Genomic DNA, 123,315 nt, shown 5'->3' with positions numbered 1-123,315 from the left:
TACCAGCTAGACATTAAGCCCGTTACAATAACGGGCGCTAGAACAGTATTGCATAAACATTAGTAGGAACAGTCTATATTAAATGGCAAGGGACCTTGACCTCATTCTGTTTGTTTTCTTAATTTTTTTTTTTTTTGTTAAAAATATTTTTACAAGAAGCCTAAAGTAAAATAATAATAAAAATAAAATAGAAATGTATATGATAATACAGTAAGTATAATTAATATTGCTTTAGTGTACAACTTTGTAACAATCTGTAATACACAATATCTGAAGAAGATATTTAGGAAAAAGTTTTTATTTTTTTACCTCATGAAATTTCATTATAGACAACATTTGTTATAAATATTCTGTCTGAGTTTGGCAACAGTTTGCCTTGCTCAGGACCATCTACAACCTTGACAACAACATCTGGAAAACTTCTAACTCTTGATAATGCCACATATAACTGACCGTGGCTGAATACTGGTTCTGGCAAGTAAATGCCAACTTTTCCCAACGTTTGCCCTTGAGCTTTATTAATTGTTATGGCAAAGGCTAATGTAACTGAAAATTGTGGCCTTCTGAAGGTAAAGGGTAAATTTAGTAGAGGATGGAGCCAAATCAATACGGGGAATATTCTGACGCTCATTTTCTTTTTCTTCAATCGATCTATTTGCTCGTATTTTTCTTTGTCTTTCAGCCTTTCTTTTGTTGATGTTTACTTGCTGAGCTGACCGTTCTTCCAGGAGATGTTGCTTATATACAATTTGAGTGTCTGTCTCTTTTTTGTCCTACTTGACGTTGCCTTTTTTTGGGTGGCATGTTGTTAGTAGATAGTTAGTAAACATGCGCAGGGCAGTATGTGTGGCGTCTCCCCAGCAATGGATTTTATGTGCGTGCCCACAACTACCCAATCAGCACTCTCCCCAGCAATGATGTCCTTTATTTGCTTATCATGCGCACCGCTACGCCATTCACTGTGTGCCCAGCTTCCAGTGTGTGTTCGTCCATGGTGCCATCCGCATCGCACCGGAAGACACACAGGGGTTTTATTAAAGAGGATATTTATAGAAGCTAGAGACAACACAATTCTACCTCAAACTTTTTGCCAAGCATTAATTTTTGTCTTTCCTAAGTAAAATAAGGACTTACTATAAGGTGCATCATACAGACCAGTCTCACTCCTGAATAATGACATTAAGATACTCTTAAAAGTTCTAGCTGAAAGAATTGAGAAAGTGCTTCCTTCTATAACATCACAAGACCAAACCGGATTTATTAAAGGCAGATACTTAGCTTCTGATCTTTGACATTTGTTTAATGTAATATATTCACCCATTAAATCTAACACCACAGACATATTATGATGTTTGGATGCAAAAAAAGCATTTGATATGTTTGAATGGGACTTACCTATTCACAACATTGCACAAATTTGGGTATGGCCCAAGCATATGTGCATGGATCAAATTACTCTATACTGTTCCAAAAGCCTTGGTTTGTATTAACATTATTTCAGACTACTTCAAACTAGAACATGGGACTCGACAAGGATGCCCCCTATCATCAGTACTTTGTGCAAACACCATTGAGCCATTGGTTGTGTACTTTCGAAATACATCAGAGATACAGGGGATTATCAGAGAAGAACTTGAACAGAAAATATCACTATATGCAGATGACATGGTACTGTACTGTATATATCTGTCCCACAAACCTCCATGCCAGCAGTCCTAAAAGCACTAGGTGATTTTCAAAGGATATCTGGCCTTAAAATCAGTTTAAATAAAAGTGTGCTTTTTCCAGTGAATTCTCTAGCATGCAATATTAAACCAGACACCTTCCCATTTATCTTAGGAGATCAGTTTATATACCTAGAGGTAAACATCACAAATAAATAAATACTGTATAAAGCTCTTTTTTAATGAAATCTGTTGCACCTCTACATGACAACCACCTTTTTTCTAACCTCTAAACATACACAGTATTTAATGTTTGGAAAATGTCTGGAATTAAAACACACATACTGTACATAGATGCCTTTGCATCCTATGAAAAATGAAGCTTCAAATGTAACTCCTCATCTCCTCATTAACACAATTTTTGCATTACTTTCAAATTAGAAACTAAATTGATCCTTTCCAATTTTCCTCACCTCCAACCTATTTCTGTTCCTGAAGAAATACTGATTAGTCTTGAAGACTCGGATAGCATCTCTACAATATATAAAAAGATCTTAAAGCCCTTTCCTTTCAAAGATCCCTGGGTACATTGCGGAAAGACCTTTTTGAATTAATATTTAGGAAAAGGAGTGGAAGCCACCCGTGCACAGAATACACTCAAGCTCCATCTGTGCAATCATTCAACTAAACATTTTTTACCAAGCACTTTTATCTCATTTAAACTTGTTCAAAATATATCCAGTTCAAGATTCAACCTGTGAATATTGCAGTCGAGCTCCAGCCTAACTAGGCCTCATGTTTTTGGCGTGCACCAAATTAGCATCATTTTGGACAAACATCTTTGAATGCCTGTCAGACAGCCTTGGGGTCACAATCCCTCCCAGATGGACTAAAAGTGGAGAAGGACAAACAAACTGTAATTGCCTATCCCTCACTACTAGCACGTAGACGTATCTTACTCAATTGGAAAAATCTCATCACACATCTTTTAAGTCAGTGGGTAACTGATGTCCTATACTATTGGAGATTGGAAAAAATGAAATTTTCACTTAGAGGATCTGTTCAAAACTTTTTTTTTTTTTAAATATGGCAGAATTTAATCAATAACATTTTAGAATAAGTGTCTATATTAGGGACAAGGATACTCTTCCTTCCTTGCTGTTTCAAAGATTTGCTTTGTAGGCTGTCTCTCCTCTCTTTCTCTTGGGTGGGGGTTGAACATTGGTTTGTTCCATTTGACTTAATTGTATGCAATGTTATTTGCTTCAAATTAAAATTAATAAAAATATTAAAAAAATAAAAACATCTTGCTAGAAGGAGATAACCATTAGACAATAACCAATTAAGTGTAAAGACGACAAATGCCTGCTGCATGTAGAGATAATGTAGTGAGTTAGAAAGCGAAGTGTGAAGTACTAAGAACTATCGATGAGCCAATGATTCAATCAAAGTTAAAGTTGAAGCATAACTTGGTTCCCACACTACTCCAGTGTAAAATGCAAGGTGGAGTACGCTAAGGGCCGGTTTATACTTCACGCTCAGAACACGTACGCGCCCGCATCATGGCTGCCACGCGTTCCCAGTGTTCATTTGATGCGTCCTCTGAGCAGGTCCTCAGAAATTAACGCGACGCATGTGCGAGTTGCAGTACCAGCAAAAAGTCGGGGGGCGCAGTGTGCTAAAAGTCAGAGTCTCTGGTTACTATCTACTTGTAACAGAAAGCCGCTTTGCAGATCCAACGAGATCAGTGTGCATGCTTCAATGTTTGATGAATGGTTCGATGTGGTGAAGCAAAATGCCGACATGCAGATGCATTTGTGGTGCTTTTGTATTCAAGCGTCGCATATTCCCGATCGTAATGACACGATACATTTTAAAAGTCTCACATACCATCTTTTGTGCTGTCTTTTTGTTTTGCAACTTCACAACAGCAACATAATGTACAGCGCTGTATTTGAGCCACAGAGAAAAAAAATTAACGACATGGTGAAAACGTGTATTTTGTGATTAAAGTGGAAATTTTGGCTTTAATCTCAAAATGCCCACTTTAACCACATAGTTTACTTTATTATTAAAGCAGACTGTTGTAACCATCATCCCAGTTTTTAATCGCTATGAGCTTCTTGGACCTGACAGCAGCAGCAAGCAGCAGCAAGCAGCAACAGACCACCACACAGAACACATTAAATGTATGATATTCCAACTCTCTGCAAATTTAGAATCTTTAGATTTACACTTGACTTCACTTTCATGATGAAACGCAATAAAGTATGTATGTTACATTTTACAGATAAATTGTTCATTTTGTTTAAATAACGAATACGGTTAATAATTACACACATGGGGGTGACACGGTGGCGGAACGGCAGCGCTGCTGTCTTGCAGGGAGTCACGTCACTGGTATTCCCTGCTTGGAGTTTACATGTTTTCCTGCTGGGTTTCCACACTGTGCTCTGGTTTCCTTCCAAAAATATGCAGATTTGGGGATTTGTTGCCGCTAAAATGACTCCAGTGTATGTGTGTGCTTGTATTCAGCTTGCAATGCCCCGTCCAGGGATTGTTTCTGTCTCCTGCCCAATGCTTGCTGGAATGGACACATCCCTGGATTGATGGATTTAATCAATAAACATCCTTTTCAGAGATATTGCGATAAGGTGTTATAGGAATTTAATGGGTGTTCCTGGCAATTCACAACACAGAGAAGCCAAACTTGTTCTCACCGTGATAATATCTCGCGCTGCCATCTGGTGGATTCCTCCAGATTTATGTAAAGTACGTGCACAAGTATAAACAGTAAAACGCTAGCATAGCAGGAGCTTCTGCTGCAGCATGTGTTGAAGTATAACCCCGGCCTTACAGTACGCATGCGTTAAAGTTCTAGGCACATGTGACAAAGCCCAGTCACATACTGCAGATGTGAAATCCATCCATCCATCCATTATCCAACCCGCTATATCCTAACTACAGGGTCACGGGGTCTGCTGGAGCCAATGCCAGCCAACACAGGGTGCAAGGCAGGAAACAAACCCTGGGCAGGGCGCCAGCCGATGTGAAATCCTCATTCAAAATTTGACTGCCACAGCTCTGTGATGTCATGCTGGTCTTGCAAAGCATCATGGGACACTGGGAAAAAAATTTGCCTAAGATGGCTGCATAGCAAATTTTCAGACAACGTGGCAAACAAGGTAATCGATTCACTGCAAAAAGCTCTATTGCGAATTTCTCTTATCGACACTAGTTGTCGGATACCCTGCTTGCCTAATTTTGACCACTGCAAAAGAAAAATTCTACATTCCCAAACTTTTTCATATGCCTAAATTACACTTAGCACAGTTTAACTTTTGCATACATCCGCAAATGGCAAAAAAATATATATTGTTCCCTACAGTGGCTGATGGCATTACTACATTTTAAAGAATTATTTCACTGGCACATGTTACATCATATGCATTTTTGTTTTAATGTAGGCGGAGATTCTTTTGTAAATGTTGTAAAAACATTACTATAGATGAATATCGTTTAATATAAATCTACTAGTGTGGACATGGACTTAGAGTTTCACTTTGCAATGAACTTGTGGTGTTTTGCAATCAGTGAAATGTACAACTTTGATTCTGGTAACATTTTCTTGTACTAATTCTGAATGCATCATCCTGTTATTTAGTATTTAAAAAAAGTTTTATATTGAGAATAAATAACTGCATTCATTTCCTGTCATGTGCAGAAAAAATGAGATGTGTGTTGTGGTTGTACTGGTGGTACGATGCCCATTTTTTCAATTATGATGACAGTTCTATTGATTGCAATCCTAATGATGTGTTAGAGACTGAAACATTGTTCAGTATAGTCCTCCGCAGCACAGGAAAGGGTGGTAGCTAGATAATAGCAAGAGGTAAGATCCTACGTAGTGCATTTTCCTGTGGAGAAACCATAGTAAGGCACACAATGGTGCCTTTTGCTGTGTATTTTTGTGGAAAATATGTAGCATGTACGTTAAAAAAAACACATGTGATGTGAACAACAGACATAAAATAGAATTGATTTTACTGTGAACTACCTGTGATACACAACTTCAGAGAAACTCCTGGGTACTCTATCATTTGTTTCCTCTGCTCACCTTCGAATACTTTGGCTCTCCTTCCTTCCTCCTTTTTTTTGACCAACTGAGCTCTTATTGCCACTGCCTCCGAGCATATAAGCTCTCTGAGCAAAGACTTCAGGGCCCTTTTATATATTGTGCCTTAAGCACCTTCTGGGCACTCTCCCATAAGCATTTCCAGGGTCTCAGCTGACATTAACAATCTCCGATGTCCTACGGGTAGAACTTCCCCTAGCAACATCAGAGATTGCTGCATTTTAGTCTCAGTACATTGGTGTACTGGAGAGGGCCAGATTGGTTGTTCCCCATTTAAAACATCCGTTCGCCTGTAGGGCTACACAGCACATCGTCCCCTAGTGGACTGAGGAACCACAAACCCTACAGCTGGGGTTATATTCTGAGTTTTGAATGGCCTCCTGCTGTAATGGTAGCGTCCTCTGATGGTCAATAAGGGTTATGCTACCCAGATTAAGTTTGCAGTTGATAATACCTTGAATTGAATTGATAGATTTCAGTCAATTAGTGAAGACACTACATTTGGAAGAGTTGAATTTGAATCCTGGTCCAATGTGCACCTAGCATGTGTCTGAGTCCCATATCCTTCTGACCTTATACTTAAAAACTGATGCTGTTATTTTATTATTCATCATGATGAATGCATTTTTTTATCTATACTAATAAAAGGCAAAGCCCTCACTTACTGACTCACTCACTCACTCACTCACTGACTTATCACTAATTCTCCAACTTCCTGTGTAGGTAGAAGGCTGAAATTTGGCAGGCTCATTCCTTACAGCTTACTTACAAAAGTTAAGCAGGTTTCATTTCGAAATTCTACACGTAATAGTCATAACTGGAACCTATTTTTCTCCATATACTGTAATGGACTTTAGCTCGATGGCCATGGGGGGCGGAGCTGCGTGTCACATCATCACGCCTCCCACGTAATCACGTGAATTGACTGTGAACGTAGTATGTAGAAAAGAAGGAAGAGCTCCCAAAGAGCGCTGAAGAAAAACGCATACAAGCTTATTCATAAGTGCAGCTACTGTGGAAACAAAGCACGGTGTAAACCATAAGTTTAAATTAGGTTTATGGACACGCTTCCGCTGCCGTTTGTCATGCCTTCGTCGAATACTTTATTCGCGAGATACAAGTTTAATGAGAAGACATGAGGTATAAACGAGACTTTGGATCACTTTGTAACGGAGTTAAAATTGCTGTTGTGAGAAACTTTTAAGTGCCGGGTCTTACCTAACATTAAATAAAGCCGTGGGCATCGCAACATCACACAAGAGAGCAGCTAACATGAACTAACTGAACGCAGTACGAGTGATTACTTCCATGCATCAAACCTGTTCAAAAAACGCATTACACAATTGACAAGGTGGAAAAAGAATATGCTCCGAGCTGAGCTCCACAGCTAACACGGTCTTGCAGAAGCAACTTTGTCACGCTGCCACCAAATACTCACAGAAAAATCCACAAATTAATACACACGCTGTCTCTAGAGTTTATCCACACTCAATGTATTCCTCGCATCCCTGTTATACCCTCTGATCTCCCATTTCAATTCAGATGCCTCCAATTTCCAGTAAGGCTCTGCTTCACGATGACAAATAATAAGTCTCAGGGACAGACCCTACAAAAGGTTGCCATTGATTTGAGGCAAGATTGCTTTTCTCCAGGACAACTATACGTTGCATTCTCAAGAGTGAGCTCACACAGCTTCGTCATATTACAACCAGAGTGCTGAACTGACAACGTGATATATAAAGAGAACAATAACAATCATAATAAACGAACAATAAAACAGCGGAGAACCCGTGGATTAAATAAAAAGGCAGCTTCCATGGCACAGCAAGGAAAAAGGATGGCCTTATATGTTGTTTGTTTATAAAACAGCGGAGAAGCTGTGTAAAGGCTACTTCACAAAAAACCAGTGGAGCGCCTTATATGAGCAGGCAGTCAGCTAAAGAAGGGAATCAATAAATATCTATAATCGTAATAAACGAACAAAAAATAGCATACAAGCCACGGATTAAATAAAGGAAATGGGTACCTGAACAGTAAAGTAAGTCTCAAATAGCTACACAATAACTATAACAATCATAATAAATGAACAATAAAACAGTATAGAACCGCGAAGCAAGGAGAATGGACGGCCTTATATGGCGTTCGTTTATAAAGCAGCGGAGAAGCTGTGTGAAGGCAGCTACACAAAAAAACAGCAGAGCGCCACACTCTGAATGTCTTCCTCGCATCACCGTTATACCCTCTGATCTCCCATTTCAATTCAAATGCCTCAAATTTCCAGTAAGGCTCTGCTTCTCGATGACAATTAATAAGTCTCAGGGACAGACCCTACAAAAGGCTGCCATTGATTTGAGGCAACATTGCTTTTCTCCTGGACTACTATACGTTGCATTCTCAAAAGTAAGCTCAGTGCACAGCTTGGTCATATTACAACCGGAGTGCTGAACTGACAACGTGACACAGCGGCGAAGTACTGCCTTAAAAGTTTTATTAAGAAGAAAATAAACCTTTTTAAACTGAGGGAAAATATACCAATAATTATTTGTGAAGGATCTCTTTGTATACCACATTGTGAGTTCAGCCCTCCGGTTGTAATATGATCAAGCTGTGCACTGAGCTTACTCTTAAGCATGCAACGTACAGTTGGCCATGTGAACAGTAATCTTGTTTCAAATCTCACAGCTTGGATTGTTGCTGTCATAATCGGTTTGAGTTTCATGGTTTGTTTCAATTACGACAGTATTTGTAGGGCTTGTGTTGAAGAGACATTCGGCATCTGTCAAGCGTTGTAAGTATACAACCAGTTTCATCGATAACTTCACATCCAGCTTTTGAGAGTTTAAACATTTCTAAACATCAAAGTGCCCACTACTGAAATCGTCACCTGTCAATCTAAGATGTTTAAGAGGCATTGGCGGTTGTCGAAAGGTGTAAATTATTTGGCCATTTAAGTACACTTGAAAGCAACAACCAAACAATTCACTGGCAGCCATCAACTCACATGCAGATGCATAGGTGAAGGGCTTAAGCATTTCACTCTTCTAGTGCTCCTGTGTAGAATAATTATCTCCTGTACCGTCATCAGTCCACACCTTGAACCTGTCCCAGTCGTTCAATACATAAGACACAATGTTTCTCCAGATATCAAGAGTGAGCCTGATATGGCCGTGCAATATGTAACAAAGAGAATGGAAAAGATAGGTGCCATCTCCGGGCCTGGAAACCACTCAGTAAGTGACAGTTCTTTGATCGATGGTGATCACCTCGATTGACATTTTAATGCGGGTACGGTTGGAATGATAAAGGAAATGGGTACCTGAACAATGTAAAGTAAGTCTAAAATACCTACACAATAACTATAATCATAATAAATGAATAATAAAACAGCGGAGAAGCCGTGGATTAAATAAAAAGGCTGTAGTTATCAGCAGGGAGATGTGAATCCCATGGCGAAGCAAGGAAGGGAATGTAGAGATTGGAGCGATGGACGGCCTTATATAGGCAGGCAGCCAACAACGAGGGAGGCGTGGGAATGGGGGACCCAACGCCACCTCACACTTTGACCGAGCTGCAGGCTATGGACGTATATATGTACGTAAGTAGGATTCAGTTAGCGTTTGGAACCCGCGTACCAAATCTCTCGAAGATGGGCCCATAAGTAACAAAGACTGTTGAAAAGTTCAATATGGTGGCCGACAGTGGCATCATACCACTGAAATAAGCACCAAATTTCAGCCTTCTACCTACACGGGAATTTGGAGAATTAGTGACGTTGGAAAGTTCAATATGGCGGCTGACAGTGGCGTCATACCACCTAAATAAGTACGTATGTTGGTTTCAGTTAGCGCAGGGAAGCCGCCTACCAAATTTCGTGAAGACGGGGCCATGAATAAGAAAGTTCAACATGGCGGACGTAGTTGACCGTTATGACCGTTATGCGTAGAATTTCGAAATGAAACCTGCCCAACTTTTGTAAGTAAGCTGTAAGGAATGAGCATGCCAAATTTCATCCTTCTACCTACACGGGAAGTTGGAGAATTAGTGACGTTTTCAAAATTCAATATGGCGGCCGACAGTGGCGTCATACCATCGAAATAAGTACGTACATCGGTTTTGGTTAGCGCAGGGAAGCCACCTACCAAATTTCGTGAAGATGGGGCCATAAATAAGAAAGTTCAACATGGCGGACGTTGTCGACTGTTATCGACCGTTATGACCGTTACGTGTAGAATTTCGAAATTGAACCTGCTTAACTTTTGTAAGTAAGCTGTAAGGAATGAGCCTGCCAAATTTCAGCCTTCTACCTACACGGGAAGTTGGAGAATTAGTGATGAGTGAGTGAGTGAGTGAGGGCTTTGCCTTTTATTAGTATAGATTCCTTTTTCTGAGTAGTGACCTAATCAATGAATTGTATAATTATAACGCAGAGAACACTTTTTTGTTTGTAACATGTTGTTAATAAGATATGCACTTGTTGCCTCTTGCGAGATTTAGATAAAAAATAATGTTTGACATGTTCTCCTGCCTGTGTTTTTTTTTTTTTATTTTATTAATCTTATTGCAATCATTCCACACAAATCAATCAATTTTTACAAAAAGTAGAATTGAGAACAATTCGACCCCCACCCCTGAGAGAGAGAGCAAGGCCAACATAGTAAAATTTAAAGCTTGTAAACATACCTAAATTGATAAGTTTGATAAGCCAATAAAGATGAATGGAGAAGAAAAAGAAATACAGAAATAGTTGCTTCCTCTGTGCTTTAAGAGATCCTGCCATGTTTTGAAAAAAATCTGTACAGATCCTCTAACTGAGTATTTGATTTTTTCCAGTTTAAAAATAGTACAAAACATTGGTTTCCCACTGACTTAAAAAAGGAAGGTTAGGGTTCTTCCAGTTTATCAAAATAAGTCTGTGTGCCAAAAGTGTAGTGAATGTAATAATAGTACAATAGTATACAATAGTATAAAACGGTATATTATGAAGTTGAGCATAAATCATTTTTAAAAGCCTTAAACTGGATTCTAATGAACAGAAGTCACTAGAGGTGAAACAAGTGTTGTCCCTAGAAAAGTGAATTCAATAATATTTGCTTTTAACTCCTTTTTGACTGCTAATTTGCCTTTGAGCTAAGGCCTAGAACTTAAATTCACAGACAAGCTTTGCAAATATTTGTTTTTTTTTTTGATAAAGTACCATGAAAAATTTTACATCAAGCATCTTATCAGAAAAATGGCTTAAGAAACATAAACTTCTAAAGCTGTCTTGTTCCAAAACACTGACCCTGGCATCCTGGGATGAATGATCATCTCTCAGTGGATGCCATCCCCTGGAGCGGCCCGTCATGTTACATGGGGACATGTTAAAAAGTCCTGACACCAGGGGCCAGCTCAGAAGTTGGAGGGTTGTCACAGCTGTAGTTTTTGCTCCTGCCGCAATCTTACTTAGAAACCAAAATCTGAAGTTAGTGAAACACCTTGTTCAATTCTGGGGCATGTTAGTGCTCTCGGTTGAACATTTCTAATACTGTACAGTACTGTTGATTTTCTTTTTGTAATACAATTACTGCAGACATGTTATGAATCCAAGCAGTTCAATATTCTCATGCTTTCATTTTTATGCATATTTTATTAAAATAGATATTAAGAACTGGACACATATAGATGAGAATGAGATTGGGTAAATCAGCCAACTGTTGGCTCCACTTGCACTTCATTTTTATTTGGCAGCTGATAAAGGGACAAAAGAAGTAACTAAGGAGCATGAGATTGCACACAAAAGGAAGAAACAGAGCACAATGCCACTCAAGGACATGACTATGCAATATAGTTGCACCTTTGTCGTCCTTCTCCCATTCATCTGTGACACTTTTACAGCACCTTGTCAGGTGAGCCCTCCTTTCTCTTCTGCTCTTGACTCCAAGCTCCTCTGACATGAGGTCCTCATAAAAGATGAGCAAGGCATCCACCTCCCGAGAAGCACTTTTGGGCCTGTGTGACTGGCCACAATCTTTTAAAGGGGCAGGAGTGGAACCCCATGTCACCAGCATAACTTTCTGTTGCATCTCTCTTGGGGACTTGACCTGGACCTCAGACTGTTGTCCTCCAGTACAACTTATAGTCCCAAACAACCCCCTGAGCAGGGGGATACATTGTATTGGTTCAGCATAACTATAGTAAAAAGATGGATAAAAATTAAAATGACACTTTATCTACTCTAAGCCTAAAGTGCAACGATTTTATGTGACTTTTTATGTCACGCTTTAAATCGGACTTACTGTATATTAAAACCTACATATATATATATATATTTAGTATCATTCTTTTCAGAATTTATCGAACTTTTATGTGATGTTGTTAGATTTTCAGATTCTTATTCCGTTTTTAAATTATAAACTAAAAAATAACAAAGACTCGCAAGAACGAGACTTAACCAAGAGTGCCTAAAGATTTAACCACGCCTGGGGCCGGAAATAAAAGACAAAGAGTAGGACAAGGGGGCACCCAGAGGAGCCCTGGCTAATGACTGGAGAAAGGCAGCTTCTTTTATATCCACCCTGGTGTGGTGGAAGTGCCAGATGAGCACCCGGAAGCACTCCGGGTGTCCCTGGTATTCCTTCCATCAGCACTTCCGGGTATGGCAGGCACTTCCGGGAGTGCTTCCGGGTGCTCATCTGGCACTTCCGTCACACCAGGGTGGATATAAAAGAGGCTGCCTTTCTCCAGTCATTAACTGGAGTCGGGAGGAAGAGGACAAAGCTCCAGAAAGAGGAACAGAGGCTTTAAGGGTGTTTGGTGCAGGGGCACTGTGTGCTGTGCAGGACTTTGTAAATAAAAATGTGTGTGTTGGAACTATTGGTGTCTGCCTGTTTGTGTCCGGGCTGAATCTCCACACTGTTTTTTCCCATTATATCACTGTTTAAGAGGGGGTTTCGGAGGAGCGACCACGTCTCCTTGGGGTGAGTTCGCAACACGAGCAGCAGAGGCACGAAGTGGTTGGTGCATAGCGCAGGCCAGGGGGATCGGCGAACAATGCAAGCAGGGGGCAAACTTCCTAGTTTATATATATTTAATACCTTCCTGGATGTGTTGAATTACCCATTACATGTGCTTCTTGCCTTACACCCTGTTTTGCTTGGATAATGTGAAGACTATGAAATCTTTAACTTTAACCCGGTTAAGGATTTACATGGCCACAAAATAGGGTTATTCACAGAGAAGTCTTCCTGTGTTAACCAGGCTTCCCAGAAAAACTAACAATTCAGTTACTCTAGCTGGAATAAGGGTTTACATAGCATTTTAGAAACCAGGTTTCTGTGACTAGCTGGGTTATTAAAGGGTATGTAAGGCACACTCAGCATGTCACTGTGGTGGGGTCAAATGGGAGTTAATACATCCATCCATCCATTATCCAACCCGCTATATCCTAACTACAGGGTCTGCTGAAGCCAATCCCAGCCAGCACAGGGCACAAGGCAGGAAACAAACCCCAGGCAGGGCGCCAGCCCTCTGCAGAGCACACACACACACTAGGGATAATTTAGAATCGCCAATGCACCTAACCTGCATGTCTTTGGACTGTGGGAGGAAACCCACACAGACACATGGAGAACATGCAAACTCCACGCAGGGAGGACCCAGGAAGCGAACCCAACTGACCCAATGGGTCTCCAAACTGCGAGGCAGCAGCGATACCCACTGCGCCACCGTGCCGCCCAGAGTTAATACAGAAGCATTAAATGAACTTCTATTATAACAAAGCTACAGATTGATGCAAACTATTCATCCGTTCATTTTCTAAACCCGCTTTATCTTGAGCAGGTTTGTACTGAAGTCTGGGTCTATTGCATCAAGGATAGAGCCGAAGGCAGGAAAAATCCCTGGACACGGTGGCATTCCATACAAGAGTGAAAACAAACACATCAGGGCAAATCTGGCATCACCAATCCACCTAACCTGCATGTCTTTGTACCATGGGATGAAACCAGCATTCATATGGGGAGCACCTACTGCTTAAACCCTGGTCAGCTTGTTGTGATGAACCAGTTCGATCACTGCACCACTGTGCTAGCCTGATGCAAAATATAAATGTAAAAAATTACAGAGAATGACCTGCTGATAAAATTTGAGCTATGATGGACTTTATCTTGGGCATTTACTAGAAGATACAGTAAATAGGCCAGGATTAATTGCCATACTGAAGAGGAAGAGAAAGATGGAGCAAGAGCAAGGTGTTTACCATGTGCTGAAGGACATCACTGCAATGCATTTAATGGTGTGGCAAGTAAGGTGGAGCTGGGATCTGGGCACTGGGTGATGAATCAAGTGTTACTTAATGACCAGAAGTCACATTTATGTGTTTCCAATGTGTGACTACATATGGCATCTTAAATATCATTGTCCACATGAAATGACTGTCAACATGCAAACCACCGTACACCACTTTGAAAGCCATTGGTTTACAGCAGTAAGTGAAATGTCATTAATCATAATAGTGTCACTTTATGAAAGCCGTATGTGTATAGGTCATGTCGGTTAAAAAGTTTTATGCAGACTTCACATACCATGCATGTCAGACAGAAACATTTACCTCTCCTGAGTGCAGAACTCTTGACCTTCAGGTTATGAGTCTTAGTTAATTATACAGTACATTTCTCAGGAAATATTTCCAAGATCTTTTTATCTAGGACAAACCTATTAGGAAAGGTAATCACATTGTGTCCAAGCTGAGTACTTCTCTGAAAGACAGATTGTTTGGTCTGACTAAGGCAACTAGTGTGCATTTTATCTTCAATAGAGGTTATGCTAATATTTAACAGTTATAAGAAAAACGTGTAGTGTCTACTTTTACACTGCAGTCACATGGCCCTTGTAGAGATGTAGTTGAAGACATGTCCACAACATAAAAAATATATTTAGGTAAATAAAAGATTCAATTTTAGCTTTATCTTCCTGAAGTATTCTTCAGGATAATAAGTAAGTTATACAGTAATCAGCCATTCAACACATGAAATAACACTTATGAATCATTTCAGCCTAATCTGACCTCCTTATTTCATATGAAGCAACACCTTACTTAAAAAGTTTAATTATTTTGCCTCCATTTGCATTGTATGACTGTAAGAAAATGGTGACCCATCTAGTTCTGGGCCATTTTGGGAAGTAGAGCCTATTGTCACACATGAACATTAGTGTATCACTCACCAGGCTCATCTGAGATGTGCACTACAACCTCCAATTGAGAGGGGGCGCTGGCACTAATTGTTCCCTCCACAGTATCGAGAAAATGCCCAGTGAGAACATTTGATTCTGCCCCGTCAAGTCTACCAGCTATAAATCCTGTGACCAACTGAAGGAGGTTTCACTCTGTGAAAGGAGCACACGGCAGAACTTGAATTCCTACCCAGTGACTAGGCATGAAAGCCTTTATAAAGCCTAATCCATCCATCCATTTTCTAACCCGCTGAATCCGAATACAGGGTCACAGGGGTCTGCTGGAGCCAATCCCAGCCAACACAGGGCACAAGGCAGGAACCAATCCTGGGCAGGGTGCCAACCCACCACAGGACACACACAAACACACCCACACACCAAGCACACACTAGGGCCAATTTAGAATCGCCAGTCCACCTATAAAGCCTAATGGTTCCTTTTATAGATAGATAGATAGATAGATAGATAGATAGATAGATAGATAGATAGATAGATAGATAGATAGATAGATAGATACTTTATTAATCCCAAGGGGAAATTCACATACTCCAGTAGTAGCATACATAAAGAACAATATTAAATTAAAGAATGATACAAATACAGGTAAAACAGACAATAACTTTGTATAATGTTAACGTTTACTGTCTTATTTAATTAAAGAGTTATATTAAAGTTCAGTACATTGCTGTTTGGGTTTGGATTGAAGAATGGAATGCCTGCTGAATAATACAAGACAAGCTTGCATTTCTATTTTTGTTTATTGATGAATTTATCTTACATGAGAAGGTGGATGGACTGAGGATTTAGGTGCATTTCATTTTTTTTACATTCATGAGAAAGTGTGTGTTATTAGCAGAAACCAGTCTTTAGGCCATTTATTTGCAGATATTAGTAAGTTATTTTTGCATTGGGACAACCGTGAGAGGGCTACATTTATATAAGACTCACTGTCCCACATTGTGCTCCCTAAATGCTATCTTTTCGAATACTAAATCTGAGTTATGATTTTGACTGCTTCCTGAATGTCAATTGTATAATTTTTCTTATGTGCTAAAAGCGACATTTATTAAATAGTATTTCAAATTTTTTTTTTAGAGATTCATGATCATGGAGGTGTTGCTCTTGCCATTGGGTGGATGCTAGACATGTGATCACCGGTTTATTAAAAGAAAACGTTAGCACTGCACCTATGTACATCTTTGGAGCTTTGATGACTTTTTCATTGTTGATGGAATAAAAGCACAAACCACTTTGCAGCTATCTTGATGTTGTGTGCTCTCATTGCACTAGTCCAGCTCGGTACTTGACAATCGATGTCCAGGTGCAAGAAGGGATGAGGCCAAGGCTCTGGCAACACAGTCATCACATGGCTCTTTTGATCTTTTGGTGCTGCCTGTGCCTGTATTTCTGACCAGTCTTATGCTTAAGCTATCATTTGAACCTTGCTTTGAAACTGCTTGTCTAAAGCTTTTTTTGTCCTTTTTAGGACACCTTGGTTACAATAGCCCAGAGTTGCAAGTTTTTTTCTTCAATTGGGACTTTGCAAAAAATTTAGGAATTATCTGTTTAATGGAACAAGACTCAAAGCCAGCATGTCAAGTATTCAAGGCCTACTAAAGCCAAGTTTGTGTCAATCTCGCTCATTGCAGCTGCATTTGTCTCTGCCAAATACACTGACAAAGATCAAAGCTTCTTCTAAAGGCTATGGATATGCTTGCAACAACCTAATCAATAATTAATAAAGCAATAAGGCTGAAAAAGCTATAGTATTTATACAGTTTTATACATTCTATTCACCATTGAAGCTCCCCTGGTAGTAGAGTTCCAAAAGGCACCAGTCTTTCTATCTTATCCTGCATCATTCACGTGTGTTTTTTGATTTTAAGCCTTGGAGGTTCCATTTTGTCTCTCCAAAGGCAGGATACAATTTCACCATGTGTATGTGGATGCAGTACAGTTTGTGGTCTGCACTGACCCAAGTAACTTATTGGCTCTGTTGTCAGCAGTGATGAATGAACCCTGCTGAATTTGCTTTGTCTTGAGGTCTCTGAAAATCCAGAAATTATGACAATTTCAGTAAACTTGGCGAAATGCATTGATGTCACTGAGGAGGGAGAAATTGAACTAGTTTTTAGTGCATTCTGATGGTGCAATGATCTTCTAGGTGTCACTGAAAGCTAGAGAAGTGTCTGGCAACTATGATGGACTGATTATTGTGCTCAGAGTCCACAATACTCTGAGTCCTTTGTCTCTCTACATCTCTCCAGCTTCTATAACTAAAACTAACTAACACTCACAGAGCCTTTGAGGCAAGGGATCAGCATTATATATTTGCGTGGCTGTCCCTGTCACTACTTAATTAATCTAAACTACATTGTAAGAAGCATAACAAGTTTAATTCAGCTGTGAAGATACAACATACAATGAACAACAAAGTGTTTTTATAATACGCTCGTATTCTTATTATGGCCAGCTAATGTACCCCTCAAATGAAAATACTGCAGGTTTGCAGGGGTGCTAATCCAGCTGGAGTACTGATTGAGTAGTGACATCATGCATGTGTATACAGTCATATGAAAACATGACTGGATTCTTCGGATTTTTGTTTATCATTGGCTGAGATTTCAAAGTAGCAGCTTCCTTTTAATATATGACATGCCTTATGGAAACAGTAGTATTTCAGCAGTGACATTAAGTTTATTGGATTAACAGAAGATATGCAATATGCATCATAATAAAATTAGACAGGTACATAAATTTGGACACCCCAACAGAGATGTTACATCAATACTTAGTTGAGCCTCCTTTTGCAAATATAACAGCCTCTAGACGCCTCCTATAGCCTTTGATGAGTGTCTAGATTCTGGATGGAGGTATTTTTGACCATTCTTCCATGCAAAAGCTCTCCAGTTCAGTTAAATTTGATGGCTGCCGAGCATGGACAGCCTGCTTCAAATCATCCCATAGATTTTCGATGATATTCAAGTCAGGGGACTGTGACGGCCATTCCAGAACATTGCACTTCTCCCTCTGCATGAATGCCTTTGTAGATTTTGAACTGTGTTTTGGGTCATTGTCTTACTGGAATATCCAACCTCTGCGAAACTTCAACTTTGTGACTGGTGCTTGAACATTACCCTGAAGAATTTGTTGATATTGGGTTGAATTCATCTGACCCTCGACTTTAACAAGGGCCCCAGTCCCTGAACTAGCCACACAGCCCCACAGCATGATGGAACCTCCACCAAATTTGACAGTAGGTAGCAGGTGTTTTTCTTGGAATACGGTGTTCTTCTTCCACCATGCAAAGCGCTTTTTGTTATGACCAAATAACTCATTTTTTGTCTCATCAGTCCAACGTACTTTGCTCCAAAATGAATCTGGCTGGTCTAAATGAGCATTTCCATGCAACAAGTGACTCTGTTTGTGGCGTGAGTGCAGAAAGGGCTTCTTTCTCATCACCCTGCCATATAGATGTTCTTTGTGCAAATTGCGCTGAATTGTTGAACGATGTACAGATACACCATCTGCAGCAAGATGTTCTTGCAGGAGGTGATCTGTGGGTTGTCAGTAACCATTCTCACAATCCTGCGCATATGCTGCTCCTGTATTTTTCTTGGCCTGCCAGACCTGGGTTGGTTTAACAGCAACTGTGCCTGTGGCCTTTCATTTCCTGATTCCATTCCTTACAGTTGAAACTGACAGTTTAAATCTCTAAGATAGCTTTTTGTAGCCTTCCCCTAAACCATGATGCTGAGCAATCTTTGTTTTCTGATCTTTTGAGAGTTGCTTTAAGGATCCCATGCTGTCTGTCACTCTTCAGAGGAGAGTCAAAGGGAAGCACAACTTGCAATTGACCACCTTAAATACCTTTTCTAATGATTGGACACACCTATCTATGAGGTTCAAGGCTTAACGAGCTAATCCAACCAATTTGGTGTTGCAAGTACAGTGAACCCTCATTTATCGCAGTTAATCCGTTCCAGACTCTACCGTGATAAATGAATTTTCGCGAAGTAGGATTCTTTATTTATAAATCGAATATTTTCACAGTTAGACTATAGAAAACCTCTTTATGACCTTCTAAATACGTTTTTTAACATTATTAGAGCCCTCTAGACATGAAATAACACACTCTAGTCACCATTACACTCGTATTACCCAATATATTAGACAAAATAAGAGAAAATAAGACATATTAGACGTTACAAATATCATATTACTAGGCGCACTCGCCTTTTAAGGCGACTGACTTTTATCCTCAATTTTTGTGAGCTCCATGTGTACATCAGGCATGTAAGTGTAGGGAATGAGAACATCAAAGTGCCCATTCATAACATCTCCCGAAAACCTACGTTTTTTTTATCCCCTCGAGTGCCTGTCCAAAGTCGTACAATGTCAGCCCAAATCTGTACCGCTAAAGATGGAGTTTCACGCACTAAATAAGCTATAGATGAGAATAAGCAAGCACCATCTCCCCTGCTATTTACTACGCGGTGAGGCATTTGTACTCCATCAACATTAATTATTTCCAGAGACATAATTTTGTCTATTTTTCCAGCGCATCGCGCACAAAAGCAAGGAGCGATGGGAGCACCAGAACTCTGCTCACATCGCGTCGCTTCGTACCGCAAGCCACAAGTAGTAAGTCTGTGATAAGCGGAATACCGCTACGCTTTGCACTCACGGGACGGAAGGATAATCCCGACCAATTTTATATAGTAGATTATTGTACTGTACATTTAATTGCACACACACACAGTTCTTACACACAACCACTAACCTATGAAGGCACGACCTCAGTAGGAGAGTCTTCAGAGGTGGTGCAGTATCTTCAGCATGTGCGTCGTTGTCTTCTTCCGCTGAAGAAGTACAAAGTACTAGGAGTAGGCAGTGGGTGTGTGGGTGCGCGGCTGAAGAACATCTTGATAGGCAGTTGCTGGCGCTGTCTTTTCATATGCGTGAGGAGGTTTTTGTAGGGTATTGCCATCTTTAATCATATCCAAGTGTTTCACTTTCTCCTAGATAGTAAGCATCTTCCTCCGGCGCTTAGTTTTATTGTCAGAAGGCTTAGAAAAAGCAGCACGTTTAGGAGCCATCGTAGGGCTTAGATAAAAGTTCTCAGAAAGCGCATGCGCAGTGACGTAAGCGTATATGAGAAAAAAATCGCAATAGAGTGAAGCCGCGAAAGTCGAAGCGTGATATAGCGAGGGATCACTGTAATCAATATTGAGCAGTGACATGCATTCAAATCAGCAAAACTACAAGAGCACCCAATTTTGTGCACAGGCAGTTTTTCGCATTTGATGTGATTTCTTAGAACTAAATACTGCTTCACTAAAAATCTTTGTTCGGAAAACACCCCAGTACTTAGATGTTCCTAGGAAATGAAAGACATAACACTGTTATCTTTTTTGTTGAAAGTAGAGTAAATTATTAAGCACGATTCCCAACCTTTTTCATATGACTGTATGCCATAAACTATTCACGCATGCACAAAGCAGATTGGGCAGTGCTGTAAAATGCAAGGTGGAATACGCTTACAGTACGCATGCGTTAAAGTTCTAGGCACATGTGAGAAAGCCCAAGCATATACTGCAGATGTAAAATCCTCCACCAAAATTTGACTGCTACAGCTCTGTGATATCATGCTGGTCTTGCAAAGCATCTTGGGACACAGGGAAAAAAATTGCCTAAGATGGCTGCATAGCGAATTTTCAGACAGCAATTTGGCAAACAAGGTAACCAATTCACTGCAAATAGCTCTATTGCAAATTTCTCTGATCAACACTAGTTGTCGGATACCCTGCTTGCCTAATTGTGATCACTGCAAAAAAAAAAATCATACTAATCAACTGCTTTAAAATTTGTCAAGAATGACGGACAAGCCCAATATTGGGACAGTAAAGCATATTGTGTGTGTGTCTAACGTTGATGTTCTCTTTTCTGAACCTACATACCGCTGCCGCCTGCTACTTTATCCAGTGCCATGCATGGGTGCCTGAAGATCACCTTCATAACTCAATCCAGGCATGTAATACCACTCTGGGACAACTTTAAAGGTGACTTTTTATTGCTTCCATTGTGTCAACAAGAACTTATTTTCTTTAGTTAAAAAAATAAACAGCGTGACCCAGGTGACTTTCCAACTGTTCCCTAGGACTTTTCTGATTTACTCTGCCAATTACATCGGGATGACTCCAGGACACTATGGCCAAATCAGGACACGGAGGTTCTGCTACAAGGTGGAATGTGATACACATGTTTGTAATCATTCGTATTGTGAGCTCTACTGTAATCATAATCAGCTATTCATGTTTTCTCAAACTACCTGGGCTCTAGTCAAAATATATAAGTTGCATCTTTCTACTCTAAGTGACTTGTTTCCTTGTTTTAAACTTGGCTGCATAAACTGAAACCATGATACCCTTGTGAAGGTCTGCGCCTCTGAAGAATTATGTACTGTAAGTATAGATTATATAATATATTTCAGAGGCACATGCAAGTTCTATTGTTAAACATGACAGCAACATAATGTTTCAAATAATTTCATTGAAAAAGTAAATAAGATTTCTGGAAACACTTCAGTTTCCTAGATGGAAATATGGCAACTAAAGATATGATATCATTCAGCTCTTTATCACAGAGCAGATAAAGAGCTTGCAGTGTATGTATAAGTACCTGTGGTACACAACCACACCTTACAGCCACACTGTGACCAACATGTGGAGACTCAGCTTGCTCATTTCAGCCGTCTGCCTAACAGGCAGCTGGTGTCAATACGCTCCTGACCAGATCACTTCACTCCCGGGACTCACAGAGACTCTCAATTTTAGGCAGTGGTCTGGATATCTGGAGGCAAGCCCTGGGACGTATTTATATTACTGGTAAGATTTTCTAATTTTTTTCTAATGTGTTATCATCATTTATAAAATATTAATGCATCTGTCCATCATAATCACCCATTTTGAGTGGTCAATTAACTTGTCCTTGGGATTGGGGAGGAAAACCCACACAAATGTGGACAGAAAGTGCAAACTACACACAGATAGTCAACAGGCCAGCATTTGAACACAATTCCTTGAAGCTAAAGGTTTGAGAAGGCAGTGCTAACGTCTGTGCCACTTTCCATTTAGCTTAATAGTGAAATTAAAAATGAGCAATGGCAATATGTGACTTACATTAGAACAATTGTGATAAGAGCAGGCCATTCAGCCCAACAAGATCAACTAGATTCTCCAAAATAACACCAAGTTGAGATTTTAAGGTCCCTAAAGTCCTGCTCTTCACCACAGTACTTGCCAGTTTATTTCATGTGTTTTCGGGTCTTTGCTGGAAGAAAAAACAAACCATTAAAAGCTATTCCTTGTGGAGATCCTCAGTACATAATCATTCATTTTCTTGAGATAAGCACAATGACGTTTAATATTCTTTCCACCTAAAGAAAAGAAAGAATATTAAGGGACCTCTGCAAAGAAGCCATCTGTAAGTAGACTTTTAAAAAGAAAGCTTCTAGAGTGATTCTTTCAAGTGATGCCCTAGGAGAACCATTTTTCATAACAAATCTTTATTTATGTGGATTTGTTACAAGTCACATAAACAGTCATGAATAAATGATAACAGATTAATAAAAATCAAAATTTGTTTCTTTTTTTTAAAAAAAAAAGACCTTTGCTGCAGACAATCTCATAAGCTAAGTTCAGGTTCTCTTTATGTATTGTTATCATGCCTAGTGGCCTACTAGACATGAAACATTTCTGCTTTTTCAAGTCCCAACAGTGTGCTTGTCTTTTGACGTGAAGATTACACTTTTGGTTATTTATCATGACAGCACCAAGATGCTCTATAAATGTTCAAATAGCATTGTTAAAAACTGAACCTTTTTTCTTTTAATGGTTATTGTTAGATGACAGAGAGAAAAATGGCAGTTTAGATATGCTGTGCTTACCCGGTCTACGTGTCTTTGGAAAAGATGAACAAGAAAAAATGTAACAAGTAACATTTAATACTGCCAAGGGCATAAAGTACTGGCAGCATTACAATACCGAGAAGAATGTCTGTTCCAGGAAGTTTGGAGGGGAGACCAACCAGGAAAAGTTTAGTTGCTGCTGGAAGAGGTGTTGGTGAGGCCATCAGGAGACAGTTACCTGGTGGTCTCTGTGTGGGTCCAAATACCCCAGTGCAGTGACACTGAAACTGTGTCGTAAAAATGGCGCTGTCATTTGGATGGAACATAAAACCAAATAAAATCTTTTGTTTGTGGTCATACTGTAAAAGATCCCTGAGCATCCTTTGTATCCTGTCTTAGCCTAATCGCTCATTACGGCCTAGTCATTCTGAGCCCCTAATCATCGCTTGATTCTAATTAGCTCACTATCTTGCAACACTTCACCACCTAACAGCTAATGTGTAGTGAGCATACAAGTGCAAAGTGGCTGCCATCGCATCGTCCAGGTGGATGCTACACATTAGTGATGGTTGAAGTGGCTCCCCACTCACTATGTAAAGCAGTGGTCCCCAACCTTTTTGACACCAAGGACCGCTTTACTAGAAGCAAATTTTTACAGGGACCGATGGGTGGGGAGGAATTATGGATGGGTTCGTAGGGCAGTTTTATACACAATTTACATTACATTTCTATTATTACTAAGTTATAATATCGTAATAGAAATTATACAGCTTACCATAATGCAGAATCAGTGGGAGCCCTGAGCTTGTTTTCCTGCAACCAGACGATCCCATCTGGGGATGATGGAAAACAGTGACACGCAAAGTGTGTTGCTTATGTTCAGTCTACTCTGTAATCTCGTTTTGGTTCCTGTCACTGCAGAAAACACTGCCTCACAAAGATAGGATGTTGGAAATGGAAACAGCTTCGATAGCTTCTTTCCCGTTATTTTAATCTTCTCCTGTCTACAAGTTATGCTGATGAAAATTTTTCTCAGCATTTCCTTGCGATAATACACTTTCAGGGTGCGAATGATGCCCAAATCCAATGGCTGAAGCACTGCTGTGCAATTGGGTGGGAGGAATTCAACGCAAATATTATCTAAATGTGGAAACATGTTGTGGGCAGCACAGTTTTCAATCAGAAGTCAGATCATCCTTTTCTTCTTCTTGATATTGTGAGGTTTCTGAACTTTTTTGGGACCACCCAATGGGAACGTCACTCTGAAGTGTGTCCTGAAGCATGATTGCCGCATCTGTGTAATATTGTTTGTACGTTGCCAAGGCAGGGCAACAGCAGGCTCACAGCGTGTTGTCCCGTTGACAGAGGTCCCAAGACAGTTTAAAAACCACACATTTTCTTGAATGAGTGCCGCATTGATAGGAATGTTTCTTGAACAAGCATCACTGAACCAAATAAAAACTGCTTTTTAGGAGTCTTCAAATGCAGCAGTTCGCATACATTTGCAACCTGAGATTTTTCTTCTTTTTTTGCGTATAACAAAGACATATGCATTGCATTTGTCATTCCAACAGATTGCACATCACAAACTTTAACACTGTTATCGTTTTTCGTGTGACAATGAGTTAAATTCCAATGGATGTTTTTCAAATGTTGACGAGCAATAAGCAAAAGGTATCACAGAAAACCACAAAAAACAAAAACAGCAAAAAAGCAGTATGAGGAAAGTTCGAAGAAAGAAAATTTTTTTACAGTGTTTCTGTTTGGGGATCGTTGTGCAAATGTGCACAACTGAGCTACGACCACAGAACTAACTGCGAATGATTCAATCAAGCATTTCAAGGTCACTTCATTGTATTGAAGGTATCTGCTGAATGTACTTTGTAGTAACGAGATTTCTATAGACTCATGTCATATGGGGAAACTGTTGGGACCATAAAAATACTTTGTTGTAATACTCTCTCACCTCTGTCTCTCTCCTGTCTCTGCGCCGCCGCAAAGCCCTGCCCGCCTAGCGTTCTGAAAAGTGTCCTCAGTGAAGGGGCAGCCATTTTACTATAGCCCCTCACTGAGTAAGTCTCCGTTGCCGGCAGTTCTCTGGACCGGGAGTTGGGGACCCCTGATGTAAAGCACTCTGAGTAGTGAGAAAAGTGTTATATAAATGTAACAAATAATAATGAACTATTATTATAATTAAGAGAGCAAAAGTCTACTCAAGCATCATTTTTTGACATCATTTCCAAGGTTATTAACATACTTAGTCCAGCAGTTACAAAAACCATGTTATGGGCATGTTCAATATTGTCAGTAGCAGTAGCTATGGACCGGCAACCTGGTCTTCCTTCATCTGTGGCCATTTTTGAACTTTTCAATCCATTTGTAAACAATTTGCTGAGGTAAATACACCTTCAGCCCACAAAAAGGGATAAAAGTACAGTGATCTACTTTTCTGAATATAGAAAGGAGAGCTGCCATGTTAACAGTTAACAGGACTTGTTTGGACGTCTGTTGCAGTAACGTAGACTGGCAAAGATCAACCACACATATGCAAATACTGCTACAAGAAACAGTAATACAAATGTTAAAACATTATTGTAACTATTTTTGACCTTTTTGAGCAAAATGATTTTAGTACTTCTATTTAGAGAGTTTTTAAAGAAAGACAACAACTTGGGAAACTATTATCCCATCTGATTGCACCAAAATTTGCAAAACTGGGTTTCTTTATGGGATCTCTGTGTTTAGTTTACTGCTCAGTGAAGTCTGAAATTTGAACATTATAATGTGGAGGCCAGACCCCCGTGACCCTGTGTTTGGATTCAGCGGGTTGAAAAATGGATGGATGGGTAATGTGGAGGCATTTTTAGGGAAGTTTAGAAGGTGCATTTTGTGGATAGGTGCCTTAAATCAAAATGGATAACACAGTGTTATAATAAAAGCTTCTCACATATCCATTTAAAACAGAGGTAAGTATTTCAAGTTATAAAGGGCCACTGCCAAATAGAAGCCAGAATTCTGTTATAAAATGCAGTTGCTATGTGATAATAACTTGGAATGTCTTTTCATGTCCATCCCAGAGATGACCACCATAGTGGACTTCAGCCTCTGTATTCAGATATGCAGGACATGATTCCAAACTTTTCAATGTCTTTCTCTGATTTTAGGTTTGTGGAGTCTCAGAATAACCCTGCCACTGATCCCCTGGTGCTTTGGCTGAATGGGGGGCCAGGGTGTAGTTCGCTGGAAGGCCTTCTTGCAGAAAATGGACCTTTTCTTGTGAGTTCTATAGAAATGCAGTGCTCTCTCATACAGAGTCACTCCTCTGAATGAAAATATTTATGTTTTTTATTAAATGTAAAACCTGATTCTTGAAGAAGTAAGGGTTAATATTAAGCCCTGTCCCTGAGTTGTGATACACGACTTTCATTTTGTTCAAATAAATCTTTACTGTCAAGAATGGGTCATTTGTCTCAAACAAAACTGAGCACCAAAGTGCCCAGCTGTGTGTTATTCTTGGGTTTTGTTGTCCTCCATGTAAGGGGGGCTACATCTGTCTATAAGTTGACTCAAAATAATTAAGAACTGGGAATATTCCTCCACATGGTATCCTCAATCTGCCTTTATAAGTTTACACATGTTGTATTTTCTACGAGAAGTCATGTGATAGTTTATCCTACATGTGTGTTTTTATTTTATTTATTTTTTTCAATTTTAAACAGAATAATCATCACTCTTTCACCATGAGGAGTTTGTAGCAGAAACCAAAAGTACTGTATGTCACAGCTTGTCTTTAGTGTTTTGGAGCGTTGCTTTACATTTGTGCCATTCTACCCTAAGCCCTCTACTTACATCCACATTAATGATCAATTAGTCTTATATTTTACTAAATCGGGGTACCTAGTGCTGCATGGAGTGGTATAAAGTACAGGTGTAGACACTAAATAAATTCCGTAGAGAAATATTTTGGCCCCAAACAAATATTTCACTGCCTAAATCTACTGTAATTTTGCATACCTGTACCAAGTCTCAGAAGTACCCCTAAAGGCACATCTGTAACAAATTGCTGGTGTGGCCACCAAATAAACCTCCCCAAGGAGAAAGATGTGGGGCTGAAACATACTCTACGATCTTTCACTGTATGTATGAGGAATCTGCTTAAAACGTGATGGAGATTTATACACCGGACAAACACACATTCAACTTTATATACAGTAGTAGAAAGTAATTTTTAAATGTAATTAATTTCTTTTGGAAACAAAACATTATAAAAGAACACGACTTGCTCAGCAAATGAAAAGAACACAGAAGTTAAACATTATAATTCAAAAGCAATCCATAAACAAGAGACAATTTCCAAATAAAGAGCTTCGTTGCTACAAAGAAAGATACGCAGATCTCTGGGGACCAGCACTCCTTGTAGAAAAGTCAAAGGGCCGGTCAACTCTACCTTGAATAGCCTACAATGTACTGAAGTACAAACCTCTCTCCTTGATTATGATTGGATCTTAAGATGTTTGTGTCTTCGATTGGTGATCCTATGTCCTCCTGTCACCTGTTGCTTGGTCAACGTGAGAGTGACGCCCCTCCAGATCAGAACACTGAGAAAGTAACCAGAATAGGTTAATATTCATTTAGTATAGGTTTGTGCCCAGCAAAGCTCCTATCAGCTGGTAACAAACAAACTAACAATGGCTTCTCCCTACAACTGGTTAGTTTTTCATTTATGTAACTATGAGTAACAAGATTTGACATATTTTCTAACAAAAACTTAAATTATGGATCTTATGATCTGGTACAAATATTTAGTCCATATGTCATGCTGGACACGTAAATTCAAGGGGTAGAGGGGCTAGAATATATACAAGATGTGATGAGGTACCTGAGTGGCAAAGAATATCACATCTCTAAATATAATGGGTTTTATTTCCTTCTTCTAGTTCAAGGTATGGTGTGGTGGATGATTGGAATTTGGCCATCATCTTTAGTTTAATGTGTATACTGTATTTGGGTGGCGCGCTTCAAAAGAGCGACCTCAATTGGGAGCGGCGAATAAAGGCCCACATAAATAAAGGCGAGCTTCAAAAGGGCGACCTCAATTGAGCACGGCGAATAAAGGCATTCGTAGATAATTTAGTTCAAATGGCTCTGGAATGTGTGAAGAGCAACAAAGGTGCAGATCTACTCGTAGTCGAAAGCTACACATTCAGAAAGGAGAAAACTATCAATGGGAAACACATCTGGAAATGTTTTTTTTATATGTTCAATCATTGCCTTTATCTAATAAATTTTCTTCACAAATTTGTTCCAGAAATAGATCGTTAGAAGTTCATACATTAATTAATTGGATGTTTTAATATTCTTGCTTTCGTCTTTTTTATACGTTCAATCATTGTCTTTATCTAATAAATTTTCTGTAATAATTTTGTTGCGTTTGCCTTTATTCGCTGTGTCCAATTAAGGTCGCCCTTTTGAAGCTCGCCTTTATTTACGCGCCCTTATTGAAGGATACCGTTGTGTGTCACCTTGCAGTCTCATAGAACCAAAAAACTGGCTCAGATCTTGTAGTCTGTGTTTGTTCTCACAGTTTCTGTCTGTGCTGCAGTCGCCCCATCACCATCTCTCTATAAAGCATGTTCATGTTTTATAATACTTGCAAGAGAACATCCCACAATGCATAATATGGGCATCATGTGTCTCGCCATTCAAGGTTAATGCTGAAAACATGGAATATGGTAACAAAAAATATGTAAACAATGAGGAATAGATAATAATAACTATCATTTTTTTTAAGTGCAAAGCACTTAAAAAATGTCTTCCTAACAATAGTGATATCCTCACCAAAGCAGTCATTATCGTGAAAACTTGGCACACATCAGAACAATAATAATCCAGCCTGTACTGGACACATTCCAACATGTTGGACACTAATAATGCGGCAGTTGACACTCATCTTACCAGAACTGGAGTAGTCGGGCCTACCCTAGTGACAAAAGTCCAACATCCAGTTCTTTTCATCATGACATAGCATTTTATGGAACTGGAATGGAAACTTCTGTTTAAAACATTAAACATTTGGCATAACCTGGGAGGCAGGACTCAATGTCCAGAGAAAGAGGCCTTCCTTGCTAAGGTGAAAGATTATTTAAAGAACTGTATGGTACATCAAACAGTTTTACTGTGATTTGTAAATGCCAGCTTTGCCATTTATCTTTTTTTCATCTCTTTCTCAGCTTAACAATGAGGTAACCCTCTCCATGAATGAATATAGCTGGAACAAGGCAGCCAATATGCTGTATTTGGAGTCTCCAGCTGGTGTGGGATTCTCATACTCAACAAGTCAGAACTACCAGATCAATGACCCACAGGTTTGTATGATCATACAGCAGAGTAGAGTAGCCATTGGGATTTTGTGTTCGAAACAACTTTTTTTTTATTGACATGTTATATGGTAGTGGAAGAGAATGCAGGTTCAACATCCAAGCTTGAATACACTAAAATCAATAAGGATGAGAGGAGAACAGTGTGGTGATGTAAGTAAGGCATATAGGACATTGATTACTGTCTGTCAGGATACTCAGTGTGATTACATGCTTGGCATGACATTTAGTGCAGTGGTTCTCAACCTGTGGGGCGGGTCCCCCTAGGGGGGCGCGAAGATGTGAAAAAAAGAAAACAAGAATCAAAAATATGAAAAAACATCTGTTGAAACCAAAACAAATTAACTTAGACTACATTCGGATACTAGAACAATAAATATAAAGTTAGATAAATGTCGATATATATAATATAATAAGCATTTACATTTCTAAAAAATGTTAGGGAGGGCGCGATTAAAACTGTTACGAAAACTCGGGTCGCAAATACTTTAAGGTTGAGAAATGCTGATTTAGTGTCCTTCACTGAGTTTGTGAAGAACAAATTTCACCAATATTGCATAGTGTGCAGATTTTGTTTTATTTGATGACAAACATTCCTTGGTCTACGCTATCCCACTCAATGGATAATGTATGTTTCTGCTTCACTGTACAAAGAAGCCATACAAATAAGCTGAGTTTCATTAGTAGAAGATTCCCAGTTACATATTTCAGTGTTCATGTTCTACATGGGGGTACACTTTAGTTTTCCATGGAGTCAGACAGATTAGTGTGGTTCTTAAGAGTTGATTAACTTCACTCCAGCTAAGTGACAATGGCCCATAAAACAGCTACTAGGCCTGGTTCCTCTGCACCTGTAATTGGTATATGTGGATTGGTAGCGTTACTTTCCACACACTGATCCTAAACTCACACACCCTACAGTGTAGTGCACTGCATACTCCTTGTTCACTTCTTACAATGTGAACAAACAAAGCTCTGTCATTGAATTTGCTCATTATATCAGCATCATATGGCTGATCACCAACAATGAGGAGACTGCTTAAAGTGGGCGTACATTTTGCACTTTTAGCCAACTTGTGAGCAAACAAGTATGGAAAATTATTTGTGCCAAAATTAAAGGCAATCCAGCATGTTAATTAGGTTGAAATGTAATACATTTGCATGTGGTGCGTTTAATTTTGGCCTGGTTTTATTGTGTCATATTTAAAAACATATCAACCAAATGATCAATTGCTTTTCACTAAACTATGCAATTTTTGTGTCAATTTAAAAATACAATAAAAAAAGTGTATTGCATTTTCAATCCTGTCCATAGACTGTGTGTCATAACTAAAAGCAAAGCAAATGTATTGCGTTTCATTTAACAGCTGCTTGAGGTTATTGCATTTCAATTTGTGGCCACTCTTTAATCTTGCCGAAACTGAATAGACCAATCAAAAGGAGGGGAAAGGGATGTCAACAGCTGGGATAAGAGGCGTTCCACTTCTAAATATTTCTGTGTTCTGGTAGAACTGCAGGTATAAGTTTTGCCAGTGTGGATTGTGGAGTTATTAACTAAAATGTTGAAAACTCTTATGTTAAGTTGTCTAAAGTTGTTTTCTTTTTATACATTTTAAAATAAGCTGTGCAGTTACATTTTCGAGGTGTGGGATGTTAGTAGTTTAAACTAAATACAGTGAAAAAGTTGTTAGCATCACCAAGCTTGGTTTCTTTGTAGCTTTCTGATGCTACTGGCTGTGTAACCCAGATATTATATAGTTTTTTCCCTTCTTTCAACACAGAAGGAAATGAAAATGTCATTTACATCACCATATTACACCTGTTCAGTGAGACAGCAGATCCCCTGCCCCATTTGCCTTCATTAGCGCTTGTTGAACACACTCTTACCCCAACTGTTGATACGCCTTGCAACCCTTTTTTGGTGCTGATTCGTTATTTGACTACATTTAGATTTGGCACAAATAAAGCATGGTCACAAATCGAAATTCAATACACTTAAGCTGCTGCTAAGCGAAATGCAGTATGTTTGCTTTGCTTTTAGTTGTGACATGTGATCTAAGGACTTGAATGAAAATATAATATGCTTCTGAATTGCATTTTAAACTGGCATGAAAATTCCATGTCGTACTGAAAAGTAATCAATAAATTGGTTGATGTGTTTTTAATTATGACATAATAAAACAGTGCCAAAAAGTACCAGTGCACGTTGAATTGCATATAATTTTGGCACGAATAATTTTTCATTCCCCAACTATTTGAAATCAGCTCAAAATCACTGGAAAGTCATTGGCAGTATAAAAGACAGGGGGCGCCATCGAGCTCCAAAATCCCAGACACAACACACTACTTAATCCCAGGTGCAAAATAAAGGTTTTTACTCTTACAAAATACCTCAAGCACAGAGCAATGCACAATCTTCCAATCCACAATCCTTCCTTTCCTCCTCCAAGTCAGTTTTGCCTCCTGCCTCCTGCCTCCTGACTCTGACTCACCGGAGGAGGTTAGATGGCTCATTTTTATGTCAGACCTGGGACTACTTCTGGTACCAGGCTATAGCACGACGGAAGCACTTACAGGTCAGATGGAAACTTCCTGAAGTAGGAAATTCCTCTCCCTGCAGCACCTCCTGGCAGCATTCAAGGACCTGGACAGGATTGTCCCTCGGAAACTATAACTTCCATACACCTTTGTGGGTGTCCCTACTGGGTCCACGCCACCTGAGCACTGCCATCTATTATACTCAGGGAGGAACTGCTCTGGATACACCAACTCCCCCTCATTATCCATTAATTTATTCTTTGAATTCTTCTTCAGTTCCATCCTCCTTCCATAAAATCCTTCCATTATGGTGTCCCGACCAGGAAGTGGTGCATCATAGCACTCACAATTATAAAGTTGCTGCTCATAAAGTATGAGATATGATCTGAGTGGCTTCCAGGCACCCAGTATGTAAAAAAAAATAAATGTGGGTTCTATCAGCTTGATTTGTCAGATGTTAGAGGTCTTGTGACCTGATTCTGCATTTCAGTTTCAGATGACCATTTAGAATGTACTCAGTGATGGTATTCAATCTTTTGGAAGCATGGACACAAAATGTTTGTGAATGTGTGAGAAGCAGGACAAACTGGTCAGGATGAGGAAAACAAACCATCCACTGCAACATAAGGTCTTGTAAAGTTTTGCCATGCGATCTGGAAAAATTGCTCAAAAGCTCCCCCAGCCATGTGTAGGCTTGTAATATAGCACAGTGTATGCCTTCTTCTGACCAGATAGGAGTGATTAGGTCTGAGAGAGCACTCAATCTCCCGATGTCATAACATGTGAGAAAATCTACTTGTGTATGCCCTCCTTTATAAAGAAATGGCTTATCTTCTGTTGCAGTGGTGCCAACACAACTGTCTTTCCCTTAATGTCAGCAAGAGGCAGGCCACTCTACCCTCTCATGTTTGAAAGGGATGCTTTGGAGAGGGTCAGTAGGTTTAAATTTTTTGGAGTCACACTCACTTGTGACATCCTGGCTATCATGAAGAAGTCTCACCAATGTTTATATTTTCTCTGATGTCTACAGAGAGCCCTGATATTTCCATTTGTGTTTGCTAACATGCAAGTAATGATGTACATTATAATTACACTGTGGACATATGACAATGAACTTGAAAAGTGTATTTTTGCATTTTTGAACACCGAAAAGGTCTTGCAAAAGATAGTTTCCCTATGGGGATTAATACAATGTACCAAATACCAAAAAATATATATATATTAGTAGACACATTTCAGGCAGGACCACCTGCCACATCATATCTCTTTGTCTGTGAAATAGCAATGCTTTTTTCTATTCTAGGTTGCCGAAGATAACTACCAGGCTCTCCTGAGTTTCTTTGCCAAGTTTCCCTCGTTCACCAGCAATGATTTCTATATCTTTGCAGAAAGCTATGGAGGAATTTATGCACCAACACTCAGCGAGAAAATTGTCAGTGGGTCAACCAGATTTAATTTCAAGGTAATTCAGTGAAAGAGCAGTAAGGACAAGACCATGAAAGATGTGGACATCCATGTAAAATGCAACCGTTATTCTTTTGGAAAATTGTATTCTAAAGACAAGCAAAACTTTTAGTTTTTATCTTCTCTACTTGATAATGTCTTATAGGGAATGGGTATTGGAAATGGGATGGCCAGTTATAGCTTGAATGACGATTCACTGATGTATTTTGGATACTACCATGGCCTGTTTGGAGACAAGTAAGTCAAATTCAGTTGTTTCTTAGTGGCTTTTATTGACCTGTCCTTAATACATTTTGTAAACTGGCATATGATTATCCTATTTAACATATTAAGTATTTTATAGTATACATAAGGGCAAGTCCCTTGAGGCCTTGATACCTAAGCCTGGCAGCAGAGCTGATTGTATTATAAAATTTGAAAAAGGTCCAGCAGATCACCAAGCATGCTGCCAAAATTACTGAAAAATAATGCAGATGATTTTGTTAGTATTGTTCAGAGGGCAGTGTTTAAAATAAAACTGGAGATCATCTCAAACTGATCACAGACACTCATTAAATGCAGAACTTGTCTTCAGTAAATTAGAGAGGATAGTTGCTTTTAAAGGTCCCTTACAAATCGCTCCAGAAATTCCTTTCTTCCTAGTCCCATTCAGCCTTTTAATAAGGAATATTAAAGATAATAAACATTCTACCAGGCTAGACTTTTTAATATATATTTGTTTAGGTAAAAACTTACTGCCACATTCTTAGAATCAATTAACATATTTCTGGTTTTTTTTGGTAAATGCTTCAGAACTTTTGGCTAACTGTTAACTACTTTGTCTCCATATGTTTTACTTTTGTCTGTTATTGGATGCATCTAAGAAGGAAACTTTTATGTTTCCTTATATAAACAAACTGTCATCTCCAGGCAGAGGAGCAGCTTCAGCGACAGACTGCTGTCACCATCCTGCTCCACTGACAGACTGAGGAGATCGTTCCTCCTCCACATTATGCGACTCTTCAGTTGCACCCGGGGTGGTAAACGTTAACATTATACAAAGTTATTCTTGTTATACCTGCATTTTTATCACTCTTTAATTTAATATTGTTCTTTATCAGTATGCTGCTGTTGGAGTACGTGAATTTCCCCTTGGGATTAATAAAGTATCTATCTATCTATCTATCTAAACATAACTATATAAAACACTTTGACCTTGTAGAGTTTTGGTTGCGCTTATGTGTTCCTTGTGAAGGACTAGACCACCTAACACAGTACTTTCTTGCTTTCAGTTAACTGCTCTCCAATGATTCTGAAGTGAATAACAGTTTGTACTTGTCATTTTATAAAGTACTAAGAGACTGGAGTTGAGCAGCATTAAGACAGACAAGAACCAACCCTGGACCAAAGCACTGGTCCACTGGCCCACTCACCCACATGCAAGAGCCACTCTAGGGTCTCCAATTCACTAAACATACTCATCATTGGGTATGGGAGTAAAATATGGGAACCCCGAGAAAGGTCCATACAGAAACATGGGGAACATGCAAACTTCACACAGTCAGTTAAAGGGCATGGGATCCAAACAAAGGATGTTAGCTCCATATTGCCACAGCACTATCTTTTGCAACACCATAATGTCTATCAAGTTAAGCTTCTGTTACATTTTAATATGCATTATTTATGTAAAATACTAAAGAACTGTAATACATGATAAAAAAATCACAGAAAAGTTTTCACTTACACATTTTAAGCCATTATAACCAATAGTCAATTGATTCTTTTCATGCCAAACATTGGCTTTGTATTAACTGTCAGTATTGTGTAGGGAGTGAGGTATTGTACTTTAAACCACCAAGGCTGCCAGTTCAATTCCTGCCCCCCATTGCACTGCATGACTGACCACCTCACTTCACCAGCTTGTGGTCCTATAAGACAGGGGTGTTGAAATCTAGTCCTGGAGGGCCGCATTGGCTGCAGGTTTTCATTCTGACCATCTTCTTAAGTAGTGAGTGGTTTTTGCTGCCGATTCGGTTGTTTTGCCTTATTTTTTAACTTGTTTTGCCTTAATTGATGTGACTCAGACCCCTTAGCTGTTTCTTTTTCCTTAATGAGCAGCCAAACAATAATAAGACATGAAACAAGCCACCAGATGACCAGCTCACCTGAAAATAACGAAAGGTGAAGGTTTCAGTCATGTTGGTCTCCTCAGGTCACCAAAACATCCTGACGGTGTGATCGTACATAAAACAGAAAATCAACAGTCTGCAGTGGCAGAATGAGAGCAGCAGCAAGTCCTGATATTTAATAATGGTTTTAATTAACAGTAAGAATTGGCTTCTCATTAAGAAACTGGTTGGATTGAAATTGGCCGGAGTTTGACGTTCCAATTTAGTTGGTCATCTGTCAGCTCGTTTCACATCTCATTTTTGTTTGGCTGCCATTTAATGAAGAAACAAATCAATTCAGAGGGCTGAATCCTTAAAAACAGGGCGATGAAAATGAAGGGGAAAGGAGTTAATTAGCAGTGGAAACTGGTCACTGATTAGGAAAAGGGTTAGAATGAAAACCTGCAGCCACTGCAGCCCTCCAGGCTCGGAGTTCAACACCCCTGCTATAACACAAATGAAAGTAAATGCAATAAGTGCTGATCGTGTAATTTGCCTTGGATGGAATTACACACATACATAATGCTTCAAGTATATAAAAATCATAAATAACAAATAAACAGGCCCAATTTGAGATAATGCATGTGTGCCTTAACAATGGACTCTCTCCTTGACAAGATGTTGGTGCCTGCCTTACTCCTAATGTTACAAGCATAGCCCTCAACCTGTATGACACTAAACTGGATTAATCAGGTTTATTGATGACTAGTTAGCAGGAGTAATATGGATCACATTCACACAGAGTTAGTGGCTAAGATGGGGCTCACTGGTGGCAGCTCTTTGATTTATAGTCTTCAACCGCAGGGCTGTCTATTCTAATCTGAAGAACGCGGGCAGCAGAAGTAGCATAGCAAACAGTGCTGAGAGAAGACCTAGTTGTGATGACATATTCTTTGGAAGACGTTCTGTCAAATACTGGCTTTTGTAAAGCTACACTGAGTGCTAACATCTTAAATGATACGTTCAGTATTTTTCAAGTCAGTTATTTTTTCTCAATCATGTTTTGTTAATTTCATCCATTTTCCAACCCAATGAATCCAAACACAGGGTCACGGGAGCCAATCCCAGCCAACACAGGGCAGGAACCAATCCCAGGCAGGGTGCTAACCCACAGCAGGACACACACAAACTAGGGCCAATTTAGAATTTCCAGTCCACCTAACCTGCATGTCTTTGGACCGTGGGAGGAAACCGGAGCACCCAGAGGGAACACACGCAGAGAACATGCAAATTCCACGCAGGGAGGACCTGGGAAGCGAACCCGGGTCCCCTAACTGCGAGGCAGCAGCACCACCGTGCCACCTGTCATGTTAATTTACCACATAAAATTGCATTTTAAAATGAAGAATATTTTATATGTTTTAAAAAAATAACTATCTCTAGCATTTTATAATGGAGCACTCTATCAAATACTGATTGAGTGTTTCTTTACTTTTATATTTTCTCTAGCATGTGGGCCCAGTTAAACCAGTATTGCTGCTCTGAAGGATCTTGCAACTTCTATAACAATAGTGATGGCAACTGCATTTATGTTGTAAGTATTTTCAGAGGAGTCAGATGAAATTACCTTTTTAAGAAATATATAAAGTGATGAACATTTGAAAATGTATTTCATATTAAGATGAAATTTATTTCTTTTGTTAGGTTTCTCAAGCCACTTACCTGATTGAGGACATTGGTCTGAACATCTACTCCCTGTACTCAGAGTGCTGGGGAGGAGTGGCCTATCAAAATCGGTACTTAGCTGATGTTTCCAATCTTTTCCGGCAGTATAACTTTGACATCCCTGCTCCTGTGAGTACCAGTCAGCAATTTTCATTTCTTTGTTTCTTTTAAACAACCCTTAACTACTTCTTACAACCTGTCTCCTCGTCAAAAAATGTTTCTATATGATTTTGTTCTTCTGGTGTAAAATTGTCTTCAAAAATATCCGTCATTGACTGCTGTTCACATTCTTTCCTCTTATGTCCATTTTGGATACCTCTAAACTCCTTCATTGCCTGTACTTCAGTATCCAGATCTCTGGTTTGTGTTACTATAAATGTGTCTTTGCTTGTGACACCTAGATGTGTGCTGCATATGCATATGCACAGAAATGTTATTTGAGGGTGGTGCTTTGAATTTGAAGGCCACACCCACTAATTGTCTCTGTGTCTGTGTGGCTTGTCCAGTTTACCTCTCACATTCCCAAACACTAGCATGTATGGTAAATTTCTTACTCCAAATTTGTTGTGTGTGTGTGTGTGCCAAAGGACAACATAAAAGGCTGAATCTGCATCTAAGCCTGATGTTGCCAGGATCAGCTCTGAACTCTTATAGCCTTGTATTGGAGCAGTTTTGATATTATGTTATATTTTATTGAGATACGTTTCAAAGGCAGAAATGGAATAACTTAGAAACACAACTGTGGACAGGCCTGGTAGGCTCTGTCCTTTCATACAGGAGTACAAACAAGTAACTGGACAGCCCCTCCAAGCGCCAATGTAGGTAAATACAGTAGACATCAGAGGGCAATAGGAAGTATATATTTTAAGTGTGACCCAGAAGTAATTACTCTGTGGGCAATGAAATAAGAGAGAGGTCATGAGGGAAAGACAGAAGCCAGGATAACTCCCCAAAATTATCAGGTTATGATGGAGGGCTCTCAAATGGAGTAGCTAGGGCCCTGCTGCATATTATTGAGGGAGGAGAGCATCAGAAACATCAAGGTCGCCTAACTTTTTATCATGTGTTTGGGTTCAATATTGCAAGGATACTTAGGTCTGGAAGACAGACCTCTGGTAGAACAGCCTCAGTACTTTCAGGGAGTTCCTGAGCCCAGACATTATTAAAGGTACACTTTTAAGGACTCGCTGTGTGTGGTATATTAAGCTTGGAGGTAAAAAGTGACTTAGCATAACGTTCACCTGGTAGTTGTAGTAGTAATGTCATCTGTATTGAGCATGGTTGCCCAATGTTTCGATCGCGATCGACAGGTAGATCACAAAGGTAGTGCAGGTAGATGGCGCTGCATTAAAAAAAAATATTATTTTTTTTAAATTATTTTTATTAATTTTATTACAATCCATACAAAGCAATCAAGTTTTTATAAAAATAAAAATTGAGTTAAGAACAGATCGATCCCCACCCCTAAAAAAAAAAAAATTGTAAACGTTAGTCTATCATATATCCTCCCTATGGCATTTGCCACTTCATTGATATACAGGGCGGCCATTCTGAGATCTCTTTTCTTCTGTCATCCCGCACGCACGATCAAATGCACGAGCTACTGCAAAACTCCGGCTATCCCAGTCATTTAGTTAACCTTCCAATTTATATCGACTAAAGAAGGGATTTAAAAAAATTGTTTGGGGAGGGTATGGGCTGGATGTGGAATTGGAAGAGGATTTTTTTCTCACAATGTCACAATCGAAGTGCATTTGTCTAATCTGTCAATCTATCATTGCTATTCCAAAGAAGGAAAATATGAAAGGCACTTTCGAACTGTTCATAAAAACTACAAAATTGACTTCCTTTCAAAAAGCGATCTGAGAAAGTAGAGGGAACTAAAATCGCAGTTAATCGGACAGCCGTCATTTTTCACTCGGCTGAATTCAAAAGCTCCTTGACTGCATTATTCGGCTCTGCTTATTTATGCGAGTCAGCCTTTTCCCCCATGACGATTATTAAATCCAAATATTGTAGTGACCATAAATGTATTGAATTGTTATTGTGCCATAAAGGTTATTCAGTTATGCAAGGTACGACAACATACATTTCATGTATAAAGTATACTCAGTGTATGTATGTATGTATGTATAGCATTTTTAATATAGGTAGATCATTTCGACCTAGTCATTTTAAAAGTAGCTCGCAAGCCGAAAAAGTGTGGACACCCCTGGTATAGAGTATAGTAAAACTCTTACTTATGTCTCCCCAATGTGATTACATTACCACTCCCCAGTGCCATGATAAACTTAATTTTGTGGAAAAGAAAACATAAATTAATGTGGCCAGTGTTTCACATATCACCTCACCTAATACTTAAGGTACACACCATGTTTCATTAGGCCCACTGTGCTAGATATGTTTTTTTCCCTCAGAATAGTGTTGTATGCTGCAGAGTTACATAAGAGCAAGAGTTTCCCTGAAAGGTCAAGCAGTACAGTACTACTTTTTTGTTCCATACTTAAAATATACTATAATTTGAAGATAGAACAATCATTTTAGGTGACCAGATGTATTATCAAGAATATGTTTGAGGGGACTGGTCCAAACTAAGACTCAGGAGACTAGAATTTTCTAATGTTTATTATACAAGTTCTGGTGTCCTCTGTACTGAAAGATTTGTGGTCCGTTTCTTCTCCACACCTGCTCCCGCAGCACATGGTGCTTCCTTTTGGCCATATGACCTCTTCAATGTGAACTCACTGTCATAGTCTAAATTAGGCAGTTTATTTCATGAAAGGCATCCACCTATTTCTCTCACTTAAGTTGTAGACGAAAAAACTTTTCAGGCAAATGTTGTAAAAGGAAGCATTGAATTTCTTATCCATGGTTAAGGGTACTTTAATATACTTGGGTAAAATTAGCATTTTACATGTAATTTATTGTTCTTTTCAAATGTAGCAAATATGATTTTCTTTAGGAGCTGGCTAAGTTGACACACCCCTGAAACTGGTGCTTCTATGCCGGAAATGATACAGACATCAGACAAATATTCAATTAAATTATGCCATAAACAGTTTAAATGTGATCTGTGTGTTACACCCTTCAGATTGATGCCACCATTCCTGGAGTTCCTGCCTGTCTCAATGGTACTGCAATGTACATCTGGTTGAATGATCCAGAGGTAAGGGAGGCGTTGCACATCCCAGCCACAGTGCAGACCTGGGAGCTGTGCAGGTGAGACCTTCAGTTGCTTCATGTATTTTAGAATTGGTGAAATATAGCCTGTTGCATTGTATTCAAGAAAGCATATGTTTGAATAGATTTGATCTGTTTGAAATTGTTAATACCTGAGATGTGAACATATCACATAACATTCTCAAAGCTAATCAGTCCAGTCCACATTATTTATTTTCAATTTCATTTTACACATTTGTTGAGTAAACTATTGTTGAAAATGTGTGATTTAACCCTAAATGGTTCTTTCAGTATTCCATGAGAAGTTCACATTCAAAGAGGTAGAAGTGTTTCATAAATGTCATGTCCACTGTGTGCTGAAGTTCCTCTTTGTCCCACATTGGGACCTGCTCATAACAATCAGTCCACCCTGAGCTAGTGACAGCCTGTTTACACTCTATCAAGACACTTCATTCAGGTCAAAGCCCTGTAGACAAGTCAATGCTCTACTTGATGTACCACTGCACACTCTAAGTCCTAGCCACGCGCACAGGAGCTCAAGGGGCTGTCCACTTGGGGTAGATACTGGGAATCACACCCCACTGGCCAAAGATACAACCAAATACCAGTCTGAATATTTTGTCTGTCCAGGCTGTTTAACAAGAGTTTAATTTTGTTGTCAACTGATCTCCGTGATTCATTTTTGTCAATGCTAAGCCATCCTTTAGGTTACAATTGGAGATTTAAGGTAAGGCATGATATGATAATATTTCCATGTGTCTTTCCTCCTCCATTACCTCCTTCACTCTCTGAACATGAGTTTCAAGTGAATTGCCAATTCTAAATTAATTGAAACATACAACATTCCTAGCACAGATAATGCAGTATTTTCTGAATCATATGATATGGAAGCCAGGAATACTTTTATTGAAAAACTATATCTATTCTTGATTTTGACAAATTACTAAAAGGTTTTCTTATAATTTTATTTTTATAAATGCTATTATTTCAGCCAAGACTGTATTATAGGTGGCGGTCTATACCTAAAGGCATACTGAGCTCCTGTCCCTTTGCTTGCAGTCCTACAGTGCGTAAACTGTACCAGAGGACCTACCACGACATGACCCCCTTCTATAAGTACCTGCTCGGGGCGAATCTGCGCATTCTGGTTTACAACGGAGATACAGACATGGCCTGCAACTTCATTGGGAGCAAGTGGTTTGTGGAGGCTCTGAATCAGCAGGTGTGTGAGACCATGACACTTGATGATAGGCTTGTAGATAGATAGATACTTTATTAATCCCAATGGGAAATTCACATAATCCAGCAGCAATATACTGATACAAAAAATAATATTAAATTAAATAGTAATAAAAATGCATGTAAAAGCAGACAATAACTTTGAGTAATGTTAGCATTTACTCCCCGGGTGGAATTGAACAGTCGCATAGTGTGGTGGAGGAACGATCTCCTCAGTCTGTCAGTGGAGCAGGACAGTGACAAAAGTCTGTCACTGAAGCTGCTCCTCTGCCTGGAGATGACACTGTTTAGTGGATGCAGTGGATTATTCATGATTGACAGGAGTTTGCTTAGTGCCCGTCGCTCTGCCACAGATGTTAAACTGTCCAACTTTACTCCTACAATAGAGCCTGCCTTCTTAACAAGTTTGTCCAGGTGTGAGGTGTCTTTCATCTTTAAGCTGCCTCCCCAGCACACCACCGCGTAGAACTCGCCACAACCGTCTGGTAGAACATCTGCAGCATCTTATTGGACGCCAATCTTCTAAGAAAGTATAGTCAGCTCTGACCTTTCTTACACAGAGCATCAGTATTGGCAGTCCAGTCCAATTTGTCATCTCGCTGCACTCCCAGATATTTATAGGTCTGCACCCGCTGCACACAGTCACCTCTGATGATCACAGGGTCCATGAGGGGCCTCCTAAAATCCAACACCAACTCCTTGGTCTTGCTAGTGTTAAGGTGTAAGTGGTTTGAGTCGCACCATTTAACAAAGTCTTTGATTAGCTTCCTGTACTGTAGCTTTCCAGCTTAAGATATCTCAGCGTCCAGATTTATAACCTGCCATTTTCAGGTGATCATGACCCATTAATCCTTTAAAGAACTCATGTATAGTGTTTTCATGTTCTCACAAAGGCTGAGCAAGTTTTCCTTAAGGCACTCCAGGTTTTCTTTCACATTTCAAACATATGTATGTTAGATTACTGTAGTCGGAGCCTCTAAATTGGCACCAAAAAAATGAGTTTAATGTGGGTTGTGTGTATGCAGTGTGCTCTGAAATTGGCTCCTACTCAGACCAGGCAACTACAATAAGCTTTGGTCCCTACCACCTTGAATTGGATAAAGCAGGTACTGAAAGTAGATTGATAAAAATTCTAGGTCGTAATTATAGTAACTTTTTTACCCATTTAGATATCCTTTAAGATTTGGCCTAGTGCAGCTTGTTATAAATGTTCAAGTTAGATTTCCTATCCCTGAAGAGGGTAAAATCTTTGGAACTTCAATAATTTGACTGGTTTTGCATTTCAGCTTGTGAGTGACTACCAGCCGTGGTATTACCAAAACCAGATTGCGGGTTACTATGAACAGTACAATGGTATCACTTTCCTTACTGTTAAGGTGAGTCTTGCATACTGCCTATAAATGCTTGTTTTTAATATTTACCATATTAATGAATGTGCCTTTTTTTGAAGCCATCACTCTGACATTGGTTTGTTGAAAAATAACTCTGGATGAAAAAATTATTTTATTACCAGTGCTCCATAAATCTCTGTCCCTGCCACCTTTTATTTCATTCATATTTCCAAAGGTCATAAATTCTGACGCTCACAGTTCATTTTGCTGTTTTTTTCCTGTTTCAACCTGTTTTAATATTTCGTAATACAAGGTCTGAACTTGCTGCTTCTTTGCTGCTTGTGGATGTGGGTTGGAGTGCAAAAATGTTAAAAATGATACAATTTTTTGGGGGGAATTGTCGTAATCTACTTTTAGAATGCATTTTTTGTTTGGCTTTTAGAGATATCTCTTCTATGTTCCCCGTACATGTTGCAATAATAACCCTCTAAACCTACAGTATGCCATATTTTGAATTTGTGATACCAAGATATTTCATCACAGTGAACATACACTATTAGAACAATCACATTTTTAACATTTTTAGATACAGTATATGGTGAAACATTTGTGGGCACCTTACCACCAAACCTACATGAGCTTGTTGGAAATCCCATTCCAAAACCAAGGGCATTAGTATGGATTTGGCCTACTCCTTTTTGACAATAGCAGCCTCTACTCTTCTTGGAAGGCTTTTTTTTTTTACTTTAGATATCTCAGTGGGAATTTGTGTTCACTCAGTCAAAAGAGCATTTCTGAGGTCAGGTGCTGATGCTGAGTATGAAGACCTGGTACAGAACTGGCATTCCAATTCATCCCAAAGGTGTTCCAAAGGGTTGAGAGTCATGGCTCTGTGCAGGACACTCGAGTTCCTCCACACCAAACGCATCAAACTATGTCTTTACATATCAGGCTGTAACGGCCGACCCCTTATTCCCAGCTGGCAGCTACACCTCCAAGACCTGTGGCCTGGATAATTTACTGAGAAACCTTTCCTGTCAAGCCGTACTCCTACACAGATAAACTTTCCCCACAATCGACGGTTTGAAATGCAAAGACACAGTAGGCAGAATGTAAAATTAAACAGGAATAAAAGTATTAAATGAGACAAGACACGCCACAAGACAAATGCACACCCAAATATTCCTCCACCCCAACAATCCCAAAACAAAACTGAAAATATATATACAAATCCCCTCCCTTGTCCACGTAACATATAACACACACCACACAAACGACAAATGACTAGCAAACAGAATGATCGTGAACTTGAGTCCGAACGTGAATAAATGTCCTGAATACGGATACTGATTAGCGGCAATTGTAGTGTTTGTATTTCCCGGCGTTTGGAACAACCTCACCGTGATTCCTCGGCGTGTGGCGAATGATGATTCGACCCCGGGGTCTTCAGCGGCAAGCAGGTTGAAAGGCAGTCCGGATGAATGAAAAACAAACTGGATCAAAGCGCAATGAAAATGATTCAGCAGGCAGGTTGTATTCGTGAATGCGGTATTGCTGCTGCTGCTGCTGCTGCTGCTGCTTCTTCTTCTTCTTCTTTCTTTCTTTCTTTCTCTCTCTCTCTCTCTCTCTCTCTCTCTCTCTCTCCCTCTCGCTAGTTCCCTCTTCTCCTTAAATAGTCCGTGACGGCAGTAATTGATTGATTTGACACAGGTGCTTTCCAGATTAGCGGTTGTGAACTCCTCCCATCATCCGTCCTCCTTTACGGGGACAACATTAACTGATACACATACACACAGTCAATGGGACAATGAAACGAGACACGCACAGAACTGACATTTAAACACTAACTATGTGGCACCGCTACATGGCTTTGTGCACAATCATGCTGGAACAGAGAAAAACTTTTGCCAAACTCTTAGCACAAAATTGGAAGAGCACAATTATCTCAAATGTCTTTGTATGTTGTAGCATTAATAGTAACCTTCAATGGAATCAAGGGGCTTAACCCAAATCCTAACAACAACCTCAGATCATTAACACTCCTCCACTAAATTTTACAGTAGGCACTATGCAGTCCAGAATGGAGAGTTCTCCTGTTATTAACCAAACCCAGCTTTGTCCATCAGAGTGTCAGAGAGTGAGCATGATTCTTCACCCCAGAGAACACATTTTCAATGCTGCAGAGTCCAAAGGCAGCATGCTTTACACCACTCCATCTAACGCTTTAATTGCACATAGTTATTTTAGGCACAAGTGCAGATACTTAGCCGTGGACCCATTTCATTAAGCTCTCAGTGCACAGTTCTTGTGCTGATGTTGCTTCCAGAGGCAGTTTGTAACTCTGTTCTGAGGGATGCAACAGAGGATATGTGGTTTTTACACGCTGTGCGCTTCAGCACTTGGTGGCCCTGCTCTGTGAGTTTCGGTGGTCTGTCTCTTTGTGTCTGAGCTGTTTTTCCTCTTTCACAATAATAGTACTTACAGTTGACTGCGGTAGATTCAGCAGAGTAGAAATTTCAAGTACTGACTTGTAGCAAAGGTGGCTTACTATGAGAGTGCCACACTCATTATTTTATTTTATATTTGGGTAAATGTAGCAAACAATACTGATTGTATATTAAAACATGTAGAAGTATCTCATGTGTAAATCTGGGCCCTGCACATGTTGTGAAGAATGAAATTTGACTAGGGCATCCAAACATTTGCATACAAGACACTGAACAAACTAACAGAGAACATCTGTTAGTGACATCCCTCTGTATTCATTGATTCTCTTCTCTTTGTTCCACAGGGTGCTGGTCACATGGTCCCCCAGTATAAACCTGGACCTGCCCTGCAGTTGTTTGAGTCTTTCCTCCAAAATAAATACTCGTAAATGTGACCAGTGTAAGCATAACCAAGCCAACTCTGTTCTTCATTAGGAATTTAATTTTGTACATGTTAATGCCTGTACATAGTGTAACAGCAATGCTATTATTAATTATGTTGTAAATTAAATTGTTCCAAGTATCATAATATTAGAATGATGACTGATTGCTCAGTATAATTTAGTGAAAATCATCTGAGCATGTACTGTACATTTCTGCATTTTATCAGTTTATTAAAATATTCACTTTTTTCATTAGTGTCAGTTATTTATAATCATAAGACCACATGCTGTTGTTGCTAATATATCAATGGAGTCACAATTAGCATTTTGTGTATGTATTATGGTGGTGCAGTAGATGCCATTGCTTCTTTGGGGCACTTGGACCCTGGTCCAGTTCCCATCCTTGGTGCCCTGTGTGTTCTCTTCACATTTGCAGGTTTTTATCCTATGGGGACTATTTTTTATGGAGTGAGTATAAGTGTGTGCAATGCAATAGACTGTCACCTCATCCAGGGATGGCACCTATACTCATAAAATAAAGGAGCCAAAGTACTCCATTAGAGCAATGCCATAGGGGAAACATTTTTGACCCCCAAAAGAACCCTCCACTTGAAGATTCCAGAAAGAACCATACATAACAGGCTCAAAAAATAACCATGGATAGATGGTAACAGATTTGTGGAATACCAGTGGGTTCCTGATTTGAAAAGAACACTTGCTGCAATCAATCACAGGCTAAGTTCAGGTTTTCAAGGATTGTATTAATATTTGAGTGCTGATTTTTAATCCATCTTTTACCTATGAAATACAAAGTCATGTGGAGAATGGTTCTATGTAGCAGGGTACTACTACCTAGTAGTATCCTGCTAGGAGGCCTACTGTGTCATGTTATCTGTGACATGCACCTAACATGAAAGGAGCCAACTAACTTCTTATGTTCTTATCTAAATGGTAATATAAAGAAGTGCCAAAAAAGCTATGTAACTGTTATCTGTAACGTCTTACCTGTCTCACTGTCCATATTGTAGCCTACATTTTCAAATCTAGGGACCTCAATTGGAAGGCTGCTTGCTGACTGGGACTGTCTTTTATTTTCATTCCTTTACTTCAACTCAGTTTGCCATCAACATGGGATTTCACAAAGTGTCCTTCATGCTCTGAAGGAACTATAGCTAGACAAGAAATGAACAATCTTAGCACTCTGCAACACTAATAATCAATAATCAGAGACAGAGTTTAAGCTTTTGCTTAAAAATAATTTTATTTGAATAATGACTAATAACCACAAATATAAGCAATACAAAGAATTATGCAACCCGTATGGGTTCATGCAGTCTTCATTTAGTCCCAGATGGCAATTAGATAGATAGATAGATAGATAGATAGATAGATAGATAGATAGATAGATAGATAGATAGATAGATAGATAGATAGATAGATAGATAGATAGATAGATACAGTGGGATGCAAAAGTTTGGGCAACCTTGTTAATAGTCATTATTTTCCTGTATAAATCGTTCGTTGTTACGATAAAAAATGTCAGTTAAATATATCATATAGGAGACACACACAGTGATATTTGAGAAGTGAAATGAAGTTTATTGGATTTACAGAAAGTGTGCAATAATTGTTCAAGCAAAATCAGGCAGGTGCATAAATTTGGGCACCGTTGTCATTTTATTGATTCCAAAACTTTTAGAACTAATTATTGGAACTCAAATTGGCTTGGTAAGCTCAGTGACCCCTGACCTACATACACAGGTGAATCCTATAATGAGAAAGAATATTTAAGGGGGTCAATTGTAAGTTTCCCTCCTCCTTTAATTTTCTCTGAAGAGTAGCAACATGGGGGTCACAAAACAACTCTCAAATGACCTGAAGACAAAGATTGTTCACCATCATGGTTTAGGGGAAGGATACAGAATGCTGTCCCAGAGATTTAAGCTTTCTGTTTCCACAGTTAGGAACATATTGAGGAAATGGAAGACCACAGGCTCAGTTCAAGTTAAGGCTCAAAGTGGCAGACCAAGAAAGATTTCGGATAGACAGAAGCGACGAATGGTGAGAACAGTCAGAGTCAACCCACAGACCAGCACCAAAGACCTACAACATCATCTTGCAGCAGATGGAGTCACTGTGCATCGTTCAACCATTCGCACTTTACACAAGGAGATGCTGTATGCGAGAGTGATGCAGAGGAAGCCTTTTCTCTGCCCACAGCACAAACAGAGCCGCCTGAGGTATGCTCAAGCACATTTGGACAAGCCAGCTTCATTTTGGAATAAGGTGCTGTGGACTGATGAAACTAAAATTGAGTTATTTGGGCATAACAAGGGGTGTTATGCATGGAGGATAAAGAACACAGCATTCCAAGAAAAACACCTGCTACCTACAGTAAAATATGGTGGTGGTTCCATCATGCTGTGGGGCTGTGTTGCCAGTGCAGGGACTGAGAATCTTGTCAAAGTTGAGAGACACATAGATTCCACTCAGTATCAGCAGATTCTGGAGGCCAATGTGGAGCCCAAATTTATGCACCTGCCTGATTTTGTTTGAACAATTATTGCACACTTTCTGTAAATCCAATAAACTTCATTTCACTTCTCAAATATCACTGTGTGTGTCTCCTACAGGTATATGATATACACTCACCTAAAGGATTATTAGGAACACCTGTTCAATTTCTCATTAATGCAATTATCTAATCAACCAATCACATGGCAGTTGCTTCAATGCATTTAGGGGTGTGGTCCTGGTCAAGACAATCTCCTGAACTCCAAACTGAATGTCAGAATGGGAAAGAAAGGTTATTTAAGCAATTTTGAGCGTGGCATGGTTGTTGGTGCCAGACGGGCCGGTCTGAGTATTTCACAATCTGCTCAGTTACTGGGATTTTCACGCACAACCATTTCTAGGGTTTACAAAGAATGGTGTGAAAAGGGAAAAACATCCAGTATGCGGCAGTCCTGTGGGCGAAAATGCCTTGTTGATGCTAGAGGTCAGAGGAGAATGGGCCGACTGATTCAAGCTGAGAGAAGAGTAACTTTGACTGAAATAACCACTCGTTACAACCGAGGTATGCAGCAAAGCATTTGGGAAGCCACAACACGCACAACCTTGAGGCGGATGAGCTACAACAGCAGAAGACCCCACCGGGTACCACTCATCTCCACTACAAATAGGAAAAAGAGGCTACAATTTGCACAAGCTCACCAAAATTGGACAGTTGAAGACTGGAAAAATGTTGCCTGGTCTGATGAGTCTCGATTTCTGTTGAGACATTCAAATGGTAGAGTCAGAATTTGGCGTAAACAGAATGAGAACATGGATCCATCATGCCTTGTTACCACTGTGCAGGCTGGTGGTGGTGGTGTAATGGTGTGGGGGATGTTTTCTTGGCACACTTTAGGCCTCTTAGTTCCAATTGGGCATCGTTTAAATGCCACGGGCTACCTGAGCATTGTTTCTGACCATGTCCATCCCTTCATTTTTTTTGCCCAGAGGGGACTGGGCGGTCTCATGGCCTGGAATCCCTGCAGATTTTATTTTTTTTCTCCGGCCGTCTGGAGTTTTTTTTTGTTTCTGTCCCCTGGCCATTGGACCTTACTCTTATTCTATGTTAATTAATGTTGACTTATTTTATTTTCTTACTGTGTCTCTTATTTTTCTATTCTTCATTATGTAAAGCACTTTGAGCTACATTTTTTTGTATGAAAATGTGCTATATAAATAAATGTTGTTGTTGTTGTTCATGACCACCATGTACCCATCCTCTGATGTCTACTTCCAGCAGGATAATGCACCATGTCACAAAGCTCGAATCATTTCAAATTGGTTTCTTGAACATGACAATGAGTTCACTGTACTAAAATGGCCCCCACAGTCACCAGATCTCAACCCAATAGAGTATCTTTTGGATGTAGTGGAATGGGAACTTCGTGCCCTGGATGTGCATCCCACAAATCTCCATCAACTGCAAGATGCTATCCTATCAATATGGGCCAACATTTCTAAAGAATGCTTTCAGCACCTTGTTGAATCAATGCCACGTAGAATTAAGGCAGTTCTGAAGGCGAAAGGGGGTCAAACACCGTATTAGTATGGTGTTCCTAATAATCCTTTAGGTGAGTGTATTTAACTGACATTTTTTATCGTAATAACCAATGATTTATACAGGAAAATAATGACTATTAACAAGGTTGCCCAAACTTTTGCATTCCACTGTAGATAGATAGATAATTTCCTGATGGTCCAGTTCCTTAGATTATAGAGAACATATCCTTAATTGAAAAGTGAGAAGAATTTTTTTCTGCTGGAGATAGAGCTCCTTGGAAAGTGTCCAGCAGCTAAGAAGAGAGCTAGCTCCATTTAAATTTCAATGGCTTCTCTCAAAGTGTCAGAAGGGGATGAATTGAACCAAACACTGCATTCTTGCAACAAAACACCAATTGAACTAAACTAGAAACTGAACTAAAAGCTGAACTGAGACTTTTATTGAAAAGCGCTCTAATACAAGGCAACCACTCTTTTACCTGCTTCTCGTTCAAATTAAGTGCACACACCTGGCTTAGTATCCGCTAGCTAAGCAAATATCACTTTTACAGTTTGCCAAAACACAGAAAGGTTATCACACAAGCTCAAGGTAGGAATCAAAAGCTGCACTAAGCTGTAAATATATGGACTACAAAAAACATTTTAAGTTCCTGCTTTGCATTTCAGCTTTCCCAGAACACACTTCACTCCTTTCCAGCTTGACAAGTCTTTCAGGCCTTGGCCATTTCTCTGAATTATGTTAAGTGAAAAGGTTAAAACATGACTCCTACATCTACTGTACACTAAAGCCCAAAGAACCAATGTTGTATGCAAAGGAACCTCCCCTGAATTAAATAATTATTTGTCAAGCAATGGCTCTATGAGGAACCACACAACCCAGCAAATTACCATTAAAGACCCATTATGTTTCAGAGTGTGTAAGCATCAGATGCTGCTAGGATATTCCAGGGCTCAGGACATTTTGTAGGGTGGATGCATTTTTTTCTGTGTCATACAGAACAGAGTAAATCAACTTTATCTTGAGTGAGAAAACAAAATAAAGCATATGATGTTTTAATTATTGTAGATGTTTATTCATGCACCTGCTAGGATGGTCTTAACCTCAGGTGTGAACAGTTTCCTTAAGTACCTGATGGAGCGTATGTGATTTCAGGGCCCACATCTAAGCAATGTATTTAAAGAAATGAAACCTCGTGTTGGCCAAAGAGCTTCTAAAATCACTTCAGTGTAAAGTGGTGGAAAGGCACAGATCAGGGAATGGATAATACAAGTTACCAGGGTTATGGAATATACAGGAGAGCACAGTCAAGCTAACCATTAAGATCAGCTTAGACTAGGCAGGCCACCCAAATGGAGTGTTCATGTGTGTCAGGGAATGAGTCTAGCAACACTGGATGGCAAGCAGGAAGGGAGCTCACTCCACTCACTTACATGTGCCAATTTAGGGCACATTTTGGGATGTGAAAGGAAACCAAATTGCCCTCCTATAAACTCTAAATGCATACAGATTTCAATTTAAGACTTGGGCAGCAGTGGTAATATTTATGCTCTCCTCAAAATGAAGTTCTAGGCATTTTCATGGTGTGGAGGCCTCACAGACAATGGTTCCCATTTTGATTTTCTTCTGGGCAGAGCCTGAATATTCACCCTGTGGCCTTTGACCTCCTTCTACAATCCACTGACATGCTGTTGAGTTGTTAGGAACTGGTACAAAATGAGTTGGTGTGTGTGTATTATACATTACCTTTTGACTTTCAGCAAAAGAAAATTGTTACCAAAAACAGATAACAAATAATACAACTGGGAAAACAAATGCATCTTATGTAAAACAAAGCAGTGCACCCCTGTAACAGTATTCACAGTATAAATAATGGTGAGAGAAGCATATTGTCAAGTCCAGGGTTCAAGCTCTTTCTGCGGAGTTTGAATGTTCTCCTCATGTCAGCTTGGATTTCCTCCGGGTGCACTGGTTTCCTCCAACAGTCCAAAGACATGTAGGTTTGGTGGAATGCTGATGCTAAATTGGTTGGATGAGGTGTGTTTGTGTATGTTTACTCTGCAATGGACTGCTGCCATATTCAGAGATTTGTTTTTACTTTATGCCCAATACTTGCTAGGGCAGGCATCATCTTTCCCACAACCCAGCTCTGGATAAGTGGGTTTACAAAACAGACAGATGGATGGAAAAATCTGGTTCATCTTAGAAAAGAATGAAAGATAATTGCATTTTCCACCAGCAACCACACATCCTAAAAAGAGTGGAATAGCTTGAAAGTTAAAGCGGAAGAAAGAATCTGTTTTATTGAACATTTCAAAGCAATTTACAAGCATTGGAAGTTTCATTTCAAGAAAACTACAGTTAGAATACAAGTAGAAAAAGCGATTTATCAATTGTTATGTGTTAAACCTGGGGACTGAGCATGCAGGTTTGTGGCATTAAGTCATATTGCTGAAACAAATTTCTCTCATGGTTTAAAAACCCCAAACAAGTAATGCAGCTGTAATGTGCACAGAATGAGGCTGTGGTCACCTGAACTCTGAGAATGTTAAATGATTCTGATTTACAGTTTCCTATATTTCTGTTTAGAGTGGATCAGTTCACAGTCACTAGCAGCACACTGACTACAAACTTTTCAAAATGTGGTCAGAATGATTAGTAACATATAATTCTCAAACCCACTTTGTCTAATTCAGGGTCACAGGGGGCTATTGTTTATTTTAAACTGTGAAATATATTTATTTATGTGGCACATCTACATACATTATTTCATCTTATATGTCTTCTCAGGTTTTACTGCTAAATTGCTAGTTTGACAAGGGGACTATGACAGTCTCTTTTGTTGTTTTATTGTTCAAACCTTGATTTTTTAAACAAATTAACTAATAAACATAATAAATCATACCGATAGATTTGTAGGGTATTAATGTCCTGTGTACAGAGTATAGTGAAATTCTTACTTGTATGTGTTAATCAACATGCAAGACATCACCATTCTCTAGTGCCATGATTAGTGAGTATAATTATTTTACTGCTAAACTTTTGTCTGCCTTATTTGAAAAACCTCAGAATACATTATCCATAACATAGAAGCAACAAATTATATGCCAAATGTGGTAATATTACATTATATAACTACTGTCCATTCAATAATGGCACAAAGAGAAAAAGGATGAGATAGACCACATACAGTAGATTATAAATTCAATCATCAAAATATAGAAATTATTACAATCATGCAGGCAGTAAATATTCTTTAATTTGAGGTAAAAAAATAGTTTTCTTTCTTAACTTTTACTTTAACGTTCAAGTACTCAACAGTCATGGAGGGCAAGTGTCTTTAGTAAAAAAGGTATATTTTATAAATATAGAAGATTAATCTGGTATTACCTAAAATTAAAAACTGCATGAATTACATGTTATGTTACTGTGTCAGACATGCAAAAGTTGCAGATGTAAGGAATAATTATAGAAGAAAATTCTTGATTTCCTTTTTTTACTCCTTCCCTAAATTTCTTTAAAATTCACTATATTGTTACATTTATTATAATTAATTCTTACTTTCAGAGTTAAATTCATTGCTTTACAACATTTCCTTAGAACTAGGATTGCAGTTCACTTAAGGCACTTACCAACACATTCTGTACATGCATTCATCCCTTTCTTCCAAGCCTGTATGATCCATTATGAGGGTAAAGGACACCATACTTTATTCCAACAGTTCTTTTGAACCATTCCTGAACTAGACACGTGTACAGGAAATGACATACAGTACTTATACTCACACTCACAAACATTCATACTGAGTCAATTTAAAAAGAAAAATCTAATTAAAAATGGGAAGTGTAAGAAAATGGGAATACTTGGAAATATTCACACACTGGGAGAATGTGCAAACCACAGACGGTGTCCAGCTGAGCCGTGAGTTGAGCAATGCTTGCAATTTCCACAAAACGATTACAGTGTGAGTATCTATTATTACAGAAGTGAATTTTAGGAGCTGCTTTGAAAAGTAAATATACAGAAATGCTGAATCAAGTAACTCAGTAACAATACAGAAATAGCTTGAGTTAATTTAGATTCTCATGTTGTTAAGTTAAATGATGTAAGTTCCAAGAAGTAGCTCCGATCAGTAGGGAGAATTTGTTAGGAACGACTGGAACATTTTCAATGCTGGGCCCGGTGCCCACTGTGGCACCATATGTCCTGCACCCTGGAAAAAAAATAAAACACAATGAAAAAGCAGTAGTGAGAAGCTCATCTTTAGAATATCTATTTATTGATTTTCTGAACTAATCCACAGCCTATCACGGCCTCTTGACCATTTAATGTTCACAGGTGAAGACAGTAACAGACACCTCTAAATTGCCAGAGCCTTCAAAATAGCAATGAAACATTATAAGTGCCGCACAGTAAGGAGACCTGGTTTTGTGTCCAAGGTTCTCCCTACATGGAGCTTGCATGTTATCCTGTGTTTTTTCCCCGAAAATCCAAAGACAAGTGGGTTAGGTGGACTGGTGATACTAAACTGGCTCTAGTGTGAAGCTGAGGGGTGTGTGTGTTCGTCCTGCAATGGATCGGTGCCCTGTCCTGAAATTGTTCCTGCCTTCTGCCCTATGGTAGCTGGGACAGGCTCCAGCAACCCCACCATGAAAAAAATGACCCCTTTCAGGACTAAGCAAGTTAGAAAATGACCAACTGACAACACTACCTAGTGTAATTCTTAAAAAAATCCTTTGTAAATTTTTGGATAACTGCATTAAGTAAATAATAAATATTTAAATTTGTGACATTGAAAAAGAAAATAACCTTTATTTCCATTAGTAAAGTTTTTTATTTGGCTCTGGGAGTCTGTGCAGTGTGCTCTTAAAGCTGTTCTAATGGAGTCAGGCCACTTTTATAACACAAGACAACTGTGTGCTACAGCCTATCAAAAACAAAGCTTGAAGAATTTCTTTTGTATGCCTGGCTCATTTATGTTGCCACAGAAAATAGTCCTTATTATTCATGTCAAAAGATATTATAATTAAAAAAAGGTTGTTTTTTTTTAATAGAAAACATAAATACTAGAAGACTATTTACTAAAGTTTCAGCGTGTTTTTGGCATCAGCCATAAGCATTGCTAAAGGTTTTATTGTATTTTTAGGAAAAGTGGACCAATGGTTTTGGCTTATTTGGACTAATAACTGGGAGATGCTGATTATTGCGAAATGAGTGATTATAGGAATAAATAAGGCAAATCTTTAATAAATGTACATATACTGTATTTTACTATATTCAATATATATAAAATTACAAAAATAATTTTTAGATAGAACATAAATTAAACATTAAATTACACAATTTAATATAAAATATATTGAGCATATTCATATATGTAATACCATTTAAAAAAAAATCACATTCCTCCTATTACTAACTTGCTCATATTGGACAAAGGAAGTATGCATGCCGATAGTTTGTTTAGGTGAGTGGCAGGGAGTGAAGAAGGTTTGTCTTTAAGGACAAGAACAAAGAAATGTTACTGTAGTTAGCAAGAGTAAATACAAGCCAGTGACTGGATCTTTCACCAAAATTGAAAGGACAAAACCAAAGTGAAAATAAATTCAAAACCTGCACCTGTCCCTAATAAGCCAGTTTGATGAACTGCATGACCACTAATCTCCTGCAAAGTATTTTGATTTCATATACTTTATTAAGGGCAGCAATGTGGCACAGTGGTAGCGCTGCTGCCTCACCGTTAGGAGACCCGCATTTGCTTCCTGGGTCCTCCCTGCGTGGAGTTTGCATGTTCTCCCCATGTCTGCGTGGGTTTCCTCCCACAGTCCAAAGACATGCAGGTTAGGTGCGTTGGTGATCCTAAATTGTCCCTAGTGTGTGCTTGGTGTGTGGGTGTGTGTGCCCTGTGGTGGGCTGGCACCCTGCCCGGGGTTTGTTTCCTGCCTTGCGCCCTGTGTTGGCTGGGATTGGCTCCTGTACAGGGTGGTCCAGATCTAATTATGCAGATCCAGATCATCTGGATGAATTTGATTTATGTGGGGACGATTCCAGTTCGGCGTGAAGACAATTCTTCATGTCGTCAGTTCGCACACTTCTTGATGGTCTGGGATTTGTTGGGTGATTTTCTATGTAATACACTTAATAAGTTATAGCGTAATGAAAATTGCATAATTAGATCTGGACCACCCTATAGTTAGGATATAGCGGGTTGGATAATGGATGGATACTTTATTAATGCCAAGAGGAAACTGTCTTTTCACATGACCTTTGGGGGTCTGTGTCCAGGGTCAGTCATTGTAGAGCACCCTTCTTTTTAAATTCTTAAAGTTCATCCTATACATCATTGCCACCATGATGTCATAGGTTACATGGTACATTCATGACATGCCTAGGAACCACACAACATTATAACAAAAAGACATACAAAATCGCAGTGCTGATGAAAAACGGATACACAAAATGGTGACACAATGATGTCACTGTCATGATAAAAATATTTTAAAAAATCAATAAAAAAAAATTAAAAACACTTTGTAACAATAAACGAATGTCATTTACAAGCGATTAAAATGATCTTGACAATCACCTTTACAGTCAGGAAGGTGATGTTTCTGAACTGCTGATAATAGCCTGCAATCTGCTTGTCATAAAGCCAGACCTGGTATTTTGTGGTTTCCTGAAAAACAAAGACAGATGAGAAACTATTCCAGGACTTGTTCTGAACTACAAACACCTTTACATCCAGCAATCTACTGTATTTTTCACAGAGGAGAAACGTAATGATCAGGGCTGAATGTTATGGTCTTATAGCCTTTTCCTACAATGGAGGCCATTGAGCATACTGTTGTCAGGGCCACGTCCAGTGTTTCTAGGGGCGTGGTGTCCGGGGTCATGACCTCAAATTAATCAGTAGACATGATAAAAGGTCATTGTTGGTACTGCGCTTTATCCCATCTCTGGGTATATCCATCTAATATTTTTTTTAATTTTCTTTATGGTTATTTTCATGTCTTGCATGGTTTTCGACTTCTTGCCTGATTATTGACTGTGATTTTTGCCTCTCATCTGGAGTTTGGTAGCTTTGTTTTATTTTTGGCATAAATCTCCTGGTTTATCTCAAAAAATAAATTATCAGTTTTCCTGCCAAGTGAAAAGGCATTTGGTATAATTCACAGAAAGAACAAATACAGTATTATTATATACTAAAATCCTACTTTTGAAATACTAATAAACATGCAGCTGTAATTAAGCTATTTTTATTGGTATTATATGCAAAATGTCTGCCAAGAACTCAGAAGTGTGTCACTCAGTCAACTACATCGAAAGATGTGCTTGCTATCAGTTTTCCAACGTAACCTAAAATTCATACGTGAACAGTACATCAGTTGTGATAATTCTAATTGGTCCACTAGCAACTTAAGTGACACATTAATGGGGACTGAACTGGCATCTTTATGATTTACAGTCCCAATGTCCTCACCCCTAGACTACACTGTCATTTAGCTGGGAAAATATGAATGTGGAGCAGCAATTTAAGCTTCTGGTAAAACTTTTCAAAGATAAAACGAGTACTGAAAGTGGTAAAGACTGAAAAGTAATCCCCAAGAGCCATGAATTAAAAAATATGATAAGCCTGGCGAATACCTAGAAGGGGGCCTACTCAGAACTCGGGGAGTAAAAGTGATAATCAGATGGATATAAATGGGTCATGTGGAAGTTTTTAAAATAATCATTACTGTTAAATTATCTTAAATATTGGTGAGGTAAATATAATCCATAATACATTCTGGAAAAAAGAAGTGGTGCACCATTCAGTCTGCCCTTAGGATTTCACTAAGCATTAGAAAGTCTAAATTAGAATGTACACTGCAAATAATGCATTTGCAAAAGCTAGAAAAAACAAAAACAACTTGAAATGGAAGTTGTTCTGCCAGTATTTAACAAAAAAATCTGCCAATTAATTAAGGAAAATTTACTTGACATAATTTCTTAAAATAAGATAAATAATCCTAAATGCAAATTCTTGATAAGTCAATACATCTTACAATAAGGAAAGAAGGATATGATAGCTTAATATGAAAAATTTTCACTTGGTGAAATTTCATTTCTTGCACTGTATGAGTAATCAAATGATTAAATAATACCTCAATAGTTTTCTTACGAAATCGTTTTTTTTTTTTGTTGTCAGAATAACACATTATCACAACGTCTAAAGTCCAGAAACATTACTTCAAATAAACTTCTCCTACCGTTATGTTAAGCCCCTCAACAAACCATTGGTCCCCTAGGAAGTTGCATGCCAAGTCAGTGTCTCCATTGTATACCAATACTCTCAGGTGCTGATCCAGCAATTTCAAGTAGAAGTCCACCATAGTTGTGTAATTTCTCACGTATTGGCTTCCAACAGTCTCACTACACAATGAAGAAAGAATAACAGGGGGAAAACTAAATTTCTATTTATTCTGGGAACACAGGGCCCAAGCCTTGGATATGACTTCTGTCTATCGCTGGACACCCTCGTGTACATAAAAACAATCACTCTTAGTGAGAAAATTAAAATCACTAATCAAACTAACATGCATATTTTTAGGATGTAAAAAGAAAGCTAGAGAGAGTATGAAAATACTGCACAGATAGTGCACCAGACAGTTTCAGCATTTGTACGATGACTCTAGAGCTGTAAATCAGCGCTGCCAACCACTTAACCCACATGCTGCCTCTGCCTCTTTGTAATTGTTTTTCTTGCCATGCAAAACCCATTGTTATTTACTCACTGCGTCAGCTGTATAAAAACAGCCCTAATTCACAATAATTCAGTGATATAAAACAATAATAATTTTATATAAAATTTAAGTTACATTCAATAGCATAACAGTAATGCTTTTGTTTTATGTGTTTGATGAATTCACATCATAGATGCCCCTAAAAACCCATCTTAAACCATTTTGTTTGACCTTAAATGCCACCATTTTGTTTTGTTGTAGCAGTTCCTATGGCATTGCTAAGGGTGAGGTTCAGAGTCATGCTAGAGTCCAAAGGTCAGCTGCTTATACTTCCTGGTAGCCAAGACTGGATAACTGCACACGCATTGTGCTTTGCTTTTACACATTAGACCTCATAGTCTAAATTTAACATGTAAAAGCAAGGCAGTCCCTGATATGAGTCATTCTGTTAATTAAGCTTGAACAAATTGGGAACACCTTATCTTTTATATGGTTAACATTTTTTAAGCTGCTTATAATTTTATTTTAAAGGCCTACAGTTTTACCATGGGAACAGAAATCATTATTCAAAGGCTGGAAAATGTCATTTTCAAGTTTATACCACAAAAAAGGCAAATTTGAAGAAATATTTATGCTTAAAAACACCTTTTAATTTCTTTATTATTTGTCTGTGATTGAATAGGTAATCATTCATGAATTAACTTTAAGTTATTTATTTATCATTATTGATCATTTTTATTTCTCATTTATTGTGTTTTTAAGTTATTCTCAGCTGGCTTACTCATGAAACAGACTACAGGAAGACAACAAGGACACACTGCCTGCAACCTGTTAAGAAGCACGTCCACTTAAATTCTAATATTTGGCATATTAAGTGTTAGCTTAGATAAAATTTTATGCTAATCAGAAATAATACTCATAATAAATGGAAACAATAATAAAAATAATGCAAATAACATTCAAGCAGACTGCTGCATCCTGCAACACTCTTGTATTTTACGCTAATGGAGTTTGGCTTTGCTTTTTTATCTTTTTTTTTTACCTGTTTTCAAAATTTGCATTGTGATGGCGTTTGATGCAAAATGTACATAGAAAGACTGAAGTTGTACTTCTAAAGCCCTTCTTTGTTTCTGTGAATTCTACCAAGCAAATCAAGTACACTGACAAATCCCTGCATTACTTACCTTTCAAAAATGATTTCTTGATAGATAGATAGATAGATAGATAGATAGATAGATAGATAGATAGATAGATAGATAGATAGATAGATAGATAGATAGATAGATTGATTGATTGATTGATTGATTGATTGATTTGCAGGCAGAAAAACACAAGACTTTTTGAATTAACACTTGTTATGTTGAGTTTAATGTTCATCACATTATATGTACCATACAAGCTGAACTGTGATTTTTTTTTAAGACAGCAAAGATTCCAATCAGATTGTTTCAAAGTAACACTTCTACACAAATCTCAATTTAAAAAGATTCTTACTGCCTCATATATCATTGTGAAAAAGGCATCACCTGCACAGCTCCCATGGTGGAAGGACATCTGGAATATGAAGAGCCTTTCGTACATCGCCTCTGTTCAGCCAGTTAGTTTGGGCGGTGGCATTGATGCAAGGTGGGATTAACTTTAGACTTTTTTCATTAGCCTGTAGATATAGAGGGAAAAAAAACATGTCAATGGTGGATACAGAACAACAGTCAACTATAACAAAGTGTTTCGTACATATAAAACACATATCTCATGTTTTGGTGTAGATTCTTACAGTACAACTATCCAAACATCTGTTTTCTAGTCTGCTTACCTATTTTAGAGTTACTTGAGGCTGGAGTATGTCCCAGAAGGTTTGCATGTACCAGTGAACCAGTGTAGACACCAGTCCCTCACAGGGCACACACACTCACACACACACAAGCCCTTTTTAAACTGCCTCTTAACCAAACATGGACGTCTTTAGGAAAACCATATGCAGACTTCTAAGAACAAGGAAAGTCCACACTTGCCTTGCCTGGGCCAAAACTTTAAATTCATGAGTCTAGAACTTTTAGGCACACGCACTAACCACTATAATGTTAAAAAGTAACATATTTTAGCAATAAAGCACAAATAGCTCCATCTTTGACTAGTTAACTATACAGTTGTTTTATTCAACATAAAAAATGTGAAATTTTAACTCTCTATAGTATATTAAAAGCAAGTCATGCCTACCTGTTTTTTAGTCCAGTAAGATTTGTAATTCCTAAACAGATTCTCCATGTCTCTAATATAGCGAATGTGTGGACCAACACCACCAGCACAATCCAAGTAGAGGGCATACATGTTTAGGCCACTATCATACAAAATGCTGAATCCCTGCATTACCTGAATGCAAAAAATTACTGGAGTCACGTGAGTGTTAAATAAAATTGAATTCACTTCCAGTTTACAATTAAATGAACAAAACCTCAAGGACGGAATAAGTCATCCCCGATTTTATAATGGACTCTGTCCTACTGCCTACGTAACAAAATAATCAACCATTCTGACTCAATAGCACACTAGGAAATTGAACATTCTACTGCAGTTCACAAAGCAGAGTGCAAGCAAAAACTAAATAATGTAGAACATGTTAGCAATAATACATACTACTGAACTGTTAACAAACTAGAGCCAATGAAAAGCACTCCTTTCTGAGCTATGGTGCACAAAAGGGATTACTGTGCATACCATGGGCCACAAGACTGACCAATCAGTCATGGCAAACTGAACTACATTTTGTAATTGTGTGCAGCTTAGGTAAAGTTAATAAAATAGCTACATTATGGCAAAAGAAAAAAAGTTAAAAAAAATAAATAGAAAGCCAGAAAACAAAGTGAATTACACAGTCCCAAAGCAAAAACATGATAAGCTAAAGCTGACTGGATCACCAAGAGATGGAAGTACCTAAATGGACAATACAATAAACACCGTTTTTTCCATTGCCTTGAACAAACTTTAAAAGACTGTTGTTCATTCTTGTCATATAAAGTGAACCTACCGAATCCATGCATTCTTTTACGGTACTATTGTAGAAAATGCAGATCCCATCTTTGCAGCAGTACTTATTCAAATTAGCCCACAACCTAAAAAGAATTAATTTGATAGACAATTCAAGCAATATTATTTATTTCAGTGTTAATGTTGTATATGCTACTGAAAAAATGGCTGATTAATTCTAGCCCTCCACCCAACCCCTGGCCAAACAACTTTAAGTTTCAGAGTCACATGGTATGATTACATATTAATATTCTAAATTCTGCTTAGATTCACATTATCCTGGCAGCATCAACTGCAAGGCAGGAATCAGCCATGGGCAGGGCACCAAAGTACCCATAAACACACCCACACGCTCACACAGTGTGAAAATGCACCTACCAATTAATCTAATGCACACATTTTTGGGAATGTTAGAAGAAAACCACAATACCCTGGGAAAACCCTCACAGATATAGGGAGGCTTTATACTAAATTAAAAAACACATGCAGGAAGAAAGTGCAAACTCCCCACAGATACTTCATTCAAATTCAGTCACCTAGACCAATGAGGCAAATTCAGTCTAGGACAAAGTGGGTATTGCCCATTCTACTAGGCTTTTTACTGGCATACAAGGCTTGTTAAGGCAACAGAAATACCAGGGATGCAGCTTCACTGCATCCCCATTTATATTCCAAAGTATGTGGTTCAACTGCAGTCAGTACCAGTGTCATCCTGTGCTTCCCCTGATAACAAAGGTGTAAATCAGTGTTGAACTGGCATCCTTGCAGAGGCCCCTTCAAACCAGAAGGCATTAAATGGACACTGAAGTTTGAACAAAGAGCTATAATTCAAAAAGTGACAACTGTGATTGACAAAATAATGCAGTGATGAGCAGGCTCTGACTTTGTAACTGGCAGTGAATTTAATCTACTCGCAAGAGGTTACAACTTCCTTCAAAAACTAGCTGCACTCATCTGTCTGGGGAGAAAATCTGCAGGCACTCTCTGAAATGACCTCTTGCACTCTCTGAAACCTAAGAGCTGATGAGCAGCTCCCTCTTTGGCGAGCTGAAACCTGAGATCAACTCTTCCAAGCCAAGCCCTTTGCCAGTGGGCTTAGAAGGGCAGCCATTATTTCAAGATGGCAACTTCCTCATCTAAATTCTTGCGCTAGGAAGAGTAATACCTTTTCCCTACAAAATTGCAGGGGGCACAGCAAAAAGCCTAACTGAGAAAAGCACAGCATATTACGTACAAAGGACCATATTGCAAAGAGAAAGCGTGCACTCCAATGCAAGAAGAATCTTCCATTTGAACCCGGAGCAGCAACAGTCACAGCCCCATGTAACATCAGGCATCATCCTTATAGACTTGGTATTATAAAACTGTTTATCTGTGTCAAGATAAAGTAAACCTCTACACAGCCAGCTTCTACTGTGTTATGTTTGTCTGTCTCGTCTGCCTTGTTGCATCTCATACGTCACTATACTGTATTTATGCAATTATCATATTTCTGTAATCATTGTGTTTATCAATAAATTGTATTATTAAGTTTCTTAAGATGAGTGCGCTTCGGTTACCTTGACACAAGTCTAATGGCTATAGGCTGCTTCCTACAGAGAAAGATAAATAAAATAAAGTAGAAGTCTTACCAAATTATTTAATTATGGTAATTACTGGCACTACCAAAGACAAAACTGATATTTAATTAACCACGTTAAATTCTCACCTTCCTACAGCACTAGCTATTGTATCGCTGTGCAACCTCATAAAAATAGTTATTAGGTACTATTTACATTTGCTTGGTGGATAATAAAGATAAAGGTTAAGGCAAAAGCTATTCACACCACCCCATTAGAAAGTCATCTGTACTTTGTTCTTCACCACTTTTGTTAAGATGACCTTTTGGGGATAAAGGGAACCAGAGCCTACCTCAGCATCAATCGACATAAGACTGGTACCTGCCCTGAATGTATCATAGGCAACTTTAGTCTCAATTAGTTTTTAATTTTTATTTGCAATATATAAAGGGAATTTTACATCATATTAGAAAAAAATATGGTTTATCTTTTACAATAAGTAAAGGGTTTGCATGATTTTTCAGATTTATAAGAGTGAAAAATTGCTCAGAGATTTATTTAAGAGTGTTTCAGAGTTAATTTAATATTATACTTACTCATCTCCGAAGAGGCCATGATAGTATCCAAAGTAGATGGCTGACTGGTCATTGAGATCATAGCTACTTAATCCATTGCCAACTCCAAAACCCTAATTCAGTCAAAAAATAAAGGATCATAAAAATAATAATACACATACTGTATGTTTATAAATATCAATCCATACACATGTACCATACATGCATTAGGACTCCAAAATACACCATAACCACTGAAACAACTATTGCCCCCGTTTTGTTATATTTCATAACCAATAAACCTTCACATGCAGCTAAAGATTTTAATAAAACAGTTTCTGCTTAAACAAACTGTGAACACAGTGCCATTATTCCTTTTGACGTTATTATTGGTGTATGGGATTTATTGGGTCATTATTTTCATGTGTACAGAGTACAGTGAAATTCATAACTGGCATGTGCTCAACATGCAAGCAGAAAGTGTTAGTAAATCGATTCCAAACTGATGATAAAATACTAAACATATAAAAATGATATGAGTTAAATCAATTTGGATTACCTTGAAGTTGATCTTTGAACTCCCAGTCACAATTTTCATACTTAAGGTTGGTACATAAATACCTCCATAACTCTCTCCAAAAACGAAGAAATCATTTAAAGTAAAATTTGGGAACTTGTTGAAAAAACTCTGCAGAGCTTTATAATTATTTTCTGCAACCTTTAGAGAGATAGGAACAAAAGAGTTATTTTTATTAGTTTACATAAGAGGAGAGTGCAAAGAAAGCATATTCATTTATGAGTGGCCATTGAAAATAATCATGATTTACACTTAATTCCAAAACAAACAATAGAATAGACCAAGATAGGAGAAATAATCAACCATTTTATAGAAACACCTAAATATCCTTAGATGAATGGGAAAAGTAAATCAACCGAAGAAGACATTTTTGAAAGCACATGCATAGTTTATAAATACAAAAGTTTAAACACAACCAAAAATGTCATGAAAAACATGACAGTCAAAGAACTAAGTGAGATAAAAAAAAGGTTAATAACTGAAGGTGTCAGAAGCCTGTTTAAATATACCAGTTGATAGTCACTGGAGGCCATTTTGACTGTCAGATGATTGCAGTGCCACACAAATCAAAGTGGGAAAAATGGCTTGAAATAATCCGATTGTGGGAGGCACGGTCAGAGTCAACCTTAAATTAGGCAACATGACCATAAATGTACCTGTGTCTACATGGCCTTTTTGACATGGCCAATGCCTATGGTTCAGTCATGACATACACTGAAGATGTTCATGAAGTATAGTTGCTGTGTTAAATCTTTGAACATCTTTTGCATTCTTCATGGTAGTAGGTGGATGAAATTTCTCAATAAATGACCTCTTTGATCTTATAAGATGACATGTACAACCTCATGAAAGAATGGACTCCGAATGCAGTCTGGATCTCTTATTTAATGGATGAAAAGCTAGTCAATGACTGACAGCCCAAGTCCAAAAAAGATCTATTTCATTTTGATGATTACATTGTCTTTGTGAAATCTTTGTCAAATACACACTTTTCTGAAAATGTTCATCTTCTTGAAGGCGAGTATAGGTCCCATATTTTGTATGCCTTAGTTAATCTGTGTTGTCTATGAGGAAACTTCCACTATGCAAACTTCAGCCTCACTAATCAAGCCACATGACTCATGACCCCCAACTGTGACTAAATGGAGAGATCCAAACAAAAGAATACAACACACACTCTGCTTCCATGTATGTCAGTCAAATCTAACAATAAAGCAGATGACAGGAAATGGACAAAGACTAAATATTTGGTTCTAAGTCTAATATTGCAAAAATTGCTTGTAATCTTTCTTCTAGGGTAATGACCGGAAACATATTAGTATATGTATTTATGGTATTAGGCTCACCACCTATGGGAGGGGCCAAGGAGGTTGGGTGCAGTGTGAGTTGGGTGGTGGCCGGAGGCGGGCAACTTGGCGGTCTGATCCTCGGCTACAGAAACTGGCTCTTGGGACGTGGAATGTCACCTCTCTGAAGGGGAAGGAGCCTGAGCTAGTGCACGAGGTCGAGAGGTTCCAGCTAGATATAGTCGAACTCACCTCGACGCACAGCTTGGACTCTGGAACCAATCTCCTTGAGAGGGGCTGGACTCTCTACCACTCTGGAGTTGACCCGGTGAGAGGTGGCGAGCAGGTGTGGACATACTTATTGCCCCTGGACTTGGAGCCTGTGCGTTGGGGTTTACCCCGGTGGACGAGAGGGTGGCCTCCCTCCGCCTTCGGGTGGGGGGAAGGGTCCTGACTGTTGTTTGTGCGTATGCGCCGAACAGCAGTTTGGAGTATCCACCCTTTTTGGAGTCTCTGGAGGGGGTGCTAGAGGGCATACCTTCTGGGGATTCCCTCATTTTGCTGGGAGACTTCAATGCCCACATGGGCAATGACAGTGAGACCTGGAAGGGCGTGATTGGGAGGAATGGCCCCCCCAATCTGAAACTGAGCGGTGTTTTGTTATTGGACTTCTGTGCTCGTCACGGATTGTCCATAACGAATACCATGTTTAAGCATAAGGGTGTTCATATGTGCACTTGGCACCAGGACACCCTAGGCCTCAGTTCGATGATCGACTTTGTGGTTGTGTCGTCGGACTTGCGGCCATATGTCTTGGACACTCGGGTGAAGAGAGGGGCGGAGCTGTCAACTGATCACCACCTGGTGGTGAGTTGGCTTGATGGTGGGGAAGATGCCGGTCAGACCTGGTAGGCCCAAACGTGTTGTGAGGGTCTGCTGGGAACGGCTGGCAGAGTCTCCTGTCAGAAGTAGCTTCAACTCCCACCTCGCAGAACTTCACCACGCCCCGAGGGAGGTGGGGGACATTGAGTCCGAATGGGCCATGTTCCGTGCCTCTATTGTTGAGGCGGCTGACCGAGGTGTGGTCGTAAGGTGGTCGATGCCTGCTGCGGTGGCAATCCCCAAACCCGTTGGTGGACACCAGTGGTGAGGGATGCCGTCAAGCTGAAGAAGGAGTCCTATAGGACCTTTTTGTCCTGTGGGTCTCTGGAGGCAGCTGATAGGTACCGGCAGGCCAAGCGAATGCGGCTTCAGTTGTTGCTGAGGCAAAACTCGGGCATGGGAGGAGTTTGGAGAGGCCATGGAGAATGACTTTCGGACGGCTTCGAGGAGATTCTGGTCCACCGTCCGGCATCTCAGGAAGGGGAAGCAGTGCAGTGTCAACACCGTATATGGTGGGGATGGTGCGCTGCTGACCTCACTTCGACGTTGTGGGTCGGTGGGGGGAGTACTTCGAAGACCTCCTCAATCCCACTAACATGCCTTCCAATGAGGAAGCAGAGCCTGGGGACTTTGAGGTGGGCTCTCCCATCTCTGGGACTGAAGTCACCGAGGTGGTCAAAAAACTCCTTGGTGGCAGGGCCCCGGGGGTGGATGAGATACGCCCGGAGTTCCTTAAGGCTCTGGATGTTGTAGGACTGTCTTGTTTGACACGTCTCTGCAACATCGCATGGACATTGGGGACAGTGCCTCTGGATTGGCAGACCGGGGTGGTGACCCCCTCTCTAAAAAGGGGACCGGAGGGTGTGTTCCAACTATAGAGGGATCACACTCCTCAGCCTCCCTGGAAAAGTCTATTCGGGGGTTCTGGAGAGGAGGGTCCGTCGGATAGTCGAACCTCGGATTCAGGAGGAACAGTGTGGTTTTCGTCCTGGTCACGGAACAGTGGACCAGCTCTACACCCTTAGCAGAATCCTGGAGGGTGCATGGGAGTTTGCCCAACCAGTCTACATGTGATTTGTGGACTTGGAAAAGGCGTTCGACCGTGTCCCTCGAGGAATCCTGTGGGGATGCTCCGGGAGTATGGGGTACCAGACCTCCTGATAAGGGCTGTTCGGTCCCTGTACAACCGGTGTCAGAGCTTGGTCCGCAAGGGGTCCGGTTTGGTGGACTCAGGATTGGGTCACTGCCTTTTGCAGGTGATGTTGTCCTGTTTGCTTTATCAGGCTGTGATCTTCAGCTCTCTCTGGAGCGGTTCGCAGCTGAGTGTGAAGCGGATGGGATGAGAATCAGCACCTCCAAATCCGAGACCATGGTCCTCAGCTGGAAAAGGGTGGAGTGCCCTCTCAGGGTTGGGGGCGAGATCCTGCCCCAAGTGGAGGAGTTTTAAGTATCTTATTGGGAGGGAAGAATGGATCGTGAGATTGACAGGCGGATCGGTGCGGTATCCGCAGTGATACGGGCTCTGCATTGGTCTGTCGTGGTGAAAAAAGAGCTGAGCCATAAGGCAAAGCTCTCAATTTACCAGTCGATCTACGTTCCTACCCTCACTTATGGTCATGAGCTATGGGTAGTGACCGAAAGAACGAGATTGCGAATACAAGCTGCTGAAATGAGTTTCCTCCGCAGGGTGTCTGGGCTTTCCCTTAAAGATAGGGTGAGGAGCTCAGTCATCTGGGAGGGGCTCAGAGTAGAGCCACTGCTCCTCCGCATTGAGAGGAGTCAGATGAGGTGGCTCGGGCATCTGATCAGGATACCTCCTGGACGCCTCCCTGGTGAGGTGTTCCAGGCACGTCCAACCGGGAAGAGGTCCCGGGGAAGACCCAGGACACGCTGGAGGGACTATGTTTCCCGGCTGGCCTGGGAATGCCTTGGGATTCTCCTGGAAGAGCTGGAAGAAGTGGCCGGGGAGAGGGAAGTCTGGGCCTCTCTGCTTAAGCTGCTGCCCCTGCGACCCGACCTCGGATAAGCGGAAGAGGATGGATAGATGAATTTATGGTATTTAGTGTTACTTTAGCTTAAAGTAAGTGTGCATGTTGAAGAAGTTTTTTTTCTCCAAATATAATAGGAAAACTCTGTACTGTGCTTTCTATGAGATCATCCAAAAATATATTCAGACTCAAGCTAAGTAAATGTGGTTGTGAGATGCTTATAAACCAAGCAAAGAAAAAATTGATAATATTTAGCATGATAAACATTTTTGTAGATGCAAGGGTGGAGAATACTGGTCAGCAACCCTGAGGCAATACAGGTGGGCTGAGATAAATGGCAATTAACATGCTGGCATTAGATAGTTAAAATTTATGACACTCCTTACCCCTCCATGAGGAAAGGTTGGACTAGAATGTGGGATGTGATTCAAGAGATGTGTGAAGGAGCCACAGGATTCTTTTAAATTAAGTGCCGATATAAGAATTAAGTGTCTTTGCCATTTTTCATCCTGAGGAAAAGCAATTTCTGCTGTCCTATGCAGGCACAATGCTGGATCAAGAGCCATGCCAGACCACATTAACTTAACAGACATTAATGCAGACAGCCATCTGGTAGCATGTTATCAGGTTTTATTATTTCTTCAACAATCATTTATTTTTTAAATTTTAGGCATATTACTACGGTTGCCCTGAAGGGCAATGTGCAAAAACAAATAAAATCATGCAAATATAAATCAGAAAACACAATAACAAACTGGAAACACAAAAACTAACTGAATACACAAAAGACAATCGGAATATGCAAAACAAATTGAATATGCAAAAACAAATCAGAAAATGCAAAAAGAAATTGGAAACACAAAAAGAAATCGGATAGAACAAAAACAAATTTTAAACAGAAACCAGAAAACGCAAAAACAAATTGAATACACAAAAACGAATCAGAAAGAACAAATGCAAATGGAGTAACATGCAAACAAAACTACAACTGTGTAAACAAATTGGGAAGCATTGGCAAGCAATATTTCAGTATTTTTAGTTGGTAGTGAAGCTAGAACGTGATGCCCACAGCACTCCGCACTAAAAAACATTTCATATTGGCATTATTTTTATTGTATTAGAATATGCGCTACTGACATATACTGCAATGTACGAGTTTTATTCCTAGTATTATTAACTTTTCATGTCAAAACCACTGTGGTATTAGGTGTGGACTTAAAATGTATTGTAATGACACGTGGTGGGAGATTAAGAGAAATGGAACCAGCCGCATTAAGTCAGACTGCTGGGACTTGGCCCTAAAAGGTATCTTCCTAAGCTCATACATGCCACCCAGCTCCATCTCACTTCACTCACTCAGGGTCAAAGGCATAACCCATATAGTACACTTTCCCCCGGTTCCATGAGACAACCCAAGGCAAGGGTCCATATATGATGCTCATCGGAGGCCAAGCATCAGAACTGAGGAGTACTTCAAATAACTTTGACAACCAGTCCCTTTATATTCAGCCCTTCATTCAACATTGTGACACACATGTAATTAGCCTCTCCTTGGAATTCACCATTTAGGGTACAAGGACAGCACCCACATTGCTGTATAGTTAGAAAAAAATTCAGTGCAGACAGAAAACCCAGCACGTGTTACTGTGACTGATGTCACTTTTGCTGTGCTACTTTGGGAACCAGAGTAGACGTGTCAAATATAAACTAGGATTTAGACTGTGGTTACAGCAGTCCGTTGTAGAAGAATTAGTCTTCTGTTTTTTATCAAATTGTTTGTGGTTAAGACAATATTGCATGGAACACACTTGCAAGTTTTTCTCCTGCTTATTCTACTATTCTATTTACATTATGGAATGTAAAAAAGGGGGAAGTACTGAACTACCCAGGACATAATCCTGACAGTGTGGTAAAGAGTATGAGATTTGGGGCATTCTGTTATGATCTGCATGATAAAGAGTATACAGGGGAATTGGGTCACCTTAGGACCCCACCAATGACCAAACACTAACACTAAATATTTTTTAAGAGCATCTAAAAGCCTGACCACAGTAAATAATATATCCTGCAATCATTATCTGGAGTTAAAAGTGGAAATATAATTCATATAATTTTGACCCCTTTGTAAGAAAAAAAGAGACAAAGAAACTATGTCAGCTTCAATTTATGGTCTGTCTTGTTTTCATACCTGCATTTATATAGTCATTGTATTATTTTGATTATTGAAGTGACCATGTTTTTGTTATTTCATAAAAGAGAGAAAGTGAAGTAGGTTTATTTGATCCTCTGTGTGCATTTATTTATTTTTTCCATAACTTAAAATATATCCTTTCCTTACAACACAATCAGCTTTTCTCAACCTACCAAGCTGTCCAGAAGTCAGATGCAACAGTCCTAAATTAAGTTTTCCTCTTGCAACTCACTCAAAGCAAAATGCGTTGGAGGAACAGCTTCAAAAACATTCTCAAAACAAAATGGCAGAAATGTAATACTGACACACCATCATTCTGGTTGGCACCAGATGGGAAAAGACCGGGCATTGATCACCACAATCCTGCAGACTTCACTCCGAGTATAGATCTCAGAGCTACAAGTCACCTCATTCAAAACTATTATGAATTTACTTTCATTTTGTAATACGTGTTCATTGTTAACAGATTTTAAATTTATTCTTTCAGACCAATGTAAAAATCACTTGCTTTCAAGATTACTGACTATGCAGGGTATTATTTTCCAATCATGAAGATATTATGTTCACAGTCCAAAAAAGTTGTAATTGTACCTCATCATCATTGGTGCTGTAATTTTTATCATCTGAATATGAGAATCCTACGCCCACAGGAGACTCCAGGTACAACACATTGGCTATTTTGTTCCAGCTGTATGGATTCATATAAAGGTTGACTCCGTCCTCACTGACCTGCCACCACAGAAAATGGAAACATGTGTCAGGCATTTTTAATGATATTAAGAATTACAAAATAGGAATACACCAACACAGGCTATGATAGCACTTCTAATGTAAATTTAGAACATTAAGTCAAATTATTTCCTAATTTTTATACTCTTATGTTGTTTATATAGAGGGAGACATCCCAAAAAAAAATCACAGACATCTTTAGAACTTGTGGAGGCACATTTTTAGTAAAACCCCATAGGGAAAGAATGGATAGAAGACCCCACTGCTTTGTTTAAAGAAATACAAAACCTCAAAAACTAATTGGTCACCTCAAACCTAGACAGGTCATAAACAACACATCCAACCTGCATGTCCTGTAGCATGTCAATCTGTAATTGAATACCAATATAATTTCTGATCAATAAGTTACACATAGTATTATTTATGATTTGGATGTACAATATTATATTGTATTGTGTTAATCTCAGGTGTGTTCTGATCAAATGTCTGCCATGTAACAATACTTGGGGCATTGTCAAGAAACAGAGTCAAAGTCCTTATATGCGAGCATACTTGGCCAATAGTTGTGAATTTGATTCTGATATTGTTTGTTTATATTTAACACTTGATATTTCTATTTAGCCATATTATACTTAATTTTAAGCTGTTTTATTTAGTCTTACTTGCTTTCTGTTTCCCTATATATTTATCTTATTACTCTGTTTTGCATAATGTGAGTAGTGAACCAAGTTCACATTTCACTGCATGCTGTACATGCATAACTGTGTGTCTGACAAATAAATAAATCTTGAATCTTAAATCTTGGATCAATTCAAATATAGTTTTTATTTGGCACTACAGTCAAACCAACTGCAATTTTGTTTTTCTGTTATCACCAATGTATGTGAGACTGCTTACATATCAAAATATTTCAGAACAGCATATTCCCTTCTTAACTTTTATTCATTGTACTTCTCTTACTGCAGCATTTCTCAACCTTTAAGTATTTGCGACCCGAGTTTCCATAACAGTTTTAATCGCGCCCCCTAACATTTTTTTGAAATCCATCCATCCATTGTCTAACCCGCTGAATCCGAACACAGGGTCACGGGGGTCTGCCGGAGCCAATCTCAGCCAACACAGGGCACAAGGCAAGAACCAATCCTGGGCAGGGTGCCAACCCACCGCAGGACACACACAAACACACCCACACACCAAGCACAGACTAGGGCCAATTTAGAATCGCCAATCCACCTAACCTGCATGTCTGTGGATTGTGGGAGGAAACCCACGCAGACACGGGGAGAAGATCTCCTAACTGCGAGGCAGCAGCGCTACCACTGCGCCACCCTTTTTTTTTTTTTTGAAATGTAAATGCATATTTTATTATACCTACTTAACTTTAATCAACATTTATCTAACTCTATATTTATGGTTCTAGTATCAGAATGTAGTTTAAGTTAATTTGTTTTGGTTTCAACAGATTTTTTTTTCATATTTTTGATTCTTGCTTTCCTTTTTTCACATCTTCGCACCCCCCCTTTTTGTTACTTCGCATCCCCCTAGCGGGGCCCGCCCCACAGGTTGAGAAGTCTTACTGTATGTATGTATTTGTATCTACCAATGCAGAATGGACAGAATCTGATCATTTATAAGCTAGTTACATCAGAGACAAATTAATGGAATCAATTAAATATGATTCAAAAGTGAATTATAAAAGTTAGGTTCAGTACATTAAAAGATAGCCACTAGTATGCAATTAAATCCTGAACAAGGCTAATTGAGTGTAAGAAAGCATATAACATAATTAACCTTGACTTTCAAAATGATTTGGATAAGGTAACATTCCAGATTACAGAATATAGAGATCACAAGCTCAGTGTGCAAAGTAGTGTAGAACAAGTCTAGGCACAGAAAATCGTGGGTTATGGCACAAGGTGAAAAGGTGGGTCCCAGAGTAATCAGTGCTTGTGTAGCTTCCATTTTCAGTATAGGGAGTACATAATAATAATAAGCATGTGAGTGACAAGTTAGTGAATCTGTAATTTTTTATATTAATTTGATTTGATATACTGTTTTAATCCCCAAGGGAAAATCATTTTTTACATGACCTTTGGAGGTCATGGCACAGGGTCAGCAATTGTACTGCGCCCTTGGAGAAATTTTCAGGTTAAGGGCCTTGCTCAAGTAGGATCTTTACTGGCAGTAATGATATTTGAACTGGCAACCATCTTGATATCAGCACAGAGGGAAAACATGATGAATCATTCAAAAATCAAGAGTTGCAGATCTGAACTAATGTGGCCATACATGAGGCAAGTGGAATTTACTTGAAATAAATGGCACCTCTAAACTATAATTACAACATTTTTGGGAGTCTAAATATTTATTGAATCATACTTGTGATTCTCCCTGCATTTGTTTTTTACCATAGCCAGACAGTGTTACAGAAGCATTAAAAAGGCTAATAGGATATTGGGTTGTATATTTAGGATGCTTTGTGAAGTACAAGTTAAGAAAGTTATATTGCAGCTTTAAAAACACACTATTGTATAGATTTGGTCCCCGTGTTATAAGGAGGACAAATGGTTTTAGGTAAAATCTGGTGAAAAACTACTACACAAGTTCTAGAACTGCAGAGTATCACTTACAAGAAAAGAAAGGGAGTTGATTTGGAGGTGATATCACAAATGTGTTTAAATTTATACATCAAATAACTACAGTCGATGACATCAGTTCCTTTAAATTTTTTTTTGTTTTTACAAGAACATGAAGATAATAATAGATGATGGATAACAGAAATTTTTTCACAATTGTTATGAGATACTTCTTCACGCATATAACTCTGGATACAGAGAATAAATTAGTGTAGTTCAGAGTAGGACCTTATGAGCCTTACATCGCAACACAAGCTATGTTGGGCTGAGTGGATATCAGTACTCTAGCCAAAAAATTGCTTATGATCCAATGTATTAATCTTTCTTTAAGCACGTTTCCATTTTTTCTAACAAATATCCTAAATTTTGTTTATCAATCATCAAACACGTTTTACCCTTATCTACAATATCATGTTAGTATATATGCTATAAGATGTTTACATAGAAAGGTCCATTTTCAGACAAAAATCCATCCAATGAACTGCAGCCAGGTCCTCCATTCAACCACAGTACTAATGGATCTTTCTCAGGATCCCTCTGTGATGTTACAAACCTGAGAGAGAGAGAGAGAGAGAGAGAGAGAGAGAGAGAGAGAGAGAGAGAGAGAGAGAGAAGAAAGAAAGAAAGAAAGAAAGAAAGAAAGAAAGAAAGAAAGAAAGAAAAAGAAAGAAAATATTATTTCAAAGGATACAAACTATAGAAATAATTTCCACATCAGAATAATAGTCTTTATTTCTTTCTGGCATGATGGCCATCACTCAAAGCAATGTTTTATATTCTGGATATTGTAATAGTTTTTTTTTTATCTTTAAGCAAGATTCATAGTTTTTGAAGTGGAGGTTATTTGTTTGTGAAACCAAGATAGTGTAGGTATTATATAATAAAAAGAATGCCACAAACAAAAGTACTTTAGCTTAGACTGTGTAAACAATTATGTCCAGTAAATGTCAACATTCAGTAAAATGCAGTGTTGCTTTCTTATTACTTACTAGTAAGTACTAGCAGTGGCTTTGCTCAGGTAAGTAATTTTAAGCTCTGGTCCTTTTGTGTCTAATTGAGGTTCTTACAATGGACACTAAGGAGACATCAGTGTACTTGTGAAAACATTTGAAACTTTCAGAATATGTCCACTTAAAAGAAGCAAAGCTCCTTGTTTGGGAAAACATTTAATTTACTAGACATTAAGCCCATTACAATAACGGCCGTTAGAACAGTAGTACATAAACATTAGTAGGAACAGTCTATATTAAATGGCAAGGGACCTTGTATGTGGCTGTATTATGCGTCACTGTATTGTGTGCCTTTAATTTTCTCTCGCAGTAATACTGGTTTGTATTTCCATAAAATGCCTGTAATTTTCTCTGACAGTAATACAGTGGAACCTCAGTTCACGACCATAGTTCACTCCAAAACTCTGGTCAAAACCCGATTTGGTCGTGAACCGAAGTAATTTCCCCCATAGGATTGTATTTAAATACAATTAATCTGTTCCAGACCGTACGAACTGTATGTAAATATATACTTTGTTAGTTTTTAAGCACAAATATGTTTAATTATACCATAGAATGAACAGCGTAATAGTAAACTAAATGTAAAAACATTGAATAACACTGAGAAAACCTTGAACAACAGAGAAAAGTAACACTGCAAGAGTTCGCACTATAGCGCTACGATCTGCTCGCTAAAAACATTTTTTTTAATGAGTTTTAAGCACAGGAAAAAAAATTAACATTTGAAAAATCCGTAATTTAATAAACAACCAAGAAAAGTAACCTGTGTGTGTGTGTGTGTGCGTCTCTCTCACGTGCCTGTGTGTGTGTGTCTTGTGTGTGTGTGTGTGTGTGTCTCTCTCTCTCTCTCTCTCTCTGCACAGGGAATGCACAGGGAGAGACTAAACACGTGCGGCCCCGCGCATGCGCACTTCAACAGAAGACACACACGGACACCTGGACACACAGAAGTGTTTTATTAAAGAGGATGGCTTAGGGGTATGTTTGCAGAGCTGAAAATAAATAATGTTATTGCAAAGTGAAATTTGAATAGTGAGATTTTTTTTTAAAATGTGAGAACAATGTGGGACAATATTTCTTCTCTTGAAAAAGAACAATTTTATAGAAATAAGCCATCCATCCTGCTATATCCACTACAGGGTCACGGGGGTCTGCTGGAGCCAAACCCAGCCAACACAGGGCGCAAGGCAGGAAACAAACTCCAGGCAGGGCACCAGCCCACCACAGGGCACACACACATGCACCAAGCACACACTAGGGACAATTTAGAATCGCCACTGCACCTAACCTGCATGTCTTTGGACTGTGGGAGGAAACCGGAGCACCCAGAGGAAACCCACGCAGACACGAGGAGAACATGCAAACTCCACGCAGGGAGGAGAAATAAGCCATGTTTTAATTTTAAATATCACTTAAGTAGTACAGATTATTATTCTACAACATACTTTATTTGGATAGAAAACATATGTGAGATCAAGATAATAAAAAGAGTACATTTGAGACTCAAACCACAGTGCAGCTCATGCTTCTATCTGGGCTCTTCTGCAACTTTCATACACCAGCAGTAAGATCTCCCTTACAGAGCATTAAATGTAGAACATCACTGTGGTTTTTGCCATTTTTTTAAGTAAATTAATTTTTCAATGAGGTTGGATTTTTGTGAGAATTAGGCCATCAGATTCCTTCTTTAGTAAAAAAAAATATTTTTCCTTAGTCTGCAGTAGAAGAAAATGTCTTGTCAAATCAGTCACCCTTTATACAAATTGTGTGACTATTGTGATTGGCATTAATATATTTGAAAGCATTCTCTTACATCCTGTAACTTGCTGTCATTTGAGAATTTTCATGTCCGTAAGTGAATTTTTGTGATTCACTGGACCATCAACACATGCATCTACTGCTGGTCGTTTTCTTAGTAGAAGGCTGTAGTTACTAAAGATATTTTTGACATAAGTAACGTTTTTTCTTTAATGTATATAAGGTTATTGCAAACATTCATTGTGTTCATAACAAGTGGTTGCTTAACGATTGCATGAAAATGTGTTTTAATGATACATCTATAAAGAGGATAATTCACTCTTGATTTTTCAAATCATGACTTGCCCACCAAGGTGGTAACTCTGAGGCTAATGATCTGAGCCGGAAAAGTTGCCGGTTCGAATCTCGTAAATGCCAGAAGTGATTGCACTCCATTGGCGGAAGGGCTGGAGGCAGGTTAACGTCATACCCAGGGCGGAGCAATTGCAGGTTAAAGCCGGCCTTGTTCAAGGGCCCAACACACTTTGTAAAATGTCTTCCCTGATACCTTTGTAATTTAAAAAAGTAAAAACTTTTTACAAACAATATTACAATGAGAAGTGCGTAAGTAAATTTAATACATAACTTATGTGACCTAACATAATGCAATTTAGGACCGCGCGGACACAAAGTCTATCCCAATAGCTCTGAAGCGCTGGGTACGAGGAGCCAGCACAGGATTGGATGTCTTTATACATGCCCAAATAATTTTCGTTAATTCAGTGACAAACAAAAAACGTTGAAAATTTGCGGATAACGTCTAAATCGACTTTTACTGTTTAAAACAATATACACTAATGTGATAACAACGATAGAATGTATACTGAAGACCGTCAAATTTCTGCTAGTTTGGTGCCCAAGTCCCTGTCAACACAAGAGCCACAGTTCGATTTCAGGATGAATCAAATTATGTTTGGAAAAAAAAAAACAACTTGCATAATATCAACAACAGACTATCTAGTTGAAGAGTTAAGTGTAAGTTCAACAATAAAACAAATTAAGCGAATGTAATGTAGTTTTAAGGTCGTTACATATCATCTTAAGAATGACACAATGATTGTTCTCCGCTACTTCCTTTATTTAATGCGCTCAATCGAGCCTTCTGCTATTGATTTTTTGTGTTGAAATAAAATAAATTAACTTACCAGTAGTGGAGGTACTTTCCAGGGGATGCCTGCAGATATCCCGACCACTGCCTGAAATTAGGCTTAAATGACAGTCCGGGAAGATTTGTCACTTCGTCGGGATCATAAAGCGCATCTACTTGGATAAAGAAGGGCGCAAGGAAACCCAAGAGAATGCAACAAAGCATATTTTTCGGGAGCGTTGGACGCGATTTGGCCTAGATTTCTTGCTAAAATGAAGCAAAGGAGGAGAAAGCAAGGCGAATGAAAGTGTCAAGGAGCCTTTGCAACTTTCAAATCATATGACTGTAACCTCAGGTAGTCACGTGACCAGGAAACGCGCTCTGCGCCTCTGTTTAAAAGGCTTCAGTTGTAAACTTCAGTTTCTTGGTAGGAGCCATCGAGATGTGCCCATTTAAATCGTTGCCCGCATTGCCAGAAAGAGGCACAAAGGGCTACATTTCTTATACTGGCGTAACAAGAGGTGATTGTTTCAGTTAAATCTTTTGTCTAATTGAAGTCTAATTTGCCGTTACCTGCGATGTCTGTCAAAAACAATAGGCTATTCGTAATGTTTCCATTCAAGCGCGTTATGCTTTCAGGAGTTCACATTATTTTATTTTCTCGTAATTATAATTACCGACGTATTTTCCCACCAAACTATGCTTCGAGACATAGCTATCTCTACTGAGCCCCTATATCTCAACTGTTGGGGTAAAAGGACCAATAACACAGTCCAGAGCAGAATGTTCTTCAGTCATTCGCGCATTGAGCCGACACAACTCTCCATCATTAAGACTATGAATGTAATGAATGCAACGCCCCCCAATAATCCCCTCGACATTCTCCCAAAAAACAGTTGAGACTGCGAATAAGACTTTAGGGTTGGGGATACATTTATATTTCCATTTACAAGTGACACTGCAGCTTTAATTATTGGCTTACCTACGGTGTAGCAGGTAACGGGAAGATCAAGGATGATGTTGGCACCACAACATGTGGCTTAGACAAGCAAAATGCTGAGTATGACTGCGCTCTACATTAAGATATGTGCTGTTTGTATGAGCAGAGTAAATGATGCCTATATTTAGTCATACTGAAAATAAGAACTCTGTTTCATCAGAAAGAACCTGTGTAAAGTGTGGATGTCATCTGCATTGTCTATATTATGCATTTGTTAATACAAAGGTGGACAGAACAGTAATACGGCGATCAGCACTGATGCCTTACAGATCCAGTATCCTTGGTTTGAATCATATGGTTGGTTATTTTTTCAAGAGTATAGTAAGGATGTCCTTTTCTTGTCTGTGTCGGGGTTCTTCTGGGTACGCCAGTTTTCTGCTCATATCTGTATAGACACAACTGACATGTTGATTAGGTATGGTAAATTGTGATTTTCACTACAGATGCTTCAAAATAGAAGGAATAAGATATCATAGCGATTTTGTTAATTTAAAACTGTAGAATGCAGACATCTGAGGACAGTTGAGGTTTGATATATATATATATATACTGTATATACAGTATATATATATATATATACACATACATATATGAGTGGATGTCAAGCTAAAGTTAGAAAATGGGATTTATTAGAAAATGGAACGAACCTTAACAAAACTGATAATGTAATTTCTCAATGTAGTCTCCACCCTTCTCAATGCACTTGCAGCACCTGCCTGGATTCCAGCGGAATAAAAGGTTTTGTCTTGTCCTCACAACCACTCATGCACCACTTTCTTCACGTCATCATTTTTCTTGAATCGACAACTACCCAGGTGTCTTTTTAGGAGTCCAAAAAGGTGGAAATCACACAGTGCCAAATCCGGCAAATAAGGAAGATGTGGCAATACCTCAAACTTCAGTTTCTCCAGACAAACCTTGGTGTTCTTAGCAGTATGTGGGAAGGCATTGTCTTATAGCAAAAGGACTCCTTGAGACAGCAGTCTCTGCCGCTTGGATCGAATACCATGTTTCTCGTTTTTCTCCAGCAAGTCACAGTAACTTGCACTAGTGACTGTAGTACCCCTCTGCATGTAGTGTTTGACAATAACTCCTTTATTGTCGAAAACATGGTCAACATCATTTTTCCAGCCAAAGGTTGTGCTCGAACTTTCCTGGGTGGCGGTGATGACGAATGACGCCACTCTTTGCTGGCCATTTTTGACTCAGGTGTGAAATGATGAACCCATGATTCATCAGTCATGATAATTCAATTCAGATATCCCTGACTTCCCTGCTCAAAATGATTCAAATTTTCAGGTCATCCCCCCACACAAGCTTTTTTCATTTCTGGTGTCAACCCTCTTGGCACCCATCTGGCACAGACTTTTCTGTATCCCAGCTCCTTATTAATGATTGTAGACACTGAACTGTGACTGATGGACACTTCTGATGCTATTTCATCAATTGTGATACAGTGATTTTGTCAAATGTTTCCCACCGAGACAGATGTCTTTAATCTTTCAGGCTGGCCTGCACTGTGAACAAAAGCGATGCCTTTCTTGAACTTTTCAACCCAGTTGTAAACCTGAGCCTTACACATACAGCCTTTACCATACACCTTGGATATGTGTCAATGGATTTCTGTTGGGTTCTCACCTTTAGCATGTAAGAAACGGTTGACTGACTGCTCTTCTTCCTTGGAGTAAGTTTCCAGCTAACCCGTCATTTTTGAAGCTGCTGGGTCCTCATTATTACGTAAGCAAAAGCGTAGGTCAGGGTCAAAAGTACTCATCACAGAGTGCGGTACACACTAATGATCAAATACTCGCACTCCTTATTACCTGTAATTCCACCATGAAGTCAAACTGCTCCAGGACACATTAAAGAACCACCATTACCAGAAGAAGGCAGTAACTTTAAGACTTACATCTACATAAGATGCATTGCTTCAAACACATGTTGAATAGATATCTTCTCATTAATTGGCATTTGATCTGCTAATTTAACAGGTTCACCTCTGACATGCCAACCCTTTATGATGAGCCTTTGTCTTTCATACTATATTGTAAGGGATAGCTGGCAGCCTTACCTGGCCAGGATGCCCATGAGGTGGAAGGATGGGGGAAGGCATCTTCTTTAGGGCCCTGCCTCCACTGGAATGCCAGATCGCAGCCCTCCCTGGGTTCCAGTGGTGCCATTGTTTTCCATAGGGCATCATGGGAATTGGAGTTCTTTGACTCAGCCCTGTTGGGTTCTGTGGGTGCTGCCATGGGGTACTGGAAGGACAGCAGAGCCCTAATATGTTGGGCTTCCGCCTCAACCAGAAGTGCTTCTGGACCATGCTAACAGGCCACTGGAAGTACTGCCAGGTGCAGGATAAAAGTAGCCCACTGCCACTGCTCTAGGAGCCAGAGTCGGGAGGAAGAGGGATGAAGATTGCTGGAGGATGAGTGGAGGTGGGAGAGACAGAGATGGAGAGAAGAAGAAAAAGGTATTGCTATGTACTGTTTTTATTACTGTGCTTCTGTAACTGTGCTGTGCAGGTGGGAAACAATTGAAAAGTTTTTCCCACAGATAAATAAAAGCCATGTGTGTTGCTAAACATGTGTCTGTGCTTGGCTGTGTTGGGTTTGGTGAGATGGTGTGTCCCCTCCCCTCCATATATATATATAGTCACACATGTGCGATTAGGAGGCAGTCAGAGAGCCTAAAGGTGAGTGAAACATCGCGAGATAAGGGGTTGTCACGTGGTGCTTTCGGGTTTTCAAGATGGCCGCGATGACGCCACTTCCGGCCATCCCTGATGACATCACTTCTGGCCAACCCTGATGATGCCCCTTCCTGTTAAAGCTTCCAGACTGCCAACCACTTCCTGTCACATGTTTTGTCATCTATACTAATAAAAGGCAAAGCCCTCACTCACTCACTCACTCACTCACTCACTGACTCATCACTAATTCTCCAACTTCCCGTGTGGGTGGAAGGCTGAAATTGGGCAGGCTCATTCCTTACAGCTTACTTACAAAAGTTGGGCAGGTTTTATATCGAAATTCTACGCATAATGGTCATAACTGGAAGCTGTTTTTCTCCATTTACTGTAATGGAGATGAGCTTCAACGCCATGGGGGCGGATTTTCGTGTGACATCATCACGCCTCCCACGTAATCACGCAGTACGTAGAAAACCAGGAAGAGGCCCAAAAAGCGCTGAAGAAAACATGCATTATATAATTGAGAAGGCAGCGAAACAATAAGAAGCGAGCGAGTGACATATACAACCATATTCATGAGTTCTGCTACTTCGGAAACAAAGCACGATGTAAACCTACACTTTAAATTAAGTTCATAGACAGGCTGCCGCTGGCGTTTGTAATTTAGTGCCTGCCCATATAAGGCTGTCCGTCAGCGGCAATCCAATAGCAAACTGCCACGGGTAAATATTCACAGGTGAAGGACTGTGCTTATGGAGAGGAAGATGAGATGGTCAGAGTGGTGTTTGACACAAACTCAGCGAAACTGCGAGAGAAAGTTTTAAGTGCCAGGACTAAGGTAACATTAAATACAGCCATGGACATAGCACGAGATGGCACCAGCACAGCTGGGAACCTTCGATGCATGTACACCGAGCGGCTCACGTGAACTGACGCAGTGCACAGATAAAAAGCAACAGTTCCAAAGAGCGCTGAACAAAAACCGAATTACACAATTGAAAAGGCAGCAAAAAATATGAAGCGTTTGATAAGCATATTCATAAATCCAACTACTGCGGAAACAAAGCACACGTTGGAAAAAGTCAATGTCCCGCTAAAGGAAGACAGTGTAAAAAAAACCCGTGCATGCAGTGTGTCAGGTCTCAGATAAAGAAGAAGACGAGCTGTTTATTGATGCAGTAAGAAACGAATCGATGAATAAAACCTGTCATCTTTACAACAATTGACAAACACGGAATGTAACTTGAACACAACACATCCTACAAATACGAACCTGATTGAAAGAAATAATGATAATCAAATCCTTGATGACAGCAACACTCAGTAACACTCACAAAACAAATACTGTATATTGACAGTCATGTTACGTTATTTTAAAATGTTCCCTTTTCTTTTTCTAGCTTTTTAACACACTACTTCTCCGCTGCGATACACGGGTATATATATATATATATATATATCCCGCTCTACATACTCGAATAATGGATACTTTATTCGCCATCAATGATTGTTTTGGGAAAGCCATACTCAGTGTATTCATTAGATGAACGGTAAAAAAGTAAGAGCGAGGGGAGGATGACTTATTGAGGCATGCAGGCTGTAGTGCGCAACTCTATCTGAATTGCGCGATCACATTTGAAAAATATATCTTTTCAAGTTCTATTTACTCCATATGTGTCAAAGTCAAGGCCCGAGGCCACATCCGCCCGCGTGTAATTATATCCGGCCCGCGAGATCATTTTATATACTGTATTATTGTTATTAATGGCCCGGGGATATGAAGCACTGGTAACACAGTAAACTACAGATCCCATAATGCAGCGCTTCAGCTGCCTTGCCGTCTCTTCAGTCGTTTCCTTACTTTGCGAAGGAAGCAGCTTTCTCAGAGCTTCTGCACTGTTTTATAAACGAACGATATACAAGAAAGTCCTTTTTCCTTCCTTCGCCAACGAAGCAGCCTTTTTATTTAATCCACAGGTTCTCCGCTGTTTCATTGTTCATTTATTACGATTTTTATAGTTATTGTGTAGGTTTTATTTAATCCACGGGTATTTCACCGCTGCGAAGCGCGGGTATTTTGCTAGTTTAAATATAAACGCCATTTTGTCTGAATCATTCATTCACTATATTTCAAGACTTTGAATCATCACTTTTGCTTATTGTCTCGCCCAAACCTTTATTTTTGTCTGAAGAACTTTATTTAAATCACAATTGGCGTAGCCAGCAGGATCCTGTTCAAAGATGTCTGAAGAACAGAACCTAAACACGGTTTTGAACACCATCATGGGGGATCTTCAAACCCTCAAGATTCAAATGGGTGAGACAAGGACCCAATTGGCTGAAGCGGAAGCTCATGCTGCAGCGGGAGTACGGACAGAGGTCGTTCGGTCACCTTCCATTGCACTGACCCCACTTACTGAATCAGACGACATTGAAACTTATTTTTTGATTTTTGAGCGTACCGCTAAAAGGAACGCATGGCCGAAATCGGAGTGGGCATACCAACTGGCTCCCTACCTGAAGGGAACGGCGCAGAGAGCCTACTATGATTAATCCGAGGAGCAGGCTGCTGATTATGACGCTCTAAAACTCGAGGTCTTCAAACGCTACGGCGTATCATCGGAACAGCAGGCAAGGGAATGGAGGGAGTGGCAGTTTGACCCAGAGAGGCCAATACGAACCCAGGGCTTTGAAGCTTGGGGTAAGGTATGTCGATGGCTACGGCCAGTCATTAATAACTCCCATAAGATGGCCGAATTACTCGCATGTGAGACCTTTGTGCATGCCCTCCCAGAGCATATTGCCCAGCAGGTCCGAAAAAATAGTTTTGAAGACATGGACACCCTGATCCAGATCGCAGAGCGTCATTGGGTGGCTTAAAAATCGGGGCGATCAGAACGGTTCTCTCGCCGAACCCAACAGGCACGTGGGGCAGCTCCCGAGCCCTCCTGACAAGCTCCCGAACCTGCCGTCCGTAGAAGGGACAGACCAGCTAACCTACCCCGCTGTTACAAGTGTGGAGAGGTTGGACATCTGTCTCCTAACTGCCCCTGCGAGCCCATGGACTGTTTATTGGTGAAGGGAGAAAGGTATAGTGCCATCGTGAATAACCCTTTATCTTTACCTTACACAGGTGCAGTTATTATCAATGGCAGAACGGTAAGAGCAATGTTTGAATCTGGGAGTAACATTTCTATTGTTGCTGCTCGTTTTGTTTTACCGCAACAGTGGACAGTGGACTTATCAATAGCTCCTGATGACCCTGATTCTATTGATTCACTAACAGAATGTCTGACTAGTATCTCAGAATGGATGAATAGTAATTTTCTCAAGTTAAATAAAGAGAAAACTGAAATTTTAGTGATCAGCAATAATGGATACAATGAGGCTATTAGAAATAAACTGGATACATTAGGATTAAAAGTCAAGACGGAGGTAAAAAGCTTAGGGGTGATTGTTGACTGTAATCTGAATTTTAAATCACATATTAATCAGATCATTAGGACAGCATTTTTTCACTTAAGAAACATAAGTAAAGTTAGACCTCTTTTATCACTGAAAGATGCTGAGAAATTAGTTCACGCGTTTGTTTTCAATCGACTAGATTACTGTAACGCACTCCTCTCAGGACTACCCAAAAAAGATATAAATCGTTTGCAACTAGTGCAGAATGCAGCTGCTAGAATCCTAACTAGGAAAAGAAAATCAGAACACATCACACCAGTTTTGATGTCACTACACTGGTTACCTGTGTCATTCAGGATTGACTTTAAAATTCTGCTTATGGTTTATAAAGCCTTAAATAATCTCGCCCCATCTTATATATCGGAATGTCTGACACCTTATATTCCAAATCGTAACCTCAGATCCTCAAATGAGTGTCTCCTTAGAATTCCAAGAACAAAACTTAAAAGAAGTGGTGAGGCGGCCTTCTGCTGTTATGCACCTAAAATCTGGAATAGCCTGCCAATAGGAATTCGCCAGGCTGATACAGTAGAGCACTTTAAAACACTGCTGAAAACACATTACTTTAACATGGCCTTTTATAACTTCATTTTAATCGTAATTTAACTTAATCCTGATACTCTGTATGTTCAATTCATCATAACAACTATTCATGGTGGCTCTAAAATCGGTACTGACCCCTACTCTCTTTTCTGTTTCTTTTTCCGGTTTCTTTGTGGTGGTGGCCTGCGCCACCTCAACCTACTCAAAGCTTCATGATGCTCCAACAATGATGGACGGATTAAAAGGAAGAAGTCTACGTGACCATCATCATCATCAAGCCCTTCCGTGAGAACCCTAAATCCAAAGAGGACTGTTTCATTTATGTTAGGTAGAATGCCCAGAGGGGACTGGGCGGTATCATGGTCTGGAATCCCTACAGATTTTATTTTTTCTCCAGCCGTCTGGAGTTTTTTGTTTTTCTGTCCCCTGGCCATTGAACCTTACTCTTATTCGATGTTAATGTTGATTTATTTTTTATAATTATGTCTTTCATTTTTCTATTCTTTAATATGTAAAGCACTTTGAGCTACTGTTTGTATGAAAATGTGCTATATAAATAAATGTTGTTGTTGTTGTTGTTGTTGACTAGACTAAAAACTAGTCTCCAATGTATTCATGGGGACATCCAGTATTATAAGACAGCCAGATGTGTGGTGACAGTGAATCAAAATATGATGAATATGAACATGGCTGTATTACCGGAACCCCCATTTCCAGTTATACTTGGAAGAGATGGGAATAAAATTAACAGTGGTAAAAACATAACTGTACCAGTGAGAAATTTAGGCTTAGTCATGGAAAATACTGTTCTGACTGCCTCCTAATCGCACATGTGTGACAATATATGTATATATATAGGGTGGTCCAGATCTAATTATGCAATTTTCATTACGCTATAACTTATTAAGTTTATTACATAGAAAATCACCTGAAAAATCCCAGACCATCGAGAAGTGTGTGAACTGACGACATGAAGAATCATCTTCACGCCGAACAGGAATTGTCCCCGCATAAATCAAAGTCATCCAGACGATCTGGATCTGCATAATTAGATCTAGACCACCCTGTGTATATATATATATATATATATATATATATATATATATATATATATATATATATATATATATATACAGTATACAAACACTGAATATGTGTTTGTGTGTGTATGTATATGTATGTGACTGTGCTCACATTTATTGCTTGATGATTATTTTTATGTTTCAGCGTTGAATTTTGTGTTAATGTTGCACTTCAGTTTTTATATTGTTTTAAAATTATTATATAGTGTGCTGAGGTAACCGGTGGGAGTGCATATAGTAATATTATTTAAGTAATGTTAAATCAATAAACATTTAGTTACTTTGTGAACCTCACAAGTGATTTAGATTTAATATGCTCCAGTTAAATAAATTTAACTATTATATTACTTATTTGTTATTTTATAGTCCACATAATACAAAACAAAAGGAAAATGATTGTTTTCTTATAATGTGTGATAATGGTCATTATGATAGCAGATACTTCATATCTGAAAAAAAATGGAAAAAGGAACTGTGCTGACAAAAAAAATAACGTTAACATATTGAATTATAGTGCAGGGGGCTGGAGTCTATCCCTGTTACATTAGAATGCATGGATTATCCAAAGGAAAAAAATATGCATACTTTGAGAGAAAATACAGATAACTCATGGGCCATGACTGGGCACCAAATTTAAACCAAGGATACTTGATCTGTGAGGAAACAATGCTAATCACTGTACCATAATGCGACACCTGAAGTGAGACTATCTAGAGGAAATCCCCCGAATACATGCAGAATGTTACACAAAAGAATTCCTGCCTAGAAATATATTGGGCCCAGGTAGCTCTCAGTGATTTATTACATATTCATCAAAAAAAAATCAAATTTTTCTTTAGTTTTCACTTTCTTTGTAACTCTTTTGAGCTACTTCCATGAAGGAAATGTACTATAATAATAATAATAATAATAATAATAATAATACATTTTATTTATATAGCACCTCTCCCATGTTCAAAGTACTTAATATATAACTATATAAATAAATATTATTTTCATTTTACATAGGACCTTTCATCATGGGTTACTTTGAAATGTGGTTTATACAACTGCAGCAAAATGTAATTACTAAAGGTAGGTTGAAACAGTTAAAAGAATAAAAAAGAGCTTCACAGCTCTGGGAATCAATCCTGGCGTAGCCACTCTTTGTGGTGTATGCATGTATGTTTTCTTACTGTGGTTATGGGTTTATATCTTGGTGTTGCCTTGGTTTCTTCCCACATCCAACAGATATTCATGGTAGGTGTCATTACTACTACTACTAGTAGTAGTAAATTGGCCTGATTTGGCTATTACGTTTGGGTATGCTTGTCCTGCAATGGACTGGCATCCTGCGTAGGGGACAATAAAATACTGATAGATGGATATTTATGATGTGAAAGTGGTCTGTAATAAGTTATTATCAAAATTGAAGCATCTGTGTATCGAAACATTTTATTTGGACTTGCATCCAATGCTGATTCTTTATGTTTCAGTTCCCAAAAATCCAGCTAATAAATAGAATAATGTGTATTTATAATAGAATCTGTTCAAAGATGAAAATGGACCAATTACCAATAGCAGGGAATTCTATTGATGTTTGTTACTGCATTAAATAATGACCCTATATAAACTTATAAACAAAACCTGAAAGAGTTTTTTTAGATTTATATTAATCTAATATTTATGGAATTGTGTGCAAATTTTTTAGATTTTTTTTTATCAATAAAAGTAAAAATCAATTTGTCAGAAGGAGCAGAAATCATGTGTGAAAATAAACCCAAAACAGTGCCCCTTTCCCATGTCCTATGCCAAACCACCAGAAACCACACCACTACACCGAACCAAGGAAGCAACTGCATCGAAAGGTCTCTGTTCATAAAAGCTTTACCTTGGAAAGCAGCAGAATCCAAGGGGTAAGTAGAGATGCTGTATGTGCAATTAATTTACAGTGTAAACAACTCCAAGAGAACCAGCTTATAAAATGTGGTGAGCCTGTTCCTCGATGTAATCAGTCAGTAGTTTTCCATCTGTAGGCAAGGAAAGGGAGAATTTATTCTGGTCTACAAAGAGTGCAAGGCCCAAAATATCTAGGAATATAAGCAAATGTATGCAAAATTATAACAAAACTTTGTATTTTGAGTCAGGAAAATTAGAGCTGTACTTTTTTATTCAGAGTTACTGCATATAACAAAAATATACAATTTCTATGGTGTTGGAAGGCCTTGGTGGAAGGACACAAGAATGGTATTTTTATTAAGATATCAACTTTTTTTTTAAATAATGCTTTATTTATAACCAATAAAACAATACAATAATATAATAATTAACAATACACGTTACGTAATACAATACAACTTATAATAAATAAGACAAAGTCAGTGGTATTTAACTAATTACATTGACAGTTTTACGTGATTTAATATGTCAATGATTATTTTAGCTTTATTTTTAACATTTTGAATTGTTTTAATATTAAAGTCCTTGTCTATTCTAAATAGGCAAATATTTGGTGTAAAATTAATCCATTTCATTTTATGGATGTGGTACCTCCCTGTAATCAGTAATTATAATAATTATAAACCTCCGGTCCACATCTCTGTGTGTAGAATAAAATGAAAATCACTGAAAGATACCTAAAAGAAAAAAAATTGTAAAAAATACTTCAAGTCCTTCCAAAACACTGAGGACTGAATAAATGGATAAAACAAATGCAATATATTTTCTTTTTCCATATTTTAAAATATGTATTTCACATTAAGGATGAATTTGAATTTGGCTAATATTTGCTCAACAGGGTAAATGTTATGAGTAATCTTGAATGACACTTCATTAAATTTATTAGAAAGACATGCATACTTGGCATTTTCCAAACACTTTGTCAATCAATATTTTCAAATTTAGAATTCCAATATTTCTTTGTAGGTGGAATATATTTTATTAAACATGTGTTTCTTATATATTTATGAATACAGCTCCTATATATATTAAATATATATATATAAATATATTAAATATATATTAAAAATATTAACATCACCCAAAAACACATACTATATATTTGATGTTAAATGACTGGTTGAATGCCTATCTGTTCAATGGCTGCTGTTAAACAGAACCATAATCTCTCAAGGGCAAGACATCAGAAAGTTATATATGCTTTTGGTGCAAATTATATCTGAAAAGTTTTCAAAGGTAAGTATGTGTGCTAGTAGCGTGTTATTAGCTATTACAATAAATTTCTCCCTATGCACTTTGATGTCTTCTGGGTGTACACCAAATATTGCTGTTAACTGATCAAGAGTGATTGTAAAGCCATACCTGTCTGAAAAGTATGTAAAGATTTGAATCCAAAATTATCATAATTTCACGCATTCCCAAAACGTACGGCCTAATGAAGCTGGAGCTAAATAGTAATGCTCACGGGTTGATTCTTGCCATGGATACATTTTGGACAAATTTAAATGATATAAATGTGATTGATGAAAGCCCTTTAGTTAAATTATGAATTGCATAACACACATAAAACTCAAATTTAATCTATGTTTGGGTGAGTTCCACTCCATTTTGGAGATGCCAATTTAAAGATTTCCCAATCTTGTCTAGCATATTTGAAGAGTAGATTCTTGAAAATATGTTTTTACTGTATGTTATTGAAATGCTCTCTAACTGTAGGCCTCTGGGATTATATGTGCCGAGATGTGGGACGTTATGCAGGTTTCTTTTTTATTGATTTTATTTAAAGCAAATAACCTTCCATGCAATTATGTCTAACTTAACAAACCAAAATTAAGCTCCCACCCAAGTATGTAGGTTTCTTTTAATAAAATTTCACATCATTTAATTTTTAATCAACACCCCGAACTAGGGCTGTTTACAATATTTCAGATTTTTCAAAACTGCAATTGTGATACTTTTACTAAGTCCCCTTCATTTTCTTTCTCATTCTCACACCTTCACAAATCTTGTACCTATATCAATTGCATTACAACATGACATCCAGTATGCTTCTTTTAAATAACGTTCACTACCCTTACGCTCGATTGGGCCTTTTTTACATTCTAACATACGATCTGAGGAGAGATTCTTCTATCTTTTTAAAACACCTTATTCCTCTGCCCGACTGCCATAAAGGCGCAGACTTTTCGTTTAGATTTCTTTTTTGGTATTACTTCTAACGCAGTATGTTAAAGTATGTAACATAACTTTCTATTTATAGTTTCCACATCACAGGACTGTACTTTTATTAGGTAATCGACTTAAGAGCCATTCGGCAGTTTATTAAACGGCAGCCGACATGGTCACGTGGACGTAACATCACAGTACATGCAAAAGTGAATTAGTAGAAACTTTTTAAAATAACAATCATCCACTCTTCCGGTTTTTATAGTTGAAAATGGTTTTAAAATAATAACGTTTAAAATAAATACTAATCTGTAAATTATTCATAAGCAAGCGCTTATTTACTATATCACGTGATTACGATCGTAACCTTTGGACACGTGCCTAACTGTGATTTTTTTTTTCTTTTTAAACTGCATGTCAAATATGAATTTAATTTTTTCGAGTCGCATTTACATTAAAGTTGGCCACGACGTGAAAATTTTAAGTGAACGCAATATACAATTTATTCTGTATGGAATGTACCACTGCCATCTTTAAGAGGGGGGTGAAGCGTTAGGGGATACGAAAGCAACTCGATTTAACCATTCAACCGGGGGGGGGCAGGAAAACATACATATCTATAAAATAAATATTGCCGTGATATCGGCGCTTACTAAAATGTAATAACTTGTCAAAATACTGCTAGCTTGCCAGGTGAACTATCTCTTTAAGTGCTGCATTTTAGGGTCTAAATTATGCTTTTCTTATGGGTTGCTTTTTTTTAAAAAAAAAAAACTGTTTTTTTATAAGGAGGGGGTTTCGCGAGCTCGAGCTCTAGAAGATGGCGCCGTGAGCGCGCGCGCGAGCTAGCTGCTTGTCGCCATTTTGTATTGAAAATTAAACTGGAGTAGGGGGCTCGTGTGTCAGAGGGAGATTTTTAGCTACTTCAGATGGTATAAATCATAACGATACGCATTATTTTATAACTGGTGTCCGAATGTAACGTTCCTTACAGGTAAGTGTGTACAAACTGTTTCCTTTGAAAGCGGTAACCGCGTTAGGGTGGACCGGGTGTGTTAACGGGGAGGGGGGGTACATCAAGCGAGTTAAAGTGTGCTTCGCCCAGGGTTCTCCTACGAAATGAAACGAAACTTAATTGGAATAATAAGCCGGTCCGACTTGGCTGTCTAGATTAGTAAACTGTTTTGTATTTAAAGAAATGCTGTATGTAAGTTCCTTTGTTATTCTCTACATCAGTAAGTCCTCCTGCAGTTGAGGGGTAAAGTACCCGCAAGCCCTTATAAAACAAATTAAAGACTTTTTGGGATGTGAGCATTTAAAACGTGCTGCTTTTAAACTGTTTGGACACTTAACTGGCAGTGCACGTTGTGTTTCCGACTGTTGAGTGTGCTTATAATAAATTTCGAATACTTGAGTACATTTTAGGTATTGTTGGAGAAAAGCCACAGTAGGAATCCAAACCAGACCTTGCAAAGTGCAATTGTCTCAAAGCAGACTCCGTACTTTTTTCTCTTGCATGATGTCCAGTTCCATCTAGACGTAGATCCCCTTGTCCATCTGTCTCGATGTATGGGCCCTGTCTTTGTGTTGCCCAGGCTTTCTGGCAGTTAGGTGTTACAGACTTTTAGTGGCCTTCGAGATATCCTTCGTGAGTAACGCAAGGTGTCGCAGCCACTGATAAACCAATCAACTGAAAAAAGTTTTTCGACCACTTTATAAAGTTTGGAGGGGACACTTCAAATTGTGCCACCCTTTTCAGATTTGCTACCGTCACATTAGCCTTTAACGCTGTATTCGTTGGCATGTCCAAATTTAAAATAATGAAAGTGCATTAATTTAGTTGATTAATGAAATCATACACGCCCGGAACGTTAAGCATTGAAACTAAAGACAACGCAATTAGGACCCAAGTGAGAGACAATTCCGTGGAATTGGAATATGTTCTAGCACACACAGATGGAACGGCTGGGATTTGCACCGATTTTTTTTTATATAGACCTATCGATCGACGTGCCCAACTATAGCACAGTATACAGCAAGTTTGACTTTCAACTTGATGCTTCTCCATCCATGTCCTGTAATAAAATATATCCATTGGTCAGGCCTATCGCAAACTGTTTCGAGCGCTGCCAGATTAATTTTTTTTTAATTGTCTTTTTTTAATTTAGAGTTTAGCGTCAACCGTGACAGTCTTTCTGCCTAAGACCAGCGTTTATTTATTTTTTTTTTGGCTCGTGGACTGCTATTATGCTGACCGTAAAAGAGTGTGGGATCGGACCAATGTACCTTATTTTGTAATGCCTGGTTCCCCTTGCGATCCGTAAATGTGTCAAGTTAATTGTTAATATATTCCAATTATTGTGATGTGTTTATATTAATCTCTAGGCTGTGCCTGTGGATACTTGCAGGCTTTAAGGCCTAGTGCGCTAAAGAGTAGTGTGTTTAAATGACCGGTCTGTTAACAGAATATTGTTTCAGACATATTTATCAAGTGCGTATTAGTTTTTCCAAATCGATTCATTCGTTAAAACGTGAATTACAGGTATATGGCTTTCATTGCAAAGATCCGAGATGTTTTCGGCCGTAGTCGAATGGTTGCTTTTATCATTTTGTTAAAGTTTATGGTAGGTGTGATGCAGATGATGGTTTCCAATAACTGTCAAAAAATGCACGCGGCATGTGACAAGCTATCGCGGTGATTTGCCGTTGGAGTGTAACAGACCACCACTTCGTTAACTTTTTTGTAGAATCCTGCACAGTTGTCATTGTGTGAATTATATTTTAGAATACTGACCTACATATGCTTAATGTTTATTTGTATGATATATATAGTATGTCATCTGACATATGAAACAGTCTTTTTATATACAGGGTTTACTGTATCTCAAGAACTATGCTGTGTATGATGTAAGATTATTTACAAATAAAATCTGCCCTTGAAGCGTTAAGTTTTAATTTTTTCACCTAATATGTAGTGATACACAAGATAATTATCAAATGTATGTAGTTGTACAAATTGGTGGTTTTACTATTTGTGGTTACTTATGTATAAATCAATCATTATAAAATTCTGGTTGCTATCTGTTTAAACTCAACAGTGAATGCTCGGTTTTTGTGCATATTCTGTGTCGGTTTAATTAAAATTTTTATTTTTGCTTTTAATAGTATAGTGATCAATCTTCATTAATCAAACATTATTTGAAAAGAATACCGTACCCAAAATATTGTTACTTACCCCATTTAGTTTCTACACTGGTGAATAAAACTTTAATTGTTTCCATTGACAAAGTACATAACAAAGATTGTAATTGAACAGGATCCAACAGTCCAACAGTGTGCTGGACAAATGTCAAATGATGTGAAAAAACATCTATGGAAAAAAGTTTTTGCATAACTTGTGCTGCATAATCCATGTTTTTGTTATCCATTTGTATGCACAGAACATGCAAAATGCATGAATTTTTTTGCTAAAATATTATTAGTACCTCCGGAGAATGTTGTCTCGTACAGGATAAACTGGAAAAATGCATTCCCACAATACTGTGTGTTTTGAATTGAAGACCTGCCTCTCCCCCTTATTCACTGGTCAGGAGTCCCGTTTTCAATTCAAATGCATATTGAAATGAGACTTTCCTGTTTATAGTGTATACAGAATTTTCTAGTTGGGAGTTTTAATTATTGTAGCAAAAAATACATGTGTATTGCACATTCAAAGCATAAGAATGGATAACAGACAAATTGATTACGTAACATGAGTTATGTGAGAATTTTTTTTTAAATTCTTTTTCTTGGATGTTTTTAACATTTGGTGTTGTCCTGCATTGGTCAGTGAGTCCCATTCAATTTGAATTATTGTTGTATACATTCTCCACAAAGCCATGAGAGTCAACATTTTTCTCGGTCACCACATCGAATTACATGGGGTAAGTAACAAAAAAAAAAAAAAAAACTAGGTGAAATTTTAGACAGAGTGTTCCTTTAAGTTAATGCATTGTAAATTCAAACAGCTTCAGGTTCTGAAATTCTTCTTACTGCTTTAGACAGTCTATTGAAAGTACTTTAATTGAAAATGAGAATGCCATCATTTCTTGTAGCATTATTTCTCTTAATTAAGTTAAAGGGAATTAAATAGAGCCACCATGTTTTTAAACTGTGTTAGGTTTTATTGTTGCTGTTTGATTTGTGAGGATTTGACTTTTTTGAAAGGCCATGTTCTTGTACTATCACTTGAAAATGTGCATAGCCAAAAAGTGTGTGGCTCCCACTTTTTTTTTTTTTTTGTACATGTTTGCTTTTCATTTTGAAGCATAAGCCCAAGACACTATCATGCTCAGAAAAATTAATTATAACTTGTGCTACGGGCAGCTAATGAACTCTATTTTCTTCAGTATTGCTGCATTTTTGGATTGGTATAGTAGAGTAAAAGGGATTTTAAAGATGTGAATGACTGATTATTTCCTATGCTATATTGTTGCAGTTATAAAGAAAACCAAAGTGTTGTGCATCAAAATTATTATAGCTAACGAAAACTGAAATCAAAACTGAAACTATTATTAAAAGCATTTTCGTAAACTGAAATAATCAACAGAATCAAAATGAAAAACTAAACTATTAAAGTAGCTGGAAAGACTAACTGAAATAAAATAATTTACTAAAAATGTTTTTGTTTTTGAATGAATATTCTTGCCGTTAATCTTTAACCCTTGTAACTTTTAACTCTAAAACAGTCATCCACCACGAGTCGCCTGCATATATTCTTCCAGTGAATGGCAGCTGATAATGGATGGCTTGTGTTCATCCAGCATTTGCATGACGGAGCAAGCTGAAAAGTAAAGTGTGTGAAATAGAAAGTTATTCACTGTACTGCCTTTCTTTGCGCTTCTTGTATATCAAGATGTAATTCAAACCAAAAGCCTGAAATAGGAATGTGCTGGTCAACAAAACCTTTACTGTATGGACAGAAAAATCACAAGTGAGGAACGTTTCAGTTTATTTCTCAGGTGACAATAATTCACCTGTCACTTTCACAGGAGACATCCCTACTGAAACTAAAACGTTGCTCATTGACAGACTGACTAGGTCATCATACAAGATCAGAATATTGTTACTGACCAATCACTTTTGTTTAGAAAAAAGAAAAAAAAAAAGTCGTTTAACAATAATGCAATACAAACCTTGCAAAATTCCTGAGCTGGTAATGTCTCCACTGAACTACAGTTAGATAGGCGAAGAGAGTCTGCCAACTGGTGAAAGACTAAACCTACTAATGTGTTTTTTGTATTAATTCTATATTTACTAATTTATCTCTTTAGTTTATATTCACAGTTCAAATTACCTGATATTGTTAAAATAATCCAGTAGCAGAATTGTTTTAAAATCTGTCCCCCTTTTTTCAATTTTTTTTCTGTCTCTTTCTCAAAATAGTTCAAATATCATATTATTTCTGTTCTTATCAGCCATATCATACATAAAGTATACCAGTGTTTTTATTTCCTTCCTTGCATCCAAACCTGCTGGTGAAGGCTCCAAATCTCCTGTGATCCTGTTCTGCATAAACCGGTTTATATCATGTATATATTGTTCCTAACCTCAGATGCTGTCTCTGTCGTTTTGTGGCCATCCATACTCCTATTACCTACTCTTGCTCTGCTCATTATGGGTTTAATGTTCTTATGCATGAGTTATTCAAATCTCACTGCCCCTAACCTTGACACTAAATGCGTGTTTTTCTTTGTTTCCCTTCATACAGCCAGGTGGGGTCTGCACACTAATTCAAACCTAAGAGCCTTGTTCTTCCTAATCCCCCATGATTTTCATGATCACAGCTGTCAGAACTCAGCAGAATCTGTTTTCTGATTTCTGTTGTCTTTTCAGGCCTGCAGGTGTCAAAATTCTCTCTTTAAATTGTATGTGCCTGAGATGGAATCAGATATCATTATGGCTGGTAGAAAATAGTAAAGCCCAATATGGGAGATTTTTGAAAGCAACATTGAAAGCATTAATTGTGAGCACATTGTCTTGGAGCAAAAGATGTTGTGTGCTGTAGACATTTAGAGTTAAAAACCATCAAACCTTAAAATTCATGTAAATTTCATTACAAATTAGCCCATTCTGGGCAATAATAGGAAAAGATGAAAAGTGCCAGCAGTCAGTGCACATTTGTTGAGCACAACTGACAGAAATTATTTAAAAAAATTATATAAAATTGTTCATATCTGGTTTTGATTATGCTTGCTTTTTTCAGGCAAAACAAAACCAGATAGTAAACTGTGTAGTGTAGTAAGCTTCCACTAACATTAAACTAATATATTCAGACCTGTTAAGTGTACAGTTCTGTCTGATTGTGATACAACCATACTATATTTAATAAAGCTATAACTGAAACTAATAGATATAAAAATAAAATAGAAACTTCTTTGTGAAATAAACTAAATTGAAACTAAATTGTACAATGAAGGAGAACTAAAACTAAACTAAATTTCTGAGTAAGGTCAGAAAAAATATAGAAATAAAATCTAATGTAAAAAGGTAAAACTATAATAACCTTGTTGTGCATTTAAATGTATTCTGTAAAATCTCATGTTTCAGTAGCTGCAGATTTTTTTTAATACTTCCATGGTAAATTGGAGAATTATGGCAAAAGTCACACATTGCAGATCATTTGCATGCCTGGAAATGTTTTTCTTTTGTGCATTTTTTGCAGTTATGAGTTCAATGAAAGATGCAGACTATGCTATGACTAAGTAATTTCTTGTTGTGATTCTTCTAGGATAGGATTTGAGCACCATATTTAAACATTTTGTGTTAAATGTGATGGCTGGTTTACTGAGGAGGTATTTGTATTAGGTAGGTCATGTCTTAAAGTTGGCGACTTTACACGATGAAATGGACCTGTATTACAACTTTTATTACATTTATTCAGACTTGTGGGAAACTCAAAGCTGAAGGCTCAGTCTTTTTCCACAAAATGCTTTACAAGTCTCAAACTTGTAATTTATGTAAATGACAGTTACAAGGGTAGCATTTCTAGTAATATGACAATTTTTGGTGTGTAAGACTAATTTTCTTTTTAATTTCTTTTAAGATGTCACTCTTCATGTTTGATTGAGGTACTGATAATTGAGACACTTGGAACCACTGAGACAAAATCCTGCGTAACAATTGGATAACACTTTTTGTGAAAGAAATTAAAACATATCTCTGAAGTGACTAAAGGGGAATAATGGTGATTTTGCGCCGGACTCGGCCGCCTGCTTCCGCCCTGACCAGCAATGAATCTTGACTCGCTCTCGCTGGCCTTGTCTCAAATCAGCTACCTGGTGGACAATTTAACTAAGAAAAACTACCGAGCCAGCCAGCAAGAAATACAGCATGTGAGTATGAGTTCATAAAATGTTTTTTAGTATGCTGAAATGATTGTGTTCTGTGTGTACTAAGGTGATCATCCATGGTTTCTGTTAATATGCTGTGTATTTTTTAATTATCATTGAGAAAGTTGTCTTCAGTGACTTCCCATTTTTATATTGGCGTGCTTTTTTATTTATTAATTTTTTTTAAACTAGACACTCCAATAGATGTTTCGGTGATTTTTTTTTAAATATAAAACAGCTGAATGTTTTTCCTGATGCCAACCCTTCTTATTTATCTGGGATTGGGGCCGCCTGGGTTTTCGTTGAGAAAATTGTATTTTAGTTTAATAGTTAATTTTTCATTCTCCCAAGCTGCATTTTTTAAAAAAAAAAAAACTTGTAATACTGATTTTTTTTTTTTTTCCCCCATGTTTGTAGTTTTTGTACAAACAATTTACATTTTTGTATATCCTGAAAGTTTTTTCCTAACAGTGTTCCCTTTTGCTCTGTATCAGAACTGTAGGTTGTTGTAATCATTAGATTACGTTTTGGGAATAAATTTAATTAGCCGACTTTTCAGGCTGTCAAGGGTTGACCCAGTTATTCTTCATATAAGACATTTTGGTAGTCGGTGCCCAAGAAATCCACCCCTCTTCTTTTTGTCTTCTGTGTTAGATATGTTTGTTTCTCCTCTCTCAACTTTGTGTGTTTTATTTGGTTATGTTAAAGGTGAGAGAGATGCAACAGCAGCCATTTTTTAGACATTGTCCTCGTGTTGATTCATGAATGCTAACATTTATTTTAACATAATGGACATTAGCCAAAAAGAGAACCCAACAATACTCTCACTGCACTTTTACTGGTAGCCATTTAGCAACATGAAACTAAACCTGAAACAGTTACCTAAGATTAAGGATAAGTCTGGTATTTTTCAAGTTAGTTAGTTATTCTCGGTCATGGAAAAAATTATGTATTCTTTAATGTACTTTTTTTTTTTTTTGGTGAATTAAAAATACCTAGGGTGTGTTGGAGTTTTAAATTGGAGTTGAAGGGGCATGAGTCTAAATGTAAAAACAGCCTTAAAACTTAACATATACATCCACTTTCAAGTGACATTGATATACAAAGCAATAGACCAATAAAAATATATTCATTCCAGTTATTCTCTTAAAGTTAAGATGAATTAATCTTAAACAATATTTAAACCTCATGCAGTGCAGATTGGTGGAAAACCCATTTTTTTACTTTCTCATGCTCATTTACACCAACAGGAGTTAAACAGATTAGTAGCAGGAGATTGGCAGACTTAATGTTTAGTACAACTGGAAATATAATTTGCAATGAAATCTTGCTTTAACCTAACAGTGGTTCTCATGGGAACATATTTTAAAAGCATGTTAACAATAAAGGCTTTAATAAGCTTATTTAAAGAATCCTGATTTATTTTGGAATTCACTAATAGTTTAGATATAATAATGTTTGAATTGTTTTTAGTATTTTAAGCTGTGTGTTTGTTACTGGAGAGTATACAGTCAAAATACATTTGGTATATGCGCATAACATAAATCAGGTAGTCCATGATGATGATATTCTTTAAGTTATGCTGAAATTCCCTCAAGATTTAAAATTTCCCCATGCTTGTTACAATGGCAGAATCCTCATGTCTGTCATAATTTCAAATTCAAGGCTTTTGTTATAATTTTATATTAAGTAAGCTACTATTAACATTAATAAACTATTAGTTTAGTAACTACTTGATGGGTTTCATCATTGTAAAGTTAGTTTTACTGTTAGTATGTTAGTGTGTTTTTCTGTAATAGAAAAAAAAATATTTTTCACTTGATTAGTATGGTTTTTAATTAAAATTGATTTTCTGTTTTTACCCTAGTATCAAATACAGTAGACCTCTGGTCGCAAACGTTTCCGCACATGTGCAAATCGGGTTACGATCAAAAAGTTTGCCAAAATTTTGCATCTGTTCACAACCACACGCTCTGGTGGCGAACAAGAACACTGGCGGCCAGTTTCCCTATACGTGTTTGTAAGCGCCAATGATTTCCCATTGTCCATTTTTCAGTTTCTTTTATTTGCGTGTATTGGGCCTAACAATACAGCTGATGTTGCAAAATGAATTAATATGTTAACCAAGCAGAGGCCTCAAGTGCTGGAAGAGGTGGAAAAACTGTTGCTAGTGTGGTTGAACAAGAAGCACCTTGCAGGGGATAGCGTAAGTGAGGCGATCATATGCAAGAAAGACAGAAAGATTCATGGCAATTAGCTGAAAAAAAAAAATCCTCCTTCGAGTGGCGAAGGTGAGGAATTTTAAAGCCAGAAGAGGATGGTTTGAAAAGTTTTGCAAGAGTAGTGGCATTCATTTTTTTTTCCTCTGCTTAAAACTCATAAAAGTGTTTACAGCAAGCAGTTTGTAAGGGTCTAGTGCAAATTCTTATGTTTGTTTTTCTCTGTTGTTCAAGGTTTTCTCAGTGTTGTTAAATGTTTTTACTTTTAGTTTACTATTACACTGTGCATTCTATGGTAAAATTAACTATTTTTGTGCTAAAAAAATATACACACACACACAGTTTGTACGGTCTGGAATAGATTAATTGTATTTACGTAAAATCTTATGGGGAAATTCCGTTTGGGTTGCGTCCAGAGTTTTGGAACGAATTATTGTGAAAATGTATTGTGAAATTTCAGTGGAACTGCTATCGAATACAATGATACTGATATTGTGCCATTTTTAGATCCAATTATTAAGACTCTTTCCTATGATACTTAAAATTTGGCTTAGGTGTATCACATTCTTCACCTTGTTTGGAGTCCACCTGTGGCAAATTCAATTGACTGCACATGATTTGGAAAGGCATACACCTGACTATGTAAGGTCCGACAGTTGACAACATATATTGGAGCAAAAACCAAGCAGTTAGGTTTTAGGAATTGCCTACAGAGCTTAGTGTCAGGATTGTGTTGAGGCACAGATCTGGGGAAGACTGTAAAAATTTGTTTAGCATTGAAGGTTACTAAAAGCACAATTGCCTTCATTATTCTTAAATGAAGAGATGATCAAGACCCTAATGGTCACTCTGACTGAGCTGTAATGAACCTGTGTGGAGATGGGACAAATGTCCAGAAGAACAATTACCATAGCAGTACTCCACTAGTCTGCAGTATATGGCCAGATGATGGCTGAAAGCTCACTTGGAGTTTGTAGCAAGGCACCTAAAGGACTCTTGTACTATGATAATCAAGATTCTGTAATCAGATGAAACAAAGATTAAACCGTTTGGCGAGGCCATTCCAAGTATCATGCCGGAAGTAAGCCATGGCTCCACTCATCACATGCACAGTACCATTCCAATGGTGAATCTTGGTTGTGGCAAAGCTTTGTGAGGGAAAGCTGAGTGAAATAAAGTTCAGAGAGATCCAGAATAAAAACCTGACCCTGAGTGTTCTGGACCTCAGTCTGGGCCTAAGGTTAACTTTCTGTTGTACAATGACCCCAAGTATAAAACAAAAGTATTTTAAGAACATTCACATAGTTCATTCTAAGTGACCTAGCCAGAACCCAGTGGAACATATTTGGAGGGATCTGAAAATGGCTGTCCACTGACAGTGTCTATCCAGTCTTACAGAGCTTAAGAGGATCTGCAGAGGGAAATGGCAGAAAATCCTCCAAATCCAGGTGATAGAAGCTAGTTGAGTCATACCCAAGATGACCCTTGGCTGTAGTAGTTGCCAGAGTAAAAGGTTTAAATATATATATTTCAATGCAATTTGTTTTTATTTTCAGTGCATTTGCAGAAAACCTAAAGTCTTGTTTTTGCTTTCATTCTGGGTTATTGAGTGTTTGAGGGGGTGGAGGAAGTGAATTGAAATGATTTTAGCATAAGACTGCAACATGAGTGTCTTAAAAGTAAAAGGTATAAATACTTTTTAAAGGCACTGTAGTAAATTTTCAAATTCCAATCTAGTATTGATGGATTTGCATTTTAAATTACCAGAGGAGCCAATTGTCAAATAAGAGAATATGATCACTGCAAGTATTTATGAAATAAGTTGTCACTGTAGTATATGGCAAGACGGTCACATATACCCTATAAACAAATGTACACATACTTGTTCCACGTAGTTTGTAGCTTACTAAAACAATAAAGCTGAGTAGTGGTTGCAGTTGGCACAGGGGTATGTGTGGGTTTTTTTATATAAAGTTGTGCATGAGGCATGCATCCTGTTTTCTTGTTCAAGCTGGCAAACATAGTCATAGTGTGCTCTATTGTGATAGTTTTAGACCTGTTACTAGTTAATTATTATTTCATTTAATAGTGCAGTTGTTGGGCAACAACCTGATTTGTTATAATGATCCAAGTTTGTTTGTAATGGGAGAGTACCTAAGCACTTTCAAAGTAATTTTACTCTTTTGGAAGATTGTCATTGTGCCAAATACTTGACTCACACTTGTGCATCACAAATGGTCTGTGGCTGTCAGCAAGCCAGATTGCAAACTCACATCAGTGGTGCTAACGTAACAGGCTTGCTAGTATTGGGTAAAATGTTATATACCTAAATTAGCCCTTCATTACTCATAATCCAAAACATTAACCATCACTGACTGGTGTAGGAAAGCTGCTTTGTTTTTACTGCCAGTCATTAAATCACTAGCAGCACTGGCACTACTGTGAAAGTTCATCAATGCTTTCAGTGTATTTGAGATTTTATCAGAACACGTTTGTGTCTGGTCCATCTCCAACCCCCATCTCTCTCTCTCTCTTAAAGTTTGATTGACAGGCCTGTGTTGTTGGTGGTTGTGGAATCTTTACTGGTTGTTGCAAGTTTTGCAGCAAGCTGTTGCTCAATGTGGCAAGCTGTTTTACAAATGGAACAGGAATAAGATAAGTGGAGCGCTACACACCCTTTCCAGTGACCTCATCTTGCCTGACTTCATAGGAAGAGTCATGAATGTTGCTGCTGAGGTTGGTAAACATTTCAACATGGTCAGCAGTTTCTCTGTAGACACACACTGCTGATAGCTGTGCTGAAGAGGTCAGTAAAGGCCTGGATCTTATTTATAATCCAAGTCACGCTCAAGCCTAGACACTTGGACTCTCAGTCTGTCAAGAGCCCCGATCAGATCCTCCATTAACTCTGCAATGATCACAACATCATTGGCAAAGTCGAGATCAGTGAATCTCTCTTCATCAACAGATGCCCCACAGCTGCTGGACCCCATGTCCCTACCCAACACCCAGTCCATGTGAGCATTGAACAGTGTAGAAACAAGAACACACACCTGACAAACCCCATATATCAACTGGGGAAAAACGGAGGTTCTGCCTCCACTCTGCACAGTACCAGTGTACTGGCCAGCCATTATATCCAGAAACTTTGAGGGGATCCTGTGAACTCTCAGGATGTCCCACAGGGCAGTTCAATCAATGGAGTTAAGCTCTTTATGAAAATTGACAAAGGCTGTAAAGAAACTCTGCCGATATTAGCATTTATGTCCCATGAGAATCCTCAGTACCATATAAATGAGCCATTTTAAGTCCAATTACATTGCAGTTACTATATTGAGTGTGTTTCAATAGAAAGGGAAAATATATCTTGTATCATATGACGAACATTTGTCAAACAGATTCTAAATAAGAACCATATCCATTTGTTCTGACTTAACCAACAAATTTGACTTTAACTACAGACTTGGACGCTAATCTGTTAATTTGTACCCTGAGGAGGGCCTGTTTTTGAAACTGACAGATTTTGAATATGTCTACAGCAAAATTTACCAATATAAAAATAGTTTTAAAGTTCTCTTTACGCTTGGTTTCACACTTGCAGAGTATAATTATAATACCAAGTTAATGCCAGTAGTACAAAGCTTACTAATTGTTCCAAGTTATCCATTATTCCTTTTCCATTGTTTGTAACAATTCCTTATATATAATATAGCCCATTTTCTCACTTCTCAAAGCGCTCCACACTGGGAGGATTGTACATGAGTGTGCACCAGAGTACTGCAGAATCATATAGTCTAAAAGCAAACCAGTACGATGGCGGTGGAACAGATGACCAATTAAAGAGTATTCTTGTTCACTAAGCTAATTGTGAGAGTGTCCTTGAAGGTTGCCTGGATTTCACACTGTCAGCACACAGTCCTTTATGCACAATGCATGTTTTATATGGCATTTCCTTTGTGACCACTGTGAACTGTATAAACCAGTTAGAAAATGGTTGGATGCTTAAAGGCACATCTGTTGACGTGTTCAATGTATTCCGAGAATGAATGTGAAGCCTCTGTTCCTTTCTAGGGACTGTATAGAACATGGTATTAAGCGATTCATCATACCTTCATTTTGTCTTGTACAACATTGTGACACTAAGTTGAGTGATTAAAATTTGCATCTAATCAATTACATCATTATGCTCACTAAGCATACATGCAGCTATTTGTGCAATGAGATAAAAGTGGTACAGTACAATCCCTCTTAACCGGCCACCTCGGGACTGGACCCATAGCCGGTTGCCGTTTTGGCCGGTTAATCTGACACACACCTTTTTTCATGTAGAAAAATTATTTCTAAGGTATGTACTGTACCTCTTCGACGTTCCTGAAGAAACCATATGCACGATTTTGCACACTGTTTTTTTTTGTTGTTGTTGTACAACAACTGGACAGTGTGGTGTAGCGGGTCCACAGCTCAAGTCAAAAAGGCCACTTTTTAAGTAAATAATTGCTGCACTTCTGGCTGATCGGTTCCCGGGGAATTTGTGATGCAGGAGATCCTAGCTTAAGTGCACAGGTGAGGAGTCGTCCGCATCCGTAATTATTCCCGGAAACTGCTAATTGCCATATCTGATCCACGTCCCTGTGATAAACAGAAGCGTGAGGCGGCTAGGAGGAGAACAGGAAAGAACGGGAGTTTAATGGAGAAAGAAGCAGGTAGAAGAAAGCCGGTGCAGGAGAGCGCACGAGCGAGAGAAAGCAGATTCGATAGAGCAAAGGCAGGCAGGTGGGAGGTGAACCCCTGCAAAGGAGTGTTTGGCCGACACCCGGTGGAGCTCCGTGATCACCCAGCAAAACAAAAATTGGAACAGGACCCTCAGTTTACGTAGAAGATTTTGTTCAGTGATGAGGCAAACTTTTATGTGAATGGTGAAGTTAACAAACAAAACCACCGCTATTGGTCTGACACTAACCCACATTGGATAGATCCCTCCAAGACTGTTGGAACAAAAAAACTGATGGTATGTGTGGTATATGGGGTACAAAGATAGTGGGGCCATTCTTGATCAATGGAAACCTCAAGGCCACTGGATATGTGAAATTGCTACATGATGATGTGTTTCCCTCTTTATGCACTGAAGCTGGCACGTTCCCTGAGTTTTTCCAGCAAGATGGTGCACCACCACATTATGGGCATTCCTAGATGAACAGTTTCCTGGAAAGTGGATTGGTCGTCGTGGGCCAGTTGAATGGCCCCCAAGGTCTCCCGATCTGACCCCCTTAGACTTTTATCTTTGGGGTCATCTGAAGGCAATTGTCTATGCTGTGAAGATACGAGATGTGTAGCACCTGAAACTACGGATACTGGAAGCCTGTGCTAGCATTTCTCCTGTGGTGTAGCCATCAGTGTGTGAAGAGTGGGAGAAGAGGGTTGCATTGACAATCTAGCACAATGGGCAGCACATTGAACACATTTTTAGTGGTCAGAAACTTGTAAATAACTCATGAAAGAATAAAGTTAGGTTAAAACCAAACACACCATTGTTTTTCTTGTGAAATTCCCAATAAGTTTGATGTGTCACATGACCCTCTTACTATTGAAAAAACAAAAGTTGGATCCAAAATGGCCGACTTCCAAATGGCCACCATGGTCACCACCCATCTTGAAAAGTTTCCCCCCTCACATATACTAATGTGCCACAAACAAGAAGTTAATATCACCAACCATTCCCATTTTATTAAGGTGTATCCATATAAATGGCCTACCCTGTACATATACTCACATATACATATATACACATACATACACTCTTTGGGGTGCGAGGAACTGTTGCGGGGGGTGGCAGAATCCATCAAGGAAGAAAAATGAAAAACATTTGTACAAAATCTTAATTTATTTATCCATTCCTAAATAATTAAATGGGCAGGCTATTTCGTATCCGTGCAATACGCTGTTTGTTAAAACGGATGACTCCCGCTCTTGCGTATCTGTTCAAGTTTTATTTAAATTTTAAATAGAAGGAATTTTTATTTAGTCGACAGAAAGATCTTTGGTAGGAATGTGAGTTAAATGTAGGCATCATTGCATAAATTTTTCTTCACCATACAAATGTAAAGAGTAAATTCGCCTTACATTCCAACCAAAGAAATTTGTGTCGACTAAATCGGGGGTGTCAAACTCAATTGCACAGGGGGTCAAAATCCGAAACACACTTTATGTCGCGGGCCGAACAGGATAAACATTTATTGAACACACTAAAACTAAACTTTTAAAACTTAACTTTTTTGAACATAAATATGAATAAAAACAGACAGGAATATTATTCCGGAATAAATCAACTCAAACCTTAAATAACTTATAATATTTTGCTCTCCATAAAAATATATCCTGTCTAAATTATACAAGTTAGAAATAAAGTAAATGTTAAAAGAACAAACAATTAAATTTCTTTACTCTTATGTAATCTTATATAAAAAATAAACTTAAATTTTAAATATCCCAAAAGATTTTGCTCTCCATAAAAATATATCCTGTCAAAATTATACAAATTCAAATATGAACATGCTGCATAACAAAACCTGGAAATATAAATAAAATTTGTTCTTTTCAGCAATCACAAATCAAATCATTCAGTTGTCTTTGCTCATATATCATTTTATCAGAGCTGGATGCCTGGCATCTTTTTTTTGGCAACAAGTTCGTTTGTTTGGTGTGAGGTTCTGTGTTGTGGAGATTGTCAGGATGGACTGAAGCTGCTCATCAGTGAGGCGACCCCTGTGTGCTGTTTTTTTAGTCTTCATCACTGAGAAGAGCTTCTCACACAGATATGTGCTACCAAACATGCACAAGGTTCGAGCTGCATGTAGACGGAGCTGGAGCGTTTCTGCGGGAATGGAGTGAATAAACTGTGCGGGCCCTGCAGTATCGTACTTTGCCTTCAGTGTGCCATTACACTGCAGCTCAATCACCTCCATCTGAATCTGCACAGGTGCAGTTTCCACATCGACGGCAAATGGGTTTGAAACAACTCCAAATTCTTTTTTTTTTTTTGTTCTTCAAAGCGCCATGCGAACTCAGTGCGCTCAGTTTATCAGCAAAGTGCGTATTTGGGAACACCGTTGTGCTGACTTGGTTCAACATTACTTGGCAACAGGGAAAGTGGGGCAAGTTGCACTGGTGCATTTGTGTCTCCCATAAAAGCAGCTTCACTTGAAATCACTTTGTGATTTTGCACGGTAAAACGTCTGCTGAAGTGTCAGATTCTTCTTTAACTCTTCTGCTTTCTGTATCTTATGCGTTGCATTCGGGTCTTTCAGATTATCCTGATGTTTTGTCTCATAGTGCCGTCTTAGATTAAATTCTGTAATTACAGCCACATTAGCTCCACAAATGAGACACATGGGTTTACCGGCAATGTCAGTAAACATATACTCAGCCTCCCATCGGTTTTTAAAGGCTCTGTTTTCAGAATCAACTTTTCTCTTCGGCATCGTGTGGGCTGGCTTCGCAATAACTTGCAGCATCATAAGCTAGACTTGATTAACGCGTAAGTGTTGCAAGGCAGCTGAAGCGCTGCATTATGGGATCTGTAGTTTATTGTGTTACCAGCGCTTCATATTCCCCGGGCCATTAATAACAATAATACAGTATATAACATGATCTCGCGGGCCAGATATAATTACACGCCGGGCCGGATGTGGCCCGTGGGCCTTGAGTTTGACATATATGGACTAAATAGAACTTGAAAAGATATATTTTTTCGAATGTGATCGCGCAATTCAGATCGAGTTGACGTGCACTACGGTACATCGAGCCCGCGTGCTATTGTGGTTTTGCCTGCGTGCCTCAATAAGTCACCCTCCCCTCGCTCTTACTTTTATACCGTTCATCTAATGAATACACTGAGATATATAGCTGCGCTTCACAGTGGTGAAGTACTGCCTTAAAAGCTTTATTAAGAAGAAAATTAAACCTTTTTAAACTGAGGGAAAATATACCAATAATTATTTGTTAAGGATCTCTTTGTATACCACATTGTGAGTTCGGCCCTCCGGTTGTAATATGATCAAGCTGTGCGCTGAGCTTACTCTTAAGCATGCAAGTACAGTTGGCCATGTGAACAGTAATCTTGTTTCAAATCTCACAGCTTGGATTGCTGCTGTCATAGTCGGTTTTTTGAGTTTCATGGTTTGTTTCAATTATGACAGTATTTGTAGGACTTGTGTTGAAGTGACATTTGGCATCTGTCAAGCGTTGTAAGTATACAACCAGTTTCATCGATAACTTCACATCCAGCTTTTGAGAGTTTAAACATTCTTAAACATCAAAGTGTCCACTACTGAAATCGTCACCTGTCAATTTAAGATGTTTAAGAGGCATTGGCGGTTGTCCAAAGGTGTAAAATATTTGGCCATTTCGGTACACTTGAAAGTGACAACCGAACAATTCCGCGGCAGCCATCAACTCGCATGCAGATGCATAGGTGAAGGGCTTAAGCATTTCACTCTTATAGTGTTCCTGAGTAGTATAATTATCTCCTGTACTGTCATCCGTCCACACCTTGAACCTGTCCCAGTCGTTCAATACATAAGACACAATGTTTCTCCAGATATCAAGAGTGAGCCTGATATGGCCGTGCAATATGTAACAAAGAGAATGGAAAAGATAGGTGCCATCTCCGGGCATGGAAACCACTCAGTAAGTGACAGTTCTTTGATCGATTGTGATCACCTCGATAGACATGCTAATGCGGGTACGGTTGGAATGATAAAGGAAATGGGTACCTGAACAATGTAAAGTAAGTCTAAAATACCTACACAATAACTATAATCGTAATAAATGAACAATAAAACAGCGGAGAAGCTGTGGATTAAATAAAAAGGCTGTAGTTATAAGCAGGGAGACGTGAATCCCGTGGCGAAGCAAGGAAGGGAATGTAGAGACTGGAGCGACAGACGGCCTTATATAGGCAGGCAGTCAACAACGTGGGAGGCGTTGGGATGGGGGACCCAATGCCTCTTCAAACGGTGACTGAGCTGCAGGCTATGGACGTATATATGTACGTAAGTAGGATTCAGTTAGTGTTGGGAACCCGCGTACCAAATTTCTTGAAGATGGGGCCCATAAGTAACAAAGACTGTTGCAAAGTTAAATATGGCGGCCGACAGTGGCGTCATACCACCGAAATAAGTACGTACATTGGTTTCGGTTAGCGCAGGGAAGCCGCCTACCAAATTTCGTGAAGACGGGGCCATAAATAAGAAAATTCAACATGGCGGACGTTGTCGACCGTTATCGACCGTTATGACTGTTGCGTGTAGAATTTCAAAATGAAACCTGCTTAACTTTTGTGAGTAAGCTGTAAGGAATGAGCCTGCCAAATTTCAGCCTTCTACCTACACGGGAAGTTGGAGAATTAGTGAGTGAGTGAGTCTATCTCACCCAGGTGACTCGGCGTTCGCGTCCGTCTAAGGCCAACGCCCGCTCCACAACAGACAAGCAAAGCTGTCCGCTCCGAATATCCTTTTAGGTTAGCAGGCACCCCTTCTCCGTGCACCCAACTGTCCTTATTACGGAGTCTTGCTTGCTTTACTGCTGGCTGCTTCTTTCCATTTACCTTCCTAGCTCCTTATTTAAACAGTTTTTCTTCTCACTTTTCCGCTCCTTCTCTCTCTCTTCTCCCTTCCTCTCTTTTTTTTTTTTTTTTTTAATACTCGCCTCCTTGCTTTTTTAAAGTCAGTTCCCCTTACGTCACACAATGGTACGTTTTAGCAAGGACCCACAGGCATAGTATGGCCCCCTACTTTCCTTAAAGAGATATCCCACAGTGAGATAATTACTTGGACATAACCGCTAAAAAAAGCAAGCGGCAGAAACCGTTAAAAGCACACAAAAAATATGTGACAACCATTACACTGATACTAGGATAAAAAGCTGTAACCTTTGTTTTTGAACAGTTTGGTATCGAAAGTATTGGTTCTTTTGACATCCCTAGTATGACAAATTATTATTGCCTGTAATTTAGGGCATATTTTTTCACTGTGCTCATGGTTATTTTTTTAACTACCATGTGCTGTCAAAAAATAACTTGGTATTCTGTAGATCAATATATTTAACTCTTGACAAAGCTTCTTGTATAATATTCTGGTCAGTACATAATTTGAAAGGTTTGAAAATAAGTTTTTTTTTTTTTTAACCAAAAATTAATAAAGTAATAAGATGTGTTGCTCTATGATTGAGGTAGGGGTCTTGGAACCAAAACAAATTTGTTTGAAAAATGCCCCAACCTGAAATTTTAAAATGAACAGTTTTTTATTTATATATATTTATATGCTACAAAGTAAGCAACTGGTGTTGTATCCTGGTCTTGGTTAGCCTAATCTCTTGGAAAAAATTCTGGTGGAGTTGTCGGCATGTGGTATACAACGTAATGCTTTGTACTGTTACACACTTAGTATAAATTTTATATTCAGTAATGATACATTAATGTAGTACCTAGTGTCCGTGTTAAGAATAACACCATTTTAGTGGTATTTTTTTTACTGATGCACAATCATATGTATAGTTTAGGTAGTTTTTAAAAGGTTGACACTGACTGTGTCTCTGTATATCTGCAGAAGAGTAGTACTGTATATGAAATGTTAATTTTACAGTGAAAAATAGTGTAATATTTAGTCAGGTTATCTAAAGTGTTAATGTGTTGATTCTAATATATTGACTTTAATGGTATTTTTTTCATGGTATCAGTTTTGCAGCCTATATTACGAATGCACTTCTGATTCACCATGGCTAGTATTGCAGTCGCGTTTCTACCCATGTGGCATCTTCAGCAACTTTAGACCCTTCACTAGCACAGTTAATTGACAAAGAAGGCAGCCTAGTAGCAAATGGGAACAGAAAAATCGCAAGATAACTTGCAAGCCTGTATGCTATATTTGCTATTGCACAATACCATCTAAAGGGGCAAATACAATTTAATCAAGCACTTAAAGGCAGAGATGGTCAAAGCCCATATGGAGCCTAGGGGCTCTGCCCCTTGGTATATGGGACACGTGCCTCTTACCTGATTGGTGCCCATTGGATGATGGCGCCTTAGGCAGCCACCTGTGTCACTTAATGGATTGACTGCCTCTGTTTGAAGATCTAGTCAATACAAATAATTTTGCAAGGTATCTTAATAATGTTCCTGTATATTTAGAAACAAGCATATTATAAATGCTTAAAGTGCTGTTTTTGAAGTAAGGATATGACTTTTATTTTTTTCTACAGATCAAAATGTTTTTTTGTAGTCCATTAAACATTTTACAGATTATTATTAAGATCTGCAGTTTTTACTGGGAGGCCAGTTTTGGTCTGTGTTGTTCAATTGGGGCCACAGTCTATAGCACTGCGGATTCTACTCTCTTATCAGTTTTTATACTGTTGCCGCAAAGTGCGCTGCTGTAGCATTTTTATTTTATCACTTGCAATTGTAAAAATTGTTTAATCACATTTCCTGTATAAATTAACCCACAATAACTTTTCAGTACTCCATTGCATAAATAGGGCCCTATGGAATCAGTTTTTTTCACAAATGCAGTTTTTTTTTTTTTTTGATTTTCGGTTTTCACCATTTCTCCTGGATTTAGATTTTTTTTTTTTTTTTTATATAACCGCAAGTAGCAACAACTACAACAAAACAAACAATGAAATGGCACTTTACATTCCTTTTAATGAAACAGCACACTAGAACAACTGAGCCTTATTTTGCAGTTCCATTCATCATGTAGGAGCCTAGATCCTCCATGATGCTGTATGCTGAGACTGCAGTAGGACAGTGAGTGCCCTCCAGAATTGTAAGAGCTGTTACTAGTGTGATGTATCCTTCTGAGATGAAGGTGAACTTCACTTTTAGAGTCTAGGATATTTGTTGCAGCCTGAGCTGATGTGTTTTTGGGCAGAAAGAACTTTTTGTAGAGGGTGAATATGTTCAGCGAGGTACCCTACTGAGTTGAAGCAGCTATTCCACCTGGTGTTTCCTGCTTGGGTGGGTTCCTGACAGGCTTTTTGAAGAAAGCAGACTTTACCCACATCACTAGTGATGCAGCCTCACTAAAGTGTAGGCAGGTCTGTCCCACCAAAGTGATGACATGACACAAGCAGGTTGAATGTACACGGTTAGGCATAACCCCTTTTAAAACATCCTGTATAATACATTGTCTGTAACCACTGGTAAAATGTCATTAGGATTGAGCTAGTTGTTGCAAAGGGACTGAAGTGCTGCTTGTGAAAAGGTGGAAACGTTGCCGCTGTCCATAAAGATAACATCTGCCAAAAAGTACAGGACTTCAGTAACTGTGATTATGTAAATTATTTCTATTGATTCTTAAACCTTAAATGTTTACAGGTTGAAAACATGCATCATTACATCTGTAGCTTCATCTACTTATATCTTAAAATTAATTATAAAGCTAAAGCAAACTAACCTGCAAGGCGCTAAATCCGGTAATTAAACAGGAAAAAAAAGACCCACTTTTAAGGGCTTGTTGCATCTGAGGAGAAGCCTGCTGCTCTTCCCGGGTTTGTAAGTGCAGAATTTATAATGGAAGAGTCAAATGTGGACCTTGCATGTCTCGTCACCACGAGGCAAAACATTTATTAAATCCAAAAACACTGTTAATTTTTAACCATTCACTAATAACATTTTTCTGTGGGAAAGACTTAATACCGGTTAAGTATAATTTTATGTAGAATTAGAACTGTTTCCATAAAAGAATTACCATGTAGCCAAATGTTTACTCACCTATCACTATGTTGAGAACTATGTGGTCTTGGCTCTCTGTGATTTCATCAACTACAACATAAATTATATTGCCACAAATCTTTTGAAGAACAGAGTGTATATGTTGTTCAAAGAAACGGAGCAACACGCCTCCTTGTTTAAAATGCTTAATAAAGAAATTACGCATCTTCGTAATTTTTTTCAAGTGGTATGTCTGACTCACATGGCCACAAAGTCCTCCACGAGGTGGTGTCTTGCATCTGACGACTTTGTTGTTTCCTCTAGTGTTACCTGAAGGGGAACACTTTTTGATCTTAATTTTTCCTTTTTCTTGAGATGGGTTTTAGATTTGACATGGTCATTACAAGTATCTTTTCGTGTCCAGTCTATTGTATGCTGGAATAACGTGCAAAAAAGTTGCCAGGATATTGTTGTGCCTTCAACTTTGCAGTTAACTTCACGCTTCTTAGTTTTTTCGACATAGTGTATCTGTACAGCTAGCTTCGACATTTCTGTCTCATGCAGTTGGCCAATTCACATGCCTTTAATGAGAAAACCTATTGAAAGCATGCTCCCAAACTGAGGCACAACTGAATTTCTACAAGAATTGCATTCATTTGAAAAACAACATACTAGAAAATAGTATCTGAATGACTATAACTACAGATTCAATCATTTTTAATTGAGGTTTTGTAACAGTCGCTTCTTCAGTCTCTACATTCCGCACATTTCTGTTTATAAATCTAAACTCCATCTTTATGCGTTAATTCCGTCATTCCGTCCTTGTTTTCTGCATTGCAGAAATTATAGGGCCCTACATACAGTGGCATTTGAACTTCCAGCTGTGCTTCAGAAAGTGTATTTAGCACAAATGGGCTCATGTACAGTCGAGCGCTTCATTGAAGAGCACACTGACTTGCTAGCTTTCTTTCAAAAAATTTGTAAGTTGCAAAGACAAAGTAATTTATGCAAAAGCACACTGATTATACAAAGCCTTTACATATGTTAGTCTATTTTTCTTTTCTGAACAATTGTTGACAAATGACTATTTTCTTGAATTTTTGTTTTATGTGTACAAATTGCAGTACCTTTTCAAATAACATTTTTTGCCAATTAAAAAATATTCACTGTACTAACTCAGTAACAGCATTTGTTTTGATCAAAAAAAAAATTAACCAGATTTAAACTTCTTTAGTTTTTGCTTACACATCTTTACTGTTTACAAGATTGTACTACTTGAGTAATTTGCTTTTAATGACTAAAATTACTATTTGTTTTCTTCAATGTAAAGTTAATACATTCAAAATTACATTTGTTTTAGCAGTTTTATAATATACTGAATTGGGTATTGAAAATGTGATTGAATTTCAATATTTATCGTATCAGTTTGAAATTTTATTGTGACAGTAAAGCTAGCATTAATTTCAAAATAACTCCGCAAAATAACCTACGTTTTATGCGCAAAGCACACAGATGCAGTTCTACCTGCTGCATGCTTGTTGGCAGGACTTTGCAGAACTGGTAACACTATTGCTTACATGTTTAGCAGATGTGATGTATTAATTACAAAAATAGATGACTATTGAACTATTATTTAATAACATTAATGCTAATAAGAAAGTGCAGACAGTAAAATCCATTACTCTGAAATTCATGGCTGCCATACTTTGTTCCATCTAAAATAACTAAGATTATACAGAAAGTGTACTTTAATTTGTTTCTTGAGGTAAGCATACTAGGAACATCAGCTTTGACGAATACTATAAATTTACACCGGCTATTAAGGTCCAAATCAAATGTATATTTTTATTGTATAATATTAACAATAAGAGCAGCTCACTACTCAAATGTTAAATTTGGGAAGCAGCTGGTATCAAAGCTGTGACATATTTATTGGGAGTCAGCAGTTCTTATTCTTTGACAGCGTGGATAGTAAATCCATTTTCAGATTCAATGAGCCTTCTTGTATCAATGAGTTCTCCTGGCCTGAATCACTTGTACTCTCCCTCCCACTTTTGCTCTTGGCTGGAGGCGATGCTGTGGGATCAGGTCCCAGGAGATCTATTCTTTCACCTATCAGTTCCATGTCAGGTTCTGGCAGGCTGTAACTTGTACTTGAGGCCTTTTTAGACATAGATGAAGTCTTCTTTTTCTTTCTAAAACCTTTTTCTGCAATTCCTATTTGAATATACTTTAAAGCCCACTGTGTTCAGTAAATACAGGATGCCTCGGGTTGAGAGTTTTAAAAAAAAAAAGTACCACTCCTGCTAGCTGAATTCTGCTTTAGACATCCATCACCCAAAACAGATGAGACTAAATCCTCGTCCAATTCAAGAGTTCTTTATGGGGGAAAGAAGCAGCAATATTCTCCATTTATTGTTTGGTACTTCCCACTACTAGGGATGGGAATTGATAAGATTTTCGTGATTCCGATTCCATTTTCGATTCTGTTTAACAATTCGATTCTTTATCGATTTTCCTATCGATTCTTATTTTTAAAAAAGGAGAACACACAGGTCGATTAGCTTAGAACTTTGTTTTATATCTTATCTTTGAACAAGATAGAAATTTAGGAGTAGCATGACCTTACAAACCCAACAGTGAGATCTTAAGAGATATACAGCCTACAGATCCTCGATGGGGTGCCACGGGGTCCCCAGAAAAAAAATTTGTAAATGTAAAATAATAATAAAATATTCTTCTGTAGCAATAACAACGTATAACATAAATTATTCTCTGGCAATTACACAAGAATGTCCAGTAACATTTACACTCTCCTTTTTAAAATTATATATGAGCTGAGCACTCAAAAATAAAACTACATCAGCCAGCAACAAATACAATCAACTCAAGTCCAATGGAACTGTGCACTGTGCAATTCTGCAACCATCAACAATGGAGAATTAACAATTCTTTTGCAGAAATATAAGCATATCTGCATTTTCAGGAAGGATACGTGATCTTTCTGGACTTATGGTCTCTCCAGCTGTGGAGAACACCCTCTCAGACTGGGTGGAGGATGCCTGCACACACAGAAAGCTTTCAGCCAGTCCTGAGCGCAGGGGCAGAGTCTCTCTCTTGTTCCACCACCATAGGGTGGCGTTATCCTTGCAGGGGATGGGGGTTAGGCTTCTATACAGCTGGATCTCCTGATCCACTCTCTGGGCCAGGGAAAGAACGGGCCGCCGTTTTTGGAATGACTGCAGCTCATTGTCCTCCTCTTCAAGAGTTCCTCCAAGGCGTTTTTTTTGCTTTACTGGTGGCACCTGAAATAAAATGGACATAATAAAAAATTCAGCAAAAAATGAACAATCCATGACATCTAAATTATCATCACAATGCGCTAAACTTGCATAGTCTTCTTCATTCTCATCTTCATTTTCGAACAACCCTGTGTGTCTCCTTGCTCCAGGTGCTTGAGTAGAAAGTGACAAATAAATAAACAAATCAAACTAAGTACCACAGATCCATAGATGAATGGTCTCATTCTCACTATGGAAATGTGCTACAATGAAAGACACTGTAATATTGAAATACCTCATCTGCTCCTGCGTCTGTGTTTGCTGCAATTGCTACTTCCCTGATCCTGTCCCAGACTTCATCCTTATCCACTTTGGATTTAAATCGGGGGTCCAAGATGGTGGCCTCCTCCAGGAATCTCTGGATATCAGCGTCCTTAAATTTTTAAAAGGGAGGAAAATGTGACATCATGACTATCCTTAAGTATTTATAACTCATTTTATTTATAAAATAAATAAATCATCAATTGTACCTGGTATCATTTGGAAAGATCTTTCCAAATGTTCTCCTTTATGCTCCTTGTGAAGGCAGAGTCATCTTCTTGTACAGTGTGGTGTTGCTCTAGCTTTTGCAGGATGGGCAAAATCTTACCACAGGTCGGACTTTTGTTGCAGGAGACTGCTAGTGTGGAGGTGTAGTGCTTCCACATGAGCAGCACAAACTCCTCTGCTTTTCTTAAGTCATCATTGCCCATTTTAGCTAGTCTGCAATATCAACAAAACAAAAATACAACTGATATGTTGCACAAAACAAACAAAAATAAAACCTGAGTCTAAGTTAAGCCATATTATCATTATTTTTCAATACTACTCCCCTTTCCATTTCCATGGACTGTCTTATCCGTGGATTGATGGCTGCAGCCTGGATGGCAGGAAACTGCTCACAGAATCTCTCCATCATCAAATACAGAGAGTTCCATCTGGTCTTTACATCTTTACAGGAGCATATGCTTGGGCAGCTCTGAGGGGTAACACATCCACAACTTAAATGCTAATGTAATATTCCTTATCTTATTTTATGAATTTAATTTGATCATGATCTAATGATTTGCATGTACACAATCTTAAACTATTTACTATGCTTACTGAGCAATTCTTGCTTCTCCTTCAGGACCACTTTTGCCATGTGGGACCTCTTCATCCATACAATCACAGAGCGAATTCTTGCCGCCCAGTTGGAAATGGCAGAACAGTTGTAGAGCTTCTGAGCTCCAAGGTTCACGGTGTGTACAAAGCATGGAAACTTGAATTTGTAGCTTTTTGACAGCTACATCCATGTTGGCCGCATTATCAACAGTGGCTGCCGCAACCTTGTCTTTGATACCTCTCCTCCAAGATCTCATCAATCTCCTCTGCTACAGCTGTCCCTGTCTGTGCCTGGTACACTGGTTTGGTTTTGAGGACTTTTTCTTGAGCCTGGCAATTCCTGACATAATGCAGTGTTACTGTGAGGTAATGATCTTGACTAAAACTTGTCCATCCATCTGCAGTGATGGCTGCCTTCAACACATGTTTCAGCTCATAAATCAGATTTGCCTTTTCGACCGCATACCAAACAGGGATCAAGTGGCTGGTTAAACTGTCTGTTTGGGGCTTTGTACTTAGGATTCAGAGTCTTTGTCATTTCTCTAAAAGATATATAAATGGAAATGGATGAAACATCTGGTAAGAGGAGAACATGCAACTTTGACATTCCCTGACTTAGCCTACAATTAAACACATTCACTTACCGAAAATCGGGGGCATCTACCGTGGCAAATGGGTGCAATCCTTTTACCACAAACTTAGTCACTGCTCGGTGACATTTGTCTATCCTGGCCTGTGTCATTTTACTTTTCCCTGCCTCTGTGAAAGGAGAAGCTACCGGTAGACTGCAGCGAGAACTGCCAGCATCTGAGCCAGCCAGACTCTGTCTGTCTCTCTCGTCATGGTCATCTAAATGCAATGCACAGTAATAGCAGGTTTTGCAATAAGGCAAATCGAGCTAACATAATATGCAGTGTTAGTTGATTAGTTACCTGCCGTATTAACTGGAGAGGATGTGCAAATGTTACCGCTGCTGCTGGGTTGAGATTCACTAGTCCAGAGCAGATCAAAAACACGACATTCATTTAAGGTTATCGCGTGTTTTGTGAGCAAATGCTTTTGCATATTCGTAGTATTTCCTCCCTTTGAAATATCTACTTTGCAAGTATTGCAAGTTGCCCTGTTGTCATCCTTTCTCGTAAAGTATAATCAAACTTTTGAGCGTTTGTGCCACTTAGGTGCCATGTTTCCTGCTGGGTAAATGATGCTACGCAACGTGGTGACATCATTCGAGACGACTGGAATCGATAGGGGAATCATTTGCAAAAATGGCAAACAATTCCAAGGAATTGAAACAGTGGGAACTGGTTCTCAACAAGAACCGGTTTTCGATTCCCATCCCTACCCACTACAGCTCTGGCTTCTGAGTGTCAATCAGGTGCTGTGTAAATTTCAGTAAAACCAAAAAATCTCTCTTGGGGCATTCCTTTAGGGCATTTGTTACTTGTATGTTGAGAATGCCAGTGTTTGTGTTTTGGTAGTGATGCCTTAACGCTGTCTTTTGTGTGCTAAATCTAAAGCATTCCCATTCACAATGGGAAGTAACTGATGTCTAATTTTGCAGGATGCAATATACAGGTGCCGGTCATAAAATTAAAATGCAGTATCATGACAAAGTTGATTTATTTCAGTAATTCCATTCAAAAAGTGAAACTTGTATATTGGATTCATTCATTACACACAAACTGATGTTTCAAGTGTTTATTTCTTTTATTTTTGATTATTATAACTGACAACTTATGAAAGTCCCAAATTCAGTATCTCGGAAAATATGAATATTGTGAAAAGGTTCAATATTGAAGACACCTGGTGCCACACTCTAATCAGCTAATTAACTCAAAACACCTGCAAAAGCCTTTAAATGGTCTCTCAGTCTAGTTCTGTAGGCTACACAATCATGGGGAAGACTGCTGACTTGACAGTTGTCCAAAAGACGACCATTGACACCTTGCACAAGGAGGGCAAGACAAAAGGTCATTGCTAAAGAGGCTGGCTGTTCACAGAGCTCTGTGTCCAAGCACATTAATAAAGAGGCGAAGGGAAGGACAAGATGTGGTAGAAAAAAGTGTACAAGCAATAGGGATAACCGCACCCTGGAGAGGATTGTGAAACAAAACCCATTCAAAACTGTGGGGGAGATTCACAAAGAGTGGACTGCAGCTGGAGTCAGTGCTTCAAGAACCACCATGCACAGACGTATGCAAGACATGGGTTTCAGCTGTCGCATTCCTTGTGTCAAGCCACTCTTGAACAAGAGACAGCGTCAGAAGCGTCTCGCCTGGGCTAAAGACAAAACTGCTGCTGAGTGGTCCAAAGTTATGTTCTCTGATGAAAGTAAATTTTGCATTTCCTTTGGAAATCAAGGTCCCAGAGTCTGGAGGAAGAGAGGAGAGGCACAGAATCCACGTTGCTTGAGGTCCAGTGTAAAGTTTCCACAGTCAGTGATGGTTTGGGGTGCCATGTCATCTGCTGGTGTTGGTCCATTGTGTTTTCTGAGGTCCAAGGTCAACGCAGCCATCTACCAGGAAGTTTTAGAGCACTTCATGCTTCCTGCTGCTGACGAACTTTATGGAGATGCAGATTTCATTTTCCAACAGGACCTGGCACCTGCAGAAAGTTCCAAAGCTACCAGTACCTGGTTTAAGGACAATGGTATCCCTGTTCTTGATTGGCCAGTAAACTCGCCTGACCTTAACCCCATAGAAAATCTATGGGGTATTGTGAAGAGGAAGATGCAATACGCCAGACCCAACAATTCAGAAGAGCTGAAGGCCACTATCAGAGCAACATGGGCTCTCATAACACCTGAGCAGTGCCACAGACTGATCGACTCCATGCCACACTGCATTGCTGCAGTAATCCAGGCCAAAGGAGCCCCAACTAAATATTGAGTGCTGTACATGCTCATACTTTTCATGTTCATACCTTTCAGTTGGCCAACATTTCTAAAAATCCTTTTTTTGCATTGGTCTTAATTAATATTCTAATTTTCCGAGATACTGAATTTGGGACTTTCATTAGTTGTCAGTTATAATCATCAAGATTAAAAGGATTAAACATTTGAAATACATCAGTCTGTGTGTAATGAATGAATCTAATATACAAGTTTCACTTTTTGAATGGAATTACTGAAATCAACTTTGTATATTTTTCAGATGGAATTAGTGCTGGGCTGTATACCGGTTCATACCTAAAACTGTTTTTTATTTTTGTTATGATATGGATTTTTCTTGTACCACAACACTGGTTTAAATTGCCTAAACAACGTTCAGAATGTGGCGCAGCGGGAAACTGTTTAAGGGGGGACCTTTTTCACTGCTACGCTGCTAAACACGTATGGAACAGAGTATATGCGGTAGTGGAGGTGTTGCTCGGTGAAAATGGACAGAGAACATTCCGAAATTGAAGCTGTAGCAGACGATAGAGTTGAACATGATGGCACAGAAGAACAGTTAGTCACATCTGTTGCCTGGTGATACTTTGGTTTTAAAAGGTCGGATGTGGACCATTATGTTCAAATCTGTGAATACTGTTTATATACTACTGGATAATACTGCAAGCCAAGTTGTACTTGTTTTGTTTTTTGTTTTTTTTTCAATACTGTGTAATGTACCTGGGTACTGTGTAACAGTGTGACGACATGTTGACTTTACTCTTGACATTTCCACTTTAACTCTTTTATGGCAAATTTTTTTTTTGTTATCTCCCAGGGCTGAATATTTTTCCAAAAACTAACATTTTTTTAAAAAAGAACACAAAGCAAATGTTTTAACATATCAAATAAAAAAAAAAAATTACTTTTGACAAATGTTACTGTCTTGCATGTTGTATGAGCCTGCATACTCTATGATTTCACATACATATTGCATACATTTTACACAGCAAAGTCTGATCTCGCTCAAAGCAGCCAATTTCAGTCATTGCCACATTGCACTGCTTACAATACGTGTTGCTTTGGTGCCTACTTTTCAATTGTCTTTTGCTGCACTTTCTCACAATATATTGTTAGTGTGTACTGTAGAGAGACAAGTCACCCTTTTGCCATCGTGCCATTCCACTGCCACCAAGTTTTCTGCCCGCATGAAAACCGTATTGTCACCTCTTTTCATCTTCTGAAACTTTATGAAGTTTATGCATGGCATTATAGCCTGGCTCACCCAATGGGATTTGCTTCTTCTTATTACAGAAGTGAATAAAACTTTGCAGCAGCACATACCTATCACCATGCTGCATAACCTGTCCAAAGCCTCCAGGGGACAAAGCACGTTTGGACCAATGCTCCCTGAAGTTATATCACCAGTTCTGTCCCATCTGTATTTGTAATACCACAGCACGCTTCATCTCATCTTTTATTGTGGGTTTACACTTTGAAAAACAAGAATGCGATGCAAACGCAGACCACGATTCAAAATATTTCTCTGCCCACCTGTTTGTCTCATCTGACAGTAGCTGAAAAGCAGCATCAGGAGAGAGCAGCCTGAAGTACAGCAGCTGGTGATCTGTCATGTCCAACAGCAAGCCATGTCGTCTTGTGAAGTCCAGTAGCCAGATCGGCTCTCAACAGATCAATGTCTGTGTATTTATCCCACGCGAACCTTGCAGTAGATGCATCGGCTGCGCAAAGGTGCTCAACTGGCAGCAGATCCGCTGCCGCTGCATTGGCTGGTGTTTCATCAGCTGATGCCGGCTTCTCACTCTCTCTTGCTCGATCTCCTCATCACTGTCAGTAAAATCCGATTCTGAAAAATCAGAGTCCGACTCCGCGATAATGCGCAAAACATTGTGTGCCGAGTGTTTTCTTTTCTGCACTCTCTTCGCTCCCTTGTCACATGTCGATGCCATCTTGCCATTGTTTACATTTTGCAACTCACGCACACGCAAGGATTAGTTGCCGAGTCAACAAGTCTAGCATTCCTCCAAGCACAGAGGGAATGTCTGTTACGTGACAGTGAGATTTGTCGCCATTAACAGCTGATTATCGCCCTCTATCCCTGGATGTTCGACTTTAGTCGAAATGCGCCCTCAACCCCTCCTGTCGACAGAAGTCGACATCCGCCCTAAAAGAGTTAATCTTGACGCTTATAATGAGATTAAAGTCGACATGTTGACTTTATTCTCGTAGTTTGTCATTAAAGTAGAACATATTAAACTAAACTTCATCTTAAAATGAATATTTTAATTTACTAGACTTTCTCAAACCCCGTCATAAGTTATGCAGCACATTAAATGCTTTGTGTTAAGTGTTCCCAGAGCCATGTTAATCGCTATGTGCTTCTTAAACTGACTTCCTCTTGCACTAAGTGGAGGCGCAGGCAACGCACAGAATACATTAATTTCATGATATTCCTGCTCCTTGAAAATTTAGAGTGCTAAGATAAATACTTGATATAATTTTCATGATGAAATGCATTAAATCATGTATTAATCATGTGGGGCTACGGTGGCGTGGAAGTTGCACTGCTACCTCGCAGCTAGGGGGTCTCGGGTGTTCCATGTCTTGAATTTGCATGTTTTTCTGGTGGGTTTACTCAGCGTGCTTCAGTTTCCTTTCAAAGTCATGTAGGATGTGGAGTTTTGTTATGCTATATTGACCTGCTAGTGTATGTATTGCTCTTGTTCACCCTGCAATGTGCTGGCGTTCATGATTTGCTCTTGCCTCGCACACAACGCTTGCTGGGATGGGCACAACCCTGAATGGATGGCATAATTAAACATGTTATAACAGGTTTTTTTTTTTTTTTTTTTTTTAAAGTTCTGAACACTTCGTTGTCTGAGTTTATAACTAGTTTTAATTTCACAAAGACGTTTATCATGTGGTGATTGGTTATGTGACGAAAGAAAAAGTAAGGATAGGAACTGGTGGTTTGGTATGTCAGACAGAGACA

The 123,315-nt window shown here is 38.6% G+C and overlaps 3 protein-coding genes across 5 annotated transcripts in view; 2 read left to right on the top strand and 1 right to left on the bottom strand.

The window, feature by feature from the left end:
* Positions 1-21,732: 21,732 nt before the first annotated feature.
* Positions 21,733-45,734, top strand: LOC120534856 (lysosomal protective protein-like). The gene is made up of 11 exons (XM_039762369.1): positions 21,733-21,896; positions 26,083-26,194; positions 29,149-29,283; positions 33,137-33,295; positions 33,443-33,534; positions 36,894-36,978; positions 37,089-37,238; positions 40,201-40,328; positions 41,349-41,511; positions 42,815-42,904; positions 45,651-45,734. Exons 1-11 carry the CDS (start codon positions 21,733-21,735, stop codon positions 45,732-45,734), a joined length of 1,362 nt encoding a protein of 453 aa, XP_039618303.1.
* A 6,322-nt stretch (positions 45,735-52,056) lies between these two features.
* Positions 52,057-78,190, bottom strand: si:ch211-122f10.4 (cathepsin A-like). The gene is made up of 11 exons (XM_039763058.1): positions 77,881-78,190; positions 74,370-74,481; positions 71,155-71,292; positions 64,199-64,357; positions 63,682-63,773; positions 61,528-61,612; positions 60,720-60,872; positions 60,029-60,159; positions 58,029-58,191; positions 56,366-56,455; positions 52,057-53,992 (listed from the first exon to the last, which is right to left on the bottom strand). Exons 1-11 carry the CDS (start codon positions 78,045-78,047, stop codon positions 53,909-53,911), a joined length of 1,374 nt encoding a protein of 457 aa, XP_039618992.1. The 5' UTR covers positions 78,048-78,190; the 3' UTR covers positions 52,057-53,908.
* A 13,368-nt stretch (positions 78,191-91,558) lies between these two features.
* Positions 91,559-123,315, top strand: part of cnot1 (CCR4-NOT transcription complex, subunit 1) — a 149,323-nt gene continuing 117,566 nt past the window's right edge. For 2 of the 3 annotated variants that reach the window (XM_039763056.1, XM_039763057.1), the window contains exons 1-2: positions 91,559-91,702; positions 97,793-98,081. In XM_039763056.1, coding sequence (XP_039618990.1) covers positions 97,980-98,081 — 102 coding nt within the window. In that variant the 5' untranslated portion in view covers positions 91,559-91,702; positions 97,793-97,979. The remainder of the gene's footprint in view (positions 91,703-97,792; positions 98,082-123,315) is intronic. The other variant, XM_039763055.1, reaches the window with a different exon arrangement.

This window comes from Polypterus senegalus, chromosome 9 (assembly GCF_016835505.1).
Source record: "Polypterus senegalus isolate Bchr_013 chromosome 9, ASM1683550v1, whole genome shotgun sequence".
NCBI lineage: Eukaryota > Metazoa > Chordata > Cladistia > Polypteriformes > Polypteridae > Polypterus > Polypterus senegalus.
The sequence above is the reverse complement of the archived record's forward strand: the minus strand, read 5'-3'. Positions and strand labels throughout refer to the sequence as shown.

What these genes read in the sequence shown, in the direction of transcription:
- si:ch211-122f10.4 (XM_039763058.1), bottom strand. Translation starts at nt 78,047, where the DNA reads ATGCTTTGTTGCATTCTCTTGGGTTTCCTTGCGCCCTTCTTTATCCAA. An exon ending in GTTCAAAGATCAACTTCAAG is followed by an intron (nt 63,774 to 64,198) that starts GTAATCCAAATT and finishes TGACTGAATTAG; the next exon opens with GGTTTTGGAGTTGGCAATGG. An exon ending in CATGGCCTCTTCGGAGATGA is followed by an intron (nt 61,613 to 63,681) that starts GTAAGTATAATA and finishes AATTCTTTTTAG; the next exon opens with GTTGTGGGCTAATTTGAATA.
- LOC120534856 (XM_039762369.1), top strand. Translation starts at nt 21,733, where the DNA reads ATGTGGAGACTCAGCTTGCTCATTTCAGCCGTCTGCCTAACAGGCAGC. An exon ending in ATGGCAACTGCATTTATGTT is followed by an intron (nt 36,979 to 37,088) that starts GTAAGTATTTTC and finishes TTCTTTTGTTAG; the next exon opens with GTTTCTCAAGCCACTTACCT. An exon ending in CAGACCTGGGAGCTGTGCAG is followed by an intron (nt 40,329 to 41,348) that starts GTGAGACCTTCA and finishes CTTTGCTTGCAG; the next exon opens with TCCTACAGTGCGTAAACTGT.